Below are 139038 nucleotides of genomic sequence, written 5' to 3'. Positions count from 1 at the left end.
ACCGCCAAAACATGCTAACCTTGCATCGACGCATCAACAATTGAGCTAATGTTTTAATTCATCATTTCCGTTTTTATTTTATCCTCATAAAATTTCAATTGTTATGGTTGATGTTTTTTTTTCCAACCATTCAGGCTTTCTTTTTTGATTTTATCTGCATAATATTTATAAACTTTATCATTTTTTAAAATGTTTTTGTTTCTCATATTAAGAAAAAAAAATATTTTTTCTCTAATATTTTTTAATATTTCAACTTGATGCTACTAAAATTCTTTTTATTTTTTTAAATAATTTAATAATTATAATTATTATAATGAAATTAAAATTGTTAAAATTGTTAAAATTGTTAAAATTGGTAAAATTGTTAAAATTGTTAAAAGCATTACAATTGTTAAAAGCATTACAATTGTTAAAATTATTAAAATTGTTAAAATTGTTAAAATTATTAAAATTGTTAAAATTATTAAAATTGTTACAATTGTTACAATTGTTACAATTATTATATTTTAAAATAATAAAATAATGTAATAATTTATTATTAAAATATATATATTATATATTTTTTTCCCTGAAAATATTTTTTGTAAAATGACAACGTTTTCTCATAATATATTGTATTTAATTCTTGTCAAAATTACTGGTGAGTTTTCTATTTTTATTTATTTTTTTGTGTAAAAACAATGATTTTAGAACATAAGGGGGGCCAATAAAAAACAGCCAAGGGAGGCAAATGGTCCCCGGGCTGTACTTTGGACACCCCTGCAACACACTGCTGTGTGATGCATTCAAGTTCCATTCAAACCAAAGAGGAAGCCATGACTCTCGATCCAAGCTGTAATTTATTCCTGAATGGGATCAGGCGTGTCCCAATTAGCTTCCATTTGCCACAAATGGAGCCAATGATTGTGTGTCATGTGGAAAAATGGAAACATGGCAGTACGGAGACAATAAAGTTCTCAAATGACATCAATTTGAGGCTTTTCCAGCCATTTTTGGCTCCCACACCCAATCTTAGGATCCCCAGCAATGTAATTTTTCTTATGAACACATATTGCCTATCAATTTCATATCCAAGCGTGCGAGTGCTGCTGCTTCTTTGCTTCTCCTCTCCCCGAAATCCAATAGAAACTTCATCACGCTGTCACCTCGCCTGATTTCAGGACGCTACCTCCATCCTGAGAGCCATCTTGGCTGATCACATTAACGTTATTGCTCCTCGCCGATACTCCATATCGCCTGGAGGCTGTTGGCTTTCATTCCGCCGCTTCCATCTGGACCGGGCCCAGCCAAGCCAAGGCTGACTTTCAAGTTTAGAAAAGTTCAAGTCGGACTTGTGGTCATCAAACAACAGCAGGATGTTTGCTGGAGCTGATGACAAGGACTCCGAGTGGAGCTCCACACCAGGACCAGGAAGGCGTGTGATGCATAAACATGAATCCTAATGTGCCAATTCATCATTTGGCGGCGTGGGGAGGAAGGGAGGGGCGCTACGGCTCCTCTGTGTCTTCTGATCAAATTTGCAGCCGGCGATGATGAGGAGCGCGTTGGTCGTGCTTGGCAAAGAGTGCGGATGCAGCGATTTGTCACGTCGCACGGAAGGAAGGGAGGACGGCGGTGGGATGTTTGGGAAAAGTAGCTGTTGAGGGGAATATGGTTCTTTTCAACAGAAGGGTACCAAAAGGTCATGGTTCCCATCTGGTACATTGGTGCCCATAATTATCGGCCAAGTATCGGCATAGAAATGCCATATCGGTATCATATTATTTCCCCATCATGAAAACTGATGTTACACATATCAGAATCGGCTCATATCGGTATCTGAAAATCAGGAGTTGGACAATATTGGCTCATCCGTTTCCGGCAAAAAAGCCACTATTGGACATCCCTAATTGGTACCCATAATTATCGGCATAGAAATGTGATATCGGTTGATATCGGTATCTTATTATTTCCCCATCATGAAAACTGATGTTACACATATTGGTATCGGCTTATATCGGTATCTGAAAATCAGGAGTTGGACAATATTGGCTCATCGGTTTCCGGCAAAAAAGCCAATATCGGACATCCCTAATTGGTACCCATAATTATCGGCATATAAATGTGATATCAGTTGATATCGGTATCATATTATTTCCCCATCATGAAAACTGATGTTACACATATTGGTATCGGCTTATATCGGTATCTGAAAATCAGGAGTTGGACAATATTGGCTCATCGGTTTCCGGCAAAAAAGCCAATATCGGACATCCCTAATTGGTACCCATAATTATCGGCATATAAATGTGATATCAGTTGATATCGGTATCATATTATTTCCCCATCATGAAAACTGATGTTACGCATATCGGTATCGTCTCATATCGGTATCTGAGAATCAGGAGTTGGACAATATTGGCTCATCGGTTTCCGGCAAAAAAGCCACTATCGGATATCCCTAATTGGTACCCATAATTATCGGCATAGAAATGTGATATCGGTTGATATCGGTATCATATTATTTCCCCATCATGAAAACTGATGTTGCACATTGGTATCGGCTCATATCGGTATCTGAAAATCAGGAGTTGGACAATATTGGCTCATCGGTTTCCGGCAAAAAAGCCAATATCGGACATCCCTAATTGGTATCCATAATTATCGGCCTGGTATTGGCATAGAAATGTGATATCGGTTGATATCGGTATCATATTATTTCCCAATCATGAAAACTGATGTTACACATATCGGTATCGACTCATATCGGTATCTGAAAATCAGGAATTGGACAATATTGGCTCATCGGTTTCCGGCAAAAAAGCCAATATCGGACATCCCTAATTGGTATCCATAATTATCGGCCTGGTATCGGCATAGAAATGCCATATCGGTATCATATTATTTCCCCATCATGAAAACTGATGTTACACATATTGGTATTGGCTCATATCGGTATCTGAAAATCAGGAGTTGGACAATATTGGCTCATCAGTTTCCGGCAAAAAAGCCACTATTGGACATCCCTAATTGGTACCCATAATTATCGGCATAGAAATGTGATATCGGTTGATATCGGTATCATATTATTTCCCCATCATGAAAACTGATGTTACACATATAGGTATCGACTCATATCGGTATCTGAAATCGGAAGTTGGACAATATTGGCTCATCGGTTTCCGGCAAAAAAGCCAATATGGGACATCCCTAATTGGTACCCATTGGAACTTTTGACTATGGAAAAAGTCTATCACTTCAGGAAATAGTCAGATCCAAACAACACAACACGTCAACACAGTGACCCACAACGACTGCACCATGTGTGCATACATATAAACAACTATGAAAAATACCCATGTAAACATTACACCAGTATAGTCCTGCCGCAAGGCATGCTGGGTAGCTCTTGGTACTCCCAACATTTTTGCTTGATTGCAGAATACGTTGAGGAGGTCGTCAGGGAAGTAAAAAAAAAGGAGGGATGTTAACAACACTCTTCATTGTTCATAGCTCACATTATTACAGCTGGACTACCCAGCATGCTCTGCGGCACTTGTGAATAACAGTCTAACATGGAGCACGTGTTATGTTTACTGCTGAGCTGATATTTATTACCAACATAGCAGAAGCAGTTGATGAATGTGATGCGTTCACTTGCGTTGTGTTTTAATTTTGTTGCACCGTGAGTAAGTAAGTCGTTTGATGACCATTTATATTTGGATTTTTTTATGAAGAAAGTTGGACCGGCAACTGATTTAGCATCCTGTAGTAAATAGTCAAAGAATGTTTTTAGCGAATGCAACAATGTTGTGTTTTCCCAGGATTGATTACACGTCACTCAGGCAGCCCATGGGCCACAGGTTGAATTGCACTGGTGTTTTTGTATAAGAACATTGTTCAGGGAAGTCTTACATCACATTACATAGAAAAAAGCAAAGCCGTCCTTCCTTGCTTCCTTCCTTCCCCAACGTTTGCAGGTTTGCATGAGAATCGGGGGCGGCGTGGCGGAGGGCGGGGTGTTTGCGGCCACGTGGAGCAGATTGATGTCATTGTCTCGTCACGCTGACCTTTGCTGTAAAACCCGCGGCAGACATCACAAACTCTCACATCAATTTAGCCCAATTGGATGTGGCATGTCTCGGCTAACTCGATTTGTGGAGAAATGCACCTGTCTCTGCCTTCCCTCCCTATAGATTTACTCCGAGCAGAGAGGCAGGGAGGGGTTGGCTGGCGGTCCACTGACCCCCCCACATCCTCCCGCCTCCCTTTTCCCCGTCTCCCCACATGCACACAAACACTGTTCTCCCTCTGATCTTTTCCCTCCTCCTCCTCACTTTGCAGATGTTGCTGCTTCTCTGCAGTGTGTGTGTGTGTGTGTGTGTGTGTGTGTGTGTGTGTGTGTGTGTGTGTGTGTGTGTGTGTATCCTGGGGTCTGGGCCAGAGCGTCTGGGCGGAGCAGAAGGAGAGCCATTAGCTGGCCTCTAATCACATTACAGAGACGTTAAAGGGGGATGTGAATTTAAACAGCCAGCAGAGAGAAGATGGGCAAAAGTTGGAGGTGTTATTTAAGGTTGTTCATTACTCATATGCTGTGTGTGTGTGTGTGTGTGTGTGTGTGTAGTTGTGTGTGTGTGTGCGTGCAAGGTCACACTGTGTGTCCATGCAGCACTTTGGTTGGCATCATGTTGCTTCTGCAGCACATCTGCACCCGTGACAGCCTGTTTACTTACTGAACCGTGTGTGTGTGTGTGTGTGTGTGTGTGTGTGTATATGTGTGTGTGTGTGTGTGTGCGTTACTTTTCTGCAGAGTGAGCCAACTGTCATGATGACAAATACGAGTAGTTTGCCAGCATTAGGTAATGAGCAGCAAGGACACACACTCCATCTCTACTCTTTGCTTTGGAACAAAGAAATAACTCTTGGTTGTTATTATGAATAATTTAATCTAATAATTTCATCTAATGACGCTCAAATGTCCTTTTATGAGTAATAATGCTGATTTTGGACAGGCGTTAAGTTATGTTTATTATTGTTTAGTAATCATGCTGACAGCTGAGGACCAAAATAAGTGTTGTCATGGTGATCTGATATTCCATTTCTGTGACTCAGCAAATTCATTCATTCATTCATTTTCTACCGCTTTTCCTCACGAGGGTCGCGGGGGGTGCTGGAGCCTATCCCAGCTGTCTTCGGGCGAGAGGCAGGGTACACCCTAGAGTGGTCGCCAGTCAATCACAGGGCACATATAGACAAACAACCATTCACACTCACATTCATACCTATGGACAATTTGGAGTCGCTAATTAACCTAGCATGTTTTTGGAATGTGGGAGGAAACCGGAGTACCCGGAGAAAACCCACGCATGCACGGGGCGAACATGCAAACTCCACACAGAGATGCCCAAGGGTGGGATTGAACCCTGGTCTCCTAGCTGTGAGGTCTGCGCGCTAAGACCACCCCTAGACCACCGTGCCGCCCCGACTCAGCAAATATTATCCAATATTCCTATTTGCTGTCTTTAGGGTGTACCCCGCCTCTCGCCCGAAGACAGCTGGGATAGGCTCCAGCACCCCCGCGACCCTCGTGAGGATAAGCGGTAGAAAATGAATGAATGAATGAAGAACAGAGGAGCACTTCTTCTACATAAATGATCTTTGACGACTGTTTTTGCAGTAGCATCTTCAAATCCTTTGAGAGGTCCAATCCGGAGAAGGGAGGAGGAGCCAGATGGGCCAACATGTAAAGACGAACCACCGCATGGCATGTACCACCCATAAATCGAACCAGAACTAAACCATTAAGCTGGACTGGAAACCAGCATGGAGAACTAACCATGGCCCAGAGACAAGCAAAGACCCGGTAGGGCCTCCAGGTAAGGGTGCCCAAGCAGTCTGAACTAGTGGTGGTGGGTAAACACTCGAACGTCACAGTGGGGGTGATGGCAACATCGGGAAGAAGGAAGACGATAAGCTAGAGAAATATAAGAGCCAAAGAAAGAGCTTGAGAAAACTTGGACCGTGAAGGCAACAGTGGTGCCAGTAGTGATCCGGGCACTGGGGGCCCCCCAAGCTGGGTGGATGATTCCAGCAGATACCAGCAATAACATTCATGTCGGAAGACTTTTCTCAGTAATGCTCTCTTGGTACCCCCGGTGTCTGCTGGAGCAGGATGGGGGCGGGGGAAGATGGGGCCCCATGCCAAGGGCCCCAAAAAATAGAGATGTGGCCATCCAGGGTCCCAAATTTTATTAAGTATAATACTATAATTTGGAATTGTATTTTCCAAAGGGGCCCACATTTCCTGGTGGCGGTTCCCCATCCTGGCATCCACCCAGTTTGGGGGACGGCAAAATGTTTTTTAAAGGCAACCAGATCAGTTGTGATCCATTCAATGCCCCAAGGAAACCTGAGGATCTTTGATTGGACCTTTACTTTACATGACAGTTGGGTGAAGATGATTGACATGTTTATGAAAGTAAAAAAAAAGTGGTATTGACGTATTAATCTTTAATCCTGATGAATAATGTGAGTTGGTAAAAGGCATTCTGGTCAACTAAGAACCATGTAACACAGTGACCCCCCCCCGCCCTGCCCCAAACACCAGCAGCCCCCTTGCCCCCACTGGCCGCTGGCCCAATACTGAGTCCTGTAGCACCCCCTGACCCCGCGCTGTCCCCCATTATGAAGCAGTCAGAAAGCTTTTAGGGGCTTCGGTAACGCCGAAAGATTGATGGCGTCAAATGAGATGGGGAGGGGGGACGATGGGGGGGGGGGGGGGGGGGGGGTAGCAGGTGGTTAAGAAGAGAATGTCTGGCTTTAATGGCTTGCCAGGAATCTAATTCAATAATTATGAAAAGTGACTCTAGGAGAGCCGCACTGGACTCAAGGGTGGAGGCCACAGCGGGGAGGCGCATGCGTGAGGAACCTCCACCTCCTTCACCTCCTTCACCTCCTTCACCTCCATCACCTCCTTGGCCTCCCCATCTGACGAAAGCAGGCGAGGCGGGCCTCCACACGTCCACTCCACACGTCCACTCCACAGGTAGCAACATCTCCAAGGCTTTGGGATGTCCAAAAGTCTGCTACTTCTACTACCACTTCTTCCTCTACTACTAGCTTTTACTACCAACTCTGCTACTTCTACTCCATTATCCTACCACTTATACTACTACTACCTTCTACTCCATTATCCTACGACTACTACTACCTTCTATTCCATTCTCCTACCACTTATACTACTACTTCTACTACCTTCTACTCCATTCTCCTACCACTTATACTACTACTACTACCTTCTACTCCATTCTCCTACCACTTGTACTACTTCTACTACCTTCTACTCCATTCTCCTACCACTTATACTACTACTACTACCTTCTACTCCATTCTCCTACCACTTATACTCCTACTATTACTACCTTCTACTCCATTCTCCTACTTCTACTACCTTCAACTACGTTCTCCTACCACTTGTACTACTACTACTACTACCTTCTACTCCATTCTCCTTCCACTTATACTTCTACTACCTTCTACTCCATTCTTCTACCACTTGTACTACTTCTACTACCTTATACTGCATGCTGCTATCACTTAAACTACTACTACTACCTTCTACTCCATTCTCCTACCACTTGTACTACTTCTACTATCTTCTACTGCATGCTGCTATGACTTAAACTACTTCTACTACCTTCTACTCCATTCTCCTACCACTTGTACTACTTCTACTACCATCTACTCCGTTCTCCTACCACTTGTACTACTTCTACTACCTTCTATTCTGTTCTCCTACCACTTATACTACTTCTACTTCATTCTCCTGCCACTTATACTACTTCTACTTCATTCTCCTACCACTAATACTACTTCTATTACCTTCTACTCCATTCTCCTACCTCTTATACTACTTCTACTACCTTCTACTCCATTCTCCTACCTCTTATACTACTTCTACTACCTTCTACTACTACTTGTCCTACTTTCTACTACTAGTACTCCAATTTGTACTACCGCTACTACACCAGCGTTGTTGTTTTTGTGAGGGGATGAACCTGCAACATAGCAAACTTGAGAGTATGTTTAAAGTCACGCAAATATTTCTACTTCAATACTACTATACTATACTACTACTATAAATACTAATAAGTTTTTTATGAACTTGAAAGTAGCATAAGAGGATTTCTTAAGAGGATTTCAAGTGTAAAAAGAAGTCAACCATGTCCATGTTGAGAGGTTGATTGATACTCAAAGTAGATTTTGTGGCTAAAATTCTTCTAATGGAAGCTCACGATACATACTAATGCTAATAAATGCTAAATGCTAATAATGCTAATAAAAGATATCCTTGTAATATTCCCAGGGACAGTAAAAAAACAGGCTACTGGTTCAAAATGACACCTCAGGCCGCACTTTGAACACCTCCTGAATGTGATTATGTGACCGTTTCTAAGCCGCTGCCTCACGTGAAGGTTAGCATAGCAACAAAGATGGCCGAACATCACCTGCTGCTGAAAGATGGTGGCTTTTAGCAACACAGACAATGCAAAAGAAAAATAGCTAAAGTGGCCAACTTTGATGGCTGCTGAATATATTGGCCACTCTGCATGGAGAGTGTGTGTGTGTGTGTGTGTGTGTGTGTGTGTGTGCGTGCGTGCGTGTGTGTGTGTGTGTGCAGCAGCGGGTGGGGGCCAGAGGGGTTAAGTAGGATAGAAGGCAGCCATACTTCAGATTGGCAGCAAGCTGCTGCAAGGATAATCTAATCAGAGGAAGCAATTGAATTAGTCCAGGGTCTCTGGGGCCAGCAGGGCCGGTGGCAGTGCTGCTGTTGCTCAGGAGTGGGGGGGGGAGGGGGGGGGGGTCGGGATGGGACGGGCGATTCGCTGCCTTCACACCGCCGACACCCTGACGCTTCACTTCCGCCAGGACCTTGGCCACGCCGCATGAATGCAGATGGAATGGAAGAGCAAGGGAGGTTCTTCTCGTCTCCCTGATGATGATGATGATGATGATGATGATGATGCTGTGTGAATGATGACTTTATCATCATAACATAATATCATATTCACCACCACTATCTCAGCATCAGTACTTCCGGTGTCCATTAGCGTCAAATATGTCACTTTTTTACTGAAAATTTTGTATCGCCTTCCACAAATATGGCCGACACGCTGCAGTGAAAATGGCATTTAACTACAAATATAATCATAAATGCATGTTGTTTCTCTCAAAATACATACTTTTTCCATGTCAACGGAATATGACACTTTTCTATTGAGTATTTTTGTATCCTACTCTTCAAAGATGGCCGACATAGCAGCACTAAAAAGGATTTATTCTGCCACAAAAAAGCAAAATAGGGCCATACCTTAAAAAAATGGTCAGTTGGCCGACATGCTGCCCTTAAAGTGGCATTCTACCACAAATATGATCCTTTGTGCTATATGAAGACATAGTAGTTTCCTTAAAATGTCCTCAAATATGGCCGACATGCTTGCACTGAAAACATTGGATTTGGCCACAAAAAACAACAACACAAAACCGAGCAAGTAATTTTGTCAATTTTGCTACCTAATTTTGCTAAAAAAAAAACACATATTTTAATTTAACAATTCAGGTTCTTCAAATTCCACAAATATGGCCGACATGCTGAAAAGTAAAATTGGGCAAGCATTTAAATTTTCTTAACATTCTTACCTTAAAAAAAAACTGCTTTTAGGGCCATTTGTTGGAGAACAGGTTTATCACATTCCACAAAAATGGCCGACATGCTGCCCTTAAAATGGCATGCTACCACAAATATGATCATTTGTGCTATATGAAGACATATTAGTTTCCTTAAAATGTTTTCTCAGTAAATCTAATATGTCACGTTTCTAGGCAGGATGTCAGGATCACACTCCTCAAATATGGCCGACATGCTTACATTGAAAACATTGGATTTGGCCACAAAAAAACCAACACAAAACTGAGCAAGTAATTTTGTCAATATCGCTATCTTAAAAAAAAACACATATTTTTAAGCTCAATTCAGGTTCCTCAAATTCCACAAATATGGCCGACATGCTGTAAAAGTAAAATTGGGCAAGCATTTAAATTTTCTTAACATTCTTACCTTTTAAAAAAAAAAAAGTTTTTTAGGGCCATTTGTTGGAGAACAGGTTTATCACATTCCACAAAAATGGCCGACATGCTGCCCTTCAAGTGGCATTCTACCACAAATATGATCATTTGTGCTATATGAAGACATATTAGTTTCCTTCAAATGTTGACATTTTCTAAGTAAATCTAATATGTCACGTTCAGGATCACACTCCTCAAATATGGCCGACATGCTTGCACTGAAAACGCTGGATTTGGCCACAAAAAAAACAACAAAACCGAGCAGTAATTTTGTCAATATCGCTACCTTAGATTAGCAAACCTTAGCAAATTTCTTTCAGCTCAATTCAGGTTCCTCAAATTCCACAAATATGGCCGACATGCTGTGAAAGTAAAATTGGGCAAGCATTTAAATTTTCTCAACATTGTTACCTTAAAAAAAATGCTGTTTAGGGACATTTATTGGCGAACAGGTTTATCACATTCCACAAAAATGGCCGACATGCTGTGAAAGTAAAATTGGGCAAGCATTTCCATTTTCTTAACATTGTTACCTTAAAAAACCTGCTGGAGAACAGGTTTTTCACATTCCACAAAAATGGCCGACATGCTGCCCTTAAAGTGGCATTCTACCACAAATATGATCATTTGTGCTATTTGTACTATGATACTACTATTGTAATATTATAGTACTATGTTGTACTAAAATCACATACATTATTCTTATACGCACTACCTCAGTGTGCTCATGCGTGTGTGTGTGTGTGTGTGTGTGTGCATGTGTGCGTGTGCATGTGTGTGTGTGTGTGTGTGTGTGTCCAGAGAGAAGCTCTTAGACAGATTATTGCTCATTAGAGGCAGCCATTAAGTCAGGAGGAATCCTTTTTCATTTGCACAAATTTGCCTGGATCTTTTTTTATTTAGCCGGGCCTCCATTATCGGAACGGGAAAATCGGATTAGGGCTGGATGAGTCTCCGCTGACCTGCTTGCCAATATTTTCCCAGAGAGCCGCGTCTCAGGATCTCCGTGTCGCCCCGACGTTGACCTGCACTCCTTCCTTTCTCCATTGGCAAACATCACGAGGCAGGTGACTGAATTGCAATATCTCATGGACAAAAGAACATTTTTGTGATACCTGCCACCAGGAAGCCACCATGGCAAAAACATGATGATAACCATAGAACCAGAGATGCAAGCTAAAAGAAACTACATCCTTCAATAATAATAATTGTAATAATATAATAATGGTAATAATAACAATGTAATAATAATAATGGTAAAACAAGAATAATGGTAATAATAACAATGGTAATAATAATAATAATGGTAATAATAACAATGGTAATAATAATAATAATGGTTATCAGTAATCAGTTCCAGACCCAACGTCAATACACTCATTTCCAAGATAATCAATGGAATATTATGTCTTTTCGGCGGCCACTATAGCGATCAAGCTAACCAGTAAGCCTCAGATTTATTTCTTGTAAACTTAAGAAGCCAAAAACGTACCACTTCCACAGGGAACGGGAGGAGACATTTTTTCACTCAATCATATGGGACGTGCCATGGCTGAATTCATGACTTAAGTGATGTCATGTCATCAATGTTTTGTGTCATTATTGCCGCCTATTGACCAGAATATGACATATGACTTGAATTTCATTATGATTTGACTAATAATAGACCGTAGTCTACCAAACAGATATTATTTATTCTTTGGAAAATTATTTGTTAGTATCAACTCCTATCTTTACTATTTTTGCCCTATTTTTGCTGTTTATTTTTAATGTTAAATATTTAAACTTTTTAAATAATCTTTGTACATTTTAATTTTGTAATATTATGAATTTATTCCCTTAATATTTGGACTGTTCCCATAATATAACCAAATTTTCAAAAACTTCATTTTGTTTTTTTTGTTTGTCATAATATTATGACTTTATTAATACTTTAATTATGACTTAAAAATTAGCATCCTGGTTTTTAATAATTCAACTTTTTGCTAATAAAATTATATAATTTGTCCTGATAATATTATGATTATTATATATCTTATATTATATATATTATTATATTATTATTATTATTCATTCATTCATACCTATGGACAATTTGGAGTTGCTAATTAGCCTAGCATGTTTTTGGAATGTTTTGGAAACCGGAGTACCCAGAGAAAACCCACGCATGCACGGGGAGAACATGCAAACTCCACACAGAGATGGCCGAGGGTGGAATTGAACCCTGGTCTCCTAGCTGTGAGGTCAGTGTGCTAACCACTCGAGCACCGTGCTGCCCTATTATCATTATATTATATATATTATAATATATATTATTATTTATTGTTATATATTATAGGGCGGCACGGTGGTCTAGGGGTTAGCGCGCAGACCTCACAGCTAGGAGACCAGCGTTCAATCCCACCCTCGGGCATCTCTGTGTGGAGTTTGCATGTTCTCCCCGTGCATGCGTGGGTTTTCTCCGAGTACTCCGGTTTCCTCCCACATTCCAAAAACATGCTAGGTTAATTAGCGACTCCAATTTGTCCATAGGTATGAATGTGAGTGTGAATGGTTGTTTGTCTATATGTGCCCTGTGATTGGCTGGCCACCAGTCCAGGGTGTACCCCGCCTTACGCCTGAAGACAGCTGGGATAGGCTCCAGCACCCCCCGCGACCCTCGTGAGGAAAAGCGGTAGAAAATGAATGAATTATATATTATTTATTCTTGCAAAATTGGCTCTTTTGACTCTTACTATTTTGACTTTATTTTTGTAAAATTACTGATGTGTTTTTCCATTTTTGTACTATTTCAGCTTTTAATTTTTTTTAATTGTGTGACTTTATTCTGATATTATTTTGACTTTATTCTCTTAACATAACTTTTTCCGCTACCTAATTTGCCATAAATGACATACTCATCATATTATAACTTTATTATGACATCAGTGAATAACAAGAAGAAGGAAAAGCCACACTGTTGGACTTTGGTCTTTTAATTTTCAGTAGTAAAAAGCAAAAGGCACTACAAACAATCTTGTTTGAATGTAAAAATCATATTTTAAAAAGCAACATCTGAAGTCTTGCATGACTTGTACAGTACATTTACAGTACGTGTTCATTCATGCTGTAAGCGTGCAACACTTGCAGGATGAAAGATGGCCGCCATATCGTCCCGCCAGTCTGCAGCGGGACGTCGTGTAGTCGAGCACTTTGAGCAGATTGCTGCCTAATTGTGCTTTTCAGAGCTGCTGTGCGCCGGTGGAGGGGGGGGGAGAGCGTTCGGGAAGGGGTGGGAGCGGGGTCCGGCTAGCAGGGTGTCATTGAGGCGTCTCGGCAGAGGTCAGCGTGCTCGTTGTTTGCGCTGGTGCCGCTTGGATGGCGGCCACCGGAGTTGCTGAGCTGGAGCAAACAGCGTCGTCGCCATCAATCACTTTTTTTTGGGACGGGATCATCAAGTTCCCAGCTTGCTTTGTGCTTCATGGAACTGGATGATGCCCCCCCCCCCCAATTCCCCCTGTCATTCTGAGCCCCCTCCTGTTATTTTCACCCAAACACGTCCGCCGCCGCCGCCACTCTCGTCCTGCCTCAACCGACCGCCGGCTGCATGGCTAAACGAATTATCCACCAACATCCTCCTCTCACGCGGCGTTCTGCTCTTCTCTTCTCTCCATGCTGGCGGGGTCCTCAGAGGCGGAGGAAGGGGTGGGTGGGGGGGAGAGGGGGGCGCTCGACCTCTCCACTAGCCGGGCTCTTTATTGCGGCATCTATGGAGCTTTATGTTGCCGGCGCTCGGCCTTGCCCTCGCCATCATCAATCATCCCGCTACCCCAAGCGCTCGGCCAATCGCGGCCCTCCAGGAAGCTGTGAAGGAGACAAATACAACATTAGTGTGTTGATGCTGCTGCCTGTCACAACGTTTGATGGACAGCCCTGCTAGACTCGGGCTCGGGATTTGGCAGGGCCCAGTCAAAACATGTCCTAGCTGGGTATTCAACTCGCGTTCAAATAGAAACTTAAATTATTATTCTTTAACTATTGGTCCAGGTCCCATCCTGATCCGGTTAGTGACCCGAGTCCGATAGGCTCCCATAAAAACACATCACTTTAGCACTCATCTTCATGTTGGACACCATTAAAATGAGGGATGTCTGCTAAAATATGTCACAATAATCTGGCACAATAATTCTCTGGGCGGTGATAATAAAAATTAAATTAAATTAATTCAAGAAAATACCAAGTGGAACTGTATCAATATCATCAACCATTGTTTATTTTACAGTCTTCTCACACAGGGACATAAACAAGGGACATTTTTGTTTCTTTTGGGGGTGTAGCGACCCCCTAAAGGGGGAATTATATTGTAGAATTCATCTGTAACTCCAATTTAGAGGCCAACTTAATCCAAGTTGTTTAACAGATTAATTCATTCATTCATTTTCTACTGCTTATCCTCATGAGGGTCGCGGGGGGGGGGGGGGTGCTAGAGCCTATCCCAGCCGGTGGCCAGCCAATCACAGGGCACATATAGACAAACAACCATTCACACTCACATTTATACCTATAGACAATTTGGAGTCGCTAATTAACCTAGCATGTTTTTGGAATGTGGGAGGAAACCGGAGTACCCGGGGGCAGTACTTTCTTTTTAGAGTTGGGACACCATGGAAAGATTCCGGTCAGATCCTTATCCTCACTAAGGTTGCAGGTATGCTGGAGCCTATCCCAGCTGTCTTGCGGCGACAGGCAGGGGTACACCCTGGACTGGTGGCCAACCAATCACAGGGCACATATAGACAAACAACCATTCACACTCACATTCATACCTATGGACAATTTGGAGTCGCTAATTAACCCAGCATGTTTCTGGAATGTGGGAGGAAACCGGAGTACCCGGAGAAAACCCACGCATGCACGGTGAGAACATGCAAACTCCACACAGAGATGGCCGAGGGTGGAATTGAACCCTGGTCTCCTAGCTGTGAAGTCTGTGTGCTAACCACTAGACCACTCGAGTGAAAGAAGAGCATTTATACTGTAAAGTTTTTTATCTACAATACATATATGTTGATTTATTTCCTTTTTTTCCTTTTCCACAACAGGAAGTAGAAGAACCCAATGGCTCCATATGATTAAAGAGCTCCGCTACATCAGACGGCGCAATAAAGGCAGCGAGCCCGGGCCCATCAATTAGACGTCCATTAGCAGCCAATGCAGGCCTCACCTCAGGAAACGCCGCAGCCCGCCAAAATTAAACAATTCTTCAAGCTCGACAAGCCTCGCCATCGGGCGATATCTGTCCACAAGCAAGGTAGGTGGAAGCTAACTATTGTACTTCTAAAGCGCTGCACACTAAAAGGGTGAAAACCTGTCAAAACTGTGCTGTTATTTTTTACATATAGGCCACACGGTGGCGCTGTTATTCAAACACAAAGTATGATTGACTTGCAGTTTCTCACACAGCCTTACAAAACACATTTGTGTGCACAAGGGTGCGAAATTTGAGGAAGACTGCTTGAAAAACGGTTTGGACACATCCTATATTTAAGCACATTTGACATATTTTTTGCCTGAATTAAGCATTTCCAATCATAAAAATGGCCGAATGAAGTAAAATACAAGTACAGTATAAGGCATTCAAAGATGTTGATGATGTGTACTATTCCACACTGGTCACTAGGTATCCGTAATGTTACACTAACGATGCAATAGCCACCACAGGAAGTACTGTACAAAACAGGAAGTAAAAAAAAACAAGAAACTCTCCCAATGCTAACACATGTGAGTCTATATTATGTCTTATTTATGTCTTATATGTCTAATATAATATGTCTTCTCGAAGTACAAGCGACAATACAAGCAATTGGGTCTACGAGACGAGACAAGATTTGACGAATATAATAAATGTATTAGGGCAGCACGGCGTGGTAGTGGTTAGCACGCAGACCTCACAGCTAGGAGACCAGGGTTCAATTCCACCCTCGGGCATCTCTGTGTGGAGTTTGCATGTTCTCCCCGTGCATGTGTGGGTTTTCTCCGGGTACTCCGGTTTCCTCCCACATTCCAAAAACATGCTAGGTTAATTAGCATTACTCCAAATTGTCCATAGGTATGAATGTGAGTGTGAATGGTTGTTTGTCTATATGTGCCCTGTGATTGGCTGGCCACCAGTCCAGGGTGTACCCCGCCTCTCGCCCAAAGACAGCTGGGATAGGCTCCAGCACCCCCGCGACCCTAGTGAGGAAAAAGCGGTAGAAAATGAATGAATGAATGAATAAATGTATTACAATATATGGCAATCTACTATTATAATTTCTGTTGCGTTATGCTAGCAGCCCTGACTCCATCCATCGAATGACAAAAGGGCTCCGTGTGGAATTATTATAAATGACTATTTGTTGAATATTTAGAAATATGTAGTGCAACTGAAGGCTTATTAATAGGAAGAAATGAGACAGAAATTGAGTTGTTCATTGTTGTATGTGTTCCACAAACACGAAAAGACATTTCAAAGATTTCCTGGCGGGAATCTGTCTATAGTGTCCCATTCTCAAGTAACCACGATCTTCACAGAGACTGCGTCATTGGGAACTTATAATTCCATGGAATCATACGAGCACAAACAGACTCGTTTTTGGTCGTACAAAAACAGACATTTTTAGTCCAAAATGTGTATCTGAAACCCTGTCAATCAAAAGTGGACACTTGCATTGTCAAGGATTGTTTACTCTCTCCGGTGTACCTAATGTTGTGTCTCACACTGACACCAGCTATAACAATGTTCTTTAGTGTTTTTTTTTTATTTCTTTGGCTACCCCCCCCCCCCCCCCCCAATCAAAGGATGCCCATTTATCATGGCGGCGGGACAGCTTCTTATGTGCTACCTTGCGCGCTCGGTTCCAGCACCAAATTCAGCATTTTTATGGAAAACTGCAGTCATTTTGATTGATGAAATCCAAAGATGTCCACAACAATCCGAGGGGATCCCCAACTGTGGCGCACCGGCGGGGGTGCTGCACTGTTGCCATTGTCCACCCGCTCAAAGAAAAAGGAGCTCGTCCCAGGAGCTCCGGGGGGAAGAAATCACCATTTCCAGCCTCAAAAGGGGTCCCAGGAAAAGCAAGGAGTTCCTTTTACAGGCAGTGGGAAAGTGCAGGAAAACTTTGGAAACAATGTACTTTTCTTGATGCATTCAGCTTTTGAGCAAGGCTTTGCACTCGCAGGAGCAGAAGAATCAGGTGATTGTTTGTTAGCATGAATGAAGTCAAGCACATCGAGTTGAACGTTGTTCACTTATTGGCCATTTTTCCATTTTTAATAATCCAACTACTGCAATAAAAGTGCATAAAAACGCTTCAAATGATTCTATTTGGCCTGTGTTAATATAGTATGATTGTTAAATCCACTAATTAACAACTTAAATAACCAAAACTCATGAATGCATCATCGACTTATACAGGAAGTAAACCACTGCTGCTACAAAGACAGTCTAAGTGCCAGCCGACATCATTTCCTTGTCTTGTTTGCAGCCTGATTCATATCACCTGTCTGCTCTAATTGACCTCTTTTATTAATACCCCCCCCCCCCCTCGCCCCCCCACCCCCCCTTTTGCACCCGCGGAAATAAGGCCATATATTGCCTACTTAATCCCGCCTCACCCAAAGGGAGCGCCAATAAATCTCCCTTTAACCATGTATGTTATTTCCCCCTCCAAACTGTCCTGGGGGCGATGATGGTGACGATGATGATGATGATGATGATGGCGGCGGTAGCAGTGGCCGTGTCACGCCCGCTGATTGTGCTCCACGCGGTGCTTAGCAGCAGCTGCTCCCGCCACAGACAAGGCCTTGTCAATTAGCCAGTGACAAGCTGCTCCTCCAGATGCCTGCAGGCGCTCGTGTCGCCCGCCGCCACCAAGCAGCCTGCGGGGCCTGCAATTAGGAGCCGTTTCAGCTAGCAGGACCTCCACGGAGAAGGCCAAGCAAACACTGGCCGCTAAATGGGAACGGTCGTGTTGATGCAGCGATGCACGACCAAGTAGGGGTGTAACGGTACGCCATAGTCAAGCTTCGGTACGTGCATCGGTTTTGAAGGGACTGCGTGTGTTGGTGTGAAACTTGCGCCAAATTGCATTTTTTGAAATGCAAAAATATCGGAAAGCGACCACCGGCTAAGCAAAGGGGCTCGTCCAAAGTGCAGCTAATTTTTTATTGGCGTTAGCACATCCTTTACAATTAAACAATTAAACAAGAAAGTGGGGGAAAAAATTGCAAAAAATGACAAAAACAGCATTAATTTTACAATAATAAAATTGAAATATTGAGCAAATAAAGGCATAATATTTGGAGAAAAGTCATAATATTATTTAAATATTATGTGGAAAAACATAATTACTAACATAATGAGAAAAATAAAAATATATATTTTTTTGTTTTATTTACAAAATATTCAACAATTTTTACTTGGTGACTCAGTTTGTTTTAAGAATGGGTAGTGATTAGTGGACACTATGGACAGATTTCGGCCAGGAATGATTTATTGGCATATCCTAAACGTACAAATAAACAAGAAAGTGGAAAGAAAAATTTGCAAAAAATTTACAAAAACAGCATTAATTTTACAATAATAAAATTCAAATATTCAGCAAATAAAGTCATAATATTTGGAGAAAAAGTCATATTATTTAAATATTATGAGGGAAAACCATAATTACTAACATAATAAGAAAACAAAAATTGTTTTATTTACAAAATATTCAACTTGTGATAAAATTTTTACTTTGTGACTCAGTTTGTCTTAAGAATGGATAGTGATTAGTGGACACTATGGACAGATTTCGGCCAGGGAATGGTTTATTGGCACATCCTAAATGTACAAATAAAATAAAAAAATAGCAAAAATTGACAAAAACAGCATTAATTTTACAATAATAAAATTGAAATATTCAGCAAATAAAGTCATAATATTTGGAGAAAAAGTCATAATATTATAAGAAAAAAATCACAAATGTATGAGAACATTATTTAAATATTATGAGGAAAAACCATTATTACTAACATCATAAGAAAAATAACAAAAATAATTTTTTGTTTTATTTACAAAATGTTCAACAATTTTTACTTGGTGCCTCAGTTTGTCTTAAGAATGGATAGTGATTAGTGGACACTATGGACAGATTTCGGCCAGGGAATGGTTCATTGGCACATCTTAAACGTACAAATAAACAAGAAAGTGGAAAAAAATTGACAAAACAGCATTAATTTTACAATAATAAAATTTTAATATTCAGCAAAGACGGTCATAATATTTGGAGGAAAAGTCATAATGTTATAAGAAAAAAGTCATAAACATAAAAGTCATATACTAACATAATAAGAAAAAACGTTTTTTTGTTTTATTTACAAAATATGCAACAATTTTTACTTGGTGCCTCAGTCTGTCTTAAGAATGGATATAGGGATTAGTGGACACTATGGACAGATTTTGGCCAGGGAATGGTTTACTGGCTCACGGAACATACCCAGAACAATGAACAACTCTGTATCTGTCTCCTTTCTACCTCTAACAAGCAAGTATTAGATGCGTCTTAATAAAATTGAGTGTGTTCCTAGAAAACTGCACTGCAGCTCTAAAAATGACTGCAGCTTCTTCACAGCTTTGAGGTCAAACAAGCGATGGCGGATGGAATGACACAAATGGTACCGTTTTTGTTGATGCATGCGTTTGGAAGGCAAACATTGCACGTGCACACAACACATATAACGATGCTGTGTCGGCATGACGGCCAAGCAACGTTCATGCATGGCTGTCACTGTCTTGCATCAGTCAGTACTAACGCATGCTTGCATTATTGTGTTTCCAAGATGGCCACTGTAGCGATGGTAGTAAAGTTGCATACAGTGGGCGGAGAAAGTGTGAAGTATTTTTGGAGGCTGCGAGTAAATAAAGTCCAAAATGTGCCAACGCTGACAGCCAGCAGACGGATGGCTCACCAAGCCTCCTTTGTACCCCGTGTCACCGCTAGCAGCTGGTGGTGGCATTCCCGGGCCTCGGACGCTGCCCTTTGGCCTCTGCAGGGAGGGGGGGGTCGGCTCTCCGGACAGGGCGGTCCGGCCGCTTTCCACTGCGCCGTGATAGCTGGGGGTCAGCGGGGCCAAGTTTTTCAGCAGGAAAAAAACCCCCGGCGGAGTCGGGATGAACAAAAACCCCAAAAGCTCACCAGGCCAAGTGGGATCATTAGTTGGAGCGTTGAGCTAATTAGCAAGCTGGGCAGGCGCAGGGAGGTTTGTATGGACAACATGGACGTCCTACAGGAACGTGAGGTCACATGGTCACATGGACGACTCGGTAGGAAAAGATTCCCGGCGCGCGCCTTCGTGGAAGCTCCTCGTACAGCTGAGTTCCAAGTAGCGGTCGAGGGAGCACTGAAGTTCAAGAACAGAGCAAACAGCACATGCCCACAAAAGGATCCATACGGCATTCAGCGTCTTTACTGGGGGGGCCTTTAAGGTCCCACGTTGAGTATGGGAAGGTTTAGGGGAACAGGGTGGGGGTGAGAAGGTCAAGAAAAGTCAACAAGAGAGCAGCCTTGATGACAGAAGGAATTTCTTATCAAAAACACATAAATCTCCGGCGTGAGGGCAGACGCACAATAAAGACAATAACACACTTTTCTTAGCCGCATGCAAACATGCAAAAACCCGACACCGCACCTCCAAGAAGGAAACAGAAAGGAGAAACACGCTTCATCTATCTCTAGCTATCTTTTAAAATCTTGCTTTTTGTTTATCATCAACTCCTATTTATTATTTTTATTAAAAACAGAAAAATATACAAACTTTTTCAGTGCTTTGGTTCCAATTTTCTACAATAAAAGCTCTGATAAAACATTCCACTGTTCTCAAATATCTTAATTTTTATTTTTCTGCACAAAATAAGATGGAAAAATAAACAAATCAAGAAAAGAAAATCAATCAGTAATAAATAAATAAATATAATAATAATAATAATAAAACGGCAAATAATAAAAACGTAAGAAACCACATATAGTTGGTGGGTAGACAAATTATTTTTTTCACATTAAAATGAACAAAGCATTATTAGAGCCCTGTAGACATGACAAAACACAACTATAGTCACATTTATACTCTTTTTATTTACAACATATTGCGCAACTGCAGCGTCTCGACACACATGCTAACTCGCAAACTAGAGAGCTAGCAACCTTAACGGTAGCCTTCGAGTTATTTCCTTTAAACTTAAACAGCCAAAAACTTACCACTTCCACACGGATATTGAGGATAACTATTAACAGTTATTTAACCTTTAACATGAACATGAATCAAACGTAATCATTTTTTCTGGGTACATGATACCATACAGGGGCCTCAAACTAGTGTCCTGCGGGCCACATTTGGCCCGCGGGCCGCGCGTTTGAGACCCCTGACTTAGCGCTTTTAATGCTGACTCAGCAGTTTGAGGCTTCCTGCTGTTATGACAACACTGGTACTGCTGCTGCTGTGTTGTGCAATATAGGCGACTTCATGACAGCCATGTGCTCCATTCCGCTTTCTCATGCACTCCCAATACACTTATGATAGTTATAAAATGAATGTGTTATGTAAATACATTGAGGAAATATAAATATTGAATATATTGACTGTAGCTGTGCAGGTTTTGCTATTATTTTATTATTCTCTCTAAATGTGTTTTATTGGCGTTTTTGTGGGTCTGAAACAGATTCATTGGATTTCTATGATTTCCTAAAGGAAAGATTGCCTGTTTTTGTACGTCTTTTGGAGTAAATGAATCCTGAAAATTCCGGTTCCGGTGTATTTCCGCCCCTAATATTATGGCCAGTAGCTGTGCAGGTATTGCTATTATTTCTGCATGTAGAATTATCATTATTCTCTATAAATGTGTTTTATTTGTGTTTTTGTGGGTCTGAAACAGATTCATTGGATTTCTATGATTTCCTAAAGGAAAGATTGCCTCTGTTTTTGTACGTTTTTTGGAGTAAATGAATCCTGAAAATTCCGGTTCCGGTGTATTTCCGCCCCTAATACTATGGCCAGAGTGCTGTGTGTGTGGAAAAAGGTCGACGTTTGTCCTCACGAGCGCTCGGACACGACGCTGAGAACTCTGCGTGACCTTCGCCCTCGCCCCGCAGAGCCCCGCGAGTCGCACACAAGTCTGAATTCCATAATTCTTTGCGAAAGGGGCTGTGGGGGGGAGAAAAATCCTTCCCTTTTTGACAATTTAATAGCGCAAACTAATCATGCGCTTGACACCGGCCATTCATCTGTGGCGGGCGCACAAAGACGAGGCCTTCTCCATAGTTTGCTGTGGATGCTGCAGCCGCCCGGGCTCTATTTTCAGATCAAGTGCACAATAAAAGCATTGTGACTCCTTAATGGCTATGTTTGTGAAGCCACCCCAAACCCGGAGTCCAAAAACGCATTTTTCTTCTGCGTGCCATGAAAAATAGGCTGCAGTGGACTTGCTGGCGCTTTGGATGAATGCAAAAGAAGACATATCCAGAGGGGCGAGTGGAAGGGGGGGGGGGGGATGGCGCTTTAACCCCCATACACCCCCCCAAGTTATGAATTTGTTTCTGAATCAATTTAGCGGCGCAGGCTTTTTTCCAAACATCCTCTTGCGGGAGTAACAAGACGGGGAAATTGATCCGGCGAGACGTCGCCTCAATAACAGAGACATCAGCCCCTCGCCACTCTCCACTGTATAATTTTTAATATATATGCAATAAATGTTCAATTTGTTTCCCAGGAAGCACGGCAAATAATAACCATCGCATTTCGCAGCCATCCATTACACACCAACAATGTGTGTGTTTGTGTGTGTGTGTGTGTGTGTGTGTGTGCTTAGCAAAGCACTTTGATTCATTTGCCTTTTATTTATTGTGCGGCAATAAAGACGCTTGACTCTGGTCCGCGTTGACCCGCTTTAACTGCAGCAACACCTTGGGATGGTTTCTTTTGGGGACAGCTTTTGTTTTGTCCCCAGATGGGACCTAGGACTTCATTTTCATACCAATCATTGGGGGAAATTATGCTTGATGTCTTACTGGAGTCCAACTATACCACATATACAGTATACTAGCATCTCCACTAAGGAAATACTGGCTTGATTGCAGTTTGTTTACATAGCAGGATTACACAAAAAATATACTTTTTTTTACATTATTATTATTTCTGCCAATAGGATTCTTTATTAGTAAATGTAATATTTTTGTACTGCATAGAAAACCTCTTTACAACTTTCCAAATATGGTTTTCAATGTTACTAGAGTCCTCTACACATAAAATAACACCCCTATAGTCGCATTTAAGCTCCTATTTTTCATAAGGCTGTCAAAAATAACACATTAACAGCAGTAACTAATTTATTTTATTAAGTACGTTGCATTTTTTTAGTTTAATGAACGCATGCGCACCATGGCAAGCAGACGGAAGGACAGTGGAGCGTCCCCACTCAGTCACACAGTCTGATCAATGACATTATGACCTCAAGAGTGACATTTTTTTATAGTTTTATTTTGTCGTTTTTCACGTTAGAAAAATATTATTGGGTCATTATACTTCTACCGTATTAAAGTTTGGTTGTCTAACACATTTTGTGCTTCTGTATGATGTATGATAGCTAAAAATATTTAATCATAATCAACTTAATACAGAGCGAATTCAATTGAAAGTACACAAAACATTGTAAAAAAAAAAGAGCACAATTAATTACATTAAGTACATTTAACAGGGTTTTAATTTGATTTAATTACAAAAAAAGTAGTAAGACTACTCAAAATATTTGAGCAGTTAGTACTGATATAGCAGTATAGCTATATAGTAGCAATCACTGTTATAGAAGTACATAATATAATTTATTTGACTATATGTAAAAATGATTAGTTCTAGTTTCAGGTCAAATTACTTTGTGCACTTACAATAACTTACAATAATAATAAAATGATATTCATTCAACTAAATATTTTTTCAGTGCACATAAGCAGTAGTACAAGTACAACATCATCTACTGATCATTTACTACTATCTCCAACTCACACTTCTCATTACAAGAACACGAGATGCATTCAGGGACACGCCAAACAACAGATAATATGATTTTTGGACATTATTTTATTATATAGAATATTGGCAACCACATTTTCCACATTATTTATTTAGTTTATTTTTTTCATAACGTGATGTGGCTTTAGAAAATATTTTTTTCTTGAATATTTCAAATTCGGTTTTAATTCAATTTTATGGCGTATTTGTTCTCATAATTATAATTATTAACAATTATATGTAATGATTAATAATAATAAATAGTTTTTTTTAACATTGTTTCCGTACATTTTGTCTCTGCTCGATGAAAATTATGTGAGGTTTTTAATAGGGGGGGTCCGATATTGGCTTTTTTTTTTTTTTTTTGCCCATATTGTCCAACTCTCAATTACCGATATACCGATATCAGCCAATACCGATATGTGTTGTATACGGCATTTTTTTAAATATAGTGTTTTCATGATCGGGAAAATCCGAAACCAATATCAACCGATATTGTATTTTTAAACTGATAATTATCATTACCGATAATTATTGGACATCAATAGTTATTCTTTTTTCCACAATATGCCCAATATTTTTACCCCCTCATTTAATATTTGTTAACATTGTTTCCTTACATTTTGTCTCTTCTCAAGGAAAAATAGATTGTTTTTTTGATAACACTTGTGATGAAAAAAATGATGATGGGATGCCTTTATGGGGGGGGGGGGTCTAAGTGCATGAAGTTTGTTAAATAGTTTTGCCGGTGGGGCAAGGAGTGGAGGGGACGTGACCAAGTGACCAATGACATAATGGCTGCTGTCAAACGCCCCCTCCATTTGTGGTGACAATCCCGGTGCCATCACTGCCATTGTCGGGACGCAAACAAACACACACCCTTCCCCGAAAAAAAAGGGGGGGGGGGGTCCGCTTGGAATAATAAACATTATTGCCCCAACCCTTTAAATACTTTTGCACAATTCTGATTTTAAAATGGGAATTCTATTGTTGTATAATATTGAATAATCATTATAGTCCTTATTTTTCTACTGTTTTCCCTTCTAAAAATGTTTTACGTCATTTACGTTTCAACGAAGCTTTTGTGTTGATTTTGGTTTCCATCTTAAAAATCATCTCCTTGATGTCTTTTTGATCCCCTTGAAGGCAAATCGAGCATATCCTTCTTTTTCCTCCTCTTTTATCCCATCCTCTTCCTCTCTTGTCCCCAAAGGAATCCTGTTTGTTTTGGCCCAAAATGGAAGCAGAAAGCTCCGATTTAGACATTTTACACGGAGCTGTAGGTCTTTTCTCTCCGACGCTTTGGTCCGTCACACACTTTTATTTCTCCTTTTTCTCTTTTTCGCTGACAGCTTGTGATGGAGAAGCTTTAGAAACGAGTTAAAATGACCAAATATGTTATTTATCGTCTTTATTATTATTATTATTATTATTATTATTCAAGTCATGTTTTCTTGGTTAGTGTAAAAACGGCAGTTTTTGTCTTTAAAATACATATAAATAAGCTATATAACATGTATATTATTGTATATTTGTTTAATATTAATATTAATCCTAAATATTTTTATCTGTTCTTATTTTGTATTTCGTTCTCACGGTACTATTTTTTATGTTTCTTTAAAATATGTATTTTTAAATATTCGATTTTTATTTTCTCGTTAAAATACATATATTTATAAGAATAATAACCGTAATTAATGAATACAAATATAACCCAAAAAATTATAAGCATCATATTTTAATAATATTCAGGCTGCATTTGTAAATAAGAATTTGTTCTTAAATTGCTTTCCTGGATAAATAAAAGTAAAATAAATAATAAAATGTATTCAAACACTATCCTGGTTTTCTCAGTAATTTAGATCTGTCTAAATTCCGTTTAATAATTCAAATAAAGATTAATATTAACAAAAAAACACAGCAAAAGCGACAAATTATTATATAATTTGTGCAGACCTGTTTCACTGTTATTTAAACACATGGGAATAATGGATTATAATAATATATTTTCCAAATAGAAAATGTATTAAAAATATATAAGTATAAATAAATGAGTTAAAAGTAAGCTATAAATAGAAATATAAACTCTTGGTCATTATTAAACCCTGTAATGTGTATCTCGTCTTTATAATGGTGACTTAAAATGGAGCTGCCCCCTAAAAGAGTCATTAAGCTACACATTCCCCATAGAATGTTAAAAAAAAACCACAATATTATTTTCAAAGAGTAAAAAAAAGCATGCACTGCAGGTTTGCATGTCTTACCTATTTTGTGCAAGTGTGTGTTCAGCCTCCTCCCCAGCTAGCAGCATTCCCCCTTTGCAGAGATGAGATAGTGTCAAAAAAAACACCAGCGACTTTTTCCCCACAGATTCCCTTTTAGAAGTGGAAACTTTTGTGTCCTCCCGCACCATTTTATACATGATGAGCCGCCAGTAATGGGATTATTAAACAAAAACGTTTCAGGCTCTGGCGTTAACCTTTTTTAATGCCTAATTAGGTTTTGCAAAGAAATAATTAGATTCTACAGTGCTTACACTGCCTATATTTTCAAATGGCATCTGCAAGCAAACACGAGAAGCTCTGTTGGCAGCAGCCTTGCAAACACACGCACAAAACACACACACCACAATACGGTTACAACCAGGTGGAACATTTAAAAACATGTTGGGGGGCTAAATAAGGTGAACGTAGAGCTCAAATAGTTATTGCAGGCGAGTAAAAAGCCAGCTTCGTTTGCAGGGTTTTGTCGTCTGGTAGAAGCGCGCCCTCTGGTGTTCAATTGACATATTTCATTAACATCAAACTCAAGTATACGGAATAAAAACGGTTAGACTGACATATATAAACTTAATAACAACACATGTACAAACGCAACATTTTTCATGATTTATTAAACATTTTCAAACGTAAAAAAATGAATCGGGGAAAGCGGTAGAAAATGAATGAATATTTAGTTGCTGCTTCTGCATGGGCGTTGACATTGCGCATGCGCTTTCAGTATCCTGTGACGACAGTGGACAAATGGACAACATATTAATCGCTATTTAATAATAGATAATTCACTTTTACAAACCGATATAAACATATGGTTAAATTAATACCGCATTATCTATGGAAAGACAAAATTATTGTATTGGATCGCATTATTCTAATTGTTGTACCCGGTTTATGCTTATGTATCATTCTACTACGAAACATATATGAAGGACAATAGTCCACTAATACACGTATTGCGTTAAAATGCAGCGTGATATCGTATTAAAACGCGTTGATGTTATTTTCTGGTTTATGAATAATGTCAAGTTAAAATCCAAAAGAGGAAGTTGGAGCCTCAGCGCCATTTTACCGGAAGTCTTACTCTTCTGGAAGTATCGCGATATTATCGTTGAGGTAGAAGGTCAGCTGATCATTCACTCGCGTGTGTGTGGCAAGGGGCCAGTAGTCCGGGTAACGCAAGAGAGAGCTTCAAGGCGCTGTAACACCGGTACGTTGAGTTTTTATTGAAATATTAAAACCCCGACTAGTGCCTGTCCTCTTGTTATAGTCAAATGTATATATGGTAAATATTTGGGGCACTTATAAGGTTACACGGCGGACAGCGTCAGCGATGTAGCCACGTAGCTCCAATGCTAATAGGGAGAATGTTCTGGATTCACCTGCCGCTAACCGTTAGCTGCCTTTGATCGAGCGTCGAAAAGAAACTTTGATACAATATTAATCTTCACACACACGTTGACTTTTATATGTACGACAGGGTATCTTCTCTTTTGATGTGACTTTTTTGAAAGTATTCTTAATCTCATCATTCATACTGGACAGACTTTATTTGAAACTAGCATCTGTCTAATGTTAAGCTAACCTATTGTTCCATACCTACAACAGACGAATTACCGTATTTCTTACAATACAATAATCGTGATAAATCCACGCAGATAGTTTTCTATTTTACTAATTTATTTAGCTTTATCCCCCGGAAGAAGGTGCATTTAGGCGTTCAACTGCTTTTATTACCTTCATGAGTAGGAGCAACTCGTACTGCTATACACATTATTTTGTAGTAGTAGGATTACGTAATCCCGCTATTGGACTTGTAACAGCTGATATAATTGTTTTTAATACTTTAATAATGTATCTGAACCCACCCGTTAGGACCTTAGAAATATGGTTGTAACATTAGAGCCCTCCAGGCATGAAGTAACACCCCTATAGTCACCTTTACACTTGTATTATCAAATATAGTTGACATAATATGAGAACATTAGATGTAATAGACATGATAAGACAGACTGTTTGTTTTGGGTTTTTTTGTTTTTTTACATTCTGTTCTGTACAGTACTTCCTGTGGTGGCTATCGTCTCATCTAACTAACTAGTGACCTGTGTCACATTTAGCCATTCTCATGCTTTAAAAAAATGTCTGATGATAGACTATAAGTCTGTCATGTGTTGCATTTCTGCAACCATTTTTACCATGATTGGCTTTTTACCATGCATAACATGTCCAGCTGATAAATCATCCAAGTTAAATTGCCCGTTTTGTGTAGTCTGATGCAATTTTGTGTTCTTAGACTCCTCGTGCAAGGAATCGAGGGATGAAATTGTTGTCGGTCACAGATATCACAGACTCTTCTGGACCAGTGTGACAAGTTGATGAGCATTTCTTTTCTTCAACAGTGACACACCGCCCCAAAGATGGCAGATAACAACCAACAAAGCCCTCTTAGACCGGGGCCCGTGGTAAGTCAGTTGCTTCACACGCTAAGAATATGATGTGCACCCAAAGTGCTTTATAAAGACAAGATATTGATATTATCGCAGTCAACATTATTACGGCGTCAACATTGTGTGCCATGAAAGCACATTGACTATACATCATGTAGTATGCAAACCGTCGAAAGATCATATTAGGTAGTAGGAGTACTGTCCCAAATTTGATCTCGTCCATATTGTAACCTCACCTCGGACCGTCTAAGCCAGGGGTGCTCACACTTTTTCAGCATGCGAGCTACTTTTAAAATGACCGAGTCAAAATGATCTACCCACTACAAAAATGCAAAACATCTATTTATTTTCAAATGTATTGAGGATTATTTGTACGTACAATGTATGTTGATGTACCTTACATAACCAAATGAGCCAATATTGCAAAACACACATAATTAACTATTAACATTTTTTGTAATTACCTGAGTTTACTTTGATGACTTGCACTGAATTCAACCAGCCAGGGATGCATAGTCCGGACAGTAGCTGCTGATAGCCAGCCTCAAGCACACTTCCAAATGTTTATCAGTCATGGATAATATCCGTATCACAATATCCGTATAATATTCCATATCCGTATGGAAGTGATATGTTTTTTGCCTTTTTACTTGGTCCAGTTTTTGCCTTTTTACTTGGTCCAGCTCCTTCACTCATTTTAGTGACCATAAACTTTAGCGAGGGCTTTAAAATCTCGCAATTCGCCGACTAGCTTAGCACTTTGCATCGTTGTTTACGCATGAGCGGTGACCTAAAGGTCAAAATTCAGTTGTCATCTGATTGGTTGTCCTGTATGTCAATCAAGTAACGGGGATGGATGATAGGCTGACATCGTAAGTTCTGCTGCACTTAGAGACGTTGTTTGATTTGATTGGTCGCCCGAAGGGCAACATTCAGTTGTCATCTGAATGGCTGCCCTGTATATCAATCAAGTGATGGCATTGATGCTGGGATGATATTTTTTTAATGTCACGCCGCGATCGACCAGCGATCGACCCGTACCACCTCCGCGATCGACCGGTAGCTCGCGATCGACTTAATGAGCACCCCTGGTCTAAGCAATGTAGACATAAATTGATGTCTCAGTAACGACACTTGTTTTTCCTTCTCCAGCAATTTTTAATGAGCAACAAGCTGGAAACTGCAATGTGGCTGTCACGCCTCTTCACCGTCTACTGCTCCGTCATGTTTATTCTTCCAATCCTGGGGTAAGCCTGCACTACTCGGTTCTAGTCGTTGAAGGACTTCTAAACATCAACACCCCGCAGGCCCTACGCAGCGGCCAACTTCTACCAGCGGGCGCTCTTGGCTAACGCGCTCACCAGCGCCCTCCGCTTGCACCAGAGACTCCCCAGGTTCCAGCTGAGCCGAGCGTTCCTGGCCCAGGCCCTGCAGGAGGACAGCTGCCATTACCTGCTGTACTCCCTCATCCTGGTCAATTCCTACCCCATCACCAGTATCCTTTCACACCCGCACGGGACGTACTGGAGCAGATACAGTACAGATAGATGCAGGCCGATATCATCAATGCTGAATTTTATTGTATGCCAAATGATATCCTTAATGATCGATCTCCAGTGAGCATCTTCCCAGTCTTCCTCTTCTCCTTGCTTCACGCGACCACCTACACCAAGAAGGTCCTGGATGTGAGTACGAGTCGTCCGCCCCCAGCTGTGACTTTTATTGCTTTGCTGTACTTGAACGTATGTTGGCCAGAGGAGCAAATGAGGTGTTACATCATCTAAATGGACTTTTAATTGTCTCCTCCATCAAACTGCCGCTAACCCCCCCCTCCCCCTCTCCTAAAACTAGCCTGGAATTGAATAGAAGCTGATATCAGTAACTCGTTATAATAATCCTCATCAACTGTCTTCTGCTGCAGTCGGTCGGCCCCAGCAGCTTGATGTTGGTCAGGAACCTTCTGGACAAACTGTCTGCTAATCAGCAGAACATCCTCAAGTTCATCGCCTGTAACGAGATCTTCCTGATGCCCGCCACGGTCTTCATGCTCTTCAGGTTGTTGGCGTGCATCGTTTCAGAAATATTTGCTTTCAAGAATTTTTAGGATTTGGTTTTGAGCCTTCACTTGAGCTCATTATGTCATCGAGGAATGTTGCAATGTTTTAAATGTCTTTTTGTCTCTCTTGGTATCTTCTCTCCAGTGGCCAGGGAAGCCTCCTGCTGCCTTTCATTTACTATCGCTTCCTTAGTCTGCGCTACACATCCAGAAGAAACCCGTACTGTCGGTAAGAGAGCTTGTCTTTTTCCACCAAGGACCACGTCCACAAAGCGACGGTAATCCCTACTTGTTTTTAATTGGTCCCAGACCTGAGCGCGATAAGTTAATTTAGTAGGATTCATAGAAAAAATTTTGAATGCACATTTTAACATTTTTAGAGCCCTCTTACCATGTTATAACACCCCTATATAGTCACATTTATACTCCTATGACCCAAAATTGTGCACACAATTCAGGGGTGTCCCCTGAGGAGTCTGTGAGGACCACCTTTTTTCCTGGTGTTATGACTATCATGAAATATTCTTGTCAATTTTTTCCCAACCTCATTTTTCAGAAGTTGTCTTCATTCTTTCTAATATTATGACTTGAAAGAAAAAAGTTTTTTGTTTTTCTATTAATAGTTTCAGCTTTGGGCTTCTAAATGTATTTTATTCCCATCATAAAATGCCTTTACTGTTCTAAAATGAGGCTTTTTCTCTTGAAAGATTTTATTGGTAAAGCAGTCATGCATGTGCAATGTGGAAGAAAAAAGGAAGAAATAAAATGTGAAAAATAAGATTATAATTTAAAAGGGATAAAATAGTGGACAAATAATACAAATAAATAAATAAGGTAAAATGTTATTTTAGTATTGCAACTTTAATACAAATAAATACGGTAAAATGTTATTTTAGTATTTATAGTTTTATATTTATATTATATTTTAGTATTTATATGTAGTATTTGTTTTATTTTAGTATTTATTTTATATTTTAGTATTACAACTTTTAAATGTCAATTAGCTGTGGCTAGCAAATTCTACTGGGTTACATGTAAAAAAAAAAATAATAATAAAAAAATTTAAATTTATACTACTAAAACTACAGTACACCCACCTGAGAGACGGCATACCCAATACAACACATGCTATTATATACTAAAACATAACACATACACGATATAGGACACCCCCGCTCTATCGCTAGGCAAGGATGTCATGTAATTCCTCAATCCCACTGATGATGATATCTACTTCGGCAGCACTCTGTTCACCGAGCTGCGAATCCTGCTGGAGCACTTCATCATGAAACCGGCGTGCCCCGCCATCTTCAGGAGAATGTGCCTCAGCAGCATCGCCTTCATCAGCCGCCTCGCCCCCACCGGCGTCTGAGGCCTGCTGGTGAAACTTCTCGCTTTCTTCTCTGTGTGGCCGCCAGCGAGGGTGCGGCCTGCATTGTGATGAGGACAGACAATACCACCAAGGAGGACCCCCCACCCCCCTTTTTCCCCCCATTCTGCCCCAGTTAAAGACCAGACAGTAATGCACTGAAGTTTTGTGATGCCCCCCAACCACACACACACACATCCTAATATGACCTCATCAAAGCGGCGGACTGGCCGCTGTCCCTCCTGCGCTCCGTGAGTGGAGTGCAGTGGACATCTTAACTTCCTCCTATGACCTTATTTATTCACTGCTTTGTCTATCATGACACATTAACATTAAGAGATTAGTAACTTAATTTACAAATAATCTTATCTGTAAATTGAAATGTGCTTGTAGTTATGAAGGGTATGATTGTTTGTGTGCAATTTATACAGTACACGGTCTACTTTTTGTTTTTTTTTACTATTTGCTTTCTTAACTAAATGCCTAACTTCACTCCTTTTTTGACTGTGAGGATGTTTAAAAAAAAAAGCTTGACTTGAAAAGAAATGACCTGCTGGATAGTACATTGAAACTCAACTGCATGATGCATCGCAATCAGTAAGTTGAAACACCATTCTTACCTTCCTTCTGCAGTCTACAAACTTTTGATTGTGTCCGTCATTTATTGTACTACTTAGTTTTGCTTGCACTGTGCCCTAATTTTTGTCTCTTCCATGCCGATTGTCTTTATTTGCATACAGATGAACCATGTTTTTATCACAAGATGAGCTCTTAAGATTACCAAATAAAATATTAAGATGACTTTCATTCTTGTGTTATGAAGATGCAAAAACCTATGATGCTTTTTTTCCTCGTGCTGAACTATAAATGTTAGAATGTTATGTTAAAAGGCGTCAACAGTGCCACCTCCTGGTCACCACGGGTACAACATTCTATTGGCGTAAAATAAGATGGAACGCATTTCAAAGATGAAAAAAGACTTGCGACTCAATTTATTATTTTTAAATGGTTAAGTGCAGTGTAGAGCAATTTGTAAATGATATAGTAGTGTGTAGTAATATAGTAATTATCAATGTCAGCTTGCGCATTTACACGTTCAGCGGATCACATCCTCCAATTATTTTTGCTCCCACGTCCACCAGCTTCTCTTAAAATGAAAGTCTGAACATAAGATGGTCGTATAAGTTACCGTGCTACTTAACATTGAACACGCAAGCCTGGCTTTAGCCTGAGAACACCTTACTAACCCACAATACACGCTTCCAAGTATCAATCCCCTTGTCTCCTTCCGCGAAGCCAAACTATCCAATCAGGAAACAGCGTCTACACTTCCTACTCCAGGTGTCCAATGATACGGCAGATTATTGCAATGGGTCAATGTTGCCGTGGCAACCGTTTTAGGCGTAAATCGTTCACTTATCGCGTTCTCTCCCTGGACTATTGTCGGTTTTGTTAATTTTGGTTTTCCACCAGGGTTTATTTTAAAATAATCATTGTATATATATTATAGTTTTTAACAAGCGTCGTTTTCTTTGAAGGCGAACGCGTCTCGTGTGCTAACTAGCTTCCTAGCTAACGTTAGCATGTCGAGCTAATCTGCTTGAGTGGATAATCCTGATATTTCTTGCTCTTCAGGGATGGCAATTCAGGACTCACGGATGTGCCCGGTTGTTGTTTATGTGGATGGGTAACTGTGTAATTTGGCATCACTCTTTCCTCCACTGAAGAACTTTCGCCAAAAAACATGGAGATTAATCTTAATCGAGTTGATTACATCCAGGTATCCAACCATCACTCTTACGTGTGTTTAAACATTTTAATAACATTTTTTTACAATGCCACCTACAGGTTGGTGTGACATCCCAGAAAACGATGAGGTTGTTGCCAGCACTTGGGAAAACTCAGAAGGTACAGTAAACAAACGCTAACCCTAAGCGATAATAACGTGTTTACAAGGGAAATGGCGGCACCATTATGTTATTTTTGGTCCAGGTTGTTGTAGCAGACAACGATGGCATCCTGACATGTTTTGGGATGAAGAAGGGAGAGGCGGTGGTGAGTGATTGTTGTTGTTTGGTTATTTTCTACAAGCGTCACCAACACCACATGTGATTCTTGTGTCGTAGCCTGTGTTCAAAACACTTCCGGGTCAGAAAATATCTCGAATGGACCTCGGAGGAGCTGCGGGAACCCCCCAGGAGAAGATCTTTGTCTGCTCTGGTTCTCAAGTGCGAGGGTTCACCAAGAAAGGCAAACAGTTCCTCACCTTTGACACCAACCTCACCGAGAGCATCAACGCCATGTAGGTGGTGTTCTCATCGGGGAGGGTTCTAGAATGTACAAGTACTATGTGTTCTCGTCCATGCAGGCACGTGTCCGGTGCTGACCTGTTTGTGTGTGCAAGTTACATCTACAACCACTACTGCGACTGCAAGGACCAGGACTACTTCCTGTCAGGAGACAAGATCAACGACATCACCTGTTTGACCTCGGAGACCCTCAGCCGTCCTGTTCCGGTTCTGGCATGTCAAGACCGGGTCCTCAGGGTCCTGCAGGTAGACACAGCTCATGTTTGTTAGTATTTTTTTTTTATTAGGTTAATTGTTTGGATTTCCTTAGGGATCTGAGCTGGCCTACGACGTGGAAGTCCCTGGACCGCCGTCTGTGCTGGAACGCTACAACAAAGATGGAGGCCAGTTCAGTACATTTCACGACTAGTTGTTCACATTTTTAAACCGCTATTCCCTCAGGAAATCATATAAATAGACATGGTCTGTTCCAGGGTCAAACTGTCACCATTGTAAAACTTTTAGTAACATTTTAACGTTCTTAAGTCTGATAATTCTAAGACTAAAACAGAATAAGTCACACAAGGGGCTGCACGGTAGTAGAGTGGTTAGCGCGCAGACCTCACAGCTTGGAGACCAGGGTTCAATTCCACCCTATAGGCCATCTCTATGTGGAGTTAGCATGTTCTCCCCGTGCATGCGTGGGTTTTCTCCGGGTACTACGGCTTCCTCCCACATTCCAAAAACATGCTAGGTTAATTAGCAACTCCAAATTGTCCATAGGTATGAATGTGAGTGTGAATGGTTGTTTGTGTTAGCTGGGATAGGCTCCAGCACCCCCGTGACCCTCATGAATGAATGATGTCACAGGAACCTGGTACCCATTCAGTTCTACTTTGATTTATTTGTTATTATTACTTTGTTGTCATGAATCATCTATAGCATATCTAGTCCGGTGCTGTTTTGAGAGTCAGCAGAATGATCCCTGAATGTGCTCTTGCAGGAGAGGACATCCTCTACGGCACAACAGATGGGAGAATAGGACTTGTTCAGATCGGGGAGACAACGGCAGCCACCAAATGGAAGATTGACAGCGTCGGAAAGAAAGGAGGTACGTGGATTATGCGGGCATTTAAGTAATAATCTGCCTTTACAGGATGATAATGTTCAAGGATATGTTTACGTTAATGGGGTCCAACTCCACTGCATCAACTACTGTTGACTTTATCACTCTATTTTTCACAATGAAGTAACACTGTCATGACATGTAGTATCCAACACTGGTCACTAGGTGTCAGTAAGGTTACTGTAATGTTTGGTGAGACATGGCAGGCTTTTATTACAGGTTTGATTAATCTCCTGTTACTGTTGCCGCCATAACTGATGCAAAGCGAGAAGTCGCGGGGGAGCCAGCCAATCACAGGGCACATATAGACAAACAACCATTCACACTCACATTCATACCTATGGACAATTTGGAGTCGCTAATTAACCTAGCATGTTTTTGGAATGTGGGAGGAAACCGGAGTACCCGGAGAAAACCCACGCACGCACGGGGAGAACATGCAAACTCCACACAGAGATGGCCGAGGGTGGAATTGAACCCTGGTCTCCTAGCTGTGAGGTCTAACCACTCAACCGCCGTGCCGCCCCAGTCTTATTGTTGTCTTATTTTATTCTATTATGGCATATATTGGGTAATTGGAGTGTAAAAGTGACTATAGGGGTGTTATGTATTGTCCAGAAGGCTCTAATAATGTTAAGAACCGTATTTAGAAGGTAGTAAACAATCTCTACGTTGGAAAATATTCCACACTTCTCGGAATTTGATGGAACAATGAACCACAATAAAGGAGGCATTACTGAAGTCTTCCAGGTGTACCTAATAAAGTGGCCAGTAAGTACCATATATTTGCTTTTACAGTTACTCCCTCCCCTCTGTAATCTCCCACAGGAATCCTCTGCATCGACACCTACGACATCGTGGGTGATGGCGTGAGTGACATTCTGGTGGGCCGTGATGATGGGACGGTGGCCATTTACGGATTTGATGGCGCCAACGAGCCCACGCTACGCTATGAGCACGTAAGGGCTTCCCGAAGCTGTTTGAATCACAATAGATTTAATCTTTCCTTCTTTCCTTGCTCCCTCCAGGCCTTGTCCGAGAGTGTGACCTCCATCCAGGGAGGCTGTGTAGGGAAGGAGTCCTATGATGAGGTCTTGACGGTCACCTATGCAGGTCAGATTTCAGACCACCACTAAGGCCCAACACCAACTTCTGCCTTACAAGTGATGAAGTGTGCGGAAGGTCGCTAATAAATGATCTTTGGACCTCCAGGCTGGGTGATGGGTCTGACCACGGAGCCCCAAAAGGCTGAAGTGGGTCCCGGAGATGAGGTCCACATGAGCAAAGAGACCCAGTCCAAACTGGAAGCCCTGAGGTACCGCTAGTACAGTTGCCGCCGTGTTGGTCCCCAGTGTGAGACGTCCAATCTTAGCTTCTCCACTTCGCCACAGACTGGAGCTCGAGCAACTGCAGGTGAAAGTTCAGCAGGGCCGCGAACAGCACCAGCAGACCTTGTTGTCCAAGACGGCCGTCTGCGTGGTGCCCACCTTCAGCATCAACGACAAGTTCATACTCTGCCAGGACGACGCCAGCTACAGCCTCACGCTGGAAGTGCAGACCGCCATCGACAACCTGCTGCTCCAGGTACACACACACACACACACCTTAAGCTCACTCAACTTCAAGATGCTCCTTTCCCATGCAGAGCGACGTCCCCATCGACCTCCTGGACGTCGACAACAACTCCTCAGTGGTTAGCTTTAGCGAGTGCGATTCAGAGGTGGGCAGTAAGAGTTGTTCTCAAAACAAAGATTGTTCTTCTTCATTTGCTTTGATTTCTTCATGATGTCTTCAGCAGCCCAATGGCAACTTCCTGTTGGCTACATACAGATGTCAGGCTAACACCACCAGACTGGAGATGAAGGTAAACATCACAATAGTCTCTATACAGTAAAAGTACCACAAGGATATGCATTAAGGGAGAAAAAGTCATCATTTTACTAGATGTCATCATTAGTAGAGTAAAGTTGAAATATTAAAGAAATCAGAATATTATGAGAAAACACGCCATCACCCACGATGTCGTAGGTGTCGATGCAGAGGATTCCTGTGGGAGATTACAGAGGGGAGGGAGTAACTGTAAAAGCAAATAAATGGTACTTACTGGCCACTTTATTAGGTACACCTGGAAGACTTCAGTAATGCCTCCAAGAAGCGTGGAATATTTTCCAACGTAGAGCATAAGATTGTTTACTACCTTCTAAATATGGTTCTTAACATTATTAGAGCCTCCGGGACATGACATAACACCCCTATAGTTTACACCTTTACACTCCAATTACCCAATATATGCCATTCATTCATTCATTTTCTACCGCTTTTTCCTCACGAGGGTCGCAAGGGTGCTGGAGCCTATCCCAGCTGTCTTTGGGCGAGAGGCGGGGTACACCCTGGACTGGTGGCCAGCCAATCACAGGGCACATATAGACAAACAACCATTCACACTCACATTCATACCTATGGACAATTTGGAGTCGCTAATTAACCTAGCATGTTTTTGGAATGTGGGAGAACCCGGAGTACCCGGAGAGGGTGGCCGAGGGTGGAATTGAACCGTGGTCCTAGCTGTGAGGTCTGTGCGCTAACCACTCACTCGCCGTGCCGCCCCTCGTGTGACTTATTCTGTTTTAGTCTTAGAATTTAATAGTTAACTCGTTATCAGATTTAAGAATGTTAAAATGTTACTAAAGGTTTTACAATGGTGACAGTTTGACCCTGGAACAGACCATGTCTATTTATATGATTTCCTGAGGGAATAGCGGTTTAAAAATGTGAACAACTAGCCGTGAAATGTACTGAACTGGCCTCCATCTTTGTTGTAGCGTTCCAGCACAGATGGCGGTCCAGGGACTTCCAAGTCGTAGGCCAGCTCAGATCCCTAAGGAAATCCAAACAATTAACCTAATTTAAGCCAATCACAGGGCACATATAGACAAACAACCATTCACACTCACATTCATACCTATGGACAATTTGGAGTCGCTAATTAACCTAGCATGTTTTTGGAATGTGGGAGGAGAAAATCCACGCATGCAAACTCCACACAGAGATAGCTGAGGGTGGACTTGAACCCTGGTCTGTGAGGTCTACGCGCTAACCACTCGACCACCGTGCAGCCCCAATACAGTTGTCAGTTTTGGAAAATTAGGTCATGGAAAAAGTTGTAATAAAGGATGAAGCCCAAAGTATTATGGGAATAAAGTCATAATATTACAAGACAAGAAAAACGGCTGTAATTTCACCAAAATAAAGTCAAAATATTGAGAAAAGACGCAAATTTTACGAGAACAACCTTGTAGTACTATGAGAAAAACGATGTCACTTTTGTAGTACAGTATGTGTATTTCTTTGTTCCAGGTGAGATCCATCGAGGGACAGTACGGCACCTTGCAGGCTTACGTCACCCACAGACTGCAGCCTAAGACGTGTCAAGTCCGCCAGTACCAGATCAAACCCCTCTCTCTGCACCAACGCGCACACAGCATGGACCAGGAGAGGTGACCTTTCACCCCACACGCACACACAGCAGCGTAAAATCGGTCGTAATGACGCTTCTGTGTGGTCGACCCAGACCCATGAACAGGCTCAGTCTGGTGGGACAGTTCAGTTTCGCAGAGATCCACTCCTGGGTGGTGTTCTGTTTGCCGGAGGTGCCTGAGAAGACTCCGGCGGGGGAGAGCGTCACCTTCTACTTCCATAACACCTTCCTGGGAACGCAGCTGCAGGCCACCTACTGGTGAGCTTTGGCACTCAGACTTGACATCGTCTCACGTGGTCTTTGACGTGTTTGTGATTTCCAGCAAAGGAGAGGGTCACTTCAAGTCGGACAACATCTCCACTATCTCCATCCTGAGCGATGTTCTCTCCAAGGAAGCCACCAAACGCAAAATCAACCTAAATGTTTCTTACGGTGAGCTGCTTCTCTATTCCGGAACCTTCTTTGAAGCAACTGTTAGACGTAAAGTTTGCTGATGTTGCCGTGCAGATATCAACGACGACTCTGTGACCCACACCCTAAAGATGATCCATCCTAAACTGGAGTACCAGTTGGTGCTGGCTAGAAAGGTTCAGCTTATCGATGCGCTGAAGGTACGTTCTTGTTGGGTTATCATAGGATGCGTGTCTCCACTAGCTTCTCTTTTCATGGCGGCGATGCTTTTTTTAAAAACATTTTTAGGAGCTGCAGGTTCACGAAGGCAACGCAGATTTCCTCATCTCGGAATATCGCAGCATTCTGGATGAGTCTGCCAGTCTCCTGGAGGAATACAAGAAGCAGCCGGCGCACCTGGAGAGGCTCTATGGTAAACATAGCTTTCTTATTTTTATCTTTTTTTTGTCTTAAACATTATGTCATATTCCCTACAGGCATGATCACCGACCTCTTCATCGATAAATTCAAGTTCAAAGGTCAGAATGTGAAAACCAAAGTGTCGTCACTCCTGGAGATCCTGGACAATTACGATTTAAATTCCCTTTTGGACTTTTTCAACGAGGCATAGCTACTTTATGTGTGTATATTTAAATGATGATGTGACTGTAGATCATGCTATGCTATCAGCTAGGATGTCATATTTCAATATTTTCATACAAGTGTGATTATGATTAATAAACCACTGTTATTAGACATTTGTGTTGTTGTCTTTTGTGTAAGCCCTTCACTGAGGGCTTACATTTTTTAAAAATCAGATTAAATAAATAAATGTATTATTATTATTGGGGAGGCGGCTGCCTATTAATGGCAGCATTTTATAATATTTCTTAAATATTTCTTATATATACGTATATAATATAATATTTTCTTAAATATATATTATTTTTATGAGGCCAGAGAAGATGATAAAGCAATTGGCTATTATATCAAAAATTGTTCACATTTTTTTCATATACAACTCTTCAAATGTTTGTTAAAAATAAATATTTAAAGGGTGTTTTTTACAGTTAAATCTAAATAAAATGTATGTATTGCAGGATTACATTATTAATTGAAATAGGTTGTGTTAATTAAAATAATTCATATACATTGCAGCTATAACAGTTTGTATTTCAACTACACACACTTTTTTAATGATTTTATTATTGTGTTAATATTTGTTTCACATAAAACGCTTTGTGCTTTTAGGGAGAGAAATAAACATGATTATGATTTGTTTTAAAATTGCAGATTAAAAGTGTATATGCCAACAACGAAGCAGTAACAGTCTTTGTTTTACGAATTCAATGGTTTTAACACCTATTGTGCTTCTCTCCATACGCATTAAACGTCCCAACCGGTTTTGAATTTGTAATCAAGGTCATTTGTCCTCGCTCGACTTCCGTATGTGCTTCCGCCAGCAGCCGAGCGGGTTTGTGATTGGTCCGTTTCAATCCTCGCGGGCTACTTGAATGAGAGAAAGGCAGCAGAGACGCAAGTGTTTGGTTGTGGAGGCCGGCTCCTTGTTTGCAGGTTGGTGGGAATTTAAAAATTATGGCGCCTTAGTTTTGCATGTTAAGCTGTTGATTTCTTAAAAATCAACTTTTGATTTTTTATACTTTTGCTTGGCATTGCACTCCTGTACAAGTACTGTTGATATATCAACTGCTTGCTTTCATTGCGCTTAAACGATCACCCCCACGACAAGGTAGCAACGAGCATTAGCCTCCGTTTCATTTCCTAAGCATTCTTCTTTTTTCTATTTTTTTTAAACCACGAGACCTGCACTAAACTGCTAGTTTAATAGCTGACTGAACGCTAGCATGTCTTCTACTCACCGGAGCCAAACTGGCTCGACGAACGACTTTCATAACAACCAAGAGAACATGCTGTCAAGACTACGAGGCTCCCTAAAGCCCAGGGCGGCGGAGAACCAGGAGAATATTCCGCCCAAACAAGCCGTGACCCAAAGAACCGTGCTGGGATCCCTGCAAAGCAACCAGCGGGGCAAAGCAACGACCCAGCGTGCTAGCAAACAGGTCTGTTCCCCAAGTTGCTAGTTAGCTAGCATGCTAAGCTAGCTGTGTTGTCGGGTTTGGGTTCTTTTGGGGCAAAGCTGTGGTAACGTTGCCTTTTTTTATGCAAACGTATTTTATTTGTGGTCTTTCTGACAGTTTTACATTACATGTAACTTTTAAAAATGCATCTAATTGTTGCTTTGACCGCCTCATTCGGGTTGTCCGCCATTTTTATACAATCACGTTACTTCTGCTTAATGTTTGAATCTAAATGTGCATTTAATTCATGAGTTGAGCACATGATCTTCCAATTGTGTTAAATTAGCTATTTTCCACAAAACCCACAGTAATTGTGCTTTTGTCTAATTTTGTGTGACCCTTGCAGGACTCATCACAGCCACTTTCCTGCAAAAATGAAGATTCCTGCAAAGTCTCAAAGCAGCCCACGTTCCAAATCCATGTGGATGAGCCAGATGGTGCCTGCGTCAAGAAGCACAGGGGTGTGGAGGCCCCCAAAGTCCCGGAGGTGGTGGTGGAGGTAGCGGAGGAAGCTTCGCCCCTGAAGGTGGACAATGCCGTGACTCGTCTTCGCCAGCCCCTTGCCACGCTCAATATTCCCACGGCCATGGACATGAGTTTTGGTAGGACTCATGACCCCTCCATCTTTCTTTCACATTTTTTAAACATTTTTTTTCTTGTGTAGACTCTCCCATGGACATGTCTTTGATGGAGGGTGACGACAAGACTGCCAATGTAACGGATGTTCCAGAATACGCTCATGAGATTCACACCTACTTGAGGGAAATGGAGGTGAGGCATCGACTTAAATGTTGCCACCTGTCGGGCGTCTAAAGGCTTCCTTCCTTCCTCCCGTAGGTGAAGAGCCGACCAAGAGTGGGCTACATGAAGAAGCAGCCCGACATCACAAATAGCATGCGTGCCATCCTGGTGGACTGGCTGGTGGAGGTGGGTGAGGAGTACAAGCTCCAGAACGAGACCCTCTACCTGGCCGTCAACTACATAGACCGCTTCCTGTCATCCATGTCCGTGCTGAGGGGCAAGCTCCAGCTGGTGGGCACCGCCGCCATGCTGCTGGCCTCGTAAGTCAAACACCATCACTGCAGTTTTTTTTTTAAACACCTCCTTCCTCAACGCATCGTTTCCTAAAATGCAGCAAGTTCGAGGAGATCTACCCCCCCGAGGTGTCGGAGTTCGTGTACATCACAGACGACACGTACACCAAGAAACAGGTGCTGAGGATGGAGCAGCTGGTGCTGAAGGTGCTGTCCTTTGACCTGGCGGCCCCCACCATCAATCAGTTCCTCACGCAGTACTTCCTGCATCACAGCATCGGCGAGCAGGCCCAGAGCCTTGCCATGGTGAGTTCAGGAAAAACATCCACAACAGAACTTGAATTACCTTCAATCATTTTTACTAAATTTAAAAACTTGGCACAATGAAGTGTGCATAATTAATCATTAACAATATAATTTGGCCAATGGTGTCAAAGCATAAAAATTGCTAAATTAACATGCAAATAAGGCATTCAGAACGCACTGAAATACATTACAACATGTAGTAGCAAACACTGGTCACTAGGTGTCAGTAATGTTCCATCGATCCACTGACTATAGCCAAAACAGGAAGAGAACCTGAAGGAAACAGGAACTCTCCCAGTGATAACATGAGTTCTGTATTCAACTATTGGGTCTTAAACAGGTTTGTGTTTACACGTATTTATAAAGAATCTTTTCAGTTTGGAAGACTTCCCCTTAGTAGTTGTATAAAAGTAAACGTCAACAAAATGGTTGTGTTTAGTACCTTGGGGAGCTCAGCCTGGTGGACTCTGATCCATTCTTGAAGTACCTTCCATCTCAGACCGCCGCGGCCGCCTACATCCTGGCAAACGCCACCCTGACTGGTGCATCATGGGTATGTTAGAAAGTGTGATCTTTAAACATGAGCTAATTAAAAAAAATGACATGACTGCTTTATGTTGCAGCCCAATTCCTTGGTGGAGAAGACGGGCTACACTGTGGAGGAGCTGAAGCCATGTGTGGAGGATCTTCACCAGATGTACCTGAACGCAGCGCAGCACGCTCAGCAGTCCATCAGGGAGAAGTACAAGGCGGCAAAGTGAGTCCATCCTCACGTCAGTTTTTTATGGTCGTCCCTCCCCAACAATTAACCTTTTGTTTGCAGGCACCAGGAAGTTTCCCTCATCGACCCCCCAGCAACTCTGCAGTTTGAGTGACAGCTTTCACACTTTTTTTAGAGTTATACTTCCTGTCAGTCTTTTGAAATGTTCCCTTTTATACATGTTTTTACCTCCTGATGCTGCAGTTAAATCGTGTTTTTTAAAAATCACCGGTATGTAAATACGAACTGGCTTTCACCACTGAATTTTTGGGGGGTTTTGCTCAAGCAGTTCTAATTGCTGGGTTCACTTTTTTCCAACTGCTAAATGTTGAAGTGGATGGATGGACGGCATTAAACCTGTTTGTCGGTCATGGAGTCAGCTGTCTTTACGTTGACATCTTCTCAGGTGTCTTACAGCACTGTAAAATAAGGCTCTTGTAAATAAATCCATTTTAAACCTCACTTTTTACGCCAACTTTGTCCAATTGAACACTAGGGGGCAGCAAAGTTTCATGGTGGAAAGGTCCGACTAGAATGGCTGGAACTACTTTCAGATTTGTTTTTGCACCAGTAAAATTTGTAAGATTTAAGACGTAAAACGTGCTACGTAACGTCCGAGAAGCCCTTTTGCCCCCCTAATTTGGTTATATTTTCTATCCACTATGCTACAGCTAGCGCCGAGCAAGCGTGGTACGATTTTGGGAATCCCAAAATGTAAAGTGTCCCTAAAGTCACACTACAAACTTGTACTTGGGCAGTTAAGTCGCCATTATGTGACGTCATTCATGCGTCAAACAATAGCTGGCTTGCTAGCAGGAAGTATTGTGGCTGCATTCATTCAGGCTCGTAATGACTGTGCAAAGACAACACAGACTTTGTAAAATGAACTTATATTAATTTTGGAACTATTAATACCAATTTAATTGAAACATGACGTCATCCATACTGTTTACGATTGAGTTACCTTGACAGAACATGAATCCACGCCCCTTCTACATTATAACGTAATTTTACCTGTTTGTCCTTAAACTGCTCACTTCTGCTCCTTGCTTAGCTCATTTAAAAAAAATGAAAAAAATTCGATAACTAGTATTTACAGTATCGGCATAGTTGACGCCGATAATGACACGATACTCAGATTTTTCTAAATAATTGAATGCAAAATGAGATACATTTTAAAATTTGCAGAAATGTTAGGCGTGTCCTCTTGTCACACTGTTTTAGCAAAATAAAATTAGTGTTATAGATCTATAAATACAACAAATGTTCAAAACAAAATTAAAGATAAAAAAAAATAATAGTCTAATTACACTAGTATCGGTGATCTGATACCTGCTACTACATTTGGTATCGAGGCTCTCGATATTTGAATCAGTTTACCCCTCCGCCTTACCCCCCACCCCCCCGACACCGCCCCTTCATTCTCACTGCTGCTGCTCACACATCAACCCCACATAACCCCCCTCCCCTCGGCAATCTCTCTCTCTACCTGTCTCTCCCCCCCCTCATTCCCCTCTTCCCTCGGTCCTTCCCGGTCCTCCCCCCTCTCGGTGCGGACATGCTCCGGGTGGTGAGGAGATGAGGTTCCGAAATGTCTCCTTGACGCTCTTGTTGTTCGGACTGTGCGGGCTGGTCTCGCTTTCCTGGTACACCGCCTTCAGCAGCTCCAGAGGTAAGCGCACGCATGACACGCGTGACACCCTGTTACCCCCCCCACCCCCTTCCCACGTCGCTGTGTTGTGGATGTTTTGGTTGTATCTGAAGAGGAGAAAGAAGATGATGCTGATGTGAAGCTGCAGGCTTGTAGATGAGGGAGCGCTCGTTTTCTGATTCGGCGCAACCCACCTCGGTAATGAAAATAAAAGGGGAGCACTCCGTTCGTGTCAGGTGGTTTAGAGGAGTGCTGCAGGATGAACAAACGATGCTTCATGCAGGAATGATGGAGCGTTTGCTTTGTAACATTCCACGCGCCTGCAAACCCCCCCCCCACCACCACCCCCCCCAAACAATTATCCACACCATGCTTTGACCTCAGAGGTCATTGAAGGAGCGCTCGATTTGAGATGCTGCATGAGCCTGCAACGTCTCAGGTTCAAAAGGAGCGCTTGCTTTTGTCTCCAAAGAAAGTGGGCATGTATCAACACCACTTGGAAGTGGGGGGGGGGAGCGCTTGCTTTGTTCAAAACGAGACTACCCTGTGAAGAGCAACAAGTGCATCCAACAAGGAAGCGCTTGATTTGGGGTGATGCACGTGCCAATCGTTAGAAGCTCAATATCTAAGGTGTGCTTGGTTAATTGTAGTGAACATGCAGTGCAGGACTGGAGGTGGAATATCAAGACCCTTGAGGGTCACATGACCCCCGAGAGCTTTCAGTGGGGCGTCGGTTGCCTAGCTAGCTAGCGTTCAGATGTCTCCCGCTTGGCCTGCTTGGGCATGTCAGATGTGTGTAACAAGGTGAAACACTTTTTTTTTTAGGAGCACTTGTTTTCTGACCTAGCAAAATGAGTGCGACCATGTGACATTAGACGGAACAAACATAACTTGTAGTTCTGTGTGTTTGGACCAGCCTGAAGAAAGGAGGACAAGTTCTGACTGGTCTGCTCACAAAAACAAAAATACCCCATTTGGGTTCTGGCAGCATGTGTGAGGATGTCCATATATGGTCGTCATAAAAAACATGACCTAGAACATGTGCAGGAACACTGAAAAGATTTATCGTCATCTTCTGGTCCTTCAGCGAGACATGAGACCACGGGACAGATAGCGAAACCTCCCGGTTAGCCTAACATGCACAGCTGACTCATGCTGATGACATGCACACACACACACACAGCTGCGTGTGTGTGTGTGTGTATTCCATGTTTATCAAGGTCCATGTGGACTTTTAAACCACAACACACACACATGTTGTTAGCATGAACCATGGACGCAAACACTATTTGCACTGTCGATCATTGACACACACATATTTAAGGTGATGGTCACATGGTCTCAATGGAATGTAATCAGTGCTGTGTTCAGTGGCAGTCAGACAACTGAGCTCCTAAACAAGCTGACACCAATATAGACGTCTCCATTGTGTGTGTGTGTGTGTGTGTGTGTAGTATTAAATGGAGACATGTAATGTTCCTCTGGAGGCTCCTCGCTCTCGACATGACGACTTGTTGCTTCCTTCCTTGTTTTCCTGCCTCATAAAAGCTGCATGGAAGCAAACATAACATTATGGGATGTTCCATTCACGTGCATTAGAGGTGTGTGTGTGTGATGAATATTTCATGCGAGATCAGTTTTCATTGTCAGCAAGCGCACACACACACACACACACACACACGTTAACAATCACACTACAAACATTACACCTGACTGATCATGTGACCTCCTAGCTACTTTTGTGCATGTGCTGCTACATTTAGCACATCAGCGCACACACACTTTAACACGGCTCTGCACGCTATCAGTGTGTGTGTGTGTGTGTGTGTTTGAGGTATCAGCATGTGACTGAGTGGCTGCAGCATGTGACCGCGTGATTTTACATTTTTGGACTCGACCCTTGACTCGCGTGTGCGCTAATTAGCAGCAACATAAACGGGGTGCTTGTGTGGTGAAGATGATGACGATTTGGGTGGCTTGAATTGAGCAAGGCAAGATGAAGACTCAGCTTCCTGTGTGTGTGTGTGTGAGAGTGTGTGTGTGTGTGTGTTTCACTGTCTCCTGCCAAGCCACCATCTGCCACACACACACACACACACACACACACACTAGTAGTGTCTTCATGTCCTGGTGTTTGATCAGCTTACATGAGAATGTGACATCAAAGTGAGTGTGTGGTCAGCGTGCGTGTGCGTGCAAACAAAAACATTACAAATGTTCCTAGTAGCTCTCTTCGTCTTGAAGGGGTCTCTTCAAACTTTATGTGTTTTTGCGAGGAGGCGGAGTCAGTGGCGTGGCAGTCACCGGCCGTCTAAAAGTCGTCTTTGTGTCCTCTGGTTTCCACAAACCTTCTCCTTTACCAGCCTGTTTTGGTCGAAGGGCGGGGGGGGTTGGGGTCCGGGGCCTCAGGGGCCGCGAGCCGGGTAAAGGTGACATTTAATTAACAAATTAAAATTAAAATCCATCAACAAAATGCATTTAAACACATGTGTTAGCTTGATGCTAGTTTACGTTGAAAATCCAATATACGCACTCAAAACTGCATCTCAGCTTAGTCATGTCGTTGAAAAAGCTTATTATTCGCAAGAACTTCGGCCGTTGAAGACATATTTCTTTCCCTTTTTTGTGCATTCTGTCGCGAGAAAACTAGTTAATATTTGCTAGCTCAAGCCCTGAACGAGCAGACAGAACTAGCATAAATCTATGTAACAATGCGCCTCGAAAAGAAGTTTGGGTCGTGTTTTAAATCGTCAAAATACGGCAACATACTGCCAACATTGTTAGGTTTTTTTTTGGAGGGCTTCATAGTCAAAATAAGTGTGTCCCAATGATGTGCATTGTTAGCTAGCTCATATTAACTTGTTTTCTCGTGCTAGAATGCACAGAAAAGGGAAAAAAGAAATGTGTTCATGTTTCACAAAAAGATTGATTCCTCCAAAATGAGCAGTTTGCCTTTAAATTATCTTTGTAAAAAATATTTTGACTTTCTTCCCATAATATTGTAACTTTCCCGAACCTATTTTTCCAAAAATGACAACTTCGTTTTGTTTTGTTTCTCAACATATTTTTCAGTAATATTTCAACTACTAAAATGATGTTATTATTACTCATAATAGTGACTTTTTCTCTTTTTTCTTTTCGTATTTTAACTTGTAAAATTCAATTTTCAGCTGTTTTTCAGCTTGTTTTTTTTGTTCTCATAGTTTTGATTTTATTCACCTAATATTTTGTGCTTTTATTTTTATACTTTTTCTACATCCTAAAAAAATGCAGTTTTATTTAGTTTAGTTTTGTTTCTCATAATACTTTTCTTTTGTTCTATTTCAAGTCTATGCTACTAAAACGACGTTACATTTCCTCATAATATTGTGAATTTATTTTGATAAAATTGCGTTTTTTCTGACTAGAATATGACTTTATTCTCGTAAAATTACATATTTTGACTTTTTTTTCCCCAACAATTTCAACTTTCATCTTATAAATGTGAGGACCTTATTGTAGTATGGTTACTTTATTCGATTTTGTGACTATTTTGACAATTTTCCAAAAATTACAACTTTAAGTATTCCATCTCAGACCGTCGAGTATCAATAGGCACAAAAAATCTTTTCAGAATAAAAGCACATGATTAAAACCCGCCAATAGTGCATGTAAACATAGCGAGCAAGGTTCAATGCCGGCATTTGTGGACCCAAGCTCGACCCTCAGGCTGCTTGAGTGGACGTTCAACAGAGAGCATGTGTTCTCAGGCTCGGCGCCGGCCGAGCACTTCCTGTCAGACAAGGCCAGCAGTGTGTGCCGCCCGCCAACACAACCTCGTGGCTCGCTGTCGGTTTCTCGCCCTCAGAACCGGACCAGAGTCTGCTGGAGTGATTAGTGGAGTGCAGGGAATGTGAGTAGCGGAATCCTGTGGATTCATACGGGAAGGCGTGTCAGCTGGTGGGCGGGGGCACAGTTTTTTTTTTTTTGGATGGGGCGCACATGACAACAACATCTTTATTTTGGCCTTCAGCTTCTGTAAGCACAAGCATAAGCCCCACCCTCTCGGCTCTGCTCACACCGTGTTGGCAAATGTACACACAGGAAGTTCATGTGAGCTGCTTCCTGTCTCTCGGAGTTCATAGGAAGTCTTCTTCTGCTTTCATCCTTCACCCACTGCGATATGTTTTATGTTTAATTGATGATGAGCTCCCATAAGCTGATGTAGTATACAGTAAGTGTGGATGGAGAGCTCATCACCATGGCAACTGCAGCTTATCGACCGCCCGGCCGGAAAGGGTCAAGGTCACGCAGGGAGCAAGTGCTTTTTAACTTCAGCAAACCACATGATTTGACCTTTGAACCCCAAATACATGTGACAGTGTGTTTTATTTTTTTACTCCAACATGGCCGCCACCATCAAATGTTAACGTGTCAATCATCTCTGATGCATGCTGTCACCTGACACCATGACCTCATAGTGTGTGTGTGTGAGTGTGTGTGAGCTCTTGTTTCAGTCAATATGTGTGTATGCATGTGAGCGCCTGTGTGTGTGCGTGCGTGCGTGCGTGTGTGTGTGTGTGTGTGTAAGACGATGAGCTCACTGACTCGTTCGGCAGTGTGGACACTTGCTGTCAATCACAGCAGGACACATGACACGATGCGTTCAGGCTCACAGGAAAGCACGGCTTGTTAGCAGGAGGCTAACAGTCAATGGTGTGTAGTAACCATGGTAACCAGGCGCCATGCCTGTGTGTCCACATTGTTGGACATTCTCAAATATCCCTATCCCCCCACCCCACCCCAACCCCCCATGACCAAACAGAGATGCTTGGTGGTTGAGTGAGACTTTAGTGTGGGGAGGGAGTGGGTGGTCTTTCCATTAAAGATGATCCGTGGGATTAGTGGACTTTTTCATGCACTTCCAAGCAGCAGATGTGGATTTATTTATGTTTTTTTTTTTTTTTCTACCTGTTGATGTGGACAAGCTGTCAGTGATGCGCTCATATTTGTATTTAAGAAAAAGCTTTTTAAGCTGCTTTATTGTTATTAATAGACATAAATATACACAAACTACCACTTTAATCCTCCTATATCCATACATTAATCCACATACATACACGTATGTCACACAGCATGCATCAGGGGTGTCCAAAGGAAGGCTTGTGGACCATTTGTGGCCCATGGCTAGGCGTGTGCAGTATCAATTTGATTTAAAGCGAATACAGAGCCAGTAAACCTCGGATATATCGGACTCGGATATATCGGAAATTCGCTCACAACGGACAGATAAAAAAGAACCAATTTTTCTGTAATGCATTTCCAATAAAAATTCATTGCATATATCGGATTTTTTATAACGGATTTCGCCTATTTCGGACAAAATCTCCAGTCCCGTTCCACTGCATTTCCATTAAATTTCCCTCGCATATATCGGATGGCCGCATCGTGGCGCTCCGATTCGCCGAATCGTGACAGGCCGCTATACGACGTCGTTTGCAGCGTTTGCAGCGTTGCCTGCGCGTCCAGGTACATTGGAAACATAGTCAAGGAAGTGCCTTTTTATAACGGATAAAATCCGATTTACGCATATATCGGATTTATATCTGGTATAAAACGGACATTTTCCGGTATACGCATATAACGGATTTCGCTTATATCGGAAAAAAACAGTGGGAACAATTGAATCCGATATATCCGAGGTTTACTGTATTTGCTTTTTTATTATTGACATATTTTGTCACACTCACATTCATATAATATGAACATATTACATATATGGAGTCACTAATTAATCTATCATGGATGTTTTTGGAATGTGGGAGGAAACCGGAGTTCCCGGAGAAAACCCACGCACAGGGAGAACATGCAAACTCCACACAGAAAGGCCAAGCAAAGAATCAAACCCAGGTCTTTACCAATCTTCTGACTGTGTGGCCAACATGCTAACCACTCAGCCACCGGGCTCATTGTCCTGCTGCAGAACCCAAGCTGAAGTTCACAGTTCAACAGATGGCCGGGCATTCTCCTTCAGGATTTCATTCATCACAGCAAGTCTTCCAGGTCCCAAAGCAGCAGAATAGCCCCAGGTCCATCACACTACCACCACCATATTTTACTGTTGCTATGATGTTCATTTTTTGAAATGTAATGGGGACACACACCTTCCAAAAAAGTTAAACAGAGTATTTTCTGAAAGGTCTTTGGGATCATCAGTCATCTGCTTGTGGTCCAGGTTCTGGTCTATCATGCAGTCGGAAACCGGAACCAGAAGGTGCAATGGCGCCCTGACGTGTGCTGCATGTCAGTTATACTGTGTTGTTGTGTTTCCGCCCACAGGAGATGTGGTGGACATCTACCAGAGAGAGTTCCTGGCCTTGAGGGAGCGTCTGCACTCGGTCGAGCAGGAGAACCTGCAGCGTTCCAAAGAACTGAACGTGGTCCTGGAGGAGATCAAGCGGGCCATCGCGGAGAAACAAGTGCTGAGGGACATCAACAGAACCTGGAGCAGCCTCTCTGGTGTGGAAACACTCCAGTCCAGTCATCTCTGATACGTTAGATGGTCTAATGTGGTCTTCATGTGTGTGTTCAGAGGAGACCAGGTTGAAGTTGTGGAACGTGAGCAGTAGTAAAAACTTCCTCCAACTTCCTTCGGTCCTCCATCATCTTCCTCACTTGATCCACAGGGAAGACAGTTTGCAGCCCGCCGTGCACGTGGGCCAAGGACGCACTGGAGGTCAGCGTGTGTGTGTGTGTGTGTGAGAATTATTGAATGTATGCAGTCATCTTGACTTGTGTGTGTGTGTGTGTGTGTGTGTGTGTGTGTGTGTGTAGTCTCCATAGTGATGGGCGTTCCCAGCGTGAAGAGGGAGGTCCACTCCTACTTGACGGACACGCTCAACTCACTCATGTCGCAGCTCAGCGCCACTGAGAAGGACGACTGCGTCATTGTCGTCCTCATCGCCGAGGTCAGTGTGTGTGTGTGTGTGTATTGTAAAGGTCAATGCTTAAGCTAATGAACCAACACACACACACACACATGTGTCTGTTTACTAACTCGACCCTGTGTGTGTGTGCGTAGGCGGACCACGAGTATGCCATGAGCGTAGCGGACAACCTGAAGCAGCTGTAAGTGTGCCTGCATGATGGGATGCTGTTACCGTGGCAACAGACGTCTTCACTTCCTGTGTCTGATCTAATGTTCTCTGGTGCCTGCTGCTCTTTCATCATCACTCTGTGTGTGTGTGTGTGTGTGTGTGTGTGTGTGTGGCGTGACCACCTTTTTCGTCTCTGTTGTCGTCATGTGACTCTTCTTCTTCCTCCTCAGCTTTCCAGCAGAGATCCATTCGGGTCTATTGGAGGTGGTGTCTCCATCGGTCCACTTCTATCCAGACTTCTCCCGCCTCCGAGAGTCGTTCGGGGACCCGTTTGAGAGAGTGAGGTGTGAAACGGTAATTTCACAAAGTCATCTTCAGATTTCTCCATGGTCATCTTGTGATGTGTCCAGGTGGAGGAGCAAGCAGAACTTGGACTATTGCTTCCTGATGATGTACGCACAGTCCAAAGGCACCTTCTACGTACAGGTAGGACAGGCTGACCTTTGAACCCTCTCCGCCGCAACGGCGCTGACCTCACCACTTGTGTCTCAGCTGGAGGACGACATCGTGGCGCGGCCTAACTACTTGACCACCATGAAGAACTTTGCTCTGCAGCAGCCTTCAGAGGAGTGGATGATTCTGGAGTTTTCTCAGCTCGGTTTCATCGGTGGGTAGCCTTTTTGATGTTTGATTGACAGACTGTCATGCACTGAAGGAATGCCGAGGGGGCTACTTTGATACATTTTACACATTAAAGATGCTAAAAGCAATCCAAAGTGAGTCAAAATATGCAGAACACTCTGAAGAAATGCCCCTAAGGTTACTCCTGGTTTAACCCTGAAGAAGCCAGAATACTTTAAATGTTCTAAAATGTTTCCTACACAGCTTTGTGCTTGACTTGAAGCCATTAAGTCCCTAAGTGATATATAGAAAACATTTACGAGTGACTTAATTCATATAAAGAAACGATGAAACATTTTGGAGTGTTTGTCACATGACTATGCCAATATGGCTTCTCCAACATGGCAGTGTGTCAGGTAAGCTAGCTCATTCCCAAAAGCCAATTTATTGTTATTATATGCCGGTAAAGCTCATTTTCTATGCTGTACACACTGTCAAACATTCCAGTTCAACTATTGTTGCTATTTATATGATATAAAACAAGCTATTTTGGAGCGTCTCTCAGGTGACTATGCCAATATGACCTCTCCAAAATGGCAGCGTCGGGTAAGCTAGCTCATTTACAGAAGCTCATTTTTTGCCATTAACGCTCCTTTTAAAGCCATTTAACAATTCCCACGCATGAATAGGGTGCCAACATGTGACATGTTTTTTGTCAATCAATTCATATAAAGCAAGCAGGAAACATTTTGGAGCGAGTGCGAGTGTGTAAGAGAGCGAGACCTAATTCACGAGGTGTCCCCAAAATGGCAGTGTGTCAGGTAAGCTAGCTCATTCCCAAAAGCCAATTTATTGTTATTATATGCCGGTAAAGCTCATTTTCTATGTTGTACACACTGTCAAACATTCCAGTTTGACTATTCTTGCTATTTATATGAAATAAAACAAGCTATTTTGGAGTGTTTCTCAGGTGACTATGCCAATATGGCCTCTCCAAAATGGCAGCGTCGGGTAAGCTAGCTCGTTTACAGAAGCTCATTTTTTGCCATTAACGCTCCTTTTAAAGCCATTTAACAATTCACACGTATTAATAGGGTGCCAACATTACAATTCAACTGCTATATTTTTTGTCAATCAATTCATATAAAGCAAGCAGGAAACATTTTGGAGCGTGTGCGAGTGTGTGAGAAAGAGAGACCTAATTCATGAGGTGGCCCCAAAATGGCTGCGTGTCAGGTAAGCTAGCTCATTTCCAGAGGCTCATTTTTTGCCATTAACAGTCATTTTAGAGCCATTTAACAATTCTCAGGCTTTAATAGGAGTCAAATGTTCTTGCTAGATTGCTAGAATCAGTTCATTTAAAACAAGCAGGAAACATCTTGGGAGTGTTTGTGACCCAAAATGGCAGTGCGTCAGGTAAGCTAGCTCGTTTCCAAAAGGTCATTTTATTGCCCATAAAAGCCATTTTAAAGCCATTTAACAATTCTCACGCTCTAATGGGATGTCAAATATTAGGCCAATTCAACTGTTCTAACTATATTTCTTCAATTAATTAATATAAACCAAACTAAGAAAATATGACTAATAATTAGCTTTAAATTGCCATGTAGAGCCAAATATGACTGCTTCAATTATTTTGATTGACATATGTTCTTTGCTTCAATTCAAAGTATAAAAAAACGTGTCAATTTCTTTTGAAATAAATAAAAATTTTACCATAAATATTGTAACATGTACGTAACATCACACATCTTTGACATGAATTAGATTTTAGATGTCTTTTATGTGCTCCACTTGCTCTGTGCGATCCCCTCGTCATTTTACTTTCAGCGCTAATGGCTTCTTCGTAGATTGGGCTCAGAGGCGTGTTTGATTCGCTCATCCTCAGCTCTCAGGGACTTGTTAGATACAGCTGAGCAGCAACAAAGCCTAATGCTGTGTGTGAGTCCGTACTTTTAATTTGAACATTGTCAGGTCCTGCTGTTACCGTGTTTGTTGTGTGCAGTTGCCATGGTTACGTGCTATTTGTTGCCTGCGAGATGACACGACAATGACACGACACACTGACTCTGACTCACCAAGCAATAAATAGATTCAACGCAGAGGTGTTGAATTGAAGAAAACAATGTGTTGTATTGTGGGTAGGTTGACATGGAGTTGTGTGTGTGTGCCTTCGTCAATCTGCATGTGATAATTTAGTGTTCTTCATCTGCCTGAGAGCTGCTTCTATCATGAATCCAATCAGTCCTCTGAATGGACAACACGGGGTGGACACATGTCCAATATGGTCATGATTTCGCCTGAAGACTGAGGTCTGGTCACATGCCTAATAAAATAGTTTTGTGTCTACGGGATTCTAAGTTGTGTGTATGTGTGCGCAGGTAAGATGTTCAAGTCTTCAGACCTGTCCCTCATCGTGGAGTTCATGTTGATGTTCTACAAAGACAAGCCCATCGACTGGCTGCTGGACCACATCATGTGGGTCAAAGTGTGCAACCCTGAGAAGGACGCTGTAAGTTTCTTTTTCCAAGTACACAAACAAGGAAGCGTCTCACACTCATCAGACGCCTTTTTTCTTCTCGTTCTCAGAAACACTGCGACAGACAAAAAGCCAACCTGAGGATTCGCTTCAAGCCGTCCCTCTTTCAACATGTCGGGACACACTCCTCCCTAGCCGGAAAAATCCAGAAACTCAAGGTGAGGCTCTGAGGTGACTTGAGTGGGCAGCAGTCACATGATCTCCACTTTATCCAGGACAAGGACTTTGGCAAGCAGACCCTCCACAAGGGACACGCCAACCCGCTGGCTGAGGTGACCACCAGCCTGAAGACCTACCAGCATTTCACCCTAGAGAAGGCCTACCTTGGAGAAGACTTCTTCTGGGCTTTCACCCCCGTGGCTGGGGACTTTGTACGCATACGTTTCTTCACGCCTGTCCGCATTGAGAGGTTGGTACCCCACAGTGACAAAGAGTCCCTGCAACGGGACCAAAGTCTCCTTTTTCACCAATGTGTCTCTTTTTAGGTACTTTTTCCGAAGCGGAAACATTGAGCATCCGGGAGACAAACTCTTCAACACGTCTGTGGAGGTTCTCCCGTTCGATGTGAGTCTCTGGATCGAGTTAGCAGATCTTTGATGAAGAACGTCTCTGATGTGTGATGTCCTCTAGAACATTCAGGCAGACAAAGAAGCCCTGACTGACGGGAAGGACAAAAGCCAAAGATACCATCGCACAGAAGATGGATTCATCAGAATCGGTACTACCTTCTTAGTCTGCAGTCTCATACATTACAAGGGCGTGGTTGTCATTGTGGAAGAACAGCTGGGGGGGCCAGTGGAGATTGTGACCTGCTAAAGGACACAGGAAGAAACCATCAGCATGAACTAAACACATTTTAATGGACTGATGGGCAGAAGCAAATTGATTTTTATTGCCTTTTATTATATAAGATAATTGCCTTCTAATGTCACAGCGCTGTGTGTGTGTGTGGGGGGGGGGGTATGGTTGCTGCTCGGCAGTGGGCGTCAAAAGCAATAAGACGCACATTGCTGTGTGGACGATTGCCAGATACCAGGAGAATCCCATTAGCGCTCACATGCTTCCTGACCACCTCACACAGGAAGCACATGGATCACCATGGATGCTGACACCACCCCGCAAAAAAAAAGCCCCCTGACGCCCCAAACAAACACACCAGCTTTACTTTTGGACTTTGTCAAACATGGCTACACAGTCAAAACACAGGCAACTGTTTGTCTTTGACACACGTAAACGAGAACTCATTTCTCAACCCCCGACATCACTTCCTGTCCGCCACATACTGTTCTCCCCGTAGCACCTGAACACGTTTACAGAACACATACAAGTATGAGTCTTATTTATGTCTTAAGATGCTTATTTTATGTTATTTAGTCTACTATATTGGGTTATATTAGTGTAAAGGTGACTCTAGGGGTGCTATATCATGTCTAGAGGGCTCTAATGTTGGAAACCATATTTGTGTAAATGAACAGGTTTCCTGTTTTCCAACTACAGAAATATATAATGTTTTTCCGTCCATCATCAGTCACTTGATAGTTTAAAATGTAACACCCATGCAACGTTACAGACAATGCGACACTGTATGTCTTGTCGTAGCGGTCTCGGATTGCTTAATAAGAAATCCCCCAAAAAGCCAGCAAGCTAAGCAGATTTATTGATTTTCTCTTGTAGGAATGTTCCAGAAGGGCATTGCAGAGGGAGAGGTGGATCCAACCTTTGGGCCTTTGGAGGCCATGCGCCTCGCCGTGATGACCGACTCTCCGGTTTGGGTCATCCTCAGTGAGGTGAGACGGCTGTAATGAGGCCCTGCTGTCACCACCTCAACAAGCCTTGCATCATCCTCACATGTCCTTCTCTGTCAGATCTTCATCAAGAAGGCCGAGTGAGGGTCTTCCTGCTCAGTCAGCCTCCGCCTGAGTGGTCCCGCTCGCCGCCTTCCCAACCACGGTGCCACAGCGCCGCCGTCTGGTGGAGCTTTGCCACTGCAGGAAGAAAAGCTCAGCAGCCAGACAGGCATGAGGCGGACAGGAGGACACACTAAGGAAGAAGCAAGGCGTGGACACACCACAGTCATCTGGACGCTTAAGTGGCGAGGCGCCAGCGCGTGATGATGAAAGTGTTTTCTCCAACTGGCCAGGCCTGTTTCCAGTAGGAACGTGAACATCACCAAAATGACATGTGCCTTATAGAAAGGGTCGCTGTGGTTCTGGAAAGCCTGGAGACATCCTGCAGACATCCAGCCCGTCACTAAGAAGTGCTCTTCGTGAGATCATGGAGGAAGTGAGATGCTATCTCATCCAAATGCGATTGGTTCTCTGCTTCAAGCAGAGATGATCACATGACAGCATCAACAAGCTCACAGTTAACACTCGCACAAGATGCTACAAATATACTTACTGAAAGTACTTTCTGTTGTCTTTTCATGTCTATTTTCTTGCCACATCCATAAAATATTAACTATTAAATTATGTGTCATTACCAGTGACTTGCAAACATTTGTTTAGTAGATAATCATTTCATTTGGGGATTCTGGATTATCTTCTCAGGCAGATAATTTGCTTTTAAACAATTGGATTTGATCTTGAGTCAAATATTAATTTCTAGAAGCAATATTATACTACACTGTGAACTCCAGTTTAACAAGGGGTGTGGTTACTAATTGTGTTTTAAATGAAACAGGAAGCAAAGAAAATTAAACATCACAATATCTTAGGACATTTTTTTCAGTATTTGTAAGCTTTCAGTTGAAAATACTCATTAGAAAATACAACTTTTTTTCCTCACTTGTAGTGCAGACACATTATAATGCTAATGCAGGTTTTCTTTCCAATCGGTTGAAAAAGCAGGTGATTTTACTGATCAACACCTCCTTTAATTTTAGGCAAGTAGTTCATCAATTAAAATCGCCTGTCGGAGAAACTGGTTGAAGAGAAACCCTGCAGTGTCTCGGGCCTCCATTGACACATGTGATCTAATCCAACAACCTGCTGGAAGAACCAATCAACAGAGACGTCCGTTGACATCTTGGCCAATCGCCGCTGTCCACGAGGTGCAGGTTTTTAAAACACCAATCAGCACCTGACAGTTGACAGGAAACGTCAAACACTCCCTAGCATCGGCCAATCGTCAACTCGCGGGGGCGGTCTGTGCTCTACCAATATTCCCACGTGATTCTCCTCAGTAGTTCCCAGGCGGTCACATCGCAGTGGCGGAGGTAAGAAAAAAAAGATAAATGAAAATAATTTTACTGACTTGTAGTCTTTATAAGCAATGCGTTCGAAGTGTTTCACTTGTGTTGCTGTGTGATTTAAATGTCTGTTTGTTTTGCCACGAGAGAAACTCCGTGTCTCCGGCACTCTGCTAGCATTTTAGCTAGAAGCTAACCAAGCTGGCCCGCTATGTTAGCATGCTATGCTAGGCTTCCATTTTCCATTCAGTCACTAATGTTTAACGTTGTTTAACAGTCAGCCAAACATCCACCCGACTTTGCATTTCTTTAAACGCTGCAGCCCCTCGCGTTGTATACGTAATGAATTACAGGAAGCTAAGCTAGGTTAACAGGTTAGTTCCGGGCGGCTGTTTACTGATCAACTTTGCAAATCTCAATGAGAAGCACCGTCATTAGCTTGTTACTCTCTTTCCTCATTCACCAACATTTGTACGACGCAATCTTTAAGGCAATAAACGCGAGTTTTGCTTAGTCAGCTTCTTACTAGAGCCCCGTAACCCAAATCAGAAAATATATATAATACAGTTTTTATATATAAATATATATTAACATTGTGTTTCATGGTTCCACTATATATGACACTGGACAGCTTCTGATTATCTTTAAGACTTGTTGGCGTTGAAATGGTGGACATGTTTGACCTGCATTGTGTGTAGCTAAAGAGCACATGATAGGAATCAGTTTCCTGTCCATCATCTTGGCTGCTAGGAGACGGGAGGCCGAGTAAGACCTGGTTCCCATGTTGGGATCCAGTCTGTCCGGTGTAGCCACTCCAACCTGCTACCAGGCCCGGCCATTTGAATGGTGCCTTTAATGCATTTCTTCATTCATTAGATTTCCATAAATCACATTTGTTTCTAATGAAGAGGACTCGGCATGCATTTGTTCTCTCTCACTAGTGCAGGAAATGAGCGGATGCCTTGACCGGTGTCACTGTTGACCATTGGCATGGCTTCTTTTCAGAATTTGACACATCAGGAGTCAATAAACATTGTTCACTTTGCCGTTTGTTCTCCAAGCATTGGTAGAGCATCTGCAGCCCAGCCAACCAATGAGAGGAGACCTCTTAGCTTCCCTCTGGCGGCCGCACCCTTGAAGACCACTCCCGTGTCACCAATTTGAGTTGAAAATGCGTGTGTTTGTGAGGCGCCGTCGGTTAATTCGTCTAGCGCCAGGTGCGGCGGCTGTTGGCTTTTGCTGCTAATCCCGCTGTGGGCTGATCTGATTAGCCTGATTATCTCACACACGGTTTTTAGGCAAACCATGCTGCTTGACACAACATAGTCATGTGACCTCTGCAAGAATACAGAATGGTGGTTTTGGGCTGTTTTTTTTTTTAATTTTCATGTGACGTACCTACTATGTGCGCTCATGTGTTAGCCCCACTGGGTGTTATTTGGCTGGGGAGTTTTTCCCGTTGCGGCGGCCTGGTGGCATGGTAACGTGTATGAAACATGCGGTGGTGGCATGGTAACGTGTATGAAACATGTCAGCCGTTTACTAATGGAGGCTTGTTAAACATGTTGACACGTCACATGACTACTTCATGAATGATGTGTGTGCGTGTTTTTTTTTTTTACTGGTAATAAAATCAAGATAGAGATCTCACGCTCTCTGTCTCTGCAGACGATGGATCGGAGGGTGTGGTTGTGCGTTGTCATGGCGACAGGCGTCCTTTGCCTCAGCCTGGCCCCCATCTGTCGAGCACAGGACCTGGATGAGGATGACATGGACGTGGAGGATGACATGGACGTGGACATGGTGGGAGCTGACGAGGAGCTGGAGGAGGACCTGCACCACGATGCCGCGCCTCCTAAAGCCCCACCCACTCCTAAAGTAAGACACTTGATAGGCCGGCGATCCTGGAAGTCATGTGTTTGTGTCACATTTTAAAGTGGCATGCATATCGCACTCTTTGCACTTTTCTTGCACCTCTGTGTGACAAGTGGTGTCGTCCAAGTTACTTCCACACCTCTTAATGGACCTGTCAGCCATTTTCTGCCGTCCAATGCTGTCGACTCGTCTTGTGCAGGTGACCTACAAGGCTCCAGAGCCCAAGGGAGAACATTTCTTTGCTGAGTCTTTCCACCGTGGAACGCTTGACACGTAAGCGCGCGACATCCTCCTTGATTGTGAACTCGGCACCCAGCAAGTGTGAATGTGCCGACCTGTCAACTGTGTCTGCTTTCAGTTGGGTGCTGTCCAGCGCCAAGAAAGACGACACAGATGAAGATATCGCCAAGTATGATGGTAAGTGCGCCTCTCCTCTGCCGTCTTTGTCTTAAACATAATAATAATGATGATGGTGATGGTTGGTGGCTAGGGGTGTGGGAGGTGGAGGAGATGAAGGACAGCAAGCTGCCCGGTGATAAAGGTCTGGTCCTCAAGTCTCGAGCCAAACATCACGCCATTTCTGCTCAGCTGCTGCGACCTTTCACCTTTGACACCCAACCGCTCATCGTTCAGTAAGAGCACACACTTGAAAGTTGCGGAGGATCATCATGCCCAGTGTGTACATCACTCTCCGTGTGTGTGTGTGTTTAGGTACGAGGTCAACTTCCAGTCCGGTATCGACTGCGGCGGTGCTTATGTCAAGTTGCTAACTCAGACGCCTGATCTGGACCTGGTCAGTGTGATCTAAAACACCTAATTCTGTGGCCACAGTAGAATTCCACTACACTACACTGAACTGAAACTGTGCTTGTGTGGGTGCAGGACCAGTTTGTGGACAAAACTGCGTACACCATCATGTTTGGACCAGACAAATGCGGCGAGGATTACAAGCTGCACTTCATCTTCCGACACAAGAATCCCACAACTGGAGAGTATGAGGAGAAACACGCTAAGAAGCCGGACGCGGACCTGCGCACGTACTACACTGACAAGAAGACACACCTCTACACACTGGGTGAGACACTCTCACACGCATTCAGTGGCAGAGCAGGTGAGGCTCATTTGCGTCTCCCCCTCGCAGTGGTGAACCCAGACAACACCTTTGAGGTGCTGGTGGACCAGACAGTGGTGAACAGCGGAAACCTGCTGACAGACATGAGTCCCCCAGTTAACCCACCCGCCGAGATCGAGGACCCCGATGACCACAAACCCGAGGACTGGGATGAAAGGCCAAAGATCCAAGACCCGGACGCCGTCAAACCCGAAGAATGGTGAGTGCTTGCTCCGTATCAACAAAAGGCAGACTCGGACCCAACTCCAATGAGTCCGTTATTAAACAGTTGATAAAGCATCATTTTGTATATGAAAGTGCGTGATGGCTAGGAGGTTGATAACAGCCTATGCTGGAAGGCAGCACGCAGAAAAAGCAACATGTTCAACTCTCATGACTTCCTGCATATGTGATCATTGTAGTTCTGGTTCAGCAATATGGAATTGGAGATGTTTGATATTTGCTTTCTTCCCAGTATCCACTTCATTACCGATGTATGGTAGCAGCTCTTCCCTCAAATTAATATCAGGTCACGTGTCCTGTTCATGAATGAATGCAATCTTTTTATTGTGATACCACTGGATGCCTGTTTCAAATATGTGGAGAAATAACACACAGTTTTTAAAAAAGTGCCATATTATTTATTTTAAATTGATCTCAACCTCCGCCGCACAGCATCTATCCAGAAGCATCCATGTGATCACAAGGACTGCTAGCGTCCAAAGTAGCAAGGAGCAGGAATGATCGGCCGTTGCAGCTTCAGCTTGTCATTAAACTTGTCATGCACAAGATTCTGGCACAGAACTGGAAAGTTTAATACGGCCAACCTCGTCATGAACATGAAGGAGTGTCACATGGAATACTCCCTCAGGACGGCAAGAAGTCATTACCTTTCCCAGAAAAGAGCCCTGTCACTGAGTAATGTCACACACCCGCCACACTGATCCAATCTGATACATTATACATAAGTAGGGATGAGGGAAAAACTCACTATTGCTATCATTTGGTTAGTTTCTTTGCCTCTGTGGTCTTGCAAGATTCCCAATGCTTCTGTGCTGCTGCTTTGGATGCACAGTGGGGTTGGATGTCTAACTCCTCTGGTTCTGTGCCACTACAAGGGACATCATTAGCCGACTTTGGTGACGATTGTGATCACGTGGCGTTTCCATGCCGGGTCCGTGTGTTGCTGGAACTGACTGCCTCTATTGGAGTACTTATCAGATGTTTTTTAGGTGCAGGCTGATATAATCAGATTCCTGATATCGGATCGGGATACCGCTATGACCGGACATCCCTATCATTTGGAATGACAAACAACGTTTGTGATTTGTGCACAGGGATGAAGACGCTCCCGCTCAGATTCCAGACGAAAACGCGGTCAAACCAGACGGCTGGTTGGACGACGAGCCGGAGTACATCGGCGACCCCGACGCTGCCAAACCTGAAGACTGGTGTGTTACCATGGTGACAGCGTACATGAATCAATACCGCAACAGCTTGTTCTGACCCCTTTTGGTGCGTGCGTGCAGGGACGAGGACATGGATGGGGAGTGGGAGGCACCTCAGATCCCTAACCCCGCTTGCGAGGCGGCGCCAGGCTGCGGGGCCTGGAAGAGACCGATGATTGACAACCCTGACTACAAGGGCAAGTGGAAGGCCCCCATGATTGACAACCCCAGCTACCAGGTGACTTGTGATTGCCTGCATTAGATGTTGGGTGTTATTTTTCTGACTGATGAATTGTTTGTCAGGGCGTCTGGAAGCCCAGAAAGATCCCCAACCCGGCATTCTTCGAGGACCTGCACCCGTTCAGGATGAGCCCGTTCAGCGCTGTCGGACTGGAGCTGTGGTCCATGACCTCCGACATATTCTTTGACAACTTTTTCATTACAAATGACCGCAACGTGGCCGACCGCTGGGCCACTGACGGCTGGGGTCTGAAGAAAGCTGCAGAGGGTGCTGCTGAGGTGACACATGAGCAAACACAATCCTTCATGTCATGTTTTTGGTTCATGGACAAAAATGACAATATATTGTTTTTTGTTTTTACAGCCTGGATTGGTGGCTCAGATGCTGAACGCCGCAGAAGAGCGTCCCTGGCTCTGGGTCGTCTACGTCCTGACTGTGGCCTTGCCCCTCATCCTCATAGTTGTCTTCTGCTGCACGGGAAAAGTAAATTACACACACACACTCAAGCTGCTCGATGGGTCAGACTGCTGCTGCAGCTGGAGTTCTTTCATGCCGTGTCTGATGTATATATGGCCATATGAGTGCTAATGATATTGTCATTTGTCGTTATTTTCCCAGAAGAAAAGTGAGGCCACGCCAGCAGCAGAGTACAAGAAAACAGACCAAGCTCAGCCTGATGTGAAGGAGGAAGAAGACGCTGAGGACGACAAGAGCAGCCCAGGTCTTTGGCTTTCTCTTTTTCGCCTCTCACTCATGTGAACTGGCCTGACTGAAGGTGTGCTTGCAGAAGGCGAGGAGGGCAGCGGCAACGAGGAGAATCCTGAAGAGAAAGAGGAAGTAGAAGCTGAGAAGGAGGAAGAGCAGGATGAGGCGACGGTTGATGAGGTGAAGGCTTTTTTTCATATTTACATTTCATCATCCTGTCAGAGATTGGCCTGCTGCTCTACATGTTTCCCTTTAAATGTCCTCCCACCCCCCAGAAGTTGGAGGATGATGTTCTGCGGAGATCTCCCAGGAACAGGAAGGTCAGAAAGGACTGATGACTCTAGAGCAGCCCTGACCTTGGTGACCGCCACGCCCCTTCCCTCTTAATATTCCCCCCACTACTCCCCCACCCACGTCTCCCTCCTCTCGTGCTCCTGCGGTCCGAGGCCAGGAAGCCTGAAGTTGGATGTGGATGGGAAAAGATTCCAGACCTCCAGTATGTGGAAGACACATGATTCCAAGTGTGAACAGTAAAAGAGTTGGCGTCCTTTAAGAGTTTAGTTTTGATCCCAGTTCAACCAAAACTTCCTACATCATTCCTTCGCAACAGACGAGCAGAAACACCCAGCACCACCCTGAACCACCAGCCCCTCCCATGAGCAACCTGACATTTATTTTTTTTTTAATTTTTTGGTAATATGAGGTGCAAGCTACTAATTAGCCTGAATTACGACCTTGCAGGCAAGCTTGGACTGAGCCGACAACCCCTTTGACAACTCTTAATGAGACGTCAGGCATCCATGAGCAGCTTGACCCAAACTCTGGAAATCTTAATCAATTAGCAAGTCAAGATGAAGGCTACAGAAGTGGGCACTGGTGATGTCGCGGCTTGAGAACATAAAATAGCTGGCAGGCTAACGATAACATAAATCATTTAGAAAACATTCCTGCTCCTTCAGCCACCTTTCCCTGCTCTTCGCCTGCAGGACCGTTGGAACGATGCCGGGAAGTAAACGTTGCAGTTTGATGTGTGTTGTCTGCCGTACTTGTCACATCACCACATGCCTCGCTGATTGGAAATAATTTATGATTAGAAAACTGACGTTTTATTTGGATTTCAAAGGCTGAAGCGTTCAAAAGTCATCAAAAAGGTCAGTGGAGCTCTGCACTGACAGGCTGCTGGTGGAACAGGAAGTGAATGTTGGAAGGTGTTGAGAAGGGAGGAGTTGAAAAAGATGCATCATGTTTGAGGTGTTTCTCTGCATCCTGGAACATCCCCCCCATCGTAATTGTCCCCCCCTCCCCTTAGCTAGCGAGCTAGTTAGTTAGGTTTGCCTTGGCGGTGGTATCGTGTTTTCTTGTGTCCATGTGAAGCAAGCGGCCAACTAACAGACTGAATACTGTATCAGATCCACTCTGTAGCTCTGCTGCTTGCTCACTTTTTTTAAGAAAAAATAATTCTTTTTATGTTTGAAATGGCTCCGCCTCTTCCTGCTGAGATGCTGCTGGAAGGTCCAACTTTGACTAGAAATACTGTGACACAAGCTGATGTGTGCACTCAGCGTTGTTTTGATGAATAAAAAGGCCAAATGGAACCGGAAGCAAACTGAGAGCTGTTGTTTGTTTTCCTCCTTGCTTTTCAATAATAACGCCATCTTTTTTTGTACATTATACTTGTTATAGATGACAAAGTGATAATAAATGTAGTTTGCTTATGCTCCCCATACGTGTGTGGGTTTTCTCCGGGTACTCCGGTTTCCTCACACATTCCAAACATGCACGTTTAACTGTTGACTCAAAATTGTACATAGGTATGAATGAGAGTGTAACTGGTGGTTTATATGTGCCCTGTGATGCTGGAGGTTCAATATTCTACAGGCAGAAAATGTCAGGTTGGTTGTAACATGCTATGAAACAATTAATGAAAAATGTCAAATTATTTTAAATTCAAAATCGGCAAATCTGTTGAAATTCACTGCACGCTCGTATTAAGACAATACACAATGAAAACTTTAACAATAGCGACTGAAACGTCACAAACTGTAGGCCGCCTATTGGCTCCTTCCGATGTCAATCATCAGGGGGCGGGCTAGCAACATCCCTCTGCTCTCAGAAAGGAAAAAAAAGAGAAAGTTAGCAAAATGGCGGCGTCAACCTGTCTGTACGCTGGAAAACAATAGAGGCGGAGTGGAGGGACCAAGCCAGCCACTTTTCATTGCTTCCTACACACTCGGCTCGGGGTCGGCCAGGAGGAGGATTATTTACACCGACAATTCAGAACAACAAAAATCTAAATATGCTTCATTTAAACGCGTTGAGCTAGCCAGCTCGCTAGCTAGCCAGCCCAAAACAGAGCGCTAGCAGCTAGCGGCTACACGGAGGCGGAGGATCAGCTGTTGGCTGAACAGATGCTGTAGCAAGAGCAGACAGCTACACTTTCACAGTAAGTGCTTTTCTTGCATGGACAGTGTTCGTAGTCTGCAAACTCGTATGGTTTTTTTGTGTCGGCGTAACGTCGCCGCTCGGTAAAAGACAACTAATTCACTGAGTAAGTGCTGGCAAGTTTATGAAGTTGTTACTCTGCTAGCTTCAGGCTGGCTAAGCTAGCTGACGAGCAAGTTAGTTTGAAACAAGTCGAGATATTTCACGTCAAGTAACTATTAGAAACAACACAATTGTTTCAACGAGAGAAGAAGTTATACCAGATTAGCACCCAAGCAACGAAAGGGGCAACTTTTTCAGGATGTTTATCCAGTAATTGCGATTTTAGTGAGTGCAGGAATGTGCTTGGTCGTACTTGGTTCAGGTAGCATGTAAACACTGTGATTGAGAGCAGCCCGAGTGTCTTTTCACCTGATGTGATTCATGTAGACTTCCAGAAGCTCACACGGGAAATTAAAACAGCTGGTGCACATTCTGTGATTGCTAGCTTCATGAGCTTCCTTAATTCTCCTCTCCGGCAGTGAGTGCCGCTGCGACTGAAGGCCATTAGCAAGACAAAGGTCGCCTCCATGGAGCCAGCACAGGAGTCTTTGTAAAGGGCGAGGGGGGGTGTAGAGACGCCCAGAGTGAGAAAGAGCCAGATTCAGCATTTTATGGACGAAACCTGAGCCGGGAGTCGTTTTGATTGATGATGGCGGATTTTGTTACACCGCGACACAGCGCGGTGATGGAGAGGCTCCGCCGGAGGATCGAGCTCTTCCGGCAGCATCACAACAGCTGCGAGCGCCGCTACGAGAGCGCCACGCTGGAGCGTCTGGAGCTGGAGAGGCAGCAGACCTTCGCCCTGCACCAGCGGTGCCTGCAGGCCAAAGCCAAGCGCTCTAACAAGCACCGCCAGCCCCCGGCCGCCGGAGAGCAGGCCGGCCAGAGGGCGCCTGGAGGAGGCGGAGGAGCGGGAGGCGGGGGAACAGGAGGAGGAGGAGGAGGCGGCGGTGGAGGCGTGGAGCTTGGAGATGGTGGAGGAGCACCTGAACAGAGCAGGAACAGCACCCTGATTGCCGTGAGTCACCTCTGTCACCTACTACAAACTAGTACTACATCACTCCCCACTACTGCTGAGTACTACACTACCAGGGTGCGTACACACTTGTTTTTGAACTGGGTAAAATGGAATACAGTCCATGGGACCATAGTCCAGGACCAAGTGATGGGTCTTAGTCCACCTGCCAGCAGACTCTGAGTGACCCCATAGAATAGAATAAGCTTTATTGTCATTGCGCGCTTTGACATAATGAAATTGTGCATCAAAACAGCAGATATGATGTCACCAAATGGCAGCTTGACAATGTGAAACTAGCAACTCCCGACAGGAAGCAAAAGGCCTAAGAGTGTATGTGACCCGGTTGACGTCATGTTGTTTTGGGTGTGTGAGATCGTCGGGCAATATAATGTTGGGCGTTGTTCACATATTATCTGATACTGGTGCCAAAGTGGTAGTTTTGAAGTGGTGCTGGTGCGTAAACAGTCCTGACATGGTGCGTGAAAAAAGGCAAAAACATGTTTTGTGCAATGCAACAGTAATTTAAATTCTTCAATCATAATATTATAGTGAAAATGAAATTAAATAAAAAAAATTACAACAAAACATAGAAGACCGGGAATGCGCTAACAATTTGCAATATTTTACAATACTTTAATTAGCTTACAATTCAAGATATTGATGATCGATGCAGCATTATGGTCAGAACTCCGGGATATGTGATGCACCTTGCTCGCCCTCATTATGAGTGATGGATAATCATAAGGGTTGTGTTGTGTTATTATGGAGGGCGATGGAGAAACACGTGTGTTTTTACCGTGTGTGAATCGAGGCATCGGCAATAAAGTTTTTAAAAAGAGCATCACACTGTTCATCTGTGGGACTGTTGCATTACTTTGAACCCTGTATCATCCACTTTGCTCGACTAGCACTACTACTACTACTACTGTTGCTGATATATTGTTACCACTTCCTTTTAGCTATTTCACTTCCAGTTTGTTCCACCCATGAAAAACCATGGAAATAGACATAATCTGTTCCAGAGGCAAACTGTTACCCCCGTTAAGAGATGTTGGCACAACTAATAGCACACTAATGTTAAAAAAAAGCAACAAGTCTGGCCACATAAGTGATGCTACATTTCATCATGTCTCCTAGCAACAGTATGAATGTATTAATGATGAACTGCGGTTAGTGCTATTGTAAAACCATAATTGATAAACGTACTTCCATAAACTCGGTGACATTGCTCATTTCCTAGAGAAGCACCTGTTAGTTATGTTGCATATTTCTCTCTCAAAGAATCAACTCTGATGTAAACAAAGCGCTTGCTCTCAAAAGTGGTGCACTTGTCGTGTTGTGTCTTGTACCCTTATCAGTACTCAATTTTAGCCCATTCAACAATACCCTGATAATAACAATAAAAGTGTAAATTTTATTCCAAGTAATTGTGTTACGAAATATCCACATCGTTGCATACCTACACGCTGACGGTGTCATCACTGAGCTGCTGTCACTCGCCATGTAGTGCGATATGTGGACTGATTAATTATAGTGAGTATAAAAAAAACCCCAAAAAACACACTTCAACATTACATTAAACGCGGGACCTTGGTTAGCATCTTTTTAAGTTAACGTTGCTAATTGACACCAAAAGTTTACCTTGGTTTATGTTGGTTTTCTCGCTGGTGTCTTGTCGTGTTATTAATACGCTGCATGAGTCCAACTGTGTTCTTCATGTGTTTCTATACTAAACATCAGCTTGCTAACAAAATGGCATGTTGCAATGTTGCCCATCTGTGATGTCATTAGTGGTTGACTCTCCAAAATATGAACACTTGCGCTGATACATGCATAACACAGTTCTAAATGCTTATAAATTAACATTTAAGGTTACTTTTACCTTCACTTGAAGATCTGATTCTTATGATGAGTGTTCCCAAAGACACTATGTGGCAGCAAGACACAACAGACACCCCTTTTCTGTTTTGTCATGGGTCATTTCTTCCACAGAAGTGTTCCTGCATGGTACACATTAAAAGTGTGGGACAGGAAATTTCATCTACTCTACTAACAAATACAGTCATAGTTTTGTCTATGCTGTATTCCGAATATTTGTATTATTTATTTGATAATTCTGCTTATTTGGAAATTTGCCAACAGTTTGGCATTTTTTTAATGTAATGTCATTTTCAAAAAAATAATTCAAGCTTTTTGCACAAAAGCACTGCAGTTTTTTGTTTCTTGTCCTGACAAGTAACTAAACCGTGACCTTTAAACCAATGTACACACTGAACTGTGATTATGGCGTAGTGTTCCACCCACAATACATACTGTACTTTTACATGAGTTTGTTACCACGGTGATAGAAGAGCAGCCAAAACAACCTCAGCATTCCTTTCATGATAACACTTCATGCATACTTGACATTGTTGGGTGCAGCCGACATCCAAGACCACCAGACACTTTTATTTATTGATTATTAGGGCTCAGACACTTGCGTGCAAAGGACATCTTGAAAGTGTTTTTAAAAATTTTACATATTCTGTGACTTTTCTTGCATGCTAAAGAGCCTTAACATGCATGGAAACCTAAACAAATTTGCAAGTGCATCAAGTTTGGGGAAAATTTTGATGTTTCAGGGGTCCTTGAATGGGTCCATGAACCCAAAAAAGTCTCACGACCCTGTTATACTTTGGAAAAAGTTGGAAAAAAGCTCTTTCTACTAGTTTTACAGAACATCACACGACTTGGTTGTAACGTCAGTGATGACAGGATGCATAAAAAAGTCTCAAGAACCTAAGTTCCAAAACAAACGGGACGTGGGACATCTTCTTTCCTGGCTCCAATTTTGGGTGAAAACTAGGGTTTGAACAAACTTTTTAAGCACCTTGACCAAAGGAGCCCAGATGAAAATCACGTATACCAGTTCCACAAGATGTGTTCAGGGCATGCGGTGAAAACTTTGATCGATCAGACAATTTGCCACTGAACTGTAAATGTTAATAAATCACTTCCTTAATACACCTCAGCATACTAAGGAAGGAGTAACAGGAAATGGAATGCGCAATGCCCCCCGACTCATATGTATGAACCCTGAGTTACATGGGGGTACGAGCGCCCATTCAATGCTTTATTTATACTGTTAATATCTTTTTCTATATCATGTACAAAGACTTGTGATCACTGAAGAAGACAAGCCATTAATAGCCTGAATGCCCCCCCCCCACACCCCCAAGCAAGTGTGTTTCCATGGCAACAAGAGGGAGGGCTCATACCAGTATTTCAGGTTCCAGAGGCTCAGTGACTCACTTCAGCCCACAGAAGCCTCTCAGAGAGGACGACAGACTTGTCCATGTGTGGATTTGTCATTGCGGAGACATTTCTTCAAACCCACAACCACAGCTTGCTCATGTCCGTGTCTTCCTGATAAAACAGGCTGTCGGTGCCGTGTGATGATGTAATCATACGTAGCCTACAACTGGAACGGGAGCACTTCTGTGATACAGACTGTGAGGATACCGCTCAGGCCGATCAGGAAATTCTCTGCATAGTTTAGTGGTGCCCGCCATGGCGCCTTTGTGCTCATGTGACTCAGTTCTCTGAGGGCTTGGTGTGTCCTCATGAAGGAGGCTCGAGGACAGTTCATTCATCAGATTTTTTTATAAGCTGCTTGGTTGTCTGACGGCCCATGTTTACTCTTTACTTTTTAACTTCATGGTTGTAATCATCTCTTTAGATCAGTTGTGAAACCTCTAACTTCATCACCACGAGTACTTATAAAAATGAGCTTTTAGTGACACCAGGATGTGTTGTCTAAATTAATTCACCCGACCGAAAATCTTTATAAAGGTTAGCTTTATAACCTTGTTGGCAATGATCCATGACTACTACAAGAAACAATTATCTCCACTTTTCATGGCTGTTGACATCATTGAAATGACCTGTCATGTGACCACGGAGCCACCTGTTCTCACTGTAGCAGTGTGATGATCAGCTGATCATGCTCTGCTTTCCGGATCTTTCCGTCAGATATTCTAGTCCCCACTCTGAGGAGGCTCTTTGTCTTATGTAAGGCTGCCTGCAGCTGCTTCTCTTAACAACACCACATCAGCTGCGGCGCCCCCTGCAGCTGCTTCTATTAACAGCGCCCCCTTGAGCTGGTTCTGTTGACACCACATCCACTGCTGCTCGTCCTGCTTTTTTAAAAAATATGTCACATTACAGTATTCTAACAGCTCTGTGTTTTGGTGTCCAGTTGCAGGAGACGGTTAAGAGGAAGTTGGAAAGTGCTGGTTCTCCACTTGGCAGAGACCAGGTCAACGGTTTCTCCGATGGCTTTCCTCCCAGCAAGAAGGTGTGTATGGACACCACTGCCAACGGCTCCCCGATGGACTCCAAGCTGGGGATCGGCGATTCACTCAAAACTAACGGCACGCATGTGCCAACCGGCGAGTCGGCAGACAAGGAGGCGGGCTCAGAGTTTCAGCGCAAGGAAATGAAGCAGGAGCCAGATGATATTCTTCCCATCATGCCTCCTTCAGGAGGAGGCGGTAACAACAACAGCCTGCTCCCCGACCTCAACCTCAATGAGCAGGAGTGGACGGAGCTGATGGAGGAGCTGAACCGCACAGTGGCCTACGAGGACATTCAGGACATCCTTAATGATGGTTTTGAAGACCGCAAGGACCCTCTGGAGATGACGCCAAATCCAGGAAGCGCTGGTGGCACCGGGGGAGGAAGTGGCAGCGGAGCAGGTGGTGGTGCACAGTCCTCCCAGAGTCTCCTTACTCTGGATTTGGGCAGCGTCAAAGCCGAGTTCTCCCCGGCCTCAACAGCCTTCGATCAGGACTCTCGTACTGGTTCCCCCCACGTCAGGCCTACATCTTCTGGACCTCCTCCTCCTCACCCCACCAGCTCTCCTGTTGCTACTTCTTCAGCCTCCTCCCCAGCCGTGCCCCTATCCCAACAGGCTCCTCCCCCCAGGCAACACCAGCCTCCTCCCAACCACCTTCTTCCTCCAGGCCCCCCAGTACCCAAAGACCTGTCCCCTGCCCAGCAGCTTCAGCAGCTGGCAGCTCAGCAGCAGAGAGCCCAGCACCTGCACAGCCAGCTGCAGCACAAGCAGCCACAAGCGGGGGCCAAGTTCCACTCCCAGGGCCCTCACGCCCACCCCTCATCCTGGACACAAATGACCAAACCCTCTCAGAGCCCACTCGGGGGGGCGTTTAGCATGGACAAGCCTACAAGCCCCTCTTTGTACCCACAGGACTTCAATTCCAATGCCCAGAAGCAGCTACTGATGTCTGGTCAGCCAACCAAGGGTTCTCCCAAGGCGGGGGCCAACAGCTACATGCCAGTGGGCGGCGGCCACCCCAACATGTTGGGCCACCCGGCTCAGGGGCCGCCTCTCAATCACGCGCAGGCACCCAGTGCCCAGGCCCAAGCGGCCATGCTGAATTACAACAACACCAAACCCCTGTCGCACTTTGAGGCAGGACCCGGTCTTCCCCGGGCTCCCATCAACCAGAACCAGAACAAAGCGGCGCTTCTGACTCTGCTTCGACAGCAACAGCAGCAGCAGCAGCAGCAGATGAAGCAGAAGAACAACATGAACTTCCGCCAACATCTCACACACTCGCAGGTAAGATGCTCACAGCTCACTCTCTCTGGTTGTGTTTAGGTCAGGTACTGGTTCTTGTTCTGGTTTTATCCCATCTGATGTGACTGATGTGTGTTTTTATTTTAAATATAGCCGCTCATTCTTGTTTGTTTTCTTGGAACATGAGAAACACCACATGTCGCCTTTAGCTGAAAACCTCAGGTTCTTGTTTGTAGAGGCCATGTCACCTTCTTGACTTGATTTGTGCTACACACAATGCAGCCTGTAGCGGTCACTAATGAGCCTCCTATACAATTTTATTGATAACAACTGAGACTTCTCCTCAATCAGGACCAGAACTCCTACCCTGCCCCTCCTCAAGGCCCAAATCCCGCCAGCACAATGGTATCCACACCAGGAAACAACGGCATGGCGGCTCAGCCTGGGGCGAACGCCATGGCGGGTAACCATGGTAATGCAGCCTACCTGAACAGCCAGGCTGCGGTTGCAGCCGCGCTCAAACAGCAACAGCATCAACAGCAGATCCTGGAACAGCAGAAACAGCAGCAGTACCTGCAGAGACAGCAGCTCATGGCAGAACAGGCACGTGACCGACTAAACATTTAGTGTGCCGTTGTCACCATCCGATGACAATCACATCTTTTTTTTTATTATTATTATGTCCAGGAAAAACAGCGACAGCAGGACCAGCAGCTGCAGAGACACCTGACCCGACCCCCGCCACAGTACCAGGACCAGCCGGGCCAGCAGGCCAATCAGAACACTTTCCCACAGCCTCCAGTCAGCCAGTTTACAGGTGAGATGCTTTTGGAAAATGTAAATGATTGGACTTTTGTGTTGTGTATTTGTGTATCATAAATCAGCACCATGACCTTGTTTGGACTTTAGCTATGCAAATAAGGGTGCTAGCTCATTTGCATAGCACACATATAGATGGTTAATTATTATGGAAGTAACATGGTCTTGTGTGTGGATGTTTTGTGTGTGTTCATTTTAAAAAAAGAAGAAAAGTAGTTCATTGGCGTTTTTTTTGTTTGTGTTCAGCTTCCTCTCAGCCAATGGCCAGTGTGGCTTCAATGGGAGGCCCTGCACCTGGACCCCAGCGTATGTTCCCCCAAAATCAAGGCATGATGACAATGAACATGGCTCAGAGTGGCGGCCCGACGGGCGGTGTACCTCCACCCCCAGCGGCGAGCCAAACGGACATCAGTCTTCCATCCTGCGGAGGCGGTGGAGCCGGCGTGGACGTCCAGCAGGTCCTGTACAATAACATGAACCTTCACACGGGTCACCAGCCCCAGCAGCGCCAGCCTATGGGATCCATGAGCACACCCTACAGACAGAATCTCCTGGCCCAACAGCAGCAGCACCTCAAGGCGCAGCCGAACGCCGCCATGTTGAAGCAGCAGCAGCTGGCCGCCACCCGCATGCCTGGCTCCATGCAGGCCACCATGGGAGCCAACATGACGACGTCCATGCCCGGAGCCATGCAGGGAACCCAGAACGCCGTGTGGCAGCAGCAGCTCGCCAACCAGCCGCCTTCGAGTAACTCTGGCCTGCCCCCCAACGCCTTCACTAACCCTCCCAACGCCTTCCACATGCAGCAGTCTCGGATTCCCAAAATGGCTCCCGGCGCTGCCGCTTTTAGTTCCAACCCAGGGGGCCGGCCAATGGGAGCGATGATGCAAACAAGCATGCCGGTCGCCCAACAGAGGGCGCCGCCCAATCCTCAAAGCCTGGGCCAGCCGATGGCCAACCAGCAGCAGGCAGCTCAGAACCAGAACGTCCTTCCCGACCTAGCCGCGTTCGGTCCGGCGCAGAGCAACGGTCGCCAAGGCCTGCCATGTAACCAAGGTTACCAGGTGAGCAGGACAGCCAATCAGCAGCAGCTCTCCTTCGGATATAACGCCGCGGCCGGGAGCTTCGCCGCCGAGAGCGACCTAGTGGACTCGCTACTGAAGGGCCAGAGCACCCAGGAGTGGATGGCCGACCTGGACGAGCTGCTCGCTAGCCACCATTAGGCCACGCCCCATCTCAACCTGCTGGGCTGATGGAGGCGGAGCCTGAGCGTTAGTGTGAATGTTACTTCCTGTCTACTGTCTTTGACTGGCCCTCATTGGACCGCCGCCATGGACTTGCTGAGCGCGAGCATTGGGAACCTTTCTGATGCATGATGGGAGTTTTGTTCTTTGCCTTGTGGGCGGAGCTTGTTTCTACTTCTGACACGCTTGATCTGGCTTCCCAGCGTTTGTGTGTAAATGTCTATAAATCTATTTTTTGTATGTAAACCTTTGCTAATGATCTGGACATAGATGTTATTTTTATATATGGCAGACAATTTTTGTAAGTATTTTCTACTTTTGATATCTCTGTAAAACAAGAGTATTATGTAAATATAGTTCTACTCGAGAAGCCTCCTCTACTGTGTGTTCTTCACTCTGACTGGTCTTTCAAAGACATGCAGACACGCCCACTCTCCATTGGTCAGTGTAGCCCCGCCCCCTGCAGGTGTATCACTCCAGCGTCCAGCTGATATTCGGGACTCTTTGCGGTGACACCAGCGGAGATGCTTGACCAGGTCGTCTGCCTTGCCGCTGTCACCATCATGGGCGTCCTGGAGCAAGGTCAGGTGCATGCTGGGAACTTGTACTTTGTAGTATAACTGACAAATATATATAGTTTTTAAACGTGTCTGTGCAGCCTACTTCTCCCTGCAGGTGATCTACGCCAGGAGGAAGTTCTCCGTCTCCCCTCCTTGTACATCTGGACCGTCACAGTTTGACAGGGTATTCAGAGCTCAGTGAGTTGTCATGTGACTTGCTCATACGGCGCCTTCATGTGTGTTGGTTTTGTCATGCATGATTAGTTGTGGGCACAAATTTTGTTTTGCCTACCCCCTTAGAGTCAATTGTTCCGAGTATTTTCCCATTTTCATCGCAACCTTGTGGACATCTGGAGTCTTCTTCAACCAAGGTGACGTCACCTGACCTCATGTCCACATGGTATCTTCCATGTACATGATGTTTACAATGTGTGTGTGTGTGTGTCAGGTGTGTCTTCAGTATGTGGCGTGCTCTATCTGTACGCACGCCTGCGCTACTTTAAAGGTTACTCTCAGTCGCCGCAGCAACGGTGAGTTGTTTGTGGTCATGATGAATATGAAATAAAGTCATACTTCATTGTTGTTTGTGTTGGCAGGCTGGCGCCACTCTACTTCAGCGCTCGAGTTCTTTGGCTGCTCATTGCCTTGTCCTGCGTTGGTATCTTTTTGTGCTTCTGGCGGGTATACGTAGACGTGAACCTGCTGCAGCTGCTCAGCACCTAATTGCTCACCTAAAACAAATAAAAGCTTAATCTGATGAACTTTCTGGAAGTTTTTCTTTTGGAATAATGAAAGACTATCAATATCTCACCATGCAAAGGGAAAAACAAATAACAAAAAAACAATCCCAGCATGAAAAGAGACTTTGGACGTGTTTACTATATCAGCTACGATGACCTTGTGGTGACCCCAGTGCTGCTTTCTCATGTATGGAATTTGTCATGTGTCTATTTTCATCCTGTGTGCACCAGTTGTTTGCAGCATCACTTCAAACTTTCCATGTGACAGCAGCTGCTTTCTTTCTTTGTGCGATGTCATCCACACAGGCACCGCCCCTCCAACACATCCACCCAATCAGTGTTGAGTGCATATGAAATAACTTGCATAAATACACAGCAAATTTGCCAACAACAATGGTGCCCTGCAGTCTATAGAGGCGCCGTGTCAAGCATGTTCATTTCACGTGGTTTTGTGGGGCGTTAGCTGTTAGCATTCTTTATTTTAGAACAATTTAAAAGATTCTTACACTCAAGGACTTGTCTGGCTCTCTCCTTATTTTCAGGGATAGATGAAAAACGCACGAAAGTACTTCAAGAAGTTTACTGCGTAGCTTATGCCAGCATGATGCTATGAATCGCTACTCAGCCTCTCTACTGCGCATGTCAGTGTCTGAACCGCTGTTGCATTTACTGAACGCGGGAAAGCACACTGAATTGAAATTTTGCGTAAAAATCACAAATGATTTGTTTTTCAACTCACTAATTTGAGTCAAATTACAAGACGTCAAGTTCAGTCCCGTGATTTTAATCGTGAACACGTTCAAGTTTAAGTCAATCGACAACATGATGTGTCTTCACGGATTTTTCAGATTGTGGATGTTTATATACACAAAACACATATTTAATGTTTATTTCTTGTGCTCTTGTAAATTTTTTATAACGATACATTTATGTCAGCGTCTTCTCAGCATTGAAAGTCTTCGGGTGTTCAGGAAACTGAAGTTCTCGAAGTGTCCCTGAACACCTCAGCGGCTCGAGCCGGGCGGGCTGTTTGTTGAGGAACTTTTGTTGTCACGATTGTTTGATTGTTGGCAACTTTTCAGCTGAGGACGCCGAAAAAAAACAAACACGACACAAGAAAAGACGCCGTCGAGCGCAGCCTGAGAGGAGCGGCTTCACGGCGGAGGAGAAGGCATGGGCTGCGGCCACAGCAAGGTGAGACCAGCCCGTCGGCGACCAGAGCAGGGAGGCCGCCGCCGGGAGGGAAGACCCGGTCTGGCGCCTTGCGAACTGGCCGTACACAACTACTATATAAAACTACTTTATTATACTACACTACTACAGAACAGTAACAGTAACAACACTGACTCAACTCTACTATGATAAATAGTACACTAAACACTATCCTTTTACACTACAGGATATTTATACCGTAAATACTAGTAAACACACTATCACTCTACATTACTACACGAAACACGACACTCAACACAACACTACATTACTACAACAAACACTACACTAAACACAATACTATATTATTACAATGAAATCTACACAATTAAAGTACATTACTGCTAGGGATGCTCTGATAAGGGTTTGATGCTGCCAATTCAGATACCGATTATCCATGAGTGAAATCGGCCGATACCGATGTTTTGATGTGAGAGTACATTGGTGGATCTCTAGCAGGACATCCAGTGAACACGGAGATGAGAAAGCCGTCGTGTCCGATCAAGTCAATTATTTTTCGGGTTATTTGCATAGTATTCTGACTATCACGCACATAAGGGCGAATGTTGGCCACCATTTTGGCTGCGTTAGCTCCCGTTAGACTGATATTCACACCATGAGCCTTGGAAACTGACTGTACTTCATCAAGTGTCATGGCTGACCAGTTAATGAAAGCTTTTCAACATGCTAACCCAGAGAGATAGTTTTCGTGGCAGGTAAAACAGCACACTGCATGTGGTGATCATTATGGGATGCCGTAGTATGAGCCACAGGTGGTTGTCTTTTGCGATCACGTGCTCTTTTACAGAAATTGGCCGATACTGATTGGGGGCCGGTTGCACGGCGGACAAGTGGTTAGCGCGCAGACCTCACAGCTAGGAGACTCGAGTTCAATTCCACCCTCGGCCATCTCTGTGTGGAGTTTGCATGTTCTCCCCGTGCATGCGTGGGTTTTCTCCGGGTACTCCGGTTTCCTCCCACATTCCAAAAACATGCTAGGTTAATTAGCATTACTCCAAATTGTCCATGTGAGTGTGAATGGTTGTTTGTATATATGCGCCCTGTGATTGGCTGGCAACCAGTCCAGGGTGTACACCGCCTCTCGCCTGAAAACAGCTGGGATAGGCTCCAGCAACCCCTGCGACCCTCGTGAGGAAAAGCGGTAGAAAATGAATGAATAAATGATCGTTGGCCGATCCGTCGGAACTTCCTTAACTACTACAGTACAGTACAATTACTACGACAAACAGTACACAACACTATACTAAACAAAACTACATTGCTCTATGAAAACTACACTAAACACACTATTATAGTACATTGCTACAGTAACCACAACGCCATTTTACTAGAGCAAACAGTACTTTACCACAGTAAATACACAACACAACTAAACTAAACACAACACTCCTTTACCACACTAAAAACTACCCTTAACGCAACACATTTACAGTATATCACTCAAGTAAACACTCCACTACTTGGCTACAGTACTCTAAAAACTAAACAAAACACAATTACACTACATGACTACACTATAAAATACATGACATGAACACCGCACAACGCTGTTAAACTACATTACTACGCTAACCACTGCACTACTACATTACATTACTACACTCAACGCAACACATTACAGTACTACATTATTACAGTAAACACAACACAATTACTTTACATGACTAGACTCAAGGCTACACGAGACAGTCAAGTCGATTGTGAGACTGGAGAGCACATGTGGTTTCAATCTGGTTCCTGTTTGAACGCCCTCGTGAAAGCCAGCTAACTGACGCCACTCCTTTTTATTCTTTTCTCCTTGATTGACGCCTGCTTGCTTTTTAGTCAGACTTCCATTGCGTGTGTGTGTGTGTTTTTTCATGACGTCACTCCCTACAGCGTGTGTTCACCTCAGCAGGCTGCGATGATGTCATGCTCACCTGCTGTCCAATCAGAGACCAGACGGCGTTTTAAAACTCTCGTGGCCTCACAGGCGCGTCTTATGTAACGTGACGTAAAGGGTGATTAGCTCAGAATAGAAATGTTATCTCTTTAAGTGGATTGTTTTCGTCGGTGTAGCTGCTAGTTAGCTTAGTTAGCGATAGTCGAACACAAACAAAGTCTTGTGATTGAGACGTCATCATTGATTGGCCACTTTAACTCCTCACTTTTTTTCCTCTTCTTTCTTCTTCCTCCAGAAGAAAAGTAAGAAAGGCAACAAGTCCACCAAAGATGGAGGTCAGTGTATTTCTGTACTTTCATGTACTTATGTACATAAATACTACACATAAACGTCAGTGTCAGCCAATCAGAATTGTGTGCAGGCAAGCGTCGCACACACGTGGCGTTGGAGAAACAACTGGAGCGCTTTGAATGGCAGCTGACCATCTTGAAGGAAGTGCTCTCAGCCAATGGCAACGCGGAGAGGGCGGAGCTTCTCAAGGAGCACGCCGACGAAGAAGTGTGCACCCTCGTGCTTGGCATCCTGGACAAGGTGAACCGCATACTAAATGAGCCGACGTTGTACGCGGACGACGAGACTGATGACGGCGTGTCACGTTCAGGTCAAGGCGGAGACGGCGGCTCACGTCAACGCCGTCCATCATCAGCAAAGTCGGAAAGTTTCAGAGCAGCACCAGCTCCACGTGCACGGTAACACGCACGCTCACGCTGCACTTTGTAACCATGACGACTGAGCTTGTTTATCGTCATCATCGCCACTAAGAATATGTGTTTGTGTGTTATCGTCACCAGAGATGCAGCAAGCTCACGAGAAGGTCAAAGGTCAGCTGACTGAGAGGTTCCAGGAGGCTGAGACGTGTTTGAAGGTAAAGTGAACCTGGCGCCCCCTGGTGGACGTCATCAGCCTGACGTGTGTGTGAACCCAGGCTGAGGTGAGTGAGCTGAAGGCGGAGCTAGAGTGTTACAAGCAACTGAAGAGGCGTGTCCAAGACTGCACCTTTAAGAAGGATCTGATCAGGAACATCCAGGTGTGTGTGTGTGTGTGTGTGCGTGCACGTGTGCACATGTGATTATAATGCTGGAGTGTGCGTGCGTGTGTTTCAGGCGCATGGCAGCCCAGGTGCATTCTGGGAGTCTGAGCAGGAGTCGTTATTGTTCGTCATTGAGATGAAGAGCGAGCGCGTGCAGGAACAAAACAGGAAGTTGCAGCAGATGGAAGAACTGGTGAGTATCTGTAATGTGTATGACTCTAATGTACTTGTACGTTGTTGTTGATGTCGATGCTAATGGGTCGTTAATGCAAATCAGCAGTTAATTTTACAAGAGGTAAGTCAAAATATTAATATGGTAACAAGAAAAAGTCTCAATTTTATGAACGTAATAAGCAGAACATCATTTTAGTAGGATAAAGTCCAAATGTTAAAGAAAAAAGACAAACAAAATAATTCATTCATTTTCTACCGCTTATCCTCGCGGGGGTGCTGGAGCCTATCCCAGCTGTCTTCAGGCGAGAGGCGGGGTACACCCTGGACTGGTGGCCAGCCAATCACAGGGCACATATAGACAAACAACCATTCACACTCACATTCATACCTATGGACAATTTGGAGTCGCTAATTAACCTAGCATGTTTTTGGAATGTGGGAGGAAACCGGAGTACCCGGAGAAAACCCACGCAAAACAAAATAATTATTATCAATAATTATCAAATTATTGTAGTAATAAAATCATAACAATTCAAGAAGAAAGTTGAAATTGTTAACAAAACAAATGTTGATGCAGTACTTTAATGGAGGCTTGATTATGACGTTTGACGTGGTAATTGTAGTTGTCATTGACGTCGCCGCCGCCATCGCTAATGTAGTTGTTGTGGTGCAGGCGGAGAAGAAGACGAGCGTGGAGGAGCGTCTGGTTCAAGTATCACAGCAGAATGATGATCTTAGAGGACGTCTGGACAACACACACACTGTCCTACAGTAAGATACTACAGTAGTACTAGTACTGTAGTACTAGTACTGTCCTACAGTAAGATACTACAGTAGTACTAGTACTGTCCTACAGTAAGATACTACAGTAGTACTAGTACTGTAGTACTAGTACTGTCCTACAGTAAGATACTACAGTAGTACTAGTACTGTCCTACAGTAAGATACTACAGTAGTACTAGTACTGTAGTACTAGTACTGTCCTACAGTAAGATACTACAGTAGTACTAGTACTGTCCTACAGTAAGATACTACAGTAGTACTAGTACTTTCCTACAATAAGATATTACATTAGAACTAGCACTGTCCTACAGTAAGATACTACGTTAGTATTTGTACTGTCCTACGGTAAGGTACTACATTAGTATTTGTACTGTCCTACGGTAAGATACTACGTTAGTATTTGTACTGTCCTACGGTAAGGTACTGCATTAGTATTTATTACCGTCTTACGGTAAGACACTACATTAGTATTACTACCGTACTACGGTAAGACACTACATTAGTATTACTACCGTACTACGGTAAGATACTACATTAGTACTACTACCGTCCTACGGTAAGACACTACATTAGTACTAGTACTGTCCTACGGTAAGACACTACATTAGTACTAGTACTGTCCTACAGTAAGACACTACGTTAGTATTTGTACTGTCCTACAGTAGGACACTACATTAGTACTAGTACTGTCCTACAGTAAGATACTACGTTAGTACTAGTACTGTCCTACGGTAAGACACTACATTAGTACTGGTACTGTCTTACAGTAACACACTACATTAGTACTAGTACTGTCCTACAGTAAGATACTAAGTTAGTATTTGTACTGTCCTACGATAAGATACTACATTAGTATTAGTACTACTGTATTACAGTAAGGTACTACATTAGTACAAGTTCTGTCCTCCGGTAGGATACTACATTAGTACTACTACTGTCCTACGGTAAGATACTACATTAGTACTAGTACTGTCCTGCAGTAAGACACTACATTAGTACTAGTACTGTCCTACAGTAAGACACTACATTAGTACTAGTACTGTCCTACAGTGAGATACTACATTAGTACTAGTACTGTCCTACAGTAAGACACTACATTAGTATTACCCTCCCTATTTACACTGACTTTACATGAACTATGATTGACTTTTCCAGTACAGCAATATGTACTTCTTATGTACATACATGAACTTGACATGTTTATGTTGCTAAGCTAGTTGTTGCCATGCAGGCAGCTGTCCAGGGAGCATCAGGACCTGAAGGTGGCGCTAGAGAGGCAGCTGGCGCTCAACCAGACGCTGGCTCAAGAGAAAGAGCAGCTCCTCTTCAAGCTGTCAGACGCCTGTCCCGCCATCAACATGGCTGCCGCCGCCGCCGCCGTCACCGTCACCGTGTTGCCCGAAGTCACCTCATCGTGACCGTCACACCATCACACGTTTTGGTGGTGTTTTTGGTGTTTTTGGTGTCACGTTAGACCGGAGGAGACGGATACAAGTCCTACTTTTATTTCACAGATGTTTTACCACGTGATGATGTCACGTCTTTTTAAGGGACTTCCTCTTCTCGGGCAATGCCGACTTGCTTGTAAATGCTTCAAAACAGATGTTTAACGTGACGTTTCTGACTTTTTCCAAATGTTTACATGTTAGCATGTAGCACCGGGTCGTCGTGTGCCAAAAAACCCTGTTCAGTGTTGTGAAAATGAGAACTGTCGTCAAGCACTCGCACTTTTTCACACGCATGCTCGTAACTTTTTCTTGTGTTCTTCCACTCTCCCATCGTTCCTTTCAGGAAAGTGTTAGATGTTTTGGAAGATCTTTTTGTTACAACTCAATAAAAAGTTCAAATAAAAATGATTAATAGACGTGTTTTTAATTCAAATATGATAATCGTACTTGATGTTTTGAGGATTTACATTGGATTGTGCAACTCGCAGTGTGGCCACTGGAGGGCAGCAGAATATCGTTCTCCAATATGGTTCCCTTGTATGACGTCACATGTTAACAGGTTTTTAATTCCGAATATACACGAGTGTCCCGGATGTGCACGTGTCCTTTCTAAATAAAGCAAAATCGGATGTTTGTCGTTGCTAAAGTAAAATAAGCTTTCAATTCAATTGGCATTGTTTAGTCCTCACAATGACACCCCCCCACCCCGCCCCCGAACACACACACACTCGTGAGAAAAGCTGGAGACTTCCTGTAGAGATGTGCAGTTAATGAGGGGGCGTGGCACTCACCATAATGGCTGCCAATAATGCCTGTTCATGGCGACGAGGGGGCGGAGTCTAACAGACGGATTGGAGAGAATCGGGATCAGTGATTCACACGGTTCTCTGCATGGGGTGGGGGTTCTTCATGGCACTCCAATTTGACACCGTTTTGTACTTACCAACACCTTCACCCCCCCCCAATATATTTGTTAATTTATAATATGAGTATTATTATTTAACAATATGTTATTTATGACCAAAATATTGTACAATATTTCTTATTTTGAAATATGTCATATGCATCATTATTTAACATATTTAAAATATATCATATTTAACAGTACAGTTTTTATTATTTATTTAAATTATTATAAGTATTTTAAAATCCATTATTATAAGTATTTAAAAAATATTTATAATTTTCACAGTTTTATTTTTTACAATATATTTATCTTACAATATATTTGTCATAATTTAACTGTATATTATTTTAAATATATATTTGTCATTTTTAACAATATTGAAAACTAAATTATTATTTTGTTACATACTATATATATTTGTCATTACTATATACTACTATATAATATTACTATATTATTTTAAAATATAATTATAGTAGTAGTAGTAGTAGTAGTAGTAGTGAATGTCCAGGGTGGAGTTGGCGGGTGGGGGTCACATCTTCATCACTTCCCTCCTCCTTCTCTTCTCGGTCAGTGGGAGGAGCGGGGTGCGCATGCGCGGCGCACCTCCACCAGTTAGGGAGGTGGGGGTGCAGGTGTGTTGCGTCTCGCGCGCGCACACAGAAGATCAGAACTTTGAGTCCAGTTCTCCCGGCCCCACGCGAGGACCTCCGCGATGGTTCTGGGCGGGAAGGAGGGAGTCTGAGGATCCGGTCCACCACCGACCCCCCTACCCCCCACCCCCACCCCTCCTTCGCCTTCATCGGTCCATCATGTTCCAGCAGCTCGGAACCAACAAGAAATGTTTCAGCATCGAGGCTCTGGTCGGGAAGGACGCCGCCGGTTCCGAAGAGCCCATCCGGCCCACGGCGCTCCGTTTCCCCGAGTCCATGCACCCAGCCGCCGCCGCCGCCGCAGTGGGGGTTCTAGGCTCCTGCGGGCGGACTTTGTACGCGAGCGGATCGGAGCTGCTGCTCCGGGAGCCCGGGACGCACGCGCCAGTTCCCGGTGGGCTTCACATCCACGCGTTGCACGTGGGCCCGCAGAACCTGTTCGGGCGTCCTCATCAAAACCCGCTCGGCCTTTTCCCGCCGTGGATCCTTCGGAACCGGTACTTCCAAGGTCAGCCTCTTCTTTCGAAAAACTTTATTATTATTCATTCATCCATTCGGTCGCTATTTTTAAAAATGTATTTTTAAAAAAATGTATACAAAGAAAGTTCCTGTTTTTTTTGCTTTTATCGTTTTCATTTCACCAAATAAAAAAAAGACAATTTCATGAAATCGAACACTTCGATAATTAATATTGACTAACATAAAGTATCAGTTCATTATTATCACGTCTTTATGAATTATCATTAATAAATGAAGTAATTATAAATACTTTACTTCAAACATAACAGACAGTTTCACATCATCATTATGATATGATTACTGTTATTAATAGTTACTTAGTTTACTTATTATTACTATAACCAATACTATTACTACAACCAATCAATTGTTATTTTATTAAGTCAGAAAAGATAATAAGCTAAAGATAATAATCAATAAAAAAATAGAATTTCAATTGATTATCAGTAATAATAATAATAAAAGACAACTGTAATAATGTTTAATTGAATGAAAGTTATTCAAGTCATTCAATTATGTTTTTATGTGTTCTTATCTCATGGCCATAAACGATATGAATATGAATCAATATCAAATAAATCCTTTATGCATCTTTTATTTTCATTATTCATATTTGACTTGGGGGAATGTTTTAGTGTCTTGGGGGGGTGGGGGTGGGGGTGGGGGTGGGGGCTTGATGTTTATTTAAAAAATGACAAAAAATACTTCAAAACATATAATATCAACCAATGTGATTTCAAGTGTTCATATTATAGCAATTTTAATTTTTTTTCATAAAAAATACATATTTTCTTTGAAATGTAAGTCCTATTTATTGAAATCAAAATTGATGTTAAATATTAAAAATACTGAAATATTGTTACATCATCAATTGGTTCTGGACTTGACTGGTGTTTAAAATATATGATATATATATAAAAATAATATCTATAAGATAATACATATGATCAATGAACAATACACAGGCATGGAGGGGTGTGTGTGTGTGTGTGTGTGTGTGTGTGTGTGTGTGTGAAACACATGAGTGTCTAGTACACAAAGCACACAACAATGAAGACGAAGGTTATTAATAATTGTTTATCATTTTCATACAGACAAACTACTATTAATGTGTACAATTATGTATATAATAGGATATAATAATAATAATAATAATAATTAGAAGAAAAATAATGATGTCATAAGTTGCCCTACTTCCTGTTTACTTCAGGAAGTAATTGTTTATCATTTTCATAAAGACAAACTACTATTAATGTGTACAATTATGTATATAATAGGATATAATAATAATAATAATTAGAAGAAAAATAATGATGTCATAAGTTGCCTTACTTCCTGTTTACTTCAGGAAGTATTTTTCACTTTCAAAATTGCCCATTGTCACATGGTACGGCTGACTCCGCCCCCTCTTTGTAGTAATTAAACTGCCAGTTTGATTAGCCATGCTAGTTACGATGCTAACGAGGGGCAACAAAGGGCACCGTCTGAGACCTTAGTCACGTGACAGTCATGTGACGGGAGCTTGTTGGCCTGGTGTAACGCGTGGCGACCATTTTGAAGGCGACCTTCGACCCGTGGCCTTTGTTTTGTCGTCCAACGGACGCAAACCGTGGTGTTTGCATGTCAATGCGACATCGCCACCGCCACTGCGTGTCGCACGCCATCATTGTTCTCGCCCGCCGCCAAATAACCGCCATTTTTGCGTGCGGCGTGACGACGACGGCTCAACCTTTTCAGCCGAACGCCTGCGACAACGCACGCGTTTTGTTTTTATGTAAATGAATTTGGGCGACGTTTCAGCGAAAACGCACGCCAACGCTCCAAACAAAGCAGCTCGGCTTTCACAATAAAATGACCGCAAGCTTTTCGCCTTTCAGGTGACGATGGCGGTGGTGGTGGCGGCGGCGTCGGCGGCGCGGAGAACCTGCTGCTACACGCGCCGTTTTCCAGGAAACCCAAAAGGATCCGCACGGCCTTCTCGCCCTCACAGCTGCTGCGTCTGGAACGAGCCTTCGAGAAGAACCACTACGTGGTTGGCGCCGAGAGGAAGCAGCTGGCCGGCGGACTCTGCCTGACGGAGACTCAGGTACCACGCATTCAAACGCTAACGGCTAACTGTTAGCTTCTCAGCTAACGCGCTAAACACGATACAGCCCCTAAATCCTAAAAGGACTCCCTTCTTTAGGGAATGCTAACATTTAGCATTTTTACACGAGGATCAGGTCAGGTTGAAAAAGGCGGGAGCTAAACGGACTACAAACTAGCATGGCGCGCATTAACTCTCGTTGCTAATGTGCACGTTGCAGGTTAAGGTGTGGTTCCAGAACCGGAGAACCAAACACAAACGTCAGAAGTTGGAGGAGGAGTCAGCTGAGACGCAGCACAAAAGGTCAAAGGCTAGCCAGCACGTCAACCGATGGCGAGTGGCCACGCAGCAGGCGGCCTGCGAAGTTGTCGACGTCGTCAGCGACGACTAAACCACGCACACGCGCACGCTCGCCAACCAGCGGTTTGGGGACAAACAATGCCGCGGGAAAATCTACGCGGCTAATGCTAATCTATAAAACATACGTGCTGTTTGACATGAAGGAGAAATTCCGTCTTTCAAAGTGGCTCTTGAACGCAACGCCAGGCTAGTGTTAGCTAGCTAGTGTTAGCCTCAAAGATTTTTTTTCACATTAAGCGGCACGAAAAATCTTCTTTGTAGCGCACAAATTGTAAACACGTTCTTAAACACGTGAAAAGAAGACGTTTACTCATGCTAACGCTAACACACACACACACACACACACTGCAGGACTTCCATGAAGTGAAGCAAAAGTTGAGAAAAATGTTATTTTTTTTGCATGTTGTGAAGTTGAAAATGTGCCAAGACAAAAACTTAATGAAATAAAAATGTTAAGTATGAAACCTTTTCTATCAAGGCAATAACTGAAGGCATCAATCAATCAATCAATCAATCAATCAATCAATCAATGGCTGACCAGTACTTTTTTATTTATGTAAACAAAGTATTCTATGCATCTTTAATAATCTTGTTTTGTTCGCTTCCGTTGTCTTCGTCATCTCAAGTAGCTCTTCCTCGTCCTCCTCTTCCTCCTTGTAGATCACATGCTCTCGGTGGTCTTGCTCCGAAAGGGGGCGGAGACAACTTTGTACTTCCTGTGCTGAGGTTTGAAAGGAAATAAAAAAAGAAGTTTGCATAGTTGTAGTTGTATATGCTCTATGTATCTAGACTGCTTAGACTGAACCATGCTTGCACTTGTGTTGCCGTGGAAACCAGACCAACACAAAACTAGAAAGGAAATGTTTGTGAAAGGACACTCATAATTGTCTTTATTTCTATTCTTTTTGCATAATAATAAGGCTTACATTGGAATAATAACAATAATAAATTAAGTTAAATAATAATAATGGTAATAACTATATATATATATATATATTATAAAATAATACAATAATAGTTCATAATAATTATACCACTGATACTTTTAAGAATAATTTCATTAAATAGTACATCATAATAATAATAAATTTACTATTATAATAATATAACAATAAATATTATTATAGTACTAATAATTCTAATACTAATAGAAAATACAAATCCATATATATATAATATAAAATTAATAATGACAGTAATAAGTTAATGATTATAACAAAATCAAATAAATTAAGTCTAATAATAATGGTAATAACTATCATACATAATATAAAATAATACAATAATAGTTTCATATATCATATATAGTTTTTATATATCAATAATCATAACAATAGTACTTGTAATAATAAAAATGAGAATACTAATAATACATTTGATACTAAGTTGCCGATTATAATATTAAATAGTAAAATAACCTTATTATTGTGGTTATACAGTATCATAATTATTATATAGCAACAATAATAATACAATTTTTTAAAATAAATAATATGAAATAAAAAAGTTATAAAACTAATACTAAATATAAAATACAATAAGTTTATGATTATAATAACAATGATCATAAATCTTAATATGAATAACTTGACTTCCATGTCCATAGAAACTAGCACGAGTGACGCTGGTTTGTCTGCAGGATGATGAATAAAGTCCAGTCAACATTTCAAAGGTAAAAAAAGCGGTAAAACAAACCAAAAAAAAAAAGTCTCTCATTCATCATCAACATGCATCCTGAAAGAAATCTACGCAAATATACAACGACAACTTCCTCCCCACGCCAGGACTCACCTGCGGAGGCACGACAGGTGAAAGCGAGACAGGCGGGAATACAAACAGTCCTGTTGGCATGGCGACATCACCTTATCTGACACGGCGTCCTGCATGGCGCCAAAGAAGAAGAGAAGGTGTAAATGAGCTCACGTGCCTCGTCGTCACATGCTAATCACACGGCTTTGAACAGGAAGTCACCCGAGCAGAAATAGAAATGTTATATTTAAAAAGTACATTTTCTTGAGGCGTGTCAGCATTAAGCCACGCCCCCCCCACCATCACGTGATAAACACTTGGAGAGGTGTGACGGGTTAATTAACATGTGTTGTATTCAAATGAGCTTTTGGGTGCTTCGTTAGGCAGTGCGTATGAGGCCGCGTCAGCTGATATGATCAATAACAAATCAATAATCATCGTTTGAGTGACGTTTCCTGTGAGACGAAAGAAGCTAATGACAATTCGCTCCAAGAAAGGAAGGGACGAAAAGGAAGGAAAGGGAGATTTGCGTTTGTCGACGACAAACAAATGAGCAGCACATCGTCACGGTGCCTGGACAAAGATGGCCGCCTGCCATTCAAAATAAGGCCCCGGTGTTGTTGTTAGCTAGCATTAGTCAAACGCTAACAACAACTTAGTCAAATGTGGATTTTTACTTGACGACAAACGCTATTTTTCACCAACGATTCCTCAACACTTGACTCCTTAGCGCTGGTGTTAGCGTAGCTGCTAATGCGATCTCCCCGCACACGCGTGATGCCTTCCATGCGCGCGTGTGTTCATCGTGTCATCTGTGGTGTGTCTTTCAGTGTGTTAAGCGTGAATGTAGAAGATGCGGGTCCGGGCTTGTCGTAGACTCCGCCCACTCGCTTGTGCTGCTTTTCTGCGTCCAAATTGGCTCGGCGGCAGCGTGTTTTCCCGCCTCGTCGCCTCTCTCTTGTAAGAGTGCGAAGTTATAATGATGAGAATTATGCTTTTAATGAAGTGTTAATGAGAGTCATGCAGCGATGAATTATAACTCGTGAAGTCCTTGCAGAGACAAACGCTGCTGATTAGCGCCGTGCTAAATAACACAACAGATTGCGGTGCATATGTTTCACATGACAACTTTTAAAGCAACTCGCGGCGAGCGTGACGCCCTGGCAACCGCGGCTCAAACTATTATTGTCCTCATCACAACACCGCGCCATAAACACACGCTAGCTAAACGCTCTCAAGGCAGTATTTTAACGAGCGACAGCACAGAAATCGTGATCGTACGCCACGTGCTGAGCACACTTAGCAGCGAGCTAGCTGACGGAAAAGTCAATAAAATGATGAAATGTTGATTACTGTTAGCACTTAGCAGTGAGCTAACTAGCTGGACTCAGAGTCAATACAATGGTGATAGTCATGTATCTGCTAGCCCTTTGCAGCAAACTAACTAGCGCAACAGAAAGCCAATAAAACAATATAACAGCATGTCACTGTTAGCACTTAGCAGAGTGCTAACTAGCTAACCTCAAAATCAATAAAGTGATAAAATATTAACGTCATGATACCGCTAGTGTTTAGCAGTGAGCAAACTAACTGGACTGAAAGTCAATAAAACAAAGAAATGTTGATTATCTTCGTGAAGGTGTTAACACTTAGCAACGAGCTAACTATCGAGACTCAAACTAGCTGGACTCAAAGTCAATACAATGATTAAATGATGACAGTCATGTATCTGCTAGCCCTTCGCAGCAAGCAAGCTAACTAGCGCAACAGAAAGCCAATAAAACAATATAACAACATGTCACTCTTAGCACTTAGCAGAGTGCAAACTAGCTAACTAGCTAACCTCAAAGTCAATAAAGTGATAAAATATTAACGTCACGATACTGCTAGTGTTTAGCAGTGAGCAAACTAACTGGACTGAAAGTCAATAAAACAAAGAAATGTTGATGTCATCGTGAAGGTGTTAGCACTTAGCAGTGAGCTAACTAGCTGGACTCAAAGTCAATACAATGATTAAATGACAGTCATGTATGTGCTAGCCCTTTGCAGCAAGCTAACTAGCGCAGCAGAAAGCCAATAAAACAATATAACAGCATGTCACTGTTAGCACTTAGCAGAGTGCTAACTAGCTAACCTCAAAATCAATAAAGTGATAAAATATTAACGTCATGATGCCGCTAGTGTTTAGCAGTGAGCAAACTAACTGGACTGAAAGTCAATAAAACAAAGAAATGTTGATTATCTTCATGAAGGTGTTAGCACTTAGCAGTGAGCTAACTAGCTGGACTCAAAGTCAATACAATGATTAAATGACAGTCATGTATCTGCTAGCCCTTCGCAGCAAGCAAGCTAACTAGCGCAACAGAAAGCCAATAAAACAACATGACAGCATGTCACTGTTAGCACTTAGCAGAGTGCTAACTAGCTAACCTCAAAATCAATAAAGTGATAAAATATTAACGTCATGATACAGTGAGCAAAATAACTGGACTGAAAGTCAATAAAACAAAGAAATGTTGATTATCTTCGTGAAGGTGTTAGCACTTAGCAGTGAGCTAACTAGCTGGACTCAAAGTCAATACAATGATTAAATGATGACAGTCATGTATCTGCTAGCCCTTCAAAGCAAGCTAACTAGCGCAACAGAAAGCCAATAAAACAATATAACAGAATGTCACTGTTAGCTCTTAGCATAGTGCAAACTAGCTAGCTAGCTAACCTCAAAGTCAATAAAGTGATAAAATATTAACGTCATGATACCGCTAGTGTTTAGCAGTGAGCAAACTAACTGGACTGAAAGTCAATAAAACAAAGAAATGTTGATGTCATCGTGACGGTGTTAGCACTTAGCAACGAGCTAACTATCGAGACTCAAACTCAATAAAACAATGACATCTTGATGACGTAATGTAGCTGTTAGCACGTGGCACCAAGCTAACAAGCTAACGAGCTAACTCTAAAGGTGGATACAAAGTCAAGAAAATAAAATGTTGACAACATCATGAAGGTGTTAGCATAGCGAGCAAACTAGCTGGACTCCAAGTCAGCACAACTAAATGCTGACCTCATGTCACAGTTAGCACTTAGCAGCGAGCTAGCTCAATGCTAAGACACAGTCAATATGATGATTAAATGTTGACGACGTCATGTCAGTGTTAGCACTGTTAGCACAGGCTAACTTGCTCAACACAAAATAACAGAAAAGTGGGCATGAAGTCAATAAAATGATGGAATGATGACGTCATGTCACTGTTAGCACTGTTAGCACAAGCTAACTTGCTCAACACTAACAGAAAAGTAGACATGAAGTCAATAAAATTATCAAATGATGACATGTCACTGTTAGCACAAGCTAACTTGCTCAACACTAACAGAAAAGTGGATATGAAGTCAATAAAATGATGAAAAGATGACGTCATGTTACTGTTAGCACAAGCTAACTTGTGCTAACTCCTAGCAGCCTCCTGACCTCAAGTCTTTACTTTGTTAGCAGTTGAGATGCTATGCTAACACGAGAAGGCGATGATGCAAATACAACTGTGACCACGTCACACGCCGGCCGAAAAAGCGACACACGTGCTGGTGGGCGTGGTCAAGAGCGAATCACATGACTAGCAAGGGAACGCCACCAGGCTGCAGATGGCCGCCCGGTCCGCCCGCCTCTCGCTGGACCGCCTCCCGCTCGTCTGGGCTCGTCTCCACGGCTCTCCAGTTGGATCTGGTGACCTTTGAACCTGCAGCTGCCGCATGAGCGCGGCGTCGCGCGTCCGTCTGTCCGCGTCTGTGGTCAATCTGCCTCACGTCTGCGTCTCCGCTTAAGGAAAAATTCTTCTGCTTTTCACTTCTTCTTCCTGTGTGTCCTATGAAGGTCACATGACCTCTTGACGACGGCCTGTTTTGGTCACATGACATTGACTGACAGGCGGCGTCACGCTAATGAAACTCAGTTAAAAAACGCAGAAGCAATGAAAACACAAGTTGAAGCGTTTAATGAGCGATGAGTGTGACACACACACACACACACACACACTCGGTGATGCCATCATGGCCGCCACAAACGCTTGTGTTGACTGCACATGCTCCCGCCACCTAATGAGGCGCCATGAGCCAAGACACGGCGCCTTCATTAACCGCAACGCCAGCGCTCGACACAGATGGAGCGCTAAGACCGCGCTCGCCACCTCCTGTGTGTGTGTGTGTGTGTGTGTGCGTGTGTGTGTGTGTGTGTGTGTGTAAGAGAGAGAGAGAGAGCGAGACTGAAAGCAAGCATCGAGTTGTGCGCCGCAAAAAGACATCAGATGTCATGAAGTGTGTCGTTCAGCAGATGATCGTGTTGTCGTCGAAACTAAAAATAAAAATTGACGCTAACGCTAACAGCCCATTTGTAAACGTCTTCGCTGACGTCGCAGGACGCGCTGCACGCTAAGCTAGCCGCCAAGACTGTTAGCTACGACGCAAACAGGTGACACGCTCAGGAGGCCGCAGGTGTTAAAAGATAACGAGATAAAAAAAGTCGATTTTGACTTTTTGTCGTTCGGAACGCGTTCCGTGGTCATTTCCAGTAAAACGCGCTAGCTAGTTCTGAGCTAGCTCGGATGCTACCTGCGCCATGTGTGTGTCTGTGTGTGTATAATCCAACGTGTTACCTTCATTATCACCCCCCCACACCCTCATCACCCCCCCATCAGCAGCCTGAGGAACAGATGAGGTGTTAAAGCGAAACAAGGAGAGTGGGCGGAGCCAACAGCGGGAGGGGGCTTACCAAAGTTTACCCCCCCCGCCCCATCCCACTAGACACGCACTTCCTGTTGACTTCCTGTTGTGTCATCACTTGAAAGGTCAGCTATCTGCCGCTGCTAACGGCAACATGGGCGGGGCTTGGGGACAACACGTTGTGACATCACAGCACCCGCCACCCCCGCCCCCTCCGACATGGCGGCCAACCTCACCTTGCCGGAGGAAGTGACCTTTTCCGGCTGGTGGAGGGTAAAAAGTGGGCGGTGCCAAGGCTTTGTGTCACAGCAGCAGGTGGGGGGGCGTGGAGAGGGGCTTCGGGGGGTGGGGGGGGGGTTCCCTTTTAGCGGGAACAAAGTAGGATTATCTTGTTCCCAGCAGCAGGAGACTCTTCCATTCCAGGGAACACCGCCAGTCGTCACGCGGGACACGCCCTCATCTCGTCTCCAATTAGCCATGCTAACGTGGTCATGCGCTAATGAACATGCTAACAAATATGTCTGAAGTGTGTTGCCTTGTTAGTCTTGTTAGCCCCCCCCCCCCCCCAATCCCCAGGAAGTGGTTGTATTGTGTCATTATGAGGTGATTAAACACCCCCCGACCCCCCCACCATTGGGGCCCGCTAATCACACCACTCTCCTTGGAGGGGAGGGGGTGAAGAACAGGAGACGATTTGTTTTTTTTTTTGTGAGGAGGAAAGAAACGACTTGGAATAAGGCCACATATGCGCTAACATGCTAATGCTAGGACTTGCTTTGTGTGTTTGAGGCCCGCAAATGTGACTAAAAAGGCTTGTTTGGACTTGAATTAACCACCGTGGTGATGTCATCACCTTTGACTGGCGGGGCGGGGCCATCACTCGTCACTCCTGTCAATCACAGCTCTTTGATGTTGTCATCCGACTGGCTGGACGAGATCAACTGTTGACAGGTGTGTGTGTATGTGTGTGTGTGTGTGTGTGTGAGAAGCCTCAGGTTCTTCCTGTGGCTCCCCCCCCCACCCCCTAGAGTGACAGGGTGTCAGTACCCCCCCTCCCTAGTGAAGACAATTAGACTAAACGCCTCCCAGCTGGTTCCGGTGTGTTAGCATGTAAACAGCCAACAACGCCATGTGCGCCCAGCCACAGAAGGACCTGAGGACCTTGTCTCGTTAGCTAACATTAGCAGGTGTAATGATGCTAACAGCGCCCCCTGAAGGATGTGAGAGTCACTGCTGTTGACAGGAAGTAAAGACGCCAGAAGAGGACATTTGGTGAAAACATTTCCCATATTTCAACAGACGGAGGTTGCAGCTGGCATAGGGAAATAAATATATATTCCATGATGTATATAGCATGTATATGATGCCTTAACGCATCACTCGTCGTCTGTCATTCGTCTTCCATCCATCACTTTATGGCCACACCTGTCAACTTTTGCATTTGAAAAGAAGAAACCAGCTTCCCTGAATTTTTACTTGACTTTCACGCTTTTAATTTGAAGGCTTGACTTTTCCTGTTACAGGGATGTGTTATGGCAATGGTGACCGGAAGGTGCTTTTCGGGGAATAGACAGATGTGTTTATGACAAAATATTCGCTTCACAAGCGAACACTCCCAATTCCTGAAGGACCCCTCTGACAAGCGCAAAGCTCCAGAGAGCCAATCAGAAGTCTTGTAAATGTTCTAATTAGTGCTTGTCTTCACCCCCCCCCCCCTTCCGCACCCTAGCAGTACTTACGACACACACATACGCGCTACACTTAGGCCACACCGACGTCTGTCATGTGTGAAATGTCCTCGGTGGTTTAACAAGCGTGCCCCGTGGTCTTTAGCTTGACGGAGGCCCAAAGCGTCAGTCATCGCTCGGTGCCCGAAAGCGATCAATTACGGGACAAACGATTGAGAGAGGTTAGCTATTAGCTAAAGATGCAAGTTTTCACCTGCGCTGCAGCTATGACAAAAATGTCTCCGCAGCGCAGATGTGGCGGGTCCAAGTACGGGAAAAAAGAAAAGAAAAAAAAGAACAACTAAGCTAGCTGTTAGCTTACCCGCTTACTTGTTATTGTAAAGCTTTGTGACTGTGAACTATTAAAATAACTGAAAATTAAAACAAAAGGAAAAAAATCGACATATTATGCTGATAGTGTGTGTTTTCTATGCACAATTATGCATTCCAAGACGTGATTTAAAGTATTCTACACTAGTCAGTAGAATTTTGGATGGTAATCATAATATTAGTAAACAAATGACAGTATCATCTCATAACAGGGCCTTCGCTGACTTTGGTTGCAAGGAGGCTCAAAAAAGCTGAAATATCACATGTACCTAGTTTTAGATCATTCACATAATAAAATATATTTTTTAAATATTTATTTTGTTTTAATGTGTGTCAAATTTTGGCGACAGGACAGTATTGGATGTGCTCAAATGTTGAGCCACTGTTTTCTGCACACTGCTCATATCGAACTACTTAGCAACCTCTAGCGGCTGCAGGCTAAATCTCACAAACACGCGCACACACTCTGTTCATGACGTCATTGTTTTCATGCTTGTTTAACATGCAGCGCTCCCGGCTGGTCATGAGTGGTACTGCATGATACCATGAGTTCGCAAAGCAGCACAAACGTCAGCATGTAGTAAAAACACGAGTTAATTCTCGTGAGAGTTGCTAGCACAGGGGAGTAAAAGTCATGCAATGGAGGGTTTTATTTCCAGTCGGGCACTAAATCAGTCATTTTAATGATCAACACCTTCAACTTGAGGGGAGGAGCTCATCAATTAAGTCACCTGCTGGAGAGAAAACCGGAAGTGCTTCGGCCCCTCCAGTGACACGTGGGCTAGATCGATAACAAGGAGTCAGTACTAAACACTGCTCCAATGGGTGACAAGATGGCTTTCTTTGCTAGTCAGGTGAGCGAAGTCCTTCCCATATCTGGTACTTAATGTGACCCTTAATGCAACTTCGAGTTTGCTTGTCGTTTGGTACCCAAAGTGTCGATAGTCCAGTTTCGATCAATGCCCCGCCCCCAGCTGTTGTTATGCTAACGAGAACGTGCCATTCTGATCACGTGGTCTGACAAATGCAATTGAAATGGTGTGACGTCATTGAAACGTTGGGGGCTAATATCGAATACATCGCCAATGTAGCGTTCAATTTCTAAACAATAACTTGCAAATAAAACGATGTGTGACGTTATTGAAACGTTTGGGGCTAATATCAAATACATCCCGTCAATGTAGCGTTCAATTACTAAACAATAACTTGCAAATAAAACAACTTTTGAAAAAAACGAAACAGCCTCCTTCAGGAAGTGTTTTGAAGATTTGGTGGAGTTATACTGACACCTTGTGGTCATGCTTCGTACGTGCAACTCGGAAGGGAAAAACAGCTGTAAACAACTTTTAAAGCGTCGCATAAATACATAATATACACTATAAATACGTTCTACATACATCGGAAAGCATTGTACGGTTTTAAAGCGTAGCATAAACACATCATGACAACAAATACATCATATATACATTCATAGTATCACTATCATCACTATGACAGTTTAGCATTAAAGTCATTCAACTACATGGTGAAAGCGAACGAATGAATGAACGAATGAATTCGATGATGTGCCTTTAGAAAGGACAAAAGTGAAGAGGAAACAGGAAGTGAACGAGGACAGGAAGAGAGGAATGAAATGGGACATTTTGGACACAGTAAAGTAAGTACAAGAAGAAGTAGTGCAGGTCCAAATATAACACTTGTTGACTTCAAGAGGTCCTGGGCATACTAGTTAGTACTGGCGTGCACGCCTCTCAACACGAGCTGGCACTGCGGGGACGCGCGCCGGGGCGTCACGTGACCCTCGCCAGAAGGCGGAAGTCTTTGATCGGGACGCACGGCTCAGCGGTGGACGAGCAAGGTTTCCCTGCTCACTCAAGCTGGACGGGACCACGCCCCCTCCGGTGGGATGACGTCACGTATTGACCCACACGGTTCCACTGTGGCTCAATAATCTTAGCTTCGTGACTCGGCTGATGGACGTGGACGTTTGGTAGAAGTCGCGCGTCAGACATGGCCGACTGTTGCCCAGCAGAACCGGAAGCCACAGATAGCCGGACTGCGAGCCCGTTGGCGACCAAGAGCCGCTACAAGAACCCTGCTTTGGGTCACAGCTTCAGGAGGGTCACGCTGACCAAACCGACGTACTGTCACCACTGCAGCGACTTCCTGTGGGGACTGCTCGGCTTCCTGTGTGAAGGTACGCTTAAAGCTTGACCCTGTTTGGCAACAGTGTTGTCTTCGGGGACAGGAACAACCTCAACACTGACTGAATTAATTAATGTTGTTGGCTAAATGTGTTAATTGAGTTTACATTTTGTATCTAGATGTTCTAAATGTTCTCGTGGTGTGTGTGAATGTCTTCAGTGTCAAGATGTCCTCGCTACTTTACTGTCAAACTGGTCCTCACAAAGACATACAATACGAGCGCGCACACACACACACACACACACTTTCTGCCCAGTAACACGCCAGTTGTCCATCGTGTGTATGTGTGTGTTGCTCTCTGGTGTTCTCTAGAGGAGTTCTTGCCGTTGTCATGGCAACAGAAGATGTGTGTGCACGTGTGATAAATAACAACAACACTGGTTCATTTTGAAATCAGTCTCGCTACATGAACCGCTAGTGACTTAACTGCTTGTGACATTTGCTAACCAGCTACAGCAACAGTGTTTCCCTGCTGCTGTTGTCATGGTGACGCGTGTGTTGTCCCCGCAGTGTGTAACTTCATGTGTCATGAGAAATGTCTGAAGACACTGCGGTCGCTGTGCTCTAGCATGGCACCCTCTGCTGTGCAGGTGAGTGACGTTGTTGTTATTGTTGTTGTTGTTGACGTCATGTGATCATACAGTTGTTCACCACTGGTTGCCCCACCGCCTGTAGGTCCCCGTGGCTCATTGCTTCGGCCCGGACACGGGCAAGAGGCGCATGTGCTGCGTGTGCAGGAAGCAGACGGAGGGAAACGCTGCGCTTCGTTGTGAAGGTCTGCACATACCTGGGGTGTTGACGTGGGGTGCGGGCGGGAACGCTGCAGAGAGGTCGCAACCTCCCGATTTGTGTTTCAGTGTGCGAGCTTCACGTTCACAGCGACTGCGCCATCTTCACCTGCGCCGACTGTCGTGTTTGTCACACGGAGGGGACTCGGGAGCAGGTGGGCTTCCTGTCTTCAAAATAAAAGCATGTCTTCTTGGTGTGTTGATGTGGTATTTTTTTTGTCTGCAGGACACGTTTCACCACCACTGGAGGGAGGGCAATCTGGCGTCCAGCGCCAGGTGCGAGGTGTGTCGGCGGTCCTGTGGCTCGTCTGATGTCTTGTCAGGGATGAGGTGCGAGTGGTGCAACGTCACGGTGAGGAGCCGCCATCATCGAACATAAAACTATAAAACGGGACATCCGTTTTGACTTGTCCATGTTTGTTCCTGCAGTGTCACGCAGCGTGTTACCTCAGTGTAACGCCAGAGTGCACCATGGGACGTCTGCGCGGCATGATGCTGCACCCATCCTGCATCCGCCTCCTCTCCAGAAACTTCAGCAAGATGCACTGCTACCGAATCACGGAGGACAACGGCGGCGGCCATGATCTCGGTACGCTAGAAGCTTCTGTCGATATGTTTGCAGTAATCTGTAATATTACTTCACAATATTACTTTTTTTCTTGTTTCCTGCAGATGATGGCGGCGATGGCGACCCGTCTGCTGTGGCGTCTAAAGACAGTCAACCCGACTACGGTCAGCTCGATTTTCATGCTAATTCAAGTGGAATGAAAAAGCAGTGTTTCCCCACAGGACCATAATCTATCTGTGGCAATGGGATTGGTGGTGGGGGGGGGCACATAATGTCATCATATAATTTACATAAGTGTCCATGATGTAAGTGCTTGTGATTTTAATGAGCTCTGCAGGGAACACATGATATGACTGCCGCTAGCTAGCATAGCAAGCTACTGAGCTAACTTGAGAAAGTGTTTCAAGTGTGGGAAAGAAGGATAAAGTAAAAAAGCCAAAAGTTTACCACCTCCACACAGGATATGAGGATATGTGTCGTGGGAGAGGCAAAAGTGGCCGATCTTGCATCTTTTTGACTTTTTAAAAAATGTCCCAAACAAGATGGCGTCGCCCTAAAGTAGGACCCGCTGCTCGTTGGGAAAAAGCTATATTGGTTTTCATTAAAATCTCCAAAAATAGACCAGAAAAAGTTGCTATTTTTGTCGTTAAGGGCTCTGAGTACTCGCTAAATTGGCAACAGTGACGCACACATTTACACAATTGTCTCCAAAAAATGCATACGCCAACTACAAAGGTGGCGTAGCGGTGCTTTCTCACGTCAAGTTGTGTTTTTATAGGTACCGTACTTTGCATGGAAAACGGCGTGCACACCTTTTCAGCCTCATTTTGTGCGCATGTAAGCTCTATAGGTAAGGCCCCAAGTGCGAATGAGGTGTGTTTAGGAAGCAGAGTTACAATGCCATCTACTGTACAGAGTTGGAATGACACGTTCTCACACAGTCCCGTTAGAATGTGTGACTGAGCCGACGGGAACAGGTATCGGCAAGGCTATTTACTGTAAATAAATGTGTGGGAAACACTGAAAAGTTATTATGGAAGGTGAACAAACGTGCTAACGTGTGTTTTGGCGAGCAGGCAAACAACTAAAAGTCTTTGACGGCGACGACGCCCTCAAACGGGGTCACTTCCGCCTTGTGTCCATCGTCAGAGCCACCAGAAACGAGGAAGTTCTGGTCAGTAAACATGGGAAGATGTCGGTCTGCTTGTCAGTACAATGTAAAGTGTCTGCGTCGTCCTGCAGGGGGCAGCGCTGAACGCCTTCTACCTGCCAGATGAGCCCCAGGACTACCAGCTGCAGGAAGTGGGTGGCCTTCAGCGTCTCCACAGCGACGATGTCCTGAACAGGAACAGCGGTCCTGACAACCGGAATTCCCTGAAGGACGGCGGTGACGCCTGGCTGCTGAGGCACAAAGGTTGCAACACTGAGGTCATCAAGGTGTACAGGAGCCGGCCCAGGTCATTCTCTCTCTCTCTGTCGCTCTCGCCGACACCCACTCACGTCAACAGGAAGCCAACATTAGCGTGTCTTTCAGGTCTGGAAAGGATTACATCACCGTGTCTGTGTCTGAGGGGAGCACTGCTGAGTCCGTCCTCGCCGAAGTCAGCAAGCAGTTGGGGGTCCAGGTAGGGACACGCCTTCGGACTGGAAGCTTCTGGAGTTCTGAACAGAATGACAAGACAAAAACATATTATTAGAATTAAAATTACTCCAAAGTATAATGATTAAATAATAAAATAAAAACTAAATTATAATATTAATTTACATTTATAGTAAATATATGTATGTAATAAATCTGACAATTACTATTCATTTGAACACTTAAAAATATTATTATAAATGTATTTCATAATTAAGTTAGCACATAGGCCTCACAGCTAGGAGACCCGAGTTCAATTCCACCCTCGGCCATCTCCACATTCCAAAAACATGGTAGGTTAATTAGCGACTCCAAATTGTCCATAGGTATGAATGTGAGTGTGAATGGTTGTTTGTCTATATGTGCCCTGTGATTGGCTGGCCACCAGTCCAGGGTGTACCCCGCCTCTCGCTCCAGCATCCCTCGTGAGGATAAGCGGTAGAAAAGAGTCAACTTAAAATTGCCAAAATACTTTCAAGCCAGTAAAAGGAAAAAACATATTATTGTCAATTAGAATTACTCATCAGTATAATATAATATAATAATAAAATAAAAACAAAATTATAATATTATTATGGTTATTTAATATATATATATATAGTAAATACGTATATGTAATAAATCTGACAATTACTATTCATTTCAACACTAACAAAATAATACGTCTAAATTATTATAAATGTATATCATAATAATTGGTATTTTCTAATTTATTTATAATTAATAATATAAATGTATTTCATAATAATTGGTATTTTCTAATTTATTTAATAATTTATAATTAATAATTTATTTCATAATAATTGGTATTTAATAATTAATTTATAATAATTTATAATATAAATGTATTTCATAATAATTGGTATTTTATAATTATATACTTAATAACACATTGTTATTATTACCGATTGCTATCATAAATACATATTAAAAAACCCTGTTTGGATGAGGTTCTCCTGATCCACGTGTCCTTCCAGGGAGACGACATGACGGAATGTGACCTACAGGAAGTGTTCATGAGCAGCAAGCAAGGTCAGTGACTGTGACCTCTGGGTCGCGTGGAGCCACAACCTCAAGAGAGGGTGACTGCCTCTCGTCTCGTGTGTCCTCAGTGCAGAAACAGACGCTGACGCCGCAGGAGAAGCTCCTGGATAAGCTGCAGGAGATTCGGAAGGTCATACAACAACACGCACGTTATGTTGTTTGTACGTGTTGAACATGTGAGCACCTAGCTTAAGCATTTAGCAACAACGCTTCCCCACCTGCGTCTTTGCCAGGCGTCGCTGCGGCAGATGAACCAGACGCGCTTCTACGTCGTGAAGAGGCGGAACCAAGCGGTGCAGGTGAGCCTGCTGATTGGAGGGCTGCCCCCAATGCTGACCAGGGAGCAATACTGGCAGCTGATCCAGGATCATCTGACCACCAAGAGTGAGCCTTCACGCTAACATGACTCCTCTTCTCCTTCTACCTTTTCCTTACATCTGCTTCTTCTCCGCAGGTCACCTGGTGTCCATCAGTCATGTGTACGCCAGCCAAGGTGACATGGTAACAATGACAACCGAGTTGATCACATGACTTCCGCCTTACGTATGTGTGTGTGTGCATTCAGGCGCCGTGGCACTGCAGATGTCGTGTTTCTCCGAGGCAGAGCGCGTCTTCATGTTGGCCAAGGACACGAGCGTCGACAGCAAGTCGCTCTGGTCGCTCGTCATCCCGGACATCGTGGTATGACGCGCTCGCCGACATCACACCACAGCATCTACAATGCTGCACTTCCTGGTTCTTCTAAGGGGCCATCCATAATTTTCAACATTTTCACGAGCGTACAAACCGTACGAGGGGGGGGGGGAGACATCAACGTACGCTTTTTTGAAAACCAGAAAATGTCGATGTCTGTATGTTCGAACCGTGGGACGTAGTCAAATTTTAGCGCGAATAGACTGGTCCCCGGGGCGGCACCGTGGTCGAGTGGTTAGCGCGCAGACCTCACAGCTAGGAGACCAGGGTTCAATTCCACCCTCGGCCATCTCTGTGTGGAGTTTGCATGTTCTCCCCGTGCATGCGTGGGTTTTCTCCGGGTACTCCGGTTTCCTCCCACATTCCAAAAACATGCTAGGTTAATTAGCGACTCCAAATTGTCCATAGGTATGAATGTGAGTGTGAATGGTTGTTTGTCTATATGTGCCCTGTGATTGGCTGGCGACCAGTCCAGGGTGTATCCCGCCTCTCGCCCGATGACAGCTGGGATAGGCTCCAGCACCCCCGCGACACTGATGAGGAAAAAGCGGTAGAAAATGAATGAATGAATGAGACTGGTCCCCTGTTGTCGTATGCTAGCGCGAGAGCGTACCAGTCCACGCGATACTCCACGTAGCTCTGCGTGCTTCGCATTCCAACACAACAATCAGACAATGGCCGACCTCGGTGATTTCAATTACCTATTTTCATTCATCAAAAAGAGAATTACTGCCATTCATCGCTCACCACTTAAAGTGTGTTTGCATGTGTAGCTAATAAACTGACAAATGGCTTCTTCAGCCCCTTGTGGCCATACAGCGTATTACAACTGATGAAGGTGATGAAGATCCAAATAGAAACATTCATTCATTTTCTACCGCTTTTTTCCTCACGAGGGTCGCGGGGGTGCTGGAACCTATCCCAGCCGTCTTCGGGCGAGAGGCAGGGTACACCCTGGACTGGTGGCCAGCCAATTACAGGGCACATATAGACAAACAACCATTCACACTCACATTCATACCTATGGACAATTTGGAGTCGCTAATTAACCTAGCATGTTTTTGGAATGTGGGAGGAAACCGGAGTACCCGGAGAAAACCCACGCATGCACGGGGAGAACATGCAAACTCCACACAGAGATGCCCGAGGGTGGAATTGAACCCTGGTCTCCTAGCTCAAATAGAAACATGGCCTTTTTCTTGTTTTTTTGGCAGCACAACCAGATCAGCGAGGACGTGCGCCCCCTGCTGGTGTTGGTCAACCCGAAGAGCGGCGGCCTCAAAGGCAGAGAACTTCTCTACAGCTTCCGGAAGCTTCTTAACCCACATCAGGTTTTTGACATCTCCAATGGAGGACCGCTGGCAGGGTGAAACGACATAGTGGAGAACATCTGAGGTGGATTGGATGAAGTATTATTTCTAAAGAAACTAAAATCCCTGCAGCCTCCACACATTCCGGGATCTTCCAAGGTTCCGCATGCTGGTGTGCGGGGGGGACGGCACAGTGGGCTGGGTGCTCGGGGTGCTGGAGGCGGTCCGCCATAAACTGGCGTGCCGGGAGCCACCCGTCGGAATCGTCCCGCTGGGAACAGGTGAGAGAACATTCGGGGCTGCATGTAGACCATGAAGGTGTCATCTGACAGGTCACCGCTGCAGGTAATGACCTGGCTCGAATCCTGCGCTGGGGGCCTGGTTACAGCGGCGAGGAGGCCGCCCACATTCTCGCCTGTGTGGAGGAGGCCGAGGAGGTTCTGATGGACCGCTGGACCATCCTGCTGGACGCGCAGGACATCGCTGAAGACGGGAAGGAGAACTTCCTGGAACCGCCAAAGGTCCGCTGAGGTCCTTGACTCAAAGTTCCGAAAACATTCCGGTGTCAGCTGATGTTTGTCCCGCCAGATCGTCCACATGAACAATTACTTCGGAGTCGGCATTGACGCTGAGCTGAGTCTGGACTTCCACCTGGCCCGTGAAGACGACCCGGACAAGTTCACCAGCAGGTACCGTCCCCGCGTCCTGTGAATGGATAGGATGGACTTTAGTGTATCGTTTGAAGTCATGTGACTAGACGCTCTGCTGCCTGACAGATTCCACAACAAGAGCGTGTATGTGAAGGTTGGCCTTCAGAAGATCAGCGCCACCAGGAGTCTACACAGGGAACTGCAGCTGCATGTGGACGGCCGACTCGTGCCGCTGCCCAACATTGAGGGTCTCATCTTCCTCAACATCCCCAGGTTAGAGACCCCCCCATTTGCCGGTCCCATGTCCGACTTCATGACTTCACTCTGCCTTTGTTTGGTAGCTGGGGCTCCGGTGCTGACCTGTGGGGGTCTGAGGTGGACGCTCGCTACAGGAAGCCAAGCATCAACGACGGCATGCTGGAGGTGGTCGGGGTGACGGGGGTGGTGCACATGGTGAGTGACCGCGCACCTGCCTGAGCATTTAAAGGGCCAGTAACTCATTTTCCTGTGTGTGCAATGTGCGCAGGGTCAGGTGCAGAGTGGGTTGCGTTCAGGCTTTCGGATTGCTCAGGGGACTTACATGCGTGTGACGCTGAAGAAGGCCTTCCCGGTACAAGTAGACGGAGAACCTTGGCTCCAGCCTCCAGGTCACATCATCATCTCAGCTGCTGGACCAAAGGTGATTCAATGGTCCAATGTCTCATGTCCATCATAAACAGTGACTGGGGCTCAAATGGAACACATACATTTGGGGAGTCAAATCGCCAGAATGCATGGCGGTCGAGTGGTTAGCGCGCAGACCTCACAGCTAGGAGACCAGGGTTCAATTCCACCCTCGGCCATCTCTGTGTGGAGTTTGCATGTTCTCCCTGTGCATGCGTGGGTTTTCTCCGGGTACTCCGGTTTCCTCCCACATTCCAAAAACATGCTAGGTTAATTAGCGACTCCAAATTGTCCATTGGTATGAATGTGAGTGTGAATGGTTGTTTGTCTATATGTGCCCTGTGATTGGCTGGCGACCAGTCCAGGGTGTACCCCGCCTCTCGCCCGAAGACAGCTGGGATAGGCTCCAGCAACCCCCGCGACCCTCGTGAGGAAAAGCGGTAGAAAATGAATGAATGAATTTCAATGAAATGTCAAAAAGTAGTGTCAAATCTGTGGCGGTCCAAATGTAGCCTCCACAGATGAAATGACATCGACTTGAAGATTGTGCCCGCTCTGCAGGTTCGCATGTTGCGGAAGTCCAAACACAAACAGAAGAAGTCGGCGAGCGGCACCAAAAACGGCCGCTCTGAAAGCTGCGCCCCGTCAGACGGCGGCGTTCAGGCGTGAAAGCGGTGCTGACCCAGAAGGCGGGACACCATGGAGGTATAACCAGGAAGTATGTAACGCATGCGACGTCTCTACAGACACGCCGATTTTGGCGGTGATGTCGCGTTACCGCGGCGATGATCCAAGTTCATCCAGGTGTTGCCGTAACCTGCTGCTGATGTATTTTACTTGACGCCAATGACCACAACTTACTCAAGTGTCCAAGGCACGTTATCTTACATGTCTTTTTTTTTTTTTTTACAGTAGCTAAACTGCCGATGCTAATCTTTCTGAACGAGACCAAGTCACAGCTGAGAGTAGCTAATGTTAGCCTAGCCTATGAGTTAATGTACTTGAAAACTGTGTTGTTTACATGACAGCTACACTATGATGTTTAGCTTAGCGTGTTAGCCAAGTGGTTTTAGAAACCGCTGTCCAAAGTCAAAGGGAGAAAAACAACATTTGACATGACAATAATAACACATATCTATTTTTTACATGATAAAATATCTTCACTTCTCTGTCTAGTGCTTCAAAAAGTTTAATAAGTGAAGAGGGTTTCTTTAAGGCCTTTACAGGAAGTTTGTCAGCGATACTTCCTGTACGCATCTTGTGTGTGTAAAAATGATTTCTTTCAAGTGCAGTAACGTCTTCCCGTGCTTTTTCCCCTGCCAACACTGAGAGTCAGCTCACTGATCACATGACCAGTCGCCAAGGTTGCGTGACATCACATGTGGTGCTGTGTGGCCCGTTTTAAACGTGACAAGTGGTGCTGCTAATGCTAAACGTCTTTAGCGTGTAGCCTGACCTGCTGCTTTGGTGTAAAAAGTGTTTTTTAGTGGTGCTTTGATGACGTGCTCCTCTTAACGTGCCTCCAGACGTCTAACGTGGGATGTAACGTGACTTGTGCCAAGTGTCGGTTGCACTAAATGTTTCACAGATGTTTGGGTATATGTCTGTATAGATATAGAAATGTACACGTACACTGACATTGCCAATAAAGTTCACATACAAACTACTGTGATGTTTACAGTCCTTTGTGTTAAAGGGTGTGCTGCCGTGTTTGACCACCAGGGGAAATAATGGCATCAGAACGCTCACTACCAATCGATACCAATTAAATGTGATACCGATACTTTTTTACATTAAAAAAAATCAGATCATTGCATGATTTTGTGATTTTGTCTTTCATATGTTGATCATGATTATAATCAGTCCAAAGTGACTATTAGTTATCACCCATGACGAACCAAAAAAACATACAACTCCACAATTGCTTTAATACTGGTGGTTTGTTTTGCTCTGATATTACCATTTTTATCGACACTACAGATGCCCACTCAAGATTTTACCCGAGTATGAGCATTCTGAAGTGGTTGAAGCAAATAATACTATTTAAGCTGCGATGCAAGTACTAAGTCATAATATCATTCAGTACACAACAAAATAATTATTTTGTTAAGATCCGTTTACGCAGTTTGTAGATCGTAAAGATTCATTTTTCTTACTCAAAGTGAGACGTCAGCCATCGGTTCCTATCTCTGCAGCGCGTCAGAGGGAATTTCCCGAGGGGGAAGAAGGTGCACTTTATGGAAATCATATCGATGGATGAATCAACTTTATACAACGAGTGAATCAAGTCTACCGCAGCAGACATTAAAGGAGTCCTGCGTTAGTTCTGTGACAGTAAAAAGAAATGTCGACGTTGACGACGACGCGCTCAAGTTGCGTCATGGCGTCCTCCAGACTGTAAGTGGACCCGATGGACAAAGTCAAATGAAGTGAAGTGGACTGAGGCCAGCGTTCATGTTCAGTTTGTCTCCAAAGAGGTAAGAATGTCATACCGAGGACGAGAAGTTTGCTCTGTTGCCAGAAGTTCCACATCAAAGTCTGCATTGTCTTGAATGTTTCACTTCCTCATTGGCCACGCCACACAGAAGTCCGTTCGGAAGGTTAGAAATTCATCTTGTTCTTCTCCGGCAACCAAACCCAAAGCTTTCAAAATTAGACACAAAATAACTTAAACGATTTATTGATAACTGATGGTGAATTCGGCGTTATTGTAACAAGTTTAAACGCAATCTTTCCTGTTTGCTACCCACCTTCCACAGTTGGAAACGTGAACGCGAATGAACCGAACATGTTCAAGTGTTCACGTCGGTTTGAATGAGTGTTTAGAAGCTAAACGTCAATCGTAAATTTGCTAATATTCTGAACGGAGTCTGGTATTGCTAGCTTGCATCTATTTAGCATGTAGCTTGCTTGTCTTTTTTACCCCTATTTATTTCGTATAACGTTTTTATAACACACACACTCTTCAGGCTTGTATAAATGTTAACTTGTACTTGGCTTGTATTAAACTTGTATCTAGTCTGCTCTGAGCCTCTTTTAAAAGAAGTGTAACTGGTACAGTCAACAGTTTTAGCAGTTAGCCGGGAAGCTAACAATAACACTGTTCAACCGGACAAGTGTGCAAGTTGTAGAGTTGTTTATTTAATTGTAGACTAAAAATGCCAGTCTTATTTAAACTGTAATCGTCAATATCCATTTATTTATCTATGATTGATTTTCTTGCTGATTAGTTGGCATAGATCCTGATGACAGATGATTGACAAGCACATTAGTGTCCACTCATCAGTTTCATCTCTTCTCTGTGTGTGTACACCAAGAAGACCAAAGTTGATTTAAAAAAAAAAATTGTGCCGGTTGGATCACAAATCACTTTCACTGTTTCCCTGACAGGAACGATGGCGGGAGACGAGCACTTCCTTCCTGCGAGCAGTCAGGTGTGTTACCTGCTACTGATGCAAGAAGGTCAAACTTTGTCACGTGACTGCATGTTTGTGCCGACAGATTCTGGACACACTGATGATGGACCCCTCCTGGGACTTCCCACAATTCACTGCGCTTACGTCTCACAGCACAGCTCTGAGGACAGGTTTGACTTTCCCTAAAGCTGACATTGTTGTTGTTTTTTTTTTCTTCTTTTGTTCATCTTAAGTGAAACTTTGTGGTGGGGGGAGTTGTAGTGGCGGGAAAGTGAAAGAAGTTTTGTGACGCGGCGTCCCTCTGCTCTCACTTCCTGTTGGACGCTGCAGTCGATATACAGCTTTCTAAATCACAGTTTCATCCTGCATTGCAGATTACCAGCAGAATTATATTGTGCAGCTATGTGTATATAGTAGTGTATACGGATATAAATATACCATTTTAAGTTGAAGGGATGACCACAGGAAGAGCTTTAATATCTCATCAAATGTTTTCTGTATCGACAATGACCATCTTGTTATTTTGGGTGATCTTATTGTGCCTGTGTTTTCAGGGGACGGCCCTTTCCTGCACATCCTGGAGCAACCCAAACAGGTCAGTACTGTGATTAGGGCCACTAATGAGTAGGAACCAACCTTTAATTGTGATAAAACAGTGCGAAACTTTAATTTTGAAAGCAAATAAGGTCACAGATGCCCACTAGGCCTGTCAGGATAATTGATAAATCGGTTAAACGAGCAATAAATTCACGTGCTGGTATGCATGTTTGTTTTCCTGGTCTTTTTTTACCACACAGGCTGCTCATCGAGAAGAGCGACACATGCTTTTATGTTTGCAAAAACACTTGTTCACTAGATTTGTCTTTTTTTGAAAAAGAGCACCAAGTGGGGCCTGATTATTTCCTGAATATAACAACAAAGTTGGCAACAGTGACCCTTGTGATGCTAACGTGCATGTTCTATGTTTCCCAGCGAGGCTTCAGGTTCCGCTACGGATGCGAAGGCCCGTCTCATGGTGGCTTGCCGGGAGCCTCCAGCGAAAAGACCAAGAAGACCTATCCTGCTGTCAAGGTAACACTTCCTGTCCTGTTATCCTGTTATCTGATTGGATGACACACTCTCTCATGCACTCCACAGCATCTCTACACATTCTCTTCTTGAGGCCATCGTGTGTGTGTGTGTGTGTGTGTGTATCAGGGGAAATTCCCAGATTCCCGATACATTTTCACCAGTCAATTGAAACAAAGTTTACATGTCACAGCTTGTGACAAGCACGTGCTAAGAGGAAGCTTTGGTTGATGAAGAGGAGTCGGCTCGGACAAGATAAAACAAATGTAAACATTCCATCACTTTTAGGGGAAAAGTTTTAGCCTTCCTCTGTGCTCTCAAGGAGCATCGTTGTAGTTATTAGATCCTTTCTCTAACACACACAGATGCTCAGAAAAAGAAGCTAATCTCTAGAGACCAACCGATACCAGGACCGATAATGATTATAGCTCCAGAAGAGCATGGAGTTCCTAGACTCAGAGGCATATATTAGAAGTTCAATAAAAACGTAATACAGTAAACCTCGGATATATCGGACTCGGATATATCGGAAATTCGCTCACAACGGACAGATAAAAAAGAACCAGTTTTTCTGTAATGCATTTCCAATAAAAATTCATTGCATATATCGGATTTTTTATAACGGATTTCGCCCATTTCGGACAAAATCTCCAGTCCCGTTCCAATGCATTTCCATTAAATTTCCCTCGCATATATCGGATGGCCGCATCGTGGCGCTCCGATTCACCGAATCGTGACAGGCCGCTATACGACGTCATTTGCAGCGTTGCCTGCGCGTCCAGGTACATTGGAAACATAGTCAAGGAAGTGCCTTTTTATAACGGATAAAATCCGATTTACGCATATACCGGATATAAATCCGATATATGCGTAAAACGGACATTTTCCGGTATACGCATATAACGGATTTCGCTTATATCGGACAAAACCAGTGGGAACAATTGAATCCGATATATCCGAGGTTTACTGTAGTTCTCTGAGATGTTTCCACAGTAAATAGAGTAGCATTTATTCATATGTCTAAAGCAGGCGAGACAATGTTATGCTACAAGCTAGTTGGCAACAAAATGAATGAATTTCTTACTCTCTCTCGCAATCACACACACATATGCTTCTACTAGATTGACAGACTGTTTTCACATTGATATTACCAGCATTGTTTCAAGTGACTAACTGACATATCGGATGGTACTACGAGCTAGCAGAGCAGCTCTGGGATGTTTATTACAGTTGGCTGTGTTTGTGTACACTCAGGACGTTCTCCACAACTTAAATATCTGCCGTGTGTGTGTGAGGATAGCGTCCAGTTAGCATCCGGTTAGCCATGCCACTAAGTAAGCCACCTGCTGTGGCTTACTCAACCAATCAGATGGCACTGTGGACCGAGCAATGCTGATGACAGAAGTGGAAGGAGAGAGAGAGGCGTGGCATCTGAGCCGGAATAACCCAGTGTTAAATTAATTTCCTGATATCGCCAATACCTATCTACATCAAAATATTGGCCCCGTTGATAATTATTAGATTAGATTAGATTAGATTAGATTAGATTCAACTTTATTGTTATTGCTCATGTCACTGGTACAGGGCAACAAAATGCAGTTAGCATCCAACCAGAAGTGCAATTATATAAGTACCTTGGTATTGAGTAAATGTAGAAAAAAAGATCTATGTAAAAAAAAAAAATTACCACTAAAATTAAGAAAATAAAACTCTATTCCATTAAATGTCAATTTTAATTCCACTTTTCCTGAGGATGAACTCATGTGAGGTCACAAATGGGGCGCCGTGGGCGTTTCCCGCCACAGTGAAACACGGCCGCTTCTGTTTTCGAGGAGTCGTGTTCATTGAACGCCGCAGTTGGTCGACAGCAGAGGAAGTGGTTTGTGCTGTAGCAGTTGCACACTTCCTGTTAAACAGCATCATCATTATCATCATCATCATCTGAGGAGGCTTTTGTTGTCGTGTTGTCAAATGAAACACGACGTTGTTATGACACATACACACACACTCAAAATAAAAGTCCCCGACATGTTTTCAGTGTTTTTGTTTTTTTAATTCTCCTTTTAGATATGTAACTACCAAGGTCCGGCCCGCGTGGTGGTCCAGCTGGTGACGGCGCTCACCCGCTTCCCTCAGCTGCATGCTCACAGCCTGGTGGGCAAACAGTGCGACAAGGGTGTGTGCATCGTGGACGTGCCCTCCAAAGACTCCAACATCACGTATGTGCTGGCATCCTCGCCGGAATATGATCTCTCGCTCACACAATCGCACTCAGGGGATTTCTGTGCTCAGATTTCCCAACTTGGGCATCCTACACGTGACCAAGAAGAATGTGGCCAAGACTCTGGAAGAGCGCATGATCGAGGCCTTCAGGATGGGGTACAACTTTGGAGTCTCCATCCACACTGACATTGATACCCTGCAGGGGGAGGGCCGCGTGCCCCGGGAACTCACCGGTCAGTGTTTGTATGGGTGTGTGTGTGTGTATTAAGACTGGGGAAAGCCGCTCATGTGTGCATGTGACACACAGAGCACCAGCGCAGCGTGATCAGCAGCGCGGCGTCACTCCAGGCCAAGGAGATGGACCTCAGCGTGGTGCGTCTTATGTTCACCGCCTTCCTTCCGGACAGTGACGGAGCCTTCACAAGACGACTTGATCCGGTGGTGTCAGAAGCCATCTACGACAGCAGTGAGTCCATACGCTGTTTGTGTGTGTGTGTGTGTGTGTGTGGTTGCCATTTTCATTTCCTCCATCCTGCTGCTTGCTTTCTCTTATGTGAGAACTTCCTCTCTCTGAGACCAGCTCATCACTTTCTGAAGCTGTTACCATAACAACACACTGCTGGTATTTCATGAGTCATTGTGGGCCGGCCCAGGTTGTCATGTGACATCAACACATGTGACTTTACCTTTTTTCTCCCCCCTTCCGCCCCGACTCAGAAGCTCCAAACGCGTCCAACCTGAAGATCGTCAGGATGGACCGGACCGCCGGCTGTGTGAGCGGAGGAGAGGAAGTCTACCTCTTGTGTGATAAAGTCCAGAAAGGTCAGGGGTCAGCGGTCTCATTATGTGTGTGTGTGTGTGTCATGTGACCAGCATGCAAGCTGTGTGTCTCGACAGATGACATCCAGGTGCGCTTCTACGAAGAAGACGACTCGGGCGTCACCTGGGAGGCTCTTGGCGACTTCTCCCCCACTGACGTGCACAGACAGGTCGGTCGCCAGTAGCGCCCCCCCGCCGGGACCGCTTGCATGTGACCTTCAGATGTTTCCTATCGTCCATCCTCAGTTCGCCATCGTCTTCAAGACGCCAAAGTATCGAGACCAGAACCTACAGAAGCCCACGTCTGTCTTTGTCCAGCTCAAGAGGAAGTCGGACAACGAGACCAGCGAACCCAAACCCTTCACCTACCACCCTCAGATCATAGGTACGCTGCAATCATCACTTCCAGGACCTTCTGGAAATGACTAGAACGTGTGTGTGTGTGTGTGTGTTCAGACAAAGAGGAAGTGCAGAGGAAGCGTCAGAAGACGTTGCCAAACTTCCAGGACTTCAGCGGGCATGGAGGTGGAGCAGGAGCAGGAGGCGGTCTGTACCGAGGAGGAGGAGGAGGAGGTCCATCAGCAGGGGGTGGTCCAGGCTCTGCTGGAGGAGGTAAAACCTTGATTAGGGTCATTTTTATAGAATTAATGTTCAATTTCTTGTTGTCAGATAAGCTAGCAAGCGGAACACGGAACATTCCTAGATGTGATGTGATTCCTAGAAGTGTTTTTGTTTTTTTTTGGGTCCAGCATCTTACTTCCACGGCTTCTCCACATTCAACTATGGAAGAGGAGGGGGAGGCGGAGCTTGTCCCACGGGATACTCAGCAGGTCTTGGAGCGGGCGGAGTCAAACACGGTGAGACATGTACTGTCCACGCTGCACATCAAGGTGGTGGACTCAGGAAGTGATGGCAGGGATTCATTAGCTCATGTTATGATGATTATGATGGCTATTATAGTGTTTTCATTGTTATTGTTTATGTTTTTATGAAGTCTGGCGTTACTAGTCGGCAGTTGAGTGGTTAGCACGCAGACCTCACAGCTAGGAGGACCAGGGTTCGATTCCACCCTCGGCCATCTCTGTGTGTTTGCATGTTCTCCCCGTGCATGCGTGGGTTTTCTCCGGGTACTCCGTTTTCCTCCCACATTCCAAAAACATGCTAGGTTAATTAGCGACTCCAAATTGTCCATAGGTATGAATGTGAGTGTGAATGGTTGTTTGTCTATATGTGCCCTGTGATTGGCTGGCGACCAGTCCAGGGTGTACCCCGCCTCTCGCCCGAAGACAGCTGGGATAGGCTCCAGCACCCCCGTGACCCTCATGAGGAAAAAGGGGTAGAAAATGAATGAATGAATGGTGTTACTAGTGACACCTAGTGGTCTAAAAATAGATGATTATCAACCACACAACATTCATTTTTTAATATCTGTGATAGATGGAGCAATGTTTTGACCATGATGGAACGAGACATGACTGTATTAAGAAATAAATGTAAAATTGGAAAAAATAGAATGTATTATTCAACAAATTAACCTTTATTACCACATATAAACTCATAACAAAGCAATAAAAATGCAGTACCGATACTGATTATTACCTAGCATCAATAGCGTATCAGTTCAATGAATGAACATGAATGTTATGCCTTTTTTATTTTTTTTTTTAAGTGTCTGAGGGCAACTCGGCAGACAGCAGCGCTGATGACAGTGATCCAGATGACCACCCAGAGGGCGATGCCGTGCTGGCACGTTCGGGACACCAGGAGGAGGCGGAGGAGTCCCAGCCAGACGGAGGTGGAGTTGTCCTCATCATTGATTATTAACACGTCATGTAACATGTCAATAAAAACAAGAATTGTGCGTGCAGACACGGCGAGCAGCAGACCTGTGGACGCTCTCTTCAGGTATGCCGTGACCGGCGACGCGGCGTATCTCTTGGCTCTACAGCGCCCCGTTATGGCGGCACAGGATGAGGACGGGGACACGTGAGTGAACGTTGTGGAACATTCTCCCGGTCTGCTGGTTTTGGTGCTAACGTTGACCTGGCGGCCTGCGTGTCAGTGGACTCCACCTGGCGGTCCTCCACAGCCAGCAGGGGGCGCTGACTAGTCTGACGCAGGTGCTCGGCTCTCTGCCCGTAGACGGCGTTCTGGACATGAGGAACCACCTCTACCAGGTAGAACGGCCTGCTTTGGTGACGTGATCATGTGATCCAGTAGGAGGCGAGTTTCTAACCTCGCTCCGTGTGTCCCAGACGCCTTTGCACCTGGCGGTGTTCACGCAGCAGAAAGAAGCGGTGGAGGCGTTACTCGGAGCCGGCGCTGACCCCACACTGACGGATCGCCATGGCAACACGCTGCTCCACGTGGCCTCCCAGCAGGATGGAGGGGGAATGGTGCGATTTTTATTACGCCACCCAGCCATGACGGGATTGCTGGAGACCTGCAACACAGCCGGTAAGTACACATACATGAACACACACTTACATAAACACTCATTCTGATGCCGTGCCCACCAGGTCTATGTGCCATCCACCTGGCCGTTCTGGCCAATCAGCTGGCCTCTCTCAGAGAGCTGTTGGAGGGCGGAGCCAACGTGGAGGCTCAAGAACGCAGCAGTGGCAGGACCGCACTCCACCTCGCCACTGAGTGTGACAATGTGTCGCTGGCGGGCTGCCTGCTTCTGGAGGTAAATTCTGACTCTGCCATCACGGCAAAGTACGTGCACTACGTCCTCATGGCTTCTCTGTGGTGTGCGATGTCGGTTGTTAGGGCAACGCCAAGGTAGACTGCTGCACCTTTAACGGTTCTACCCCGCTTCACATCGCCGCCGGGCGAGGATCCGTCAAGCTAACAGCACTCCTGATGGCTGCAGGTAAGCACATACGGTGCCAAGGCTAGCATCACTTAGCTTAGCATCAAGCCAGAACGCTGCTAATGTGACGGTCCAAGGGTCACCTGCACACTTTCTTCTTGCACCACTGTGATCCACATCCTGACACTTGCTCAGGCGCAGACCCTAACAAGGAGAACCTTGAGCCTCTCTTCTTCCGGGACGACACAGAGGAGGAGGAAGACGAGGGCTACGTTCCCGGAAGCAGCCCCATCAACATAGCCGCCTCTGCTCAGGTATTCTGCTTGCTAATGCTAGTCAAACTCCTCCTCCTGCGTCACATGGTGCAAACATTTCAGCCCTCCGTCTGCAGGTACTGGAGCTCCTCAGCGGGAAAGAGTATCAAGCCAAATCTCCTTGCCTTATGGTTCCCCCTCAGGGTGAGTGGAGTCCGACGGTTCAATATGTTTTCAATGGCGGTGCAATGTGTTTGATGTTTTTTTTTTTTTTTTTTGGCACGTAGGTGACATGGCCAACCTCAGTGCTGATGTGAAACAGACGCTGTGTCGAGCTGTGGAGGATGACGACTGCTGGGAAGATCTCGCTCACAGTCTGGGTCTCGGAATCCTCAGCGCCGCCTTCAGACTGAGCCCGTCCCCTGCCAAAACCCTGCTGGACAGCTATGAGGTACATGTGATGGGTCACATGACTTGGGTGTGGGTGTGGAGTACAGTTCCTCGTTTATCACGGTTAATTGTTTCCAGACCTAATAGTGATACCTGAAATTTCTGCAAAGTAGAATTCCATACTTCTAAATGGAATATTCTAGCAGTTAGAGCTCAGATGACCTTTTTACGACCTTCTAAATAAGTATTAACATTATTAGAGCCCTGTGGATGTGAAATAACACCACTATGTCACTTTTACATTCTTATTACACACAATTTTTTCCCCCAGCCATTCATAACACTACTGCCACCTGGTGGCCAATGTAGAATACTACATAAGCACATCTTTCAATGCATCTTCTGAATGTTTATTTGTTTCATTCATTTATTCACATCTATTCAAATATTCACATGTCGCCTCTGACTCCTCCACCCTCCCCTGCAGGTGTCTGGCGGGACGGTCCGCGACCTTGCGGCTGCTCTGAGGTCAGTGGGCCAGTGTAGAGCACTGAGTGTCATGGAGGAGGTGCTGTGTCACCACCAGCTCGAGGCAGCAGGTATGCAAAGTTGGTCAGCAGATATACCGGCTGTGTTTCCGTTGGCGACAGCTGTCAATCACTGGGTTGTCTCCGCAGGCGATGATGTGTGCACTGAGCTGCGAGACATGAAACTGGACGCGCGCGTGGACAGCGGTGTGTGCGACAGCGGGGTGGAGCTTTCCACAGCGTAGGCGTGGCCAAGTGTGTGAAAAGTCTTTAGTGGAGCACATCAAATACAACCAACACATGGGAGTCGTCCTCTTCCCTCCTGACTGCCACTTGAAGCCAAATGAGGCGTTCAGAGTCTCATTAATAGCAGGAAATTTGACTTTCGTATGGACGCATAATCTTTTAAGTAATCTGTGGGTTTTTTTTGGTTCCTCTTAACTCTATGAAGTTTTGACACAGATCACAAAGACTCTGATCTATTTATCTGGACATTTTTATTAATAAAGTTTTTATACGTCATGTTTGATGACAATCATCCAGCTTCTAGAACACCTAGTCAAAATCAAGTGCAATCAAATTTACTGCGGGGGCGAAAAAAAAGGACCAATCAGCTGCTGTCAAGTATCATCAAGTCAAGTGCAAAAAGGGGAGGAGCACAGCGAGGAAAACCTCAGCTTCTCTAAAAAGTAAACATGGCTGACCAAGAACCTCTGACATGCATCCCTCTTCTGTCCACTCTGGTAGCTCCGTCTCCGTGTGACAGCGTTTGGATGATGTTGAGATTTGGGACAGGAGTGGAGGGGGGAAAAAAAAAAGTGAACAAAGTGCTGTGATTGGCCAGTGAGAGTTAAGCAGGATCACATGGCATATTTCTGAGTCCAGTCCTGAGCGGTCTTGTTATACCTGCAACACACACACACACGCATGCAGCCATGTTTGTCCATGTGAAAGCAGTGACTGCACGTGCGCTTACCTGACAGGGTCCGTCTTGTAGATGCGGGCGATCTCTGGCACGAGGGGGTCGTCCGGGTTGGGGTCGCACAAGAGCGAGCAGATGGACAAGAGGACTGCGGACATGAAGCACAGTGGCCGTTAGCGGTCTCACATGTCCAATTTGGACTTCTTACCTTTGGAGATGGTTAGCGCAGGAGACCACTGAGACCTCAGGATGTCCAAACAGATGCTGCCATTACTGTTTATGTTGGGGTGGTAGATTCTGGTTGTGAACGCCACCTGGTGGACACACACACACACACACACACATGGGCCATGCCATTTGTTGACTTCTGACTTCTGTGTTCCGTTCACTGACCTTCGGCGGTTTGAAGGGGTAATCTGTTGGAAAGTGGATGGTGAGGAAGAAGACACCGCCTTGATAGGGGCTGTCAGGCTGCAATACACACACACATTTAGCATAGCTGCTGATGTGTGTGTGACAATGATGTTTGTACTACTTACAGGTCCCATGATGGTGGCCTGCCAGTGAAACACTGAGGAGACAAGGGGCAGCAGGTTCAAAGTCAATACAAGTGAAGTGTAATCTCGCCAAGAACTGGAGGGAGGAAGTTCTTACTGTCTTCATCCACGGGCCCGGCAGAACATTGGGCAGGAGGGTCTCTGGACAGGTCCGTCAACTCCTGACCCAAAACAAGCATGAACCAGAAGCAGTTGGGATAACATTGCACAAGAACTAGACACGAATGACAGACTTGTAATGTTATTTCTACCAATAATCCCATTCACTTAGTTAAACGCTGTGTCATTTACATGAACTCACTTGACAAACTACAACAAAGACTTGACTGTTTTGTAGGCCTACAGAGAACAAAGCTCACTCTGAAGTCATATCATACTGATATAGCGTGGCAGGTCACGTGACGCCCGCCAACCGACCCAGCGGGTATGGTTGCCCTCACGTGACGTCACGAGCCCAGAGCCGATATGGAATATGACGTCACGCGCTAGTTAGCCGGTTGCTAGCATAGCAGTTGCTCCTCGGCGAGGGCAAAGATGAGCAGAATTCCTTGTAAAAAACACAAGCTAAGGCAATTACCTTTGAAATTCGCTTTAAAGCCATTGTGATGGCGCCAAAGGACCGGCTGTCGAGGATGAGGAGGAGGAGGAGGAAGAAGAGGAGGAGGGCAGGCCAATGAGGTGACTAGCTAGCATGGAGGACACCGCTAGCTTGAGGAACGCACCGAGACGCTAAGCTAGGTGGCTAGGCTAGCGGCTAACATTTGGTTTAAAGCGCAATATCTCTTAAGTGTCACTCCACAGAGACACCGGAGCACCTCAGCTGTCCAAAATGTCCTTCAGAACACACAAAAGAACCGGCCGGACGTCTCACTCTGGCGCTGTTTCCTATCTCTGCAAGCACACCTCCCAAGCAGCATCAGAAAGGGGAGGGGTCATTATGATGTTCAACTCTGCGGCCACTTCATTAGGTACACATTCGACTTTAACAGTTGTTTTTTGTTTACAAAGGTAACAAAGCTCGGTTTCATTGAAATGACATGTTTATTATGTTGCCTATTATACTGACAGCTTCTTTGAAAATGTTGAAAATCGGCACGTGTAACTAGAGGAGACTGCCACAAGATGGCGCCGTTCTCCATTCAACTCGGTTCAGGTTCTCGAATGGTAAAACCAGACAGAACGAGCACAGAAAAGTTCACGTTCAATATAACCACGCGGGTACAATTCTGTGGTTTGAGCCACAGCTTTACTTCATGAGAGTTAAAAACGACACATTTAGACATATTTGATGTTTTGTCTGCTCTGTTCTCAACTTGTGTCTTTGTCACACACAGCTGGTCCGCCGCGGTCCAGCATGGTTCCAGTGGATGAGTGGGTCAGAACTCAGTAGAACTTCCTCATAGTGGACCTGCTCATGTAACCTGTCAGCTTGTGGTCCTCTTTTGTCCACATTGGACGCGGTGATGACGCCTACCAGAACTTCTTTGCAGGTAGCGGAACTGTTAAGTTGTAAAACGTTCTTTCATTGGCTGAAACCTGACAAAGTGTCTGTGCGTGTGCTTGTGATGTTTGGCGTGTACAGTGACAGTGTCCATGTTTTGTTTTTTTATTGTGCAGGACAAAGCAGTGACGTAACAGCACCCCCTAGCCAATAGGAAGCAATGTATGCGCTAGTATTCAAATAAGACATCCTTATATGGGTGACGCCACGCCCCCACTTCGCTCCACGCGTGTCCCGCGGGAGATCCGAGCCTCGGCGCGGGGGAAAGAGCTCTCCTCCGGGACACGGGAGCCATAAAGAGCCGGGGAGGGGTATAAGGGAGGGGTGGGGGGTTCCGTTAGCGCCCAATCGGCCTCGCCCCCCCCACCCCAACCCCCACACCCCCCTTCACCTCCCTCACTTGAGTGGACCTCCTTTTGAAGCAGAGTCTTCTTGTCTTCTTCTTCTTTCCAGTCAGTCTCGCTGCTCGCTGCTTCTCATCAGGACCTCCAGGTTCGGTTCTGCTGGCGTCCCCCCACTGAACAGCCCCCCGCCTCCCCTCGCTCCTGAGAGATGCTCTCCCCGCTCTCCTTCAACTTGCCGGCCTGACAAGTCCAGAGGGATCCGGACTCTAGTCTGGACCGGGACCTCCTCCTCAGGTCCAGGTGTCTCGAACAGGAGGATTACTCTTCATCTTCATCTTCATCCTCATCCTCCGAGTCCCCCCGCCCCCTCCCTTTCCCCTCCACAGTCTTGTGATGTTTTCCATCCAGGACGGCCTCCCTCGGGGGGGTCTGACCATGAAGGAGGAACCGCTTCCCACCGGCATGACCCCGGTGCGTTCCTGGATGCAGGGCGCGGGAATCCTGGATGCCAACACGGCCGCGCAGAGGTGAGCTCACCACAAAGTCATTTTTCATGTCAAAGTTTTACTCTCAAAGTCTTTATTGGTTTGATAAAAACACAATTCATAATAATGATAATAATGTTTAGACGGCACACAATTTAGATAAATAAATCATCATTCATAATAATGATGGCATGGTTTATAACTCCAAACTATGACAAATAAACCATCATTCACAATAATAATGATAATGTTTACAACTACAAACTACATTTTGAAAATAAACTCTCACTCATAATATAAGGTTTAGAACAGCTTCAAACTCTATTTGAAAGCACATAATAATCAAGCTGTAATAATAATGTGTGTTATAAACTATTCCGGAAAAGACAATAGTTCATAATAGTGATAGTTGTAATAATAATTGTATATCCAACTGAGCTCTGAACTCAACCCAATAAACAATAATTAACAGTAGTTGTAATCATGTTTAAAACAGTTGCAAACTATTTAGAAAAATACATAATAATGAAATATATTGTAATAGTTGTAAGGGTAATCTTTTTAATGATTGTGTTATAAACTACTTTTTAAAATGAAATAAATTCAAACTAATACTTATAACAGGTGTACGCATATTCTTCATAGTTCTTCCAAACTGTACAAACTGTAGAGACATAGTGAAGCATAATTAATAATAATAGGTTGTGATTTAACATGAGTGGAAAAGGGGGTGCGTGCATGTGCGGCTCTTCAGCCAAGTTCCTTCACTAACACACACACACACACACACACTCAAGTGACAAACATTGTCGATGAGTAGAATTTGAAAAAAAAAAAAGGTTTATAGTTAAATAGAAGATGAAAACATTGGACGTGAAATGTGTAAATTGCTCCAGCTTGTAAAAACGACACTGATGTCAAATTCAATCCGATGGCCCAAAGAAAACAACCACATAACAATCAAACACATGCATATTAGTTACAGTTTGAAGATAAAATAAATACCATTTGTGACTAAATGATATGAATACACTTCAACTATGTGAATACATTTGAAAATAAATAAAACAGTCTTGACATATTCATTGTTACTTTGTAGCATGCATGCACCCCCTTATTATTATTACTATTACTACAATTACTATTTTATTATTATTACTATTGCTACCACAGTACTACTATTATTATTACCATTATTACTATTAATCAACAACATCAACGCAATCATGTGCGTGTGTGAAAACACACACACAAACGCTTTAATGGTAAACACACACACACACCGTGCAGGTGTGAGACCGGTGCATCAGCATCTTGTGCCCTTAGAGAGTGTGTATGTGTGTGTGTGTGTGAATATGTGAATATATGAATTTAGTTTAAAAGCATATCAGTCATAATAATTGCAATGATTTCATTACCAAGAATGACATGACTAAAGTGAATGATGATAACACGAGTCAAATCAGACAGTTTATGGGAAATCACGAGGAAGAAGTCATCAAGTTGTCATGATCACATTTTACAATCCTAAAGTGATGAGAATACTGATATTTTTTTTCAATGATAATAATTGGGCCATGAGAAAAGGCGATAATGGCGATAAAATGACCTCACCTCAGAGAGTTGATGATAAATTGTGTTGCTTTGGTGACATGTAACAATCATCAGTTGTTGAGGAGACTTATGATATTCTTTGATGATGATAATAATGAGGCGGGAGTAAAGCGAATGATGATAAAATGAGTCAAATCAGAAAGATTGAAATTAACTTGTCATGATCACATTTTACAATTCTGGTGTGATGAGAGGACCGATATTATTTTTCTATGATAATCACGGCATGAGAAAACTGATTGATGATAAAAATCAGTCGCATTAGAGACTGTCACCAAGTTGTCATGATCACATTTAACAATACTTAGTTGATGAGAAGACTCATTATGTTTTTTATGATGAGAATGAGAATGATGGTATTGTTAAAGTGAATGATGATAAAGTGAATCAAAACAGAACATTTCCGAGAAATCACCTGGTCAAGTATACATGATCACCTTTAACAGTCATCAGTTGATGAGAGGACTCATTATAATATTTGAGGATGATAATAAGCATGATGGCATGAGCAAAGTGAATGATGATAAAATTTGTCAAATTTATCAAATGAGTTAAAATTCATGAGAAATTAACGGGAAAAAGTCATCAAATGGTCATGATCTTATTTTTTCATGATGGTGATGACATGAGAATGTGAATGATGATCGAAATGCGTAAAATCAGAACACTCGAGAAATCATAAGGGCAAAGTAGTCGAGTTATCATGATCGCCTTTTACAGTCATTGGTGGATGAGAAGATTGACCTCACTTTTTGATGAGAATAATGATGGCATGAGAAGGATGATAAAATCTTATTTTTCCACAAAGAAGATGATGAAGACTGTGGTTCTTATCATGGCTTCTCATGTCATGAAGTCTACATAAAGTCTAAATCTTTTAGCGTGGCTTGTTAAGGTTGTTAGTACATGTGAGAAAAACTGTCACTGTGTGTGTGTGTGTGTGTGCGCGCGTGTGTGTGTGTGAGACTGCGGTGGCTGTCCAGTGTTTGATGGTGGCAGCGGCGTTCCGTGTGTGTGCTAATGGTGCATGTCATTCCCAATTACTAACAAATTAGTCTTCCACACTTCCTACGACTACATGCGTGCGTGTGTGTCTGTGTTTCAACGTGAGGCTCCTCCTTACTTCCTGTCACGTGCACGCGCCTTGATGTGTCCTGTGAGGCCGTTGTTGTGTATTTGGCATCAGCGCTAAAACTCTCCATTATCCCAATTAAACACTGCACCACCACCATCATCATCATCGTCATCATCTGACTGCTCTCAGGAAGCTCGTTAGCTCAATTATTAGCTCAATTATGCTAATTGTGGTGCCACTGTCCACTCGCCTGTTAGCATTTGGCACCGGATCCAATGCAAACACGTGTCACATGACACGCTACATGACACGCGGCGCACCATAAATCGCGTGCGGTGCCACCACGTTTGCAGGTGTTGACTTTGAAGACGAGCAGGAAGTGAGCAGGTGAGATGTTAGCGCTTGCGTGTTGTCAGACATCAGCTGCAAGTGTTTAAACTCACCTGTAAGTGTTTAAACTCGCCCCCCCCGGCTCCGCTACCGCCTCTGTCCCCCCCTGCCCCTCAAAGGCAGCGAGAGGAGCGAAGGAGGCGTCCACAAATGAGGCCTAAAACGTGGCTAATGTGTGTGCGAGCAAAGGTCATGGCTGTTTTAATCCGGCGCCTGGGGAGTCACCGCGGCGCCGCCGGCCCACCAGGCCGGGTCCCGAACGCAAACGGTGAGCATGAATAAACATGGCCGCATCATATTGATCAACAAACGTTTTAGAGCAGCTAATGAGACGTAGCATGGAGCAACGTTCCTCGCTTCACTTTCTGCTTCATCCACCTGTACTGTCGCCATCTTTTCTCTCTCTGTGTGTGTGTGTGTGTGTGTGTGTCAATCAATATATGTTATCATTTTGATCATGCAAACACCTCAGCTGTATTACAGTTTAACACAGTTCTAGTTTGCCTTAGCTCATCAGTATGTGTGTGTTTTTTAGCGGTGTGGGTTTAGCCCGAGCGCACTTTGAGAAGCAGCCGCCGTCCAACTTGAGGAAGTCCAACTTCTTCCACTTTGTCCTGGCGCTGTACGACCGGCAGGGCCAGCCAGTGGAGATCGAGAGGACGTCCTACGTGGACTTTGTGGAGAAAGACAAGGTAGGAAGTGACGCCATCTCACTGTCACCGCCATTCAAGTTCCATTTGAATCACGGTGTTGTGTTTTGTGTGACAGGAGTACAATGGTGAGAAGACCAACAATGGGATCCACTACAGGTTACAGCTTCTCTACAGCAATGGTGAGCACAGCCGCCGGCCTGCAGGGGGAAAGGTTAACACTGTCAAAGTGCACTAAATCAGTGTTATTACGAGGTGGCGTAGCCGAGATAATTGACCTCATCTGCGATGCCACACAACATGGCGATCACGCTGATTAGAAACTGCAGCGGGCTGCCAAGACACAATTAGACGCGCAACACGCTTCCCATGTCACCGCTAATCAATGCCAACACTTCCTGATTCGGGAGTTTATTTGTCCGAGGGGGCGGAGTCTGCTTTGGAGAGAGGGCTGTGTACGACACAGCTTTGTACAGCTTTGTGCTGTACACGGATTCATTACGTCCCTAAGTGACGTATAGGAAACATTTTTGGAGTGTTTGTCAGGTCCCAATATGGCTTCCCCAAAATGGCTCAATTTTAGGGGTGTCACAAGATCTTGTGTCATAAAGTCTGTTGAGATTAAAACGTGATTTCTCATTCTGAAAAAAAAAAAAAACTGTCTCGTAGCCACTAGGCCTGGGACGATAATAAATAAATGAATGAATCACACAATAAATGAAAAAGAACATCATCTTCTGCCTCCAAACAAGTAGGAAGAGCGTTCATTCTGTGCTTTGGTTTCAGCACATTGACACGTTTGTTCTATAGAGCAACGGCATGAATGGAGTGAGCCCTTTTGTCAGTCATACAGTCTCGGTGGGTGGTCGCGGGGCTGCTAGTATACACACAGTACATATTATTGTAGCCTTTGAGAGGAGTAAATCAAGGTAACATAGTAGAAAATAAATGAGTAGATTGCAATATATCATATATCTTTTCATTGTACTTGTCTCATCTTGTTCTTGTAGACCCACTTCTTGTGTATCGTCTCGCTATGTGAACTCATGACAGCCCCACTCATTTTAAATAAAGCCTTTTAACAATGCTTTAATAGGGTGTCGACTATTACAATTCCACTGTTGTAGTTATATTTATTCAATTAATTTACATAAAATAAGTTGAGAAAATATCGCTAGTAAAATTGCTATGCAAAGCCTGATGTGGCGTATTTGTCACAATTGCAAAAATGCTAATAAGACACTCTATAAATGTCACTGTTTCCATCATTTTCACTGAATATATGTTCTATTTGTGTTCATTTCATATAAGGAATATATTTACCATGAACAATGTAAAAAATATATAAAATCACATATCTTTCACATGAATTTGTAGTGTCTTCAACGTGTTCTGGTACTTGGTCTGTGACATATCCACCATTATTTTATTTTCAACACGAAAAGCTTATGCTCATTTATTTATTGTAGGAATAGAAAACAGTCAATACATAGTGATTAATAATTAGTTCCTAATAATAATGATAATCGCAATAGACAATGATGAATTTAAACATTAATGATGGCGGTCGTGGTGTAACTATGTTGGTTTTTCTTTGTAGGCATCAGGACGGAACAAGACCTCTACGTGCGCCTCATTGACTCCATGACAAAACAGGTGAGACCCCCTGTTGACATATATAAAATATTGTACGAATGGCAACAGGTGGACATACAGGTTGATTATGTACGTTCTGCCATCTTGTGGAAGAACCGTGACTGATCTGCCCATCACTGTACGTCGCTGGCATAGATGGACCAACAAAGATACATTATTTGTCGTAAAAAACTTGCGGCATCGTGGTTGGGAATTACAGCTATAGCCAATGCACAACATCAAGTCCTCGTAACTTGTGCCTGTGATCACGTGACTGCTTTTTTTTCCCCTTCTTGTCACACAAAGTTCATATTCAATAACATTAGCTCACCCGCCGTCGACCCGCCCTTTCTGCATGTCAGCCATTGATTGTCCAAGTGGGCCGCGACACAGCGTCAGGCATGAAACTGATCAATAAGCTGCATGTGGCACAGCGCGACCCACTGGAGACCACCCTCCCGACACCTTCTTACTCTCTCTCGCACACACACACACACACACACACACACACACACACACAGAGCACTGACAGACAGGTCGACTGGAGCCCCTGCCAATCGATGAAAGCCCGCGAGGAGCCGTTAGAGTGAATGAAGTTCATTGACGACGTTAAAGAGTGTGTGAAGCACACACACGAGCCGTCCACACACACTCCAACACTTCGACAATGTCCACATGATGTCCTCACGCATACCGCCACAAGGCGCCAAAATGTCTTCAATTGTTAAACCTGCCAAATGGTCATAATAATTATGAAAACATGTTTCATGTTGCAATTAGTACATGTCGCTCATCACTTCATTTTGTCTTCTTTTTGTTGTCTTTCCCCCACTAGCCCATCCTGTATGAGGGACAGGACAAGAACCCGGAAATGTGTCGTGTCTTGCTCACACACGAGATCATGTGCAGGTACCGATTCTTCTCCACTTTAACACACTGTGCATGTGTGTGTGTGTGTGTGTGTGTGTGTGTGAACAAACAGCAGCTGTGGGCTGTCTTTGTAGTGTTGATGGCACCAATCAACACATTTGCTGCGTCTCGTTAGTCTCGTTAATGGATTTGCTAGTTCAGACAGCGAGGATGAGAATGACACGTCTGTATTAAAAGTGGACGCCCATGGCAGTCAGATGGCGTGGGACTTTCCTGACCCAGCAGGCCCCACGTGCGGTCCAGTCAGGACACTTCAGCTAGTACTTGGGATGCCTGGTGGCAATTGGCGCCGTCACTGTGGCAACGAATGCTCCAAACCTCAGCGCTTACCGCGGCGGTGATGTCAGATCCCGCATGAGCGGCGGCAGCCACGCTGGCACGGGCGACGTCGCCCGCGTGCCACCAATTCTCATTGCAACTTCCCCCATGGCCGCCAGCCGTGAACATTCCGGACCAGGCGGCGCCAGCTGAGACGATTCAGCCAGGTTGGCGTCCTCCATATGCCCCCCTCCGCATCCCCCAGGACCTTCCTGTAATCACATCACTTGTCCTCTGACCTGAACCGCTGACCCGCCCACTCACACCTGATTGGAGCTCTGAAGGTTCCTGAGGGGCCGCCTTTGTGTGTGTGTGTGTGTGTGTGTAAGGTGACAGAGCGCCATGTCTTCTCTTTGTGCATCCTCAAGATTCCACTTGTAAATGTGTGAAGTGTCTGATGATGCTTGTGTGGTCACTGGTCCAACTGGCACCAGTGTGTGTGTGTGCGCGAGAGAGACCGTAGGAGCCAAAATGAGCGACAACACACACACTCTGCTCTCAGTCATTAGGCCGCTAGCGGCCCGAGGGGAAACGTCATTAAGGCGATCTTGTGGACGCGGTGCCAAGGTTTGTTTTGGTCTTTTGCGAGGCGGGGCCCGGGTCCCCCAGGGGGCGGGGGCCAGCAGAGCTCCCGGGGTCCAGTTTGTTTATAACACTTCAGTGGCACTTTGTCACCACAGCAGCACCCGCGGGTGCCAATGCTAATTGGTCTCCTGGAAGTTAGCGGAGGGAATAAATCCTGGTGGCAGGCAACAGTCGCACTTCCTCACAGACACAAACACACACGTGATGCTTTTTTGACCACGCTATCAATCATTCATCATGCCTGTGTCAAATGGCAATGCGATTCAGGACAGCATGGGGCCACAATTGGACTGAAGCAATTAATTTTTAAGAATTAGCGGAAGCTATGTTAATGAGGCCCGCCTCTAAAAAAAATGACCTGTACACACACCATGCACCGCAGACACACTCCTCCTCCTCATTCATTCAGCACAATACATGACTTATATTAACATAGAATAGAACAGAATATTTTTCTATTGACATGTAAACTAAATCAAATATGTCAGGCGTGTGTGTGTTTTTGGCAAGCATCCACACTTGGCCCGAGCACCGGAGTCACACCACGTCACATGCAAAGGCGGCAGGCCTTTTCTGGGTGTGGTCCAGACTTTGGTGACCTTGGCTTGAGCGCAGCTGGATGCTGAAACAGGATGTTTTTTTTTAAAAGTAAAAGTGGATAATATGGATACTTATGAATATCATTAAATGCGCTTTCTTTCAACATCCCCTCATTTTCAAATGAGCTTCCCGTTTTTACACACATTTGATTTGATTATTGTTTACAAATACTTTCCTCCAAATGTGTGTATATAATTGAAGACCATTTATACATATTTATAATTAACATATATATATTTTCATAACATTACATATTGCTATACATTAACAAGAATCATTCTCATACATCATTGATGATCTTTTACGCTTATTCATAATTAACAATACATATTGCGATATATTAACCATAAATGTTCTTATACTTTATTACCATTGTGTGTACAGTTGCTTACTGCTGTCCAGTGGTCTCCTGTCAGTACAATACACACTTAGATTTGGCCTGCTGGTCCTACTTTATTCATTACTATATAGTTTGTGAAATCGACACTTCCCCTTGACGGTGTTATTTACAATGGGTCACCTGTGGCTATCTGTATTAGATCATAGTTGTTTTTGTTGCAGCTTGATGACCACAGCTTGATCCTACAGTGATACCACTAACATTGCTAACATTAACAAAGAAGGTGGTACTTCAGACTAGGATGAAAAGATACTGTAATTCATCACCGTAGTCCATACACACAACTTTGATTTTATCAAGACTTCCATCAGGGAGCTTTTTAAATTAAATTTCCTCATTAGCTGCTGGCTGCATGATCTCTATGTTCACCTTTCAACTTAAGGAACGTAAATATCCACGTAGGAGGAGGTGTTGTGGTCAAATTAGTGATATAATTACATTGCATTAATATTTTTATAATGTGTTAAGATTTTCAGATTAACACGTTATTTTTGACTGCCGTAATAATTAGTAATAGTATATTTAATATATCATTAAAAACTATTAATTTATATTGTATCATATTATATGTACAGTGTGTATATATATATATTGCAGTATGTTATTTTAAATGTACAAATGTTAGTCTTGTAAATATTGCTGTCATCAACTAAATGTTTTTGTTGTGATATAATAAATGTGTGTTCTTTCCTCTGCAGTCGCTGTTGTGACAAAAAAAGTTGTGGGAATCGGAACGAGACGCCCTCAGACCCCGTCATCATTGACAGGTAAGAGCCTGCCTTCTTCTGTGTGTATGTGTGTGTGTGTGTGGGGTGGGGGGGTGGTATTGCTGTTCCAAACAGAAACAGAAAGTCCTTGTGTTGTTTCTGCTGTCGACACTGCAATGACACTCAATTGTGATGTAACCTTAAAAATCCATAAAATCCAAACGGTTCACTATCCCGCCTCACCTGTGGCCACCACCTGACAGGTAATTAAGACACGTGCTGTCATGCCTCGTCTTCCATGTAACTGTCCAAACGACCAACAAGGCAAGAAGAGGAAAAACCACTCGGCACTTGTCAAGGTTGCAAATGTTTCCCGGCAGAGGCACCCACCTGTCAGTCACACTCCTATTTCCTGTAGTCACGCCACGCATGTCCTCGCTGCCGAGTCCCACCGCCCTACGCGTCCTTGGAGCTGGCGGCTGTCTGTCACGACGCCAGCCTGTGATTGGACGCACAGGTGGGACTTGCTGACCTCAAAGGAGGTCGGCAGACAGGAAGTACAGAGTCCACGTTGGCTCGTTAGAGAGGCCTTGGACCGCAGCCACACACACATACCAGAAACCCCCCCACCCTATTCAACATCTCCCAATCCCCCCCCACCGCACACTCACATATTAACTAGCATGTGTGCATGCTTTGGGCCTTTGCGAAATCAACCACAGCGTCATTTGTCATTTTCAACTTTAGTATGTCACACAGCATGAACTCAACAGACCAAGAGAGAACAAGAATAGAATGGAAATGAAGAACAAGAACTAGAATAGGAACAGGAACACAGAACATAATGCAATGAATGGAACACAATACAATAGAACAAGAATGCGGAACAGAAACAGAACGGAACGGAATAGAATGAGAACAGGAACTGAACACAACAAGAACAGAGTAGAATACACAGGAACGTAGACTAGAACAGAATAGAATAGAATAGAACAAGAACAGGAACGTGGAACAGAAAAGAACAGAATACAATATATGAGAATAAGAACAGGAACAAAGAACAGAATAGCTAAGAACAAGAACAGAAGCGCGGAACAAAATAAAACAAGAATAGAACGGAACAATAGTAGACTATATTAGAATAGCACAGCCATTGACAACTTTAGCTAAGACATTTGCACATGAACACACTCACACACACACTCGCACACACACACACAGACCATCGAGGTGGCGTGATGGTGATTTATTGCGCTTGGTTGTTTCTCTGCATTTTAGTGGCTGTTAAGAAAGACAAGATTTATTACAACACACATACATTTAGTGAGCTATCATGCAAATGATGTTGTGTAGCAGCTACAGTAAAGACATTTAGTGTCACCAGTCGTCTCTTGGACACACACACACGCTTGCATTTTTAGCCCACCTTTGACCTTTTACACCAATACTGCGGTCATTGCGTGACTTTGTGAGGACGACTTCAACAGCCTTACCATAGAGTCATGATGTGTGTGTGTGTGTGTGAACATGTGAACATGTGCGCGTGTGCGGGTTAATGGCAGCTTGTTCCACGCTAATATTGCAATTAGACGTGTGCACGAGGGCCCCGGTGCGCCATAAATTGACAAAAAGTGTCACAGTGTAGTGTTGGAATTACCCACAGCACCCCTGTTCGCCCCGCCCCGCACCGCCACACTGTCTGACCATCGCCACCCCCCACCTTAATGGTTCGGACTTACATGGGGGCTGCGACCCCTTTAAGCACACACACACTCACACACTTGTTCCGGTAACATCATTGGTAGCTTTGATGTCATCTGTAAAGTAATGAAGGGCAACCTTTCCGGTCTACACATATCTTGTCAGCGTTAGTCTCCACCCACCACAGGGACGTGCCTGATTTCAAAGCCATCTTACCATCATACCTTGCCTCTTAACAACACAATAGCACAACTACAGTAAACCTCGGATATATCGGACTCGGATATATCGGAAATTCGCTCACAACGGACAGATAAAAAAGAACCAATTTTTCTGTAATGCATTTCCAATAAAAATTCATTTCATATATCGTTTTTTTTATAACGGATTTCGCCTATTTCGGACAAAATCTCCAGTCCCGTTCCAATGCATTTCCATTAAATTTCCCTCGCATATATCGGATGGCCGCATCGTGGCGCTCCGATTCGCCGAATCGTGACAGGCCGCTATACGACGTCATTTGCAGCGTTTGCAGCGTTGCCTGCGCGTCCAGGTACATTGGAAACATAGTCAAGGAAGTGCCTTTTTATAACGGATAAAATCCGATTTACGCATATACCGGATATAAATCCGATATATGCGTAAAACGGACATTTTCCGGTATATGCATATAACGGATTTCGCTTATATCAGTGGGAACAATTGAATCCGATATATCCGAAGTTTACTGTAGTAGGCTTACACCTTGGAGGGGGGGGGTGCTTTGGGGATTGGATAACAGGTGAGTGGTTTTTGGTTATCTGCCCCCATGGAACTTTCCCAGCAAGCCTGACACACATCAATCGCACTTAGATGAACAGTTTGGATTTTCGATACTTGCATCACACGACACTGACCACACTCGCATACACATATTTGTGTCCCTAATAAATTGCTGAGTTCCCATAGGATCTGAGAGAGAGATGCGGGTTAGAGGTCAAGTATCTGTCGCTGTTTTTAGACTTGTTTACTTTGTGAATGAGCAAGAGTGTGTGTGTGTGTGTGTCATACTACGATGATGCTTTTACGTTCCTTGACAGCTGCTCCGTCTCATGGCAGGATGTTGTTTAGAGGGGCGGGGCTCACATGCTTGCCCGAGTTGGGCCGTCGACTGTCGCGTCCCCCCCCCTCCCAAAAAAAAGGAACAAAACACTATCAGCAGCTCTTTACTTCTTGGTGACTCTTAATTGGCTGGACTAAATGTGATTACATCACCACCCGCAGGCTCGTTAACTGCTGAGCTCAGCTGGAAAACAGGCACCCCCCCACTCGACACACACACACACACACACACACTACTCTCCCTATAGTTACGGTGAGTCCATGGGATAAAGGGAATTCCCCATCAGCCTCCATATCAACAACCCACTCCCACACTGTGCACCTCCTTAAAGCAAACCACCTTGTTCTCCTACCTAGTGCGCACACACACATGCATATCACCACAAAAAGTAGTGAATGGAAGAGAACAACCATTTTATATATAGAGTGAACATATTTAAATGTCATTGCTTTGTGGCCTCCAGGCAGGCGGACTTTTCTTTTACACTAATTATAAATTAATATCAATGTGTGTGTGTGTATATGAGTATGAATCGGAAATGTGATGCGGGCAAGTTCAGACACAACAGAGGGAAGAGATGGGTTGTTGGGTGGTGGGGGGGTGGGTGCGGGGTGCTCAGAGGTGTAGCTCGAGGAGTGCGGAGTGAGAATGAGACAGTTGGGGTGAGTGAGATGAGGACATGGGGGTGATGGGCAGATGAAGAAAATATTGATTGATTTCCACATACAGATGGTCGGGTGGGAGGGCCGGGTGTGCAGTGGGGAAGCGGTCGGGTAGCGACCAGAGAGACATAGGCTCGGGTTACATGAAGACCAAATCCTCTCACTACCTCCTCGACTTGTTTGTTTGCATGTTCGCTAGTGTGGCTAACACATACTGTACATGTTGCCAAAACTCCGCAACTTTTTGCTGTAAAGACTGTAATCGTACAAACACACACACACATACACACACACAAATCAATATTAATTTATAATTCAGGATAGTAGCAGTTTGGGTTTTAGGGCTTGCAGCCTTCATAAATATTACAACATTATTGACATCATGGCGATGATTTGGAGAGTTGTCTTTTTTCAACACCAACCTCCTCCGTGCCCCCACCCCCCATTCACTTCCGTGTCTTTCTGTTGCTTTTTTCCTTTAAACAAAAAAAAAAACATTAAGATCAGACATGATGAACACACACACATAACATATGAAAAAGTACATACAGTATTCAAACACATAATATGTGCACACATATTATTGATTGCAACAGCGTCATCCTCTGCTGTCAGGTGACAAACATTTTTGACATTGGTTCAGCGTTTACACGGTTCCTAGGACAATGGCGAACAGAGAGAGACTTCTTGTCAGTCATACAGTCAGTTTGTGTTACTAAACGCTACTCGCAGAACCTTAATCTGTTTTTGATACAGTAAACCTCGGATATATCGGATTCAATTGTTCCCACTGGTTTTGTCCGATATAAGCGAAATCTGTTATATGCGTATACCGGAAAATGTCCGTTTTACGCATATATCGGATTTATATCCGGTATATGCGTAAATCGGATTTTATCCGTTATAAAAAGGCACTTCCTTGACTATGTTTCCAATGTACCTGGACGCGCAGGCAACGCTGCAAACGCTGCAAATGACGTCGTATAAAAAAATAAAAAAAAAAAAATCCGATATATGCAATGAATTTTTATTGGAAATGCATTACAGAAAAATCGGTTCTTTTTTATCTGTCCGTTGTGAGCGAATTTCCGATATATCCGAGGTTTACTGTATTTCACATTTGCTTATTTTTCCCGGAATTCCAATTCTCCCAGAGAAAAAAATGCATTTTGCCATTATTTTATTTTGTATTTTAACTTTGATCCTGAAAAAATCAATCAAAAAGTAGTGAAATTTAGTCGTACTTCCATATTTTTGAACCAATTCAAACCAGTCAAACCATTAACGCTCATCTAGACGCATTCAGGCTTTCTATTTTCAATCATCCAAAATTCCCACGTTCCCTTTTGAGCTTAAGAATTTTGAGTACTTGCACATTTCTCAACCCATTCAAAGCATTCCAACATCACAACATTTCACATTTGCCGTACAGCATTCCAGCTCAGCTGACAGAATTCACACTCAATTTTTCCACAAATTCCCGTCTCCAGTTCTTATCATTCTAATTGTGAAGATGCGCTGGTGTCAAGTGCAGCTGAGAGCTGCGGAGGAGGTGCTCCTCCTGCTGGCCGCGTGCAGTAAAAGTCCTCTTAGTGGGTGGCGCCATCTGGTCGGGGCCCCTGGCGGGGGCGTAACGGGGCCCAAAAAAAAAAAAGTCAGGGTCGCGATGCTTTACTGGCCAAGCCTGCTGCCTGCAGATGGCAGCGGGTGTGCTGCTGGAAAACGCCAAGGTCGCGGCGGCATGTGGCGAGGTGGACGGAAGAGCAAAATGGTGGACGTGGGGAGGGGCAGGGGGGTGGTGAGGGCACTGCTGGAGTCATGGCAACATCAGGACCGCGCTATGCTACATTAAAGAAGAGTGCCATATGGGACGCTACTATCAAAGCTAATAGCTACGTGCTAGGTTAGACACACACACATAGCAGCTGGTGGAAGGAAGAAGCTCCCATTTTAAAAAGAAGTTGTCACACTTTCACTTCGATGGTCTTTACTGATGCACACTCACACACATGCACACCACAGGACACAACAACACTCTCAATGACTTCCTGTGTCCCCTTACTCGGTTCCTTGCTTGGTTCCTTCCACACTTGCTGGCCTCTGTAATTCCCTCTCAATGCCAACATGTCAGCGTCTTATTTTTACAAGTAAAAAGTCTATTTTCTAGGAATCTTTGGCTCAGGTAAATGGACTTTTCAAGGTGAACGTCCTATTCCAGGAGAAGGTTGACAAATTAATTTGAAGGAGCGGGGGTGGTTGTGTTTGCCTTGTTGCCGGGCGGACTAGCAATAGTGACCAGCCTGTCATTTTGAGGAATGAGGCGGAGCTCAGGCATCCAGATGGTAGAAATGTGGAAGCACACATTAGTTAATTACTTATGCAAATGAGCTCTACTTGCTAACTTGAGTCAGTCAGGAGAAGTTTAGCTAACAGACAAAATATCTCATTGAAAGAACGCCTGCTGACGGCGCAGAACAGGGATGCTTGTTCATTCCAGAACACTTCCCTCCAACATTCCAACACTTGGAAAGCTGGAAGCGTGACATCACCAGCAGAGTTCTGGATTTTGTCCTTAACACACGCATGCTATGTCTTAACATGCAATGCAGGCGGGCCACGCCCTCGAGTGCAGGCCCCGCCCATGACAGTTAATTAAGATTCCTTCATCGCCATGTGAGCCTCCGGTGAGGCTCATCCCTGCCCATCTGCGGACTGCCCTGCTCTTCCTCGTCTTCATCACCAGCAGGCGGCCCGGCCTTAGCAGGTGTTCTTTTACCGCCTAATGGCCGCGCGCTAAGGACGCCCCTGAGTCCGCTTCACGCTGCCACCAGCAGTACGAAGACGCTGCTCTGCCAAAAGTTCCCCCACCACCGCCCTTGCCCGTCTTTTGTGCGTCCGGTGGGGGTGTGGTTGCGCCCCCCCCCCCTCCATTCCCTCCATTCCCCACAACCCCAAACTGCCGGAAGTCACTCTGACCTTCAAAGTGGGACTTGACTGCGACACAGGTGACGCTCGCTTTAATGTGGCAACTTCCCAGAACCAGAACCAAGTCAAACTACTGCGGGTTGATGTTTTAAGCTAACATGCTAATTCACAGAGATGGTTAGTTCATTAGTGCTTAACAAGGAGGGACTCTTACGGTGTGGAGTGTGTGTGTGTGGGGGGGGGGGCTTCCTCGCAGCATGCTCTCCTGCCTTGTACATGGAGGCTTAGCACCGTGGACGTGCACAGTCTTCTAATCACACGCTCTAATCCCACCTGTCAAACGCTCCAATCAAAGAGTGCGCTGCACCGCCACCCTTTAACGAGCTAATCTAGCCCCCACTAGAGGATGCTGGGAAAAAAAGCTTGCAGGAAGAAGATGAGCTCCCCTCCTCCTCCTCCTCTTCCTCCTCCTCGTCCCCCTGGACGGCCAATGTCCGCTCAAATCCAGCCCAGCCGGGGGCTCTGGGCCACCTAGTTGGGAGTGCAGGTGTGCATGTGTGTGTATGTGTGTGAATACGAGCATTGATCCATCGACCAATGCCCACCTTGCCTCCCCTCCCCAACCCCCACTTGTCTGCTGTCAGGCTTAAGTGTTATTTAGCCATCAGTCATTAATTAATGCACTCTCACAGCTGTCACACACACACACAGTTACAGATAGCCACTAAAAAAAGTGTGTGTTCACGTGCAGAGGAAGTAGAAGCACGTGCACTTCCTGTCAGGTAATCACATTGAAGAAATGATCTGGTTAGCCCCACCCACCATTTGGAGGCCAAGCTTTGGCCCCGACATTGAGAAGCGATTCTGCTTCCTGTCTCCAAACACACCATCATTCCCAGCATTTACTCTCAAACACACACATGGCATGATCTTTACCTGACCTTTGACCTCGCAACTGTGTGGCGTCACTTGTCCCACACAGGTGAAAGGAAGGTGATTCGTTGACACGATGCGTTGGCGTGCGGCAGCGCTGACAGGAAGTGCAACATGTGTTCTTCATTAAAGGGAGGGGGGAGCAGAGCAGGAAGTGCATGATGGGAGTTTCTCCTGGGAAAGCTTCTTTGCAGCCGAGCGCAGATGTTCAAGATGTTCTGACGTTCCGATGTTCCGATCCCACAACCCCCCCTCCCCTCAGCCCCCCGAACTTTGACCTTCATCAACATCTTTGGCAATGTTCACGCACTTCCTGTCACATTCTCCAATTGGAAAACGCCATGGAAAACTCAAACATCACTTTGTTGTCCTTTGGTGTCTCTCCTTTGGCCGGCCCGGTTCTTGTCTGGGGGCATCGTCCTGTCCCTGTCCCGTGCCGCCCGCGTGCTGCCAAGTGGCACTCGGCCAGCGAGGGCCGCTCAGCGGTCACACGCGTCTTTTCACGCCGCACTTGGACTGGTTTCTGGTCTGGTGTCCAAGTGTAAGGACGCGTGAAGTCCTGCAGTGACATTGAACATGGTTGCCATGGTTGCAACAGAGTGTTAATCCTTCCGACTCCGCTGCCATGTTGGCGAAGTTTTGTGTTGCCACCGCTGACGACAAATTGAGGGATGTTTGTTACCATGGCGACATAAAATCACAGGGCACTGTAGCTCCACCCACATTGTCTCCTCCCATTGTGTGAAAGTAGGCGGAGCTGAATAGATTCGTCTTTACACTAGTAAACGAAATAAAAGTTACTTTTGTTGAACTAAAGAAATAGTTATATTTTCATATACGTGAGAGGTTCAATTTCTAGTGTGCGCAGCGTCAAGTTGCAGGGCGTTGTTGGCATCCTGCCCGGCCACGGTGTCGGCGACAGGCAGGCGACGTTCACACTGCGTAACACTTGCGCCGTCTTTGTGCTGATGCCGCAGTGTCACCTGCGGTGGGTTTGGCGGCCAAAAAACGCCACGACAGCAACAACCACAAAAAAAAAAAAAAACCTGCGAGAGGAAGTGGTGGTGGCGGTGGCGACGCCTCACTCACTTCCAGCAGCCAATCGGAAGCGAGCAGGCGGCACTTGACTGGGGTCGCGGTGGCGTTTGTTCAGCAAAGTGAGACAATGTTGTCACCTGCTCAAGCAGGCGGCGCCACATATGGCGGCAAGTTAAAAATAAAGACAATGCGCATACATTTGCATAAGTAATGAGCATGGACGCCATTTAATATGCAAATGTGCTGAAATATTAGCGCGCACCTTCTGTTTGGAGAGAATACATTAGAATGTGCAATTACAATCATCCTGTAGAATTAATGAAAAATGTCACTTTTTGGCTGCTTGCTAATTTGATTAAACATAGTGATGAGGTGTTTAGAGGCCGCACTGCGTCGCGGGAGAAAAGACCATCCATCACGTGACCAGCAGCTGCCGCATGGGCACCCCATGGGGACGGGGTCACCGATGATGTCATAGGAAATCCTTTGGTGTAATTTGTCAGGGAGTACTTTCTCACATAACGCAAATCGCTAGCTAGCG

At 44.2% G+C, this 139038-nt stretch overlaps 13 protein-coding genes across 29 annotated transcripts in view; 12 read left to right on the top strand and 1 right to left on the bottom strand.

Moving 5' to 3' along the window:
- Window positions 1-27537: 27537 nt before the first annotated feature.
- Window positions 27538-33120, top strand: tmem33 (transmembrane protein 33). The gene is made up of 8 exons (XM_058062027.1): window positions 27538-27651; window positions 28841-28903; window positions 30041-30135; window positions 30196-30383; window positions 30506-30573; window positions 30810-30943; window positions 31090-31173; window positions 32187-33120. The coding sequence occupies exons 2-8, from the start codon at window positions 28859-28861 to the stop codon at window positions 32314-32316; spliced, it is 744 nt and encodes a 247-aa protein (XP_057918010.1). The 5' UTR covers window positions 27538-27651; window positions 28841-28858; the 3' UTR covers window positions 32317-33120.
- A 572-nt stretch (window positions 33121-33692) lies between these two features.
- On the top strand, window positions 33693-40337 carry bbs7 (Bardet-Biedl syndrome 7). 2 transcript variants are annotated; one of them, XM_058064602.1, is made up of 19 exons: window positions 33693-34093; window positions 34162-34221; window positions 34306-34368; window positions 34440-34615; window positions 34682-34868; window positions 34933-35005; window positions 35605-35712; window positions 36556-36686; window positions 36756-36840; window positions 36940-37042; window positions 37119-37311; window positions 37373-37447; window positions 37526-37591; window positions 39085-39224; window positions 39299-39463; window positions 39528-39637; window positions 39713-39816; window positions 39905-40028; window positions 40093-40337. In XM_058064602.1, exons 1-19 carry the CDS (start codon window positions 34058-34060, stop codon window positions 40224-40226), a joined length of 2133 nt encoding a protein of 710 aa, XP_057920585.1. In that variant the 5' UTR covers window positions 33693-34057; the 3' UTR covers window positions 40227-40337. The 2 variants fall into 2 exon arrangements, with proteins under 2 accessions (XP_057920585.1, XP_057920584.1); XM_058064601.1 differs by having other exon boundaries at window positions 37523-37591.
- A 781-nt stretch (window positions 40338-41118) lies between these two features.
- Window positions 41119-44256, top strand: ccna2 (cyclin A2). The gene is made up of 8 exons (XM_058064603.1): window positions 41119-41676; window positions 42041-42296; window positions 42359-42465; window positions 42532-42755; window positions 42830-43034; window positions 43474-43587; window positions 43658-43791; window positions 43858-44256. The coding sequence occupies exons 1-8, from the start codon at window positions 41461-41463 to the stop codon at window positions 43907-43909; spliced, it is 1308 nt and encodes a 435-aa protein (XP_057920586.1). The 5' UTR covers window positions 41119-41460; the 3' UTR covers window positions 43910-44256.
- Window positions 44257-45265: 1009 nt separating this feature from the next.
- Window positions 45266-58162, top strand: mgat4b (alpha-1,3-mannosyl-glycoprotein 4-beta-N-acetylglucosaminyltransferase B). The gene is made up of 15 exons (XM_058060421.1): window positions 45266-45466; window positions 51764-51943; window positions 52017-52160; window positions 52259-52392; window positions 52506-52552; window positions 52752-52865; window positions 52932-53007; window positions 53074-53188; window positions 55524-55654; window positions 55732-55839; window positions 55897-56090; window positions 56167-56245; window positions 56312-56399; window positions 57356-57468; window positions 57547-58162. Exons 1-15 carry the CDS (start codon window positions 45373-45375, stop codon window positions 57568-57570), a joined length of 1641 nt encoding a protein of 546 aa, XP_057916404.1. The 5' UTR covers window positions 45266-45372; the 3' UTR covers window positions 57571-58162.
- Window positions 58163-58774: 612 nt separating this feature from the next.
- Window positions 58775-65857, top strand: canx (calnexin). Of its 5 annotated transcripts, none has more exons than XM_058056939.1 (15): window positions 58775-58898; window positions 60540-60749; window positions 60946-61019; window positions 61105-61163; window positions 61237-61378; window positions 61458-61539; window positions 61629-61821; window positions 61888-62077; window positions 63195-63308; window positions 63387-63543; window positions 63609-63824; window positions 63910-64029; window positions 64168-64267; window positions 64337-64431; window positions 64527-65857. In XM_058056939.1, exons 2-15 carry the CDS (start codon window positions 60543-60545, stop codon window positions 64584-64586), a joined length of 1809 nt encoding a protein of 602 aa, XP_057912922.1. In that variant the 5' UTR covers window positions 58775-58898; window positions 60540-60542; the 3' UTR covers window positions 64587-65857. The 5 variants fall into 5 exon arrangements, with proteins under 5 accessions (XP_057912922.1, XP_057912915.1, XP_057912907.1 ...); XM_058056932.1 differs by having other exon boundaries at window positions 64334-64431; XM_058056924.1 differs by having other exon boundaries at window positions 64165-64267; window positions 64334-64431.
- Window positions 65858-66342: 485 nt separating this feature from the next.
- maml1 (mastermind-like transcriptional coactivator 1) lies at window positions 66343-75767 on the top strand. Of its 3 annotated transcripts, none has more exons than XM_058064544.1 (6): window positions 66343-66694; window positions 67414-67753; window positions 71991-73376; window positions 73686-73937; window positions 74022-74151; window positions 74400-75767. In XM_058064544.1, the coding sequence occupies exons 2-6, from the start codon at window positions 67421-67423 to the stop codon at window positions 75374-75376; spliced, it is 3078 nt and encodes a 1025-aa protein (XP_057920527.1). In that variant the 5' UTR covers window positions 66343-66694; window positions 67414-67420; the 3' UTR covers window positions 75377-75767. The 3 variants fall into 3 exon arrangements, with proteins under 3 accessions (XP_057920527.1, XP_057920525.1, XP_057920526.1); XM_058064542.1 differs by having other exon boundaries at window positions 67215-67753; XM_058064543.1 differs by lacking the exon at window positions 66343-66694 and having other exon boundaries at window positions 66707-67753.
- Window positions 75768-75839: 72 nt separating this feature from the next.
- Window positions 75840-76985, top strand: mgst2 (microsomal glutathione S-transferase 2). The gene is made up of 5 exons (XM_058064545.1): window positions 75840-75979; window positions 76056-76155; window positions 76258-76328; window positions 76406-76487; window positions 76554-76985. The coding sequence occupies exons 1-5, from the start codon at window positions 75922-75924 to the stop codon at window positions 76678-76680; spliced, it is 438 nt and encodes a 145-aa protein (XP_057920528.1). The 5' UTR covers window positions 75840-75921; the 3' UTR covers window positions 76681-76985.
- A 686-nt stretch (window positions 76986-77671) lies between these two features.
- ccdc69 (coiled-coil domain containing 69) lies at window positions 77672-83724 on the top strand. Of its 2 annotated transcripts, none has more exons than XM_058061799.1 (9): window positions 77672-77891; window positions 80108-80147; window positions 80234-80403; window positions 80474-80561; window positions 80664-80737; window positions 80798-80899; window positions 80976-81095; window positions 81750-81847; window positions 83091-83724. In XM_058061799.1, exons 1-9 carry the CDS (start codon window positions 77871-77873, stop codon window positions 83275-83277), a joined length of 900 nt encoding a protein of 299 aa, XP_057917782.1. In that variant the 5' UTR covers window positions 77672-77870; the 3' UTR covers window positions 83278-83724. The 2 variants fall into 2 exon arrangements, with proteins under 2 accessions (XP_057917782.1, XP_057917773.1); XM_058061790.1 differs by having other exon boundaries at window positions 80222-80403.
- A 1135-nt stretch (window positions 83725-84859) lies between these two features.
- LOC131109557 (homeobox protein EMX1-like) lies at window positions 84860-88591 on the top strand. The gene is made up of 3 exons (XM_058061706.1): window positions 84860-85375; window positions 87264-87472; window positions 87693-88591. Exons 1-3 carry the CDS (start codon window positions 85027-85029, stop codon window positions 87861-87863), a joined length of 729 nt encoding a protein of 242 aa, XP_057917689.1. The 5' UTR covers window positions 84860-85026; the 3' UTR covers window positions 87864-88591.
- Window positions 88592-96983: 8392 nt separating this feature from the next.
- On the top strand, window positions 96984-107575 carry LOC131115674 (diacylglycerol kinase theta-like). 2 transcript variants are annotated; one of them, XM_058064415.1, is made up of 25 exons: window positions 96984-97205; window positions 97927-98548; window positions 99067-99146; window positions 99232-99331; window positions 99414-99499; window positions 99571-99696; window positions 99774-99933; window positions 100017-100076; window positions 100691-100762; window positions 100989-101086; window positions 101155-101369; window positions 101447-101537; window positions 102529-102583; window positions 102664-102725; window positions 102829-102979; window positions 103050-103088; window positions 103161-103276; window positions 104503-104654; window positions 104731-104879; window positions 104944-105119; window positions 105187-105287; window positions 105375-105521; window positions 105590-105701; window positions 105775-105927; window positions 106473-107575. In XM_058064415.1, exons 2-25 carry the CDS (start codon window positions 98362-98364, stop codon window positions 106578-106580), a joined length of 2796 nt encoding a protein of 931 aa, XP_057920398.1. In that variant the 5' UTR covers window positions 96984-97205; window positions 97927-98361; the 3' UTR covers window positions 106581-107575. The 2 variants fall into 2 exon arrangements, with proteins under 2 accessions (XP_057920398.1, XP_057920399.1); XM_058064416.1 differs by lacking the exon at window positions 100691-100762 and having other exon boundaries at window positions 96987-98548.
- Window positions 107576-108075: 500 nt separating this feature from the next.
- On the top strand, window positions 108076-117814 carry nfkb1 (nuclear factor of kappa light polypeptide gene enhancer in B-cells 1). The gene is made up of 24 exons (XM_058064417.1): window positions 108076-108388; window positions 109302-109345; window positions 109413-109497; window positions 109882-109922; window positions 110300-110398; window positions 112463-112614; window positions 112688-112851; window positions 112926-113084; window positions 113336-113440; window positions 113516-113607; window positions 113684-113822; window positions 113894-114049; window positions 114187-114294; window positions 115107-115232; window positions 115306-115423; window positions 115500-115614; window positions 115693-115894; window positions 115957-116126; window positions 116210-116312; window positions 116448-116566; window positions 116644-116710; window positions 116794-116957; window positions 117384-117495; window positions 117574-117814. The coding sequence occupies exons 2-24, from the start codon at window positions 109307-109309 to the stop codon at window positions 117666-117668; spliced, it is 2730 nt and encodes a 909-aa protein (XP_057920400.1). The 5' UTR covers window positions 108076-108388; window positions 109302-109306; the 3' UTR covers window positions 117669-117814.
- A 79-nt stretch (window positions 117815-117893) lies between these two features.
- LOC131115815 (ubiquitin-conjugating enzyme E2 2-like) lies at window positions 117894-119823 on the bottom strand. Of its 3 annotated transcripts, none has more exons than XM_058064427.1 (7): window positions 119480-119823; window positions 119000-119063; window positions 118885-118916; window positions 118739-118816; window positions 118554-118659; window positions 118400-118493; window positions 117894-118329 (listed from the first exon to the last, which is right to left on the bottom strand). In XM_058064427.1, exons 1-7 carry the CDS (start codon window positions 119501-119503, stop codon window positions 118284-118286), a joined length of 444 nt encoding a protein of 147 aa, XP_057920410.1. In that variant the 5' UTR covers window positions 119504-119823; the 3' UTR covers window positions 117894-118283. The 3 variants fall into 3 exon arrangements, with proteins under 3 accessions (XP_057920410.1, XP_057920411.1, XP_057920409.1); XM_058064428.1 differs by lacking the exon at window positions 119480-119823 and adding an exon at window positions 119204-119287; XM_058064426.1 differs by lacking the exon at window positions 119480-119823 and having other exon boundaries at window positions 119000-119197.
- The window catches only part of LOC131115716 (transcription factor COE3-like), a 62445-nt gene continuing 42329 nt past the window's right edge, over window positions 118923-139038 (top strand). For all 6 annotated transcript variants that reach the window (XM_058064419.1, XM_058064418.1, XM_058064422.1 and 3 more), the window contains exons 1-8: window positions 118923-119870; window positions 120237-120392; window positions 120857-121274; window positions 124847-125003; window positions 125080-125143; window positions 126562-126617; window positions 127432-127505; window positions 130128-130196. In XM_058064419.1, the coding sequence (XP_057920402.1) occupies window positions 121141-121274; window positions 124847-125003; window positions 125080-125143; window positions 126562-126617; window positions 127432-127505; window positions 130128-130196 (554 nt within the window). In that variant the 5' untranslated portion in view covers window positions 118923-119870; window positions 120237-120392; window positions 120857-121140. The remainder of the gene's footprint in view (window positions 119871-120236; window positions 120393-120856; window positions 121275-124846; window positions 125004-125079; window positions 125144-126561; window positions 126618-127431; window positions 127506-130127; window positions 130197-139038) is intronic.

Source organism: Doryrhamphus excisus, chromosome 2, assembly GCF_030265055.1.
Source record: "Doryrhamphus excisus isolate RoL2022-K1 chromosome 2, RoL_Dexc_1.0, whole genome shotgun sequence".
In the NCBI taxonomy this organism is placed as follows: domain Eukaryota; kingdom Metazoa; phylum Chordata; class Actinopteri; order Syngnathiformes; family Syngnathidae; genus Doryrhamphus; species Doryrhamphus excisus.
This window is presented reverse-complemented; position numbering and strand designations above follow the sequence as displayed.

Coding starts and splice junctions, on each gene's coding strand:
- tmem33 (XM_058062027.1), top strand. CDS start 28,859: ATGGCAGATAACAACCAACAAAGCCCTCTTAGACCGGGGCCCGTG. Junction 30,574..30,809: donor ACACCAAGAAGGTCCTGGAT/GTGAGTACGAGT, acceptor CTTCTGCTGCAG/TCGGTCGGCCCCAGCAGCTT. Junction 31,174..32,186: donor AGAAGAAACCCGTACTGTCG/GTAAGAGAGCTT, acceptor CTACTTCGGCAG/CACTCTGTTCACCGAGCTGC.
- bbs7 (XM_058064601.1), top strand. CDS start 34,058: ATGGAGATTAATCTTAATCGAGTTGATTACATCCAG. Junction 34,869..34,932: donor GGGTCCTCAGGGTCCTGCAG/GTAGACACAGCT, acceptor GGATTTCCTTAG/GGATCTGAGCTGGCCTACGA. Junction 37,043..37,118: donor TCCAAACTGGAAGCCCTGAG/GTACCGCTAGTA, acceptor ACTTCGCCACAG/ACTGGAGCTCGAGCAACTGC.
- ccna2 (XM_058064603.1), top strand. CDS start 41,461: ATGTCTTCTACTCACCGGAGCCAAACTGGCTCGACGAACGACTTTCAT. Junction 43,588..43,657: donor CCCTGACTGGTGCATCATGG/GTATGTTAGAAA, acceptor TTTATGTTGCAG/CCCAATTCCTTGGTGGAGAA. Junction 43,792..43,857: donor GAGAAGTACAAGGCGGCAAA/GTGAGTCCATCC, acceptor TTTTGTTTGCAG/GCACCAGGAAGTTTCCCTCA.
- mgat4b (XM_058060421.1), top strand. CDS start 45,373: ATGAGGTTCCGAAATGTCTCCTTGACGCTCTTGTTGTTCGGACTGTGC. Junction 45,467..51,763: donor CGCCTTCAGCAGCTCCAGAG/GTAAGCGCACGC, acceptor TTCCGCCCACAG/GAGATGTGGTGGACATCTAC. Junction 56,091..56,166: donor ACGCCTGTCCGCATTGAGAG/GTTGGTACCCCA, acceptor GTCTCTTTTTAG/GTACTTTTTCCGAAGCGGAA.
- canx (XM_058056906.1), top strand. CDS start 60,543: ATGGATCGGAGGGTGTGGTTGTGCGTTGTCATGGCGACAGGCGTCCTT. Junction 62,078..63,194: donor GCCGTCAAACCCGAAGAATG/GTGAGTGCTTGC, acceptor ATTTGTGCACAG/GGATGAAGACGCTCCCGCTC. Junction 64,268..64,333: donor GGACGACAAGAGCAGCCCAG/GTCTTTGGCTTT, acceptor GTGTGCTTGCAG/AAGGCGAGGAGGGCAGCGGC.
- maml1 (XM_058064542.1), top strand. CDS start 67,382: ATGATGGCGGATTTTGTTACACCGCGACACAGCGCGGTGATGGAGAGG. Junction 73,377..73,685: donor AACATCTCACACACTCGCAG/GTAAGATGCTCA, acceptor CTCCTCAATCAG/GACCAGAACTCCTACCCTGC. Junction 73,938..74,021: donor AGCAGCTCATGGCAGAACAG/GCACGTGACCGA, acceptor TATTATGTCCAG/GAAAAACAGCGACAGCAGGA.
- mgst2 (XM_058064545.1), top strand. CDS start 75,922: ATGCTTGACCAGGTCGTCTGCCTTGCCGCTGTCACCATCATGGGCGTC. Junction 75,980..76,055: donor CATGGGCGTCCTGGAGCAAG/GTCAGGTGCATG, acceptor GTGTCTGTGCAG/CCTACTTCTCCCTGCAGGTG. Junction 76,156..76,257: donor GACAGGGTATTCAGAGCTCA/GTGAGTTGTCAT, acceptor CTACCCCCTTAG/AGTCAATTGTTCCGAGTATT.
- ccdc69 (XM_058061790.1), top strand. CDS start 77,871: ATGGGCTGCGGCCACAGCAAG. Junction 80,148..80,221: donor CAAGTCCACCAAAGATGGAG/GTCAGTGTATTT, acceptor TCAGCCAATCAG/AATTGTGTGCAGGCAAGCGT. Junction 80,738..80,797: donor AGGCTGAGACGTGTTTGAAG/GTAAAGTGAACC, acceptor GTGTGAACCCAG/GCTGAGGTGAGTGAGCTGAA.
- LOC131109557 (XM_058061706.1), top strand. CDS start 85,027: ATGTTCCAGCAGCTCGGAACCAACAAGAAATGTTTCAGCATCGAGGCT. Junction 85,376..87,263: donor TCGGAACCGGTACTTCCAAG/GTCAGCCTCTTC, acceptor TTCGCCTTTCAG/GTGACGATGGCGGTGGTGGT. Junction 87,473..87,692: donor TCTGCCTGACGGAGACTCAG/GTACCACGCATT, acceptor TGCACGTTGCAG/GTTAAGGTGTGGTTCCAGAA.
- LOC131115674 (XM_058064415.1), top strand. CDS start 98,362: ATGGCCGACTGTTGCCCAGCAGAACCGGAAGCCACAGATAGCCGGACT. Junction 99,500..99,570: donor CGGAGGGGACTCGGGAGCAG/GTGGGCTTCCTG, acceptor TTTTGTCTGCAG/GACACGTTTCACCACCACTG. Junction 105,928..106,472: donor TCTCAGCTGCTGGACCAAAG/GTGATTCAATGG, acceptor CCCGCTCTGCAG/GTTCGCATGTTGCGGAAGTC.
- nfkb1 (XM_058064417.1), top strand. CDS start 109,307: ATGGCGGGAGACGAGCACTTCCTTCCTGCGAGCAGTCAG. Junction 114,295..115,106: donor AGCGGGCGGAGTCAAACACG/GTGAGACATGTA, acceptor TTTTTTTTTAAG/TGTCTGAGGGCAACTCGGCA. Junction 115,233..115,305: donor GGAGTCCCAGCCAGACGGAG/GTGGAGTTGTCC, acceptor TTGTGCGTGCAG/ACACGGCGAGCAGCAGACCT.
- LOC131115815 (XM_058064426.1), bottom strand. CDS start 119,165: ATGGGATTATTGGTAGAAATAACATTACAAGTCTGTCATTCGTGTCTA. Junction 118,917..118,999: donor CGGGCCCGTGGATGAAGACA/GTAAGAACTTCC, acceptor TTGTCTCCTCAG/TGTTTCACTGGCAGGCCACC. Junction 118,817..118,884: donor AGGCCACCATCATGGGACCT/GTAAGTAGTACA, acceptor TGTGTATTGCAG/CCTGACAGCCCCTATCAAGG.